Raw genomic sequence first — 142500 nt, 5'->3', positions numbered from 1 at the left:
TGTCGATGATGGTGATACTTTTGGTGTTGGCGATGGTGTTGGCGATGGTGTTGGCGATGGTGATGATGGCAATGGTGATGATGATGGTGTTGGCAATGGCGATGTTGATGGTGTTGATTATGGTGATGGTGACGGCGATTGTGTTGGTGATGGTGATAGTGTAGGTGATGGTGCAGGTGATTGTGTTGGTTATGGTGTTGGTGGTGATGATGGTGTTGGTGATGGCAATGATGATGATGATGTCCTGTACACCCAAGTCTAAGTCATTAATATATATCAAGAAAAGCAGTGGTCCCAGCACCGACCCCTGGGGAACATCACTGTACACCTCCCTCCAGTCCGAAAAACAACCGTTCATCACTACTCTCTGTTTCCTGTCTCTTAGCCAATTCTGTATCCATGCTGTTACTGCCCCTTTTATTCCATGGGCCGCAATCTTGATGACAAGCCTATTATGTGGCACTTTATCAAACGCCTTTTGAAAGTCCGTATACACCACATCAACTGCATTGCCCTCATCTACTCTCCCTGTTACCTCATCAAAAAACTCATGTTAGTTAAACACGATTTGCCTTTAACAAATCCATGCTGGCTTTCCCTAATCAATCCACACTCGTCCAAGTGACTGTTAATTAATTCTGTTCCAGTTTATCGTTTCTAAAAGTTTCCCCACCCCTGAGGTTAAACTGACTGGCCTGTAGTTGCTGGGTTTATCCTTACACCCTTTTTTGAACAAGGGTGTAACATTTGCAATTCTCCAGTCCTCTGGCACCACCCCCGTATCTACGGCTGTTTGGAAGATTATTACAGCAATCTAGGATGCATCCCATCCGGACCGGGTGACTTATCTACTTTAAATACAGCCAGCCTTTCTAGTATCTCCTCTTTATCAATTTTTAGCCCATCCAGTATCTCAACTATATCTTCCTTTACTAAGACTCTGGCAGCATCTTCTTCCTTGATAAAGACAGATGCAAAGTACTCGTTTAGTACCTCGGCCATCACCTCTGCCTCCATGAGTTGATCTCCTTTATGGTCCCTGATTGTCCCACCCCTCCTCTTACTACCCGTTTACTGTTTACAGCCTATAGAAGACTTTTGGATTCCCTTTTATGTTGGCCGCCAGTCTATTCTCATACTCTCTCTTTGCCCCTTTTATTTCCTTTTTCACTTCCCCTCTGAACTTTCTACATTCTGCCTGCTTCTCACTTGTGTTATCAACCTGACATCTGTCATACGCCACTTTTTTCCCATTTCATCTTACTCTCTATCTCTTTTGTCATCCAGGGAGCTCTGGCTTTAGTTGCCCTACCTTTCCCCATCGTGGGAATGTACATAGACTTCTCTGGATTGAATTCCATTTGCCACTTTTCTGCCCACCTGACCAGTCCATTGATATCTTCCTGCAGTCCACAGCTTTCCTCCTCACTATCAACCACACGGCCAATTTTTGTATCATCTGCAAACTTCTTAATCATGCCCCTTACATTTAGGTCTAAATCATTAATATATACCACAAAAAGCAAGGGACCTGGTACTGAGCCCTGCGGAACCCCACTGGAAACAGCCTTCCAGTCACAAAAGCACCTGTTGACCATTAGCCTTTGCTTCCTGCCACTGATCCAATTCTGGATCCAATGGGCTTTTACATTTCTGACCAATCTGCCATGTGGGACCTTGTCAAAAGCCTTGCTAAAATCCGTGTAAATTACATCAAACCCGCTACCCTCATCGACCCTCCTTGTTACCTCCTCAAAAAATTCAATCAAGTTAATCAGACATGACCTCCCCTTAACAAATCCATGCTGACTGTCCTTGATTAATCCGTGCCTTCCTAGATGACGATTAATACTGTCCCTCAGAATTGTTTCCAATAATTTGCCCTCCACCATAGGTCTCAGCTGGAGTATTGTATCCAGTTCTGGGCATCACATTTGGGAAGGATGTGAAGGCCTTAGAGAGGGTGCAGAAAAGATTTACTAGAATGATTCCAGGGATGAGGGACTTTAGTTATGTGGAGAGACTGGAGAAGCTGGGATTGTTCTCCTTAGAGCAGAGAAGGTTAAGGGGGAGATTTAATTGAGGTGTTCAAAATCATGAACGGTTTTCATCGAGTGGATGGGGAAAAACTGTTTCCAGTGGCAGAAGGGTCGATAACCGGAGGACTCAGAATTAAGGTAATGGGCAAAAGAACCAGAGGGGAGATGAGGAAACATTGTTTTAAGCAGCGAGTTGTGATGATCTGGAACGCGCTGCCTGAAAGGGCGGTGGAAACAGATTCAATAATAACTTTCAAAAGGGAATTGGATAAATAGTTGAATAGGAAAAATTTACAGGGCCATGGGGAAAGATCGGGGGAATGGAACTGATTGGAGAGCTCTTTCAAAGAGCTGGCACAGGCACGATGGGCCGAAAGGCCTGCTCCTGTGCTGCAAGATTCTATGAAAGGGCCAGTGCGGAAACACACAGTCTCCGGGGAAGGAAGGACGGTTCACCATACAGGCGGGATCCAACATTTCAACTCCCCAAATGATTCTCCGTCCTGTCTTTTCAACACTTTCATTTTGACACAAACTCAAAGTTGTAGATTCTGAAGTTTCTCCACTGTCCGGGTGCTCAGAAAGGTTTCACCCAGAGTGAGAATAAATCAGCCTGTGTTAGTGTCAGTGTCAGTGTTTGTGTCAGTGCCAGTGTTACTGTCAGTGTCAGTGCCAGTGTTACTGCCAGTGCCAGTGCTACTGTCAGTGTCAGTGTTACTGCCAGTGCCAGTGTTACTGCCAGTTCCAGTGTCAGTGTTACTGCCAGTGCCAGTGTTAGTGTCAGTGCCAGTGTTTGTGTCAGTGCCAGTGTTACTGTCAGTGCCAGTGCCAGTGTTACTGTCAGTGCCAGTGTTACTGCCAGTTCCAGTGCCAGTGTTAGTGTCAGTGCCAGTGTTACTGTCAGTGCCAGTGTTAGTGTCAGTGCCAGTGTTACTGTCAGTGCCAGTGTTACTGCCAGTGCCAGTGTTAGTGCCAGTGCCAGTGTTAGTGTCAGTGCCAGTGTTACTGCCAGTGTCAGTGTTACTGCCAGTGCCAGTGTTAGTGTTACTGCCAGTGTCAGTGTTACTGTCAGTGCCAGTGTTAGTGTCAGTGCCAGTGTTACTGTCAGTGCCAGTGTTAGTGTCAGTGCCAGTGTTACTGCCAGTGCCAGTGTTAGTGTCAGTGCCAGTGTTACTGCCAGTGCCAGTGCCAGTGTTAGTGCCAGTGTTACTGCCAGTGCCAGTGTTAGTGTCAGTGCCAGTGTTAGTGTTACTGCCAGTGTCAGTGTTACTGTCAGTGCCAGTGTTAGTGTCAGTGCCAGTGTCAGTGTTACTGCCAGTGCCAGTGTTAGTGTTACTGCCAGTGTCAGTGTTACTGTCAGTGCCAGTGTTAGTGTCAGTGCCAGTGTTACTGTCAGTGCCAGTGTTAGTGTCAGTGCCAGTGTTAGTGTCAGTGCCAGTGTTACTGCCAGTGCCAGTGTTAGTGTCAGTGCCAGTGTTACTGCCAGTGCCAGTGTTAGTGTCAGTGCCAGTGTTACTGCCAGTGCCAGTGTTACTGCCAGTGCCAGTGTTAGTGTCAGTGCCAGTGTTAGTGTCAGTGCCAGTGTTACTGTCAGTGCCAGTGTTAGTGTCAGTGCCAGTGTTACTGCCAGTGTCAGTGTTAGTGTCAGTGTTAGTGTCAGTGCCAGTGTTACTGTCAGTGCCAGTGTTAGTGTCAGTGCCAGTGTTACTGCCAGTGTCAGTGTTAGTGCCAGTGTTAGTGTCAGTGCCAGTGTTACTGCCAGTGCCAGTGTTAGTGTCAGTGCCAGTGTTACTGCCAGTGCCAGTGTTAGTGTCAGTGCCAGTGTTACTGCCAGTGCCAGTGTTAGTGTCAGTGCCAGTGTTAGTGTCAGTGCCAGTGTTACTGCCAGTGCCAGTGTTAGTGTCAGTGCCAGTGTTACTGCCAGTGCCAGTGTTAGTGTCAGTGCCAGTGTTACTGCCAGTGCCAGTGTTACTGCCAGTGTCAGTGTCAGTGTTACTGCCAGTGCCAGTGTTAGTGTCAGTGCCAGTGTTACTGCCAGTGCCAGTGTTAGTGTCAGTGCCAGTGTTACTGCCAGTGCCAGTGTTAGTGTTAGTGCCAGTGTCCCGGGTCTGTCCCGTTTCACCTCCTCTCTCCTCCCTTTAACCCGTTCCTACCTGAGGTGGATGCTGATCGTCAGGTAGCGGTCGATGGCCACGGCCAACAGGCTGAAGATGGAGCTTTGGGTCGGGACGAGGACGAAGCAGACGAGGAAGAGACAGCGGAGGAAGTGGGTGGAGAATCCGATGCTGATGATGATGGCGGTGGGGATGGCGAACGACCCGACCGCGATATCAGCGACGGCCAAAGAGACCAGGAAATAGTTGGTGGCCGTGCGGAGCCTCCTGTTGGCGGAGACGGCCCAGCAGACGAGCAGATTGCCCAGGGTGGCGAGCACGGCCATCAGCAGCTCCAGGGCCACATAGGGCCAGGAAACCTCCATCAGCAGCCGGCTCAGGGCGCACCCTCCCCGGACCCCCGCCCGCCCATCGGGGACCCGCCGCCCCACACCCCAGACCCCAGACCCAGCCCGGCTCCCACCCTCCGCCACCCTCCCTCACTCCTCACTCACTCCCTCCCTCCCTCACTCCCTCACTCCTCACTCACTCCCTCCCTCCCTCACTCTCTCGCTCCTTCACTCCCCTCCCTCTCTCCCTCCTCTCCCTCTCTTTCTCTCCCCCTCTCCTCCCTCACTCTCTCTACCTCACACTCTCCCTCCTCTCACTCACTCCCTCCCTCTCTCCCCTCCCTCACTCCCCTCTCTCCCCCTCTCACTCCCCTCCCTCCCTCTCTCCCTCCCTCACTCCCCTCTCTCCCTCACTCCCCTCTCTCACTCTCTCTTTTCTGTCACTTTCTTTTCCCGCCTTGTACGTGTGCGATTTCTGTGTATTTTTGTGTCGCTCTATTTCTCTCTGTCTGTATTTCTCTCCCTCCCTCACTCTCCCTCTGTCTCTCCCTCCCCTCTCTCTCCTTCTCTTTCTCTCTCCTCCACCCCGGGATTTCTCTCTCACTTTCCCGAGGAGTTCGATCCCACTTCGCTCCGACACGTCTGAGTCTGTCACGGCCAGGGAGCGTCTCCAAACCACATTAGGGAGCGTCTCCAAACCACATTAGGGAGCGTCTCCAAACCACATTAGGGAGCGTCTCCAAACCACATTAGGGAGCGTCTCCAAACCACATTAGGGAGCGTCTCCAAACCACATTAGGGAGCGTCACCAAACCACATTAGGGAGCGTCTCCAAACCACATTAGGGAGCGTCTCCAAACCACATTAGGGAGCGTCTCCAAACCCAATTAGGGAGCGTCTCCAAACCACATTAGGGAGCGTCTCCAAACCACATTAGGGAGCGTCTCCAAACCACATTAGGGAGCGTCTCCAAACCACATTAGGGAGCGTCTCCAAACCACATTAGGGAGCGTCTCCAAACCACATTAGGGAGCGTCTCCAAACCACATTACGGAGCGTCACCAAATCACATTACGGAGCGTCACCAAATCTCCAAGAATATCGTATCCTTCCCGTTAGAGACTGACTTCAAATTGCAGAAAAGAATCATACCCTTGGCACCAGGGAACGTCCAAATAAAACAGAAATCTGGCATTTCACACTGAACAGCACAGAAACACACTGAACAGCACAGAAACACAGAGAACAGCACAGAAACACACTGAACAGCACAGAAACACACTGAACAGCACAGAAACACAGAGAACAGCACAGAAACACACTGAACAGCACAGAAACACAGAGAACAGCACAGAAACACAGAGAACAGCACAGAAACACAGAGAACAGCACAGAAACACACTGAACAGCACAGAAACACACTGAACAGCACAGAAACACATTGAACAGCACAGAAACACACTGAACAGCACAGAAACACAGAGAACAGCACAGAAACACAGAGAACAGCACAGAAACACAGAGAACAGCACAGAAACACACTGAACAGCACAGAAACAGACTGAACAGCACAGAAACACAGAGAACAGCACAGAAACACACTGAACAGCACAGAAACACACTGAACAGCACAGAAACACAGAGAACAGCACAGAAACACACTGAACAGAACAGAAACACACTGAACAGCACAGAAACACAGAGAACAGCACAGAAACACACTGAACAGCACAGAAACACACTGAACAGCACAGAAACACAGAGAACAGCACAGAAACACACTGAACAGCACAGAAACACAGAGAACAGCACAGAAACACAGAGAACAGCACAGAAACACACTGAACAGCACAGAAACACACTGAACAGCACAGAAACACAGAGAACAGCACAGAAACACACTGAACAGCACAGAAACACACTGAACAGCACAGAAACACAGAGAACAGCACAGAAACACAGAGAACAGCACAGAAACACAGAGAACAGCACAGAAACACAGAGAACAGCACAGAAACACACTGAACAGCACAGAAACACACTGAACAGCACAGAAACACAGAGAACAGCACAGAAACACAGAGAACAGCACAGAAACACACTGAACAGCACAGAAACACAGAGAACAGCACAGAAACACACTGAACAGAACAGAAACACACTGAACAGCACAGAAACACAGAGAACAGCACAGAAACACACTGAACAGCACAGAAACACACTGAACAGCACAGAAACACAGAGAACAGCACAGAAACACACTGAACAGCACAGAAACACACTGAACAGCACAGAAACACAGAGAACAGCACAGACACACACTGAACAGCACAGAAACACACTGAACAGCACAGAAACACAGAGAACAGCACAGAAACACACTGAACAGCACAGAAACACACTGAACAGCACAGAAACACACTGAACAGCACAGAAACACAGAGAACAGCACAGAAACACACTGAACAGCACAGAAACACAGAGAACAGCACAGAAACACAGAGGACAGCACAGAAACACAGAGAACAGCACAGAAACACAGAGAACAGCACAGAAACACAGAGAACAGCACAGAAACACACTGAACAACACAGAAACACAGAGAACAGCACAGAAACACAGGGAACAGCACAGAAACACACTGAACAGCACAGAAACACAGAGAACAGCACAGAAACACAGAGAACAGCACAGAAACACACTGAACAGCACAGAAACACAGAGAATAGCACAGACACACACTGAACCGCACAGAAACACACTGAACAGCACAGAAACACAGAGAACAGCACAGAAACACACTGAACAGCACAGAAACACAGAGAACAGCACAGAAACACACTGAACAGCACAGAAACACAGAGAACAGCACAGAAACACAGAGAACAGCACAGAAACACAGAGAACAGCACAGAAACACAGAGAACAGCACAGAAACACACTGAACAGCACAGAAACACACAGAACAGCACAGAAACACACTGAACAGCACAGAAACACAGAGAACAGCACAGAAACACACTGAACAGCACAGAAACGGTGTGCGGATATTACACAGTGTGCTGAGAGTTCGGTACGTGTGGGAGTTGAAGGGTTAATCTCTTTAAATCTAGTGCATATTGCTTCAACTGTTTAAGGTCAATTTAAAAGTTTAAATTTCTAAGTTTCTGTCAGGCTTCAGCAGAGAGCTGCTGTAGCAAGTTAATTGGTTAGCTAGATTCAATTGGTCCCTGAAGGTGGGGCAGGCCTGACTCATCTGAGTCTCAACTGTAGAAATACAGGGGCCTGTCAGTGCGAACTGCACGGTGTGCGGATATTACACAGTGTGCTGAGAGTTCGGTAAGTGTGGGAGTTGGGGGAAGGAGGTGCTGCTTTGCCTTGCTTTTCTTGCAGAGCGGTAGTGGACCTGAGAGCGGTGAGCGGCGGGAGAGAGCGAGACCAGAGCGGGGATATAAACAGTGTGGAGAGAGTGAGACCAGAGCTTACTCTGAGAGCGAGACTCTGAGACCAGCGGCAGTTCGGGGTGACGTCACCAGTCAGAAAGTGACGCGGCACAGGGGAGGCAGCTGATTGGTGAGTAGGTTCAGGTGAGTATTTCTACCATTTTACTGTAAGTAAAGTAATAAGAAAGGGAAGATCTGCAGGTTTTATAGCAGATAGTGTTTTTTTTTAGTGAACCTAGGTCCCTAGTATAGTTAACATTTTCTAATTTCAACGTAATTTAAAAGGGGTAACTCAGCTAAGGCAAGTCATGGCAGCAGACCTCGCACCCGTGATATGCTCCTCCTGCAAGATGTGGGAAGTCATGGACACTACCAGTGTCCCTGCCGACCATGTGTGCGGGAAGTGTGTCCACCTGCAGCTACTGACCGATCGTATCTCGGAGCTGGAGCTGCGGGTGGACTCACTGTGGAGCATCCGCGATGCAGAGAAACTCGTGGATAGCACGTTTAGCGAGTTGGTCACACCGCAGGTAAAGGGTATACAGGCAGGAAGTGAATGGGTGACCACCAGGAAGAGTAAGAAATGCAGGCAGGTAGTGCAGGGGTCCCCTGTGTCCATCCCCCTCTCAAACAGATATGCCACTTTGGATGCTGTTGGGGGGGATGACTTATCAGGGGAAGGCAGCAGCAGCCAACTTCCTGGCACCACGGGTAGCTCTGCTGCACAGGCTGGGAGGAAAAAGAGTGGCAGAGCTATAGTGATAGGGGACTCAATTGTAAGGGGAATAGACAGGCGTTTCTGCGGCCGCAACCGAGACTCCAGGATGGTGTGTTGCCTCCCTGGTGCAAGGATCAAGGATGTCTCGGAGCGGCTACAGGACATTTTGGAGGGGGAGGGCGAACAGCCAGCTGTCGTGGTGCACATAGGCACCAACGATATAGGTAAAAAAGGGGATGAGGTCCTAAAAGCAGAATATAGGGAGTTAGGAGGTAAATTAAAAAATAGGACCTCAAAGGTAGTAATCTCAGGATTGCTGCCAGTGCCACGTGCTAGTCAGAGTAGAAATAGGAGGATATTTCAAATGAATACGTGGCTAGAGGAATGGTGCAAGGGGGAGGGATTCAAATTCCTGGGACACTGGAAACGGTTCTGGGGGAGGTGGGACCAGTACAAACCGGACGGTCTGCACCTGGGCAGGGCCGGGACCGCTGTCCTAGGAGGAGTGTTTGCTAGTGCTGTTGGGGAGGGTTTAAACTAAAGTGGCAGGGGGTTGGGAACCTGAGCAGGGAGAGAGAGGAAAGCGTAACAGGAAGGGACAGAAGGTATGGAGTAATAGGTAAAGTGTTAAAAAAGGAAAAAGCAGGAACGAAGCGTCACAAAACAGATTTGAAAGTTCTTTATCTGAATGCACGTAGCATTCGTAATAAAATGGACGAGTTAACGGCACAAATAACTACGTATGGGTATGATCTTGTGGCCATTACAGAAACATGGCTGCAGGGTGACAACGACTGGGAATTAAATATGCCAGGGTATTTAACAATCAGGAAGGACAGGCAGGAAGGAAGGGGAGGTGGGGTGGCTATGTTAATAAAGGAAGGAATCACTGTAATACAGAGAAATGATATTGGGACAAAGCATCAAGATAATGAAACAGTTTGGGTGGAGATAAGGAATAATAAGGGGAAAAAAACATTAGTGGGCGTAGTATATAGGCCTCCTAATAGTTGCAACTCTGCTGGAAGAAGTATTAATCAGGAAATAGTCGGGGCATGTAATAAGGGAACAGCCATAATTATGGGGGATTTTAATTATCATATTAACTGGACAAATCAAATTGGGCAGAGCAGCCTTGAGGACGAGTTCATTGAGTGCATCAGGGATGGATTTCTTGAGCAGTATGTAACTGATCCTACAAGGGGGCAGGCAACCTTGGACCTGGTCCTGTGTAATGAGTCAGGATTAATTAATAATGTCCTAGTTAAGGATCCCCTTGGAACGAGCGACCACAACATGGTTGAATTCCATATCCAATTAGAGGGTGAGAAGGTTGATTCTCAAACAAGCGTACTGAGCTTGAATAAAGGAGACTATGATGGTATGAGAGCGGAATTGATTAAAGTGGACTGGGAAAATAGATTAAAGGGTAAGACGGTACATGAGCAGTGGTGTTCATTTAGGGAGTTATTTTACAACTTTCAAAATAAATATATTCCACTGAGGAAAAAAGGGTGTAAAAGAAATGACAGCCACCCGTGGCTAAGTAAAGAAATCAAGGATAGTATCCGACTAAAAACAAGGACATATAAGGTAGCCAAACTTAGTGGGAAGATAGAAGATTGGGAATTCTTCAAAAGACAGCAAAAAGTAACTAAAGGATTGATTAAGAAAGGGAAGTTAGATTATGAAAAGAAATTAGCAAAAAATATAAAAACAGATAGCAAGAGTTTCTATAGTTATATAAAAAGAAAAAGGGTGGCTAAGGCAAACATAGGTCCCTTAGAGGATGAGACCGGGAAATTAATGGTGGGAAACATGGAGATGGCAAAAATGCTGAACAAATATTTTGTTTCAGTCTTTACAGTAGAGGACACTAAGAATATCCCAACACTGGACAAATAGGGGGCTATAGGGGGGGAGGAGCTTAATACGATTAAAATCACTCAAGAGATGGTACTCAGTAAAATAATGGGACTCAAGGCGGATAAATCCCCTGGACCTGATGGCTTCCATCCTAGGGTCTTGAGGGAAGTGGCAGTAGGGATTGTGGATGCTTTGGTGATAGTTTTCCAAAATTCCCTGGACTCAGGAGAGGTCCCGGCAGATTGGAAAACTGCTAATGTAACACCGTTATTTAAAAAGGGTAGTAGGCAGAAGGCTGGAAATTATAGGCCAGTTAGCTTAACATCTGTGGTGGGTAAAATTTTGGAGTCTATTATTAAGGAGACAGTAACGGAACATTTAGATAAGCATAATTTAATAGGACAAAGTCAGCATGGCTTTATGAAGGGGAAGTCATGTCTGACAAATTTGCTTGAGTTCTTCGAGGATATAACGTATAGGGTGGATAAAGGGGAACCAGTGGACGTAGTGTATTTAGACTTCCAGAAGGCATTCGACAAGGTGCCACATAAAACATTATTACTTAAGATAAAAAATCACGGGATTGGGGGTAATATTCTGGCATGGGTGGAGGATTGGTTATCAAACAGGAAGCAGAGAGTTGGGATAAATGGTTCATTTTCGGACTGGCAACCAGTAACCAGTGGTGTTCCACAGGGGTCGGTGCTGGGTCCCCAACTCTTTACAATCTATATTAACGATTTGGAGGAGGGGACCGAGTGCAACATATCAAAATTTGCAGATGATACAAAGATGGGAGGGAAAGTAGAGAGTGAGGAGGTCATAAAAAACCTGCAAGGGGATATAGACAGGCTGGGTGAGTGGGCGGAGATTTGGCAGATGCAATATAATATTGGAAAATGTGAGGTTATGCACTTTGGCAGGAAAAATCAGAGAGCAAGTTATTTTCTTAATGGCGAGAGACTGGAAAGTACTGCAGTACAAAGGGATCTGGGGGTCCTAGTGCAAGAAAATCAAAAAGTTGGTATGCAGGTGCAGCAGGTGATCAAGAAAGCCAACGGAATGTTGGCTTTTATTGCTCGGGGGATAGAATATAAAAACAAGGAGGTATTGCTGCAGTTATATAAGGTATTGGTGAGACCGCACCTGGAATACTGCATACAGTTTTGGTCTCCATACTTAAGAAAAGACATACTTGCTCTCGAGGCAGTACAAAGAAGGTTCACTCGGTTAATCCCGGGGATGAGGGGGCGGACATATGAGGAGAGGTTGAGTAGATTGGGACTCTACTCATTGGAGTTCAGAAGAATGAGAGGCGATCTTATTGAAACATATAAGATTGTGAAGGGTCTTGATCGGGTGGATGCAGTAAGGATGTTCCCAAAGATGGGTGAAACTAGAACTAGGGGGCATAATCTTAGAATAAGGGGCTGCTCTTTCAAAACTGAGATGAGGAGAAACTTCTTCACTCAGAGGGTGGTAGGTCTGTGGAATTTGCTGCCCCAGGAAGCTGTGGAAGCTACATCATTAGATAAATTTAAAACAGAAATAGACAGTTTCCTAGAAGTAAAGGGAATTAGGGGTTATGGGGAGCGGGCAGGAAATTGGACATGAAGCTGAGTTCGGATCGGTCAATGCCCTGTGGGTGGCGGAGAGGGCCCAGGGGCTATGTGGCCGGGTCCTGCTCCGACTTATTGTGTTCTTTAGATTTGTGGTTGGGATCAGATCAGCCATGATCTTGTTGAATGGCGGAGCAGGCTCGAGGGGCCGATTGGCCTACTCCTGCTCCAATTTCTTATGTTCTTATGTTCTTATGAAACACAGCGAACAGCACAGAAACACAGAGAACAGCACAGAAACACACTGAACAGCACAGAAACACACTGAACAGCACAGAAACACAGAGAACAGCACAGAAACGCACTGAACAGCACAGAAACACACTGAACAGCACAGAAACACACTGAACAGCACAGAAACACAGAGAACAGCACAGAAACACAGAGAACAGCACAGAAACACACTGAACCGCACAGAAACACAGAGAACAGCACAGAAACACTCTGAACAGCACAGAAACACTCTGAACAGCACAGAAACACTCTGAACAGCACAGAAACACACTGAACCGCACAGAAACACACTGAACAGCACAGAAACACAGAGAACAGCACAGAAACACAGAGAACAGCACAGAAACACAGAGAACAGCACAGAAACACAGAGAACAGCACAGAAACACAGAGAACAGCACAGAAACACAGAGAACAGCACAGAAACACACTGAACAGCACAGAAACACAGAGAACAGCACAGAAACACACTGAACAGCACAGAAACACACTGAACAGCACAGAAACACAGAGAACAGCACAGAAACACAGAGAACAGCACAGAAACACAGAGAACAGCACAGAAACACACTGAACCGCACAGAAACACACTGAACAGCACAGAAACACAGAGAACAGCACAGAAACACAGAGAACAGCACAGAAACACAGAGAACAGCACAGAAACACAGAGAACAGCACAGAAACACAGAGAACAGCACAGAAACACAGAGAACAGCAGAGAAACACAGAGAACAGCACAGAAACACAGAGAACAGCACTACACTCTTTCTATTAGTGCACTGCACTCGTTATATTGGTGCACTACACTCTTTCTATTAGTGCACTACACTCTTTCTATTAGTGCACCACACTCTTTCTATTAGTGCACTACACTCTTTCTATTAGTGCACTACACTCTTTCTATTAGTGCACTACACTCTTTCTATTAGTGCACTACACTCTTTCTATTAGTGCACTACACTCGTTATATTAGTGCACTACACTCTTTCTATTAGTGCACTACACTCTTTCTATTAGCGCACTACACTCGTTATATTGGTGCACTACACTCTTTCTATTAGTGCACTACACTCGTTATATTGGTGCTCTACACTCGTTATATTAGTGCGCTACACTCGTTATATTGGCGCACTGCACTCGTTATATTGGTGCACTGCACTCTTTCTATTGGTGCACTGCACTCGTTATATTGGTGCACTACACTCTTTCTATTAGCGCACTACACTCGTTATATTAGCGCACTACACTCTTTCTATTAGTGCACTACACTCTTTCTATTAGTGCACTACACTCTTTCTATGAGTGCACTACACTCTTTCTATTAGTGCACTACACTCTTTCTATTAGTGCACTACACTCTTTCTATTAGTGCACTACACTCTTTCTATTAGTGCACTACACTCTTTCTATTAGTGCACTACACTCGTTATATTGGCGCACTGCACTCGTTATATTGGTGCACTGCACTCTTTCTATTGGTGCACTACACTCGTTATATTGGTGCACTACACTCTTTCTATTAGAGCACTACACTCGTTATATTAGTGCACTACACTCGTTATATTAGAGCACTACACTCTTTCTATTAGTGCACTGCACTCGTTATATTGGCGCACTGCACTCGTTATATTGGCGCACTGCACTCGTTATATTGGCGCACTGCACTCGTTATATTGGCGCACTGCACTCGTTATATTAGCGCACTACACTCTTTCTATTCGCGCACTACACTCGTTATATTAGCGCACTACACTCGTTATATTAGCGCACTACACTCTTTCTATTAGCGCACTACACTCGTTATATTGGTGCACTACACTCGTTATATTAGCGCACTACACTCTTTCTATTAGCGCACTACACTCGTTATATTGGTGCTCTACACTCGTTATATTAGCGCACTACACTCGTTATATTAGCGCACTACACTCTTTCTATTAGCGCACTACACTCGTTATATTGGTGCACTACACTCGTTATATTAGCGCACTACACTCTTTCTATTAGCGCACTACACTCGTTATATTGGTGCTCTACACTCGTTATATTGGTGCTCTACACTCGTTATATTAGTGCACTACACTCGTTATATTAGCGCACTGCACTCGTTATATTAGCGCACTGCACTCGTTATATTAGTGCACTGCACTCTTTCTATTGGTGCACTACACTCGTTATATTGGTGCACTACACTCTTTCTATTAGTGCACTACACTCTTTCTATTAGCGCACTACACTCGTTATATTAGCGCACTACACTCGTTATATTAGAGCACTGCACTCTTTCTATTAGTGCACTACACTCATTATATTAGCGCACTACACTCTTTCTATTAGCGCATTACACTCGTTATATTGGTGCTCTACACTCGTTATATTAGTGCGCTACACTCGTTATATTAGCGCACTACACTCGTTATATTGGCGCACTACACTCGTTATATTGGCGCACTACACTCGTTATATTGGTGCACTGCACTCGTTATATTAGTGCACTGCACTCTTTCTATTAGTGCACTACACTCGTTATATTGGTGCACTACACTCTTTCTATTAGCGCACTACACTCGTTATATTAGCGCACTACACTCGTTATATTAGAGCACGACACTCTTTCTATTAGTGCACTACACTCTTTCTATTAGTGCACTACACTCGTTATATTGGTGCACTACACTCTTTCTATTAGCGCACTACACTCGTTATATTAGCGCACTACACTCGTTATATTAGAGCACTACACTCTTTCTATTAGTGCACTACACTCGTTATATTGGTGCACTGCACTCATTATATTAGCGCACTACACTCTTTCTATTAGTGCACTACACTCTTTCTATTAGTGCACTACACTCGTTATATTGGTGCTCTACACTCGTTATATTAGTGCGCTACACTCGTTATATTAGCGCACTACACTCGTTATATTGGTGCACTACACTCGTTATATTGGTGCACTACACTCGTTATATTAGCGCACTACACTCGTTATATTAGTGCACTGCACTCTTTCTATTAGTGCACTACACTCGTTATATTGGTGCACTACACTCTTTCTATTAGCGCACTACACTCGTTATATTAGCGCACTTCACTCGTTATATTAGAGCACTACACTCTTTCTATTAGTGCACTACACTCTTTCTATTAGTGCACTACACTCGTTATATTGGTGCACTACACTCTTTCCATTAGCGCACGACACTCGTTATATTAGCGCACTACACTCGTTATATTAGAGCACTACACTCTTTCTATTAGTGCACTACACTCGTTATATTGGTGCACTACACTCTTTCTATTAGTGCACTACACTCGTTATATTAGCGCACTACACTCGTTATATTAGCACACTACACTCGTTATATTGGTGCACTGCACTCATTATATTAGCGCACTACACTCTTTCTATTAGTGCACTACACTCGTTATATTGGTGCTCTACACTCGTTATATTAGTGCGCTACACTCGTTATATTAGCGCACTACACTCGTTATATTAGCGCACTACACTCGTTATATTAGTGCACTACACTCGTTATATTAGCGCATGACACTCGTTACATTAGCGCACTACACTCGTTATATTAGCGCACTACACTCGTTATATTAGCGCACTACACTCGTTATATTAGCGCACTACACTCGTTATATTAGCGCACTACACTCTTTCTATTAGTGCACTACACTCGTTCTATTAGTGCACTACACTGTTTCTATTAGTGCACTGCACTCTTTCTATTAGTGCACTACACTCTTTCTATTAGTGCACTACACTCGTTATATTAGTGCACTGCACTCGTTATATTAGTGCACTGCACTCTTTCTATTAGTGCACTACACTCTTTCTATTAGTGCACTACACTCGTTATATTAGTGCACTACACTCTTTCTATTAGTGCACTACACTCTTTCTATTAGTGCACTACACTCGTTATATGAGTGCACTGCACTCTTTCTATTAGTGCACTACACTCTTTCTATTAGTGCACTACACTCTTTCTATTAGTGCACTACACTCGTTATATTAGTGCACTACACTCTTTCTATTAGTGCACTACACTCTTTCTATTAGTGCACTACACTCGTTATATTAGTGCACTGCACTCTTTCTATTTGTGCACTACACTCTTTCTATTAGTGCACTACACTCGTTATATTAGTGCACTACACTCTTTCTATTAGTGCACTACACTCTTTCCATTAGTGCACTGCACTCGTTATATTAGTGCACTGCACTCTTTCTATTTGTGCACTACACTCTTTCTATTAGTGCACTACACTCGTTATATTAGTGCACTGCACTCTTTCTATTAGTGCACTACACACTTTCTATTAGTGCACTACACTCTTTCTATTAGTGCACTACACTCGTTATATTAGTGCACTGCACTCTTTCTATTAGTGCACTACACTCTTTCTATTAGTGCACTACACTCTTTCTATTAGTGCACTACACTCTTTCTGTTAGTGCACGACACTCATTATATTAGTGCACTGCACTCTTTCTATTAGTGCACTGCACTCTTTCTATTAGTGCACTACACTCTTTCTATTAGTGCACTGCACTCTTTCTATTAGTGCACTACACTCGTTATATTGGTGCACTACACTCGTTATATTAGTGCACTACACTCTTTCTATTAGTGCACTGCACTCATTATATTAGCGCACTACACTCGTTATATTAGCGCATTACACTCGTTATGTTGGCGCACTACACTCGTTATATTAGCGCACTACACTCGTTATATTGGTGCACTACACTCGTTATATTAGAGCACTACACTCGTTATATTAGCGCACTACACTCGTTATATTGGTGCACTACACTCGTTATATTAGAGCACTACACTCGTTATATTAGAGCACTACACTCGTTATATTAGCGCACTGCACTCGTTATATTGGTGCACTACACTCGTTATATTAGAGCACTACACTCGTTATATTAGCGCACTACACTCGTTATATTAGTGCACTACACTCGTTATATTAGCGCACTACACTCGTTATATTGGTGCACTACACTCGTTATATTGGTGCACCACACTCGTTATATTAGTGCACTGCACTCGTTATATTGGTGCACTACACTCGTTATATTAGTGCACTGCACTCTTTCTATTAGTGCACTACACTCTTTCTATTAGTGCACTACACTCTTTCTATTAGTGCACTACACTCGTTATATTAGTGCACTACACTCTTTCTATTAGTGCACTACATTCTTTCTATTAGTGCACTACACTCGTTATATTAGTGCACTGCACTCTTTCTATTAGTGCACTACACTCTTTCTATTAGTGCACTACACTCGTTATATTAGTGCACTACACTCTTTCTATTAGTGCACTACACTCTTTCTATTAGTGCACTACACTCGTTATATTAGTGCACTGCACTCTTTCTATTAGTGCACTACACTCTTTCTATTCGTGCACTACACTCGTTATATTAGTGCACTGCACTCTTTCTATTAGTGCACTACACTCTTTCTATTAGTGCACTACACTCTTTCTATTAGTGCACTGCACTCTTTCTATTAGTGCACTACACTCTTTCTATTAGTGCACTACACTCGTTATATTAGTGCACTGCACTCGTTATATTAGTGCACTGCACTCTTTGAATTCATGCACTACACTCGTTATATTAGTGCACTACACTCGTTATATTAGTGCACTGCACTCTTTCTATTAGTGCACTGCACTCTTTCTATTAGTGCACTACACTCGTTATATTAGTGCACTACACTCTTTCTATTAGTGCACTACACTCGTTATATTAGTGCACTGCACTCTTTCTATAAGTGCACTACACTCTTTCTATTAGTGCACTACACTCGTTATATTAGTGCACTGCACTCTTTCTATTAGTGCACTACACTCTTTCTATTAGTGCACTACACTCGTTATATTAGTGCACTACACTCTTTCTATTAGTGCACTATACTCTTTCTATTAGTGCACTACACTCGTTATATTAGTGCACTGCACTCTTTCTATTAGTGCACTACAATCTTTCTATTAGTGCACTACACTCGTTATATTAGTGCACTACACTCTTTCTATTAGTGCACTGCACTCTTTCTATTAGTGCACTGCACTCTTTCTATTAGTGCACTACACTCTTTCTATTAGTGCACTGCACTCATTATATTAGCGCACTACACTCGTAATATTAGCGCACTACACTCGTTATATTGGTGCACTACACTCGTTATATTAGAGCACTACACTCGTTATATTAGCGCACTACACTCGTTATATTAGTGCACTACACTCGTTATATTAGCGCACTACACTCGTTATATTGGTGCACTACACTCGTTATATTGGTGCACCACACTCGTTATATTAGTGCACTGCACTCGTTATATTGGTGCACTACACTCGTTATATTAGTGCACTGCACACTTTCTATTAGTGCACTACACTCTTTCTATTAGTGCACTACACTCTTTCTATTAGTGCACTACACTCGTTATATTAGTGCACTACACTCTTTCTATTAGTGCACTACACTCGTTATATTAGTGCACTACACTCTTTCTATTAGTGCACTACACTCTTTCTATTAGTGCACTACACTCGTTATATTAGTGCACTACACTCTTTCTATTAGTGCACTACACTCTTTCTCTTAGTGCACTACACTCGTTATATTAGTGCACTGCACTCTTTCTATTGGTGCACTACACTCTTTCTATTAGTGCACTACACTCGTTATATTAGTGCACTACACTCTTTCTATTAGTGCACTACACTCTTTCTATTAGTGCACTACACTCTTTCTATTAGTGCACTACACTCTTTCTATTAGTGCACTACACTCGTTATATTAGTGCACTGCACTCTTTCTATTAGTGCACTACACTCTTTCTATTAGAGCACTACACTCGTTATATTAGTGCACTGCACTCATTATATTAGTGCACTGCACTCTTTCTATTAGTGCACTACACTCTTTCTATTCGTGCACTACACTCGTTATATTAGTGCACTACACTCTTTCTATTAGTGCACTACACTCTTTCTATTAGTGCACTACACTCGTTATATTAGTGCACTGCACTCTTTCTATTAGTGCACTACACTCTTTCTATTAGTGCACTGCACTCTTTCTATTAGTGCACTACACTCGTTATATTGGTGCACTACACTCGTTATATTAGAGCACTACACTCGTTATATTAGTGCACTGCACTCTTTCTATTAGTGCACTACACTCGTTATATTAGTGCACTGCACTCTTTCTATTAGTGCACTACACTCTTTCTATTAGAGCACTACACTCGTTATATTAGCGCACTACACTCTTTCTATTAGTGCACTACACTCGTTATATTAGTGCACTACACTCTTTCTATTAGTGCACTACACTCTTTCTATTAGTGCACTACACTCGTTATATTAGTGCACTGCACTCTTTCTATTAGTGCACTACACTCTTTCTATTAGTGCACTGCACTCTTTCTATTAGTGCACTACACTCGTTATATTAGTGCACTACACTCTTTCTATTAGTGCACTGCACTCGTTATATTAGTGCACTGCACTCTTTCTATTAGTGCACTACACTCTTTCTATTAGTGCACTACACTCGTTATATTAGTGCACTGCACTCTTTCTATTAGTGCACTACACTCGTTATATTAGTGCACTACACTCTTTCTATTAGTGCACTATACTCTTTCTATTAGTGCACTACACTCGTTATATTAGTGCACTGCACTCTTTCTATTAGTGCACTACAATCTTTCTATTAGTGCACTACACTCGTTATATTAGTGCACTACACTCGTTATATTAGTGCACTACACTCTTTCTATTAGTGCACTGCACTCTTTCTATTAGTGCACTACACTCGTTATATTAGTGCACTGCACTCTTTCTATTAGTGCACTACACTCTTTCTATTAGTGCACTGCACTCGTTATATTAGTGCACTACACTCGTTATATTAGTGCACTACACTCTTTCTATGAGTGCACTACACTCTTTCTATTAGTGCACTTCACTCGTTACATTAGTGCACTGCACTCTTTCTATTAGTGCACTACACTCTTTCTATTAGTGCACTACACTCTTTCTATTAGTGCACTACACTCGTTATATTAGTGCACTGCACTCTTTCTATTAGTGCACTACACTCGTTATATTAGTGCACTACACTCGTTATATTGGTGCACTACACTCTTTCTATTAGCGCACTACACTCGTTATATTAGCGCACTACACTCGTTATATTAGAGCACTACACTCTTTCTATTAGTGCACTACACTCGTTATATTGGTGCACTGCACTCATTATATTAGCGCACTACACTCTTTCTATTAGTGCACTACACTCTTTCTATTAGTGCACTACACTCGTTATATTGGTGCTCTACACTCGTTATATTAGTGCGCTACACTCGTTATATTAGCGCACTACACTCGTTATATTGGTGCACTACACTCGTTATATTGGTGCACTACACTCGTTATATTAGCGCACTACACTCGTTATATTAGTGCACTGCACTCTTTCTATTAGTGCACTACACTCGTTATATTGGTGCACTACACTCTTTCTATTAGCGCACTACACTCGTTATATTAGCGCACTTCACTCGTTATATTAGAGCACTACACTCTTTCTATTAGTGCACTACACTCTTTCTATTAGTGCACTACACTCGTTATATTGGTGCACTACACTCTTTCCATTAGCGCACGACACTCGTTATATTAGCGCACTACACTCGTTATATTAGAGCACTACACTCTTTCTATTAGTGCACTACACTCGTTATATTGGTGCACTACACTCTTTCTATTAGTGCACTACACTCGTTATATTAGCGCACTACACTCGTTATATTAGCACACTACACTCGTTATATTGGTGCACTGCACTCATTATATTAGCGCACTACACTCTTTCTATTAGTGCACTACACTCGTTATATTGGTGCTCTACACTCGTTATATTAGTGCGCTACACTCGTTATATTAGCGCACTACACTCGTTATATTAGCGCACTACACTCGTTATATTAGTGCACTACACTCGTTATATTAGCGCATGACACTCGTTACATTAGCGCACTACACTCGTTATATTAGCGCACTACACTCGTTATATTAGCGCACTACACTCGTTATATTAGCGCACTACACTCGTTATATTAGCGCACTACACTCTTTCTATTAGTGCACTACACTCGTTCTATTAGTGCACTACACTGTTTCTATTAGTGCACTGCACTCTTTCTATTAGTGCACTACACTCTTTCTATTAGTGCACTACACTCGTTATATTAGTGCACTGCACTCGTTATATTAGTGCACTGCACTCTTTCTATTAGTGCACTACACTCTTTCTATTAGTGCACTACACTCGTTATATTAGTGCACTACACTCTTTCTATTAGTGCACTACACTCTTTCTATTAGTGCACTACACTCGTTATATGAGTGCACTGCACTCTTTCTATTAGTGCACTACACTCTTTCTATTAGTGCACTACACTCTTTCTATTAGTGCACTACACTCGTTATATTAGTGCACTACACTCTTTCTATTAGTGCACTACACTCTTTCTATTAGTGCACTACACTCGTTATATTAGTGCACTGCACTCTTTCTATTTGTGCACTACACTCTTTCTATTAGTGCACTACACTCGTTATATTAGTGCACTACACTCTTTCTATTAGTGCACTACACTCTTTCCATTAGTGCACTGCACTCGTTATATTAGTGCACTGCACTCTTTCTATTTGTGCACTACACTCTTTCTATTAGTGCACTACACTCGTTATATTAGTGCACTGCACTCTTTCTATTAGTGCACTACACACTTTCTATTAGTGCACTACACTCTTTCTATTAGTGCACTACACTCGTTATATTAGTGCACTGCACTCTTTCTATTAGTGCACTACACTCTTTCTATTAGTGCACTACACTCTTTCTATTAGTGCACTACACTCTTTCTGTTAGTGCACGACACTCATTATATTAGTGCACTGCACTCTTTCTATTAGTGCACTGCACTCTTTCTATTAGTGCACTACACTCTTTCTATTAGTGCACTGCACTCTTTCTATTAGTGCACTACACTCGTTATATTGGTGCACTACACTCGTTATATTAGTGCACTACACTCTTTCTATTAGTGCACTGCACTCATTATATTAGCGCACTACACTCGTTATATTAGCGCATTACACTCGTTATGTTGGCGCACTACACTCGTTATATTAGCGCACTACACTCGTTATATTGGTGCACTACACTCGTTATATTAGAGCACTACACTCGTTATATTAGCGCACTACACTCGTTATATTGGTGCACTACACTCGTTATATTAGAGCACTACACTCGTTATATTAGAGCACTACACTCGTTATATTAGCGCACTGCACTCGTTATATTGGTGCACTACACTCGTTATATTAGAGCACTACACTCGTTATATTAGCGCACTACACTCGTTATATTAGTGCACTACACTCGTTATATTAGCGCACTACACTCGTTATATTGGTGCACTACACTCGTTATATTGGTGCACCACACTCGTTATATTAGTGCACTGCACTCGTTATATTGGTGCACTACACTCGTTATATTAGTGCACTGCACTCTTTCTATTAGTGCACTACACTCTTTCTATTAGTGCACTACACTCTTTCTATTAGTGCACTACACTCGTTATATTAGTGCACTACACTCTTTCTATTAGTGCACTACATTCTTTCTATTAGTGCACTACACTCGTTATATTAGTGCACTGCACTCTTTCTATTAGTGCACTACACTCTTTCTATTAGTGCACTACACTCGTTATATTAGTGCACTACACTCTTTCTATTAGTGCACTACACTCTTTCTATTAGTGCACTACACTCGTTATATTAGTGCACTGCACTCTTTCTATTAGTGCACTACACTCTTTCTATTCGTGCACTACACTCGTTATATTAGTGCACTGCACTCTTTCTATTAGTGCACTACACTCTTTCTATTAGTGCACTACACTCTTTCTATTAGTGCACTGCACTCTTTCTATTAGTGCACTACACTCTTTCTATTAGTGCACTACACTCGTTATATTAGTGCACTGCACTCGTTATATTAGTGCACTGCACTCTTTGAATTCATGCACTACACTCGTTATATTAGTGCACTACACTCGTTATATTAGTGCACTGCACTCTTTCTATTAGTGCACTGCACTCTTTCTATTAGTGCACTACACTCGTTATATTAGTGCACTACACTCTTTCTATTAGTGCACTACACTCGTTATATTAGTGCACTGCACTCTTTCTATAAGTGCACTACACTCTTTCTATTAGTGCACTACACTCGTTATATTAGTGCACTGCACTCTTTCTATTAGTGCACTACACTCTTTCTATTAGTGCACTACACTCGTTATATTAGTGCACTACACTCTTTCTATTAGTGCACTATACTCTTTCTATTAGTGCACTACACTCGTTATATTAGTGCACTGCACTCTTTCTATTAGTGCACTACAATCTTTCTATTAGTGCACTACACTCGTTATATTAGTGCACTACACTCTTTCTATTAGTGCACTGCACTCTTTCTATTAGTGCACTGCACTCTTTCTATTAGTGCACTACACTCTTTCTATTAGTGCACTGCACTCATTATATTAGCGCACTACACTCGTAATATTAGCGCACTACACTCGTTATATTGGTGCACTACACTCGTTATATTAGAGCACTACACTCGTTATATTAGCGCACTACACTCGTTATATTAGTGCACTACACTCGTTATATTAGCGCACTACACTCGTTATATTGGTGCACTACACTCGTTATATTGGTGCACCACACTCGTTATATTAGTGCACTGCACTCGTTATATTGGTGCACTACACTCGTTATATTAGTGCACTGCACACTTTCTATTAGTGCACTACACTCTTTCTATTAGTGCACTACACTCTTTCTATTAGTGCACTACACTCGTTATATTAGTGCACTACACTCTTTCTATTAGTGCACTACACTCGTTATATTAGTGCACTACACTCTTTCTATTAGTGCACTACACTCTTTCTATTAGTGCACTACACTCGTTATATTAGTGCACTACACTCTTTCTATTAGTGCACTACACTCTTTCTCTTAGTGCACTACACTCGTTATATTAGTGCACTGCACTCTTTCTATTGGTGCACTACACTCTTTCTATTAGTGCACTACACTCGTTATATTAGTGCACTACACTCTTTCTATTAGTGCACTACACTCTTTCTATTAGTGCACTACACTCTTTCTATTAGTGCACTACACTCTTTCTATTAGTGCACTACACTCGTTATATTAGTGCACTGCACTCTTTCTATTAGTGCACTACACTCTTTCTATTAGAGCACTACACTCGTTATATTAGTGCACTGCACTCATTATATTAGTGCACTGCACTCTTTCTATTAGTGCACTACACTCTTTCTATTCGTGCACTACACTCGTTATATTAGTGCACTACACTCTTTCTATTAGTGCACTACACTCTTTCTATTAGTGCACTACACTCGTTATATTAGTGCACTGCACTCTTTCTATTAGTGCACTACACTCTTTCTATTAGTGCACTGCACTCTTTCTATTAGTGCACTACACTCGTTATATTGGTGCACTACACTCGTTATATTAGAGCACTACACTCGTTATATTAGTGCACTGCACTCTTTCTATTAGTGCACTACACTCGTTATATTAGTGCACTGCACTCTTTCTATTAGTGCACTACACTCTTTCTATTAGAGCACTACACTCGTTATATTAGCGCACTACACTCTTTCTATTAGTGCACTACACTCGTTATATTAGTGCACTACACTCTTTCTATTAGTGCACTACACTCTTTCTATTAGTGCACTACACTCGTTATATTAGTGCACTGCACTCTTTCTATTAGTGCACTACACTCTTTCTATTAGTGCACTGCACTCTTTCTATTAGTGCACTACACTCGTTATATTAGTGCACTACACTCTTTCTATTAGTGCACTGCACTCGTTATATTAGTGCACTGCACTCTTTCTATTAGTGCACTACACTCTTTCTATTAGTGCACTACACTCGTTATATTAGTGCACTGCACTCTTTCTATTAGTGCACTACACTCGTTATATTAGTGCACTACACTCTTTCTATTAGTGCACTATACTCTTTCTATTAGTGCACTACACTCGTTATATTAGTGCACTGCACTCTTTCTATTAGTGCACTACAATCTTTCTATTAGTGCACTACACTCGTTATATTAGTGCACTACACTCGTTATATTAGTGCACTACACTCTTTCTATTAGTGCACTGCACTCTTTCTATTAGTGCACTACACTCGTTATATTAGTGCACTGCACTCTTTCTATTAGTGCACTACACTCTTTCTATTAGTGCACTGCACTCGTTATATTAGTGCACTACACTCGTTATATTAGTGCACTACACTCTTTCTATGAGTGCACTACACTCTTTCTATTAGTGCACTTCACTCGTTACATTAGTGCACTGCACTCTTTCTATTAGTGCACTACACTCTTTCTATTAGTGCACTACACTCTTTCTATTAGTGCACTACACTCGTTATATTAGTGCACTGCACTCTTTCTATTAGTGCACTACACTCTTTCTATTAGTGCACTACACTCGTTATATTAGTGCACTGCACTCGTTATATTAGTGCACTGCACTCTTTCTATTAGTGCACGACACTCTTTCTATTAGTGCACTACACTCGTTATATTAGTGCACTACACTCTTTCTATTAGTGCACTACACTCTTTCTATTAGTGCACTACACTCTTTCTATTAGTGCACTGCACTCATTATATTAGCGCACTACACTCGTTATATTGGTGCACTACACTCGTTATATTAGCGCACTACACTCGTTATATTAGTGCACTACACTCGTTATATTGGTGCACTACACTCGTTATATTGGTGCAGTACACTCGTTGTATTAGTGCACTACACTCTTTCTATTAGTGCACTGCACTCATTATATTAGCGCACTACACTCGTTATATTAGTGCACTACACTCGTTATATTGGTGCACTACACTCTTTCTATTAGTGCACTGCACTCTTTCTATTAGTGCACTACACTCGTTATATTAGTGCACTGCACTCTTTCTATTAGTGCACTACACTCTTTCTATTAGTGCACTACACTCTTTCTATTAGTGCACTGCACTCTTTCTCTTAGTGCACTACACTCGTTATATTAGTGCACTGCACTCGTTATATTAGTGCACTGCACTCTTTCTATTAGTGCACTACACTCTTTCTATTAGTGCACTACACTCGTTATATTAGTGCACTACACTCTTTCTATTCGTGCACTACACTCTTTCTATTAGTGCACTACACTCGTTATATTACTGCACTACACTCTTTCTATTAGTGCACTGCACTCTTTCTATTAGTGCACTACACTCTTTCTATTAGTGCACTACACTCTTTCTATTAGTGCACTACACTCGTTATATTAGTGCACTGCACTCTTTCTATTCGTGCACTACACTCTTTCTATTAGTGCACTACACTCGTTATATTAGTGCACTGCACTCGTTATATTAGTGCACTGCACTCTTTCTATTAGTGCACTACACTCTTTCTATTAGTGCACTACACTCGTTATATTAGTGCACTACATTCTTTCTATTAGTGCACTACACTCTTTCTATTAGTGCACTACACTCGTTATATTAGTGCACTGCACTCTTTCTATTAGTGCACTACACTCTTTCTATTAGTGCACTGCACTCTTTCTATTCGTGCACTACACTCTTTCTATTAGTGCACTACACTCTTTCTATTAGTGCACTACACTCGTTATATTGGTGCACTGCACTCGTTATATTAGTGCACTACACTCTTTCTATTAGTGCACTCCACTCGTTATATTAGTGCACTACACTCGTTATATTAGTGCACTACACTCTTTCTATTAGTGCACTACACTCGTTATATTGGTGCACTACACTCGTTATATTGGTGCACTACACTCTTTCTATTAGTGCACTACACTCGTTATATTAGTGCACTACACTCGTTATATTGGTGCACTACACTCGTTATATTGGAGCACTACACTCGTTATATTAGTGCACTGCACTCTTTCTATTAGTGCACTACACTCGTTATATTAGTGCACTGCACTCTTTCTATTAGTGCACTACACTCTTTCTATTAGAGCACTACACTCGTTATATTAGCGCACTACACTCTTTCTATTAGTGCACTACACTCGTTATATTAGTGCACTACACTCTTTCTATTAGTGCACTACACTCTTTCTATTAGTGCACTACACTCGTTATATTAGTGCACTGCACTCTTTCTATTAGTGCACTACACTCTTTCTATTAGTGCACTGCACTCTTTCTATTAGTGCACTACACTCGTTATATTAGTGCACTACACTCTTTCTATTAGTGCACTGCACTCGTTATATTAGTGCACTGCACTCTTTCTATTAGTGCACTACACTCTTTCTATTAGTGCACTACACTCGTTATATTAGTGCACTGCACTCTTTCTATTAGTGCACTACACTCTTTCTATTAGTGCACTACACTCGTTATATTAGTGCACTACACTCTTTCTATTAGTGCACTATACTCTTTCTATTAGTGCACTACACTCGTTATATTAGTGCACTGCACTCTTTCTATTAGTGCACTACAATCTTTCTATTAGTGCACTACACTCGTTATATTAGTGCACTACACTCGTTATATTAGTGCACTACACTCTTTCTATTAGTGCACTGCACTCTTTCTATTAGTGCACTACACTCGTTATATTAGTGCACTGCACTCTTTCTATTAGTGCACTACACTCTTTCTATTAGTGCACTGCACTCGTTATATTAGTGCACTACACTCGTTATATTAGTGCACTACACTCTTTCTATTAGTGCACTACACTCTTTCTATTAGTGCACTACACTCGTTACATTAGTGCACTGCACTCTTTCTATTAGTGCACTACACTCTTTCTATTAGTGCACTACACTCTTTCTATTAGTGCACTACACTCGTTATATTAGTGCACTGCACTCTTTCTATTAGTGCACTACACTCTTTCTATTAGTGCACTACACTCGTTATATTAGTGCACTGCACTCGTTATATTAGTGCACTGCACTCTTTCTATTAGTGCACTACACTCTTTCTATTAGTGCACTACACTCGTTATATTAGTGCACTACACTCTTTCTATTAGTGCACTACACTCTTTCTATTAGTGCACTACACTCTTTCTATTAGTGCACTGCACTCATTATATTAGCGCACTACACTCGTTATATTGGTGCACTACACTCGTTATATTAGCGCACTACACTCGTTATATTAGTGCACTACACTCGTTATATTGGTGCACTACACTCGTTATATTGGTGCAGTACACTCGTTGTATTAGTGCACTACACTCTTTCTATTAGTGCACTGCACTCATTATATTAGCGCACTACACTCGTTATATTAGTGCACTGCACTCTTTCTATTAGTGCACTACACTCTTTCTATTAGTGCACTACACTCTTTCTATTAGTGCACTACACTCGTTATATTAGTGCACTGCACTCGTTATATTAGTGCACTGCACTCTTTCTATTAGTGCACTACACTCTTTCTATTAGTGCACTACACTCGTTATATTAGTGCACTACACTCTTTCTATTCGTGCACTACACTCTTTCTATTAGTGCACTACACTCGTTATATTACTGCACTACACTCTTTCTATTAGTGCACTGCACTCTTTCTATTAGTGCACTACACTCTTTCTATTAGTGCACTGCACTCTTTCTATTAGTGCACTACACTCGTTATATTAGTGCACTGCACTCTTTCTATTCGTGCACTACACTCTTCTATTAGTGCACTACACTCTTCTATTAGTGCACTACACTCTTTCTATTAGTGCACTACACTCGTTATATTAGTGCACTGCACTCTTTCTATTAGTGCACTACACTCTTTCTATTAGTGCACTACACTCGTTATATTAGTGCACTGCACTCGTTATATTAGTGCACTGCACTCTTTCTATTAGTGCACTACACTCTTTCTATTAGTGCACTACACTCGTTATATTAGTGCACTACATTCTTTCTATTAGTGCACTACACTCTTTCTATTAGTGCACTACACTCGTTATATTAGTGCACTGCACTCTTTCTATTAGTGCACTACACTCTTTCTATTAGTGCACTGCACTCTTTCTATTCGTGCACTACACTCTTTCTATTAGTGCACTACACTCTTTCTATTAGTGCACTACACTCGTTATATTGGTGCACTACACTCGTTATATTAGTGCACTACACTCTTTCTATTAGTGCACTACACTCGTTATATTAGTGCACTACACTCGTTATATTAGTGCACTACACTCTTTCTATTAGTGCACTACACTCGTTATATTGGTGCACTACACTCGTTATATTGGTGCACTACACTCGTTATATTAGTGCACTACACTCGTTATATTGGTGCACTACACTCGTTATATTGGTGCACTACACTCGTTATATTAGTGCACTGCACTCTTTCTATTAGTGCACTACACTCGTTATATTAGTGCACTACACTCGTTATATTGGTGCACTACACTCGTTATATTAGAGCACTACACTCGTTATATTAGTGCACTGCACTCTTTCTATTAGTGCACTACACTCGTTATATTAGTGCACTGCACTCTTTCTATTAGTGCACTACACTCTTTCTATTAGAGCACTACACTCGTTATATTAGCGCACTACACTCTTTCTATTAGTGCACTACACTCGTTATATTAGCGCACTACACTCGTTATATTGGTGCACTACACTCGTTATATTAGAGCACTACACTCGTTATATTAGCGCACTACACTCGTTATATTGGTGCACTACACTCGTTATATTAGCGCACTACACTCTTTCTATTAGTGCACTACACTCGTTATATTAGTGCACTACACTCGTTATATTGGTGCACTACACTCGTTATATTAGAGCACTACACTCGTTATATTAGTGCACTGCACTCTTTCTATTAGTGCACTACACTCGTTATATTAGTGCACTGCACTCTTTCTATTAGTGCACTACACTCTTTCTATTAGAGCACTACACTCGTTATATTAGCGCACTACACTCTTTCTATTAGCGCACTACACTCGTTATATTAGCGCACTACACTCGTTATATTGGTGCACTACACTCGTTATATTAGAGCACTACACTCGTTATATTAGTGCACTACACTCGTTATATTAGCGCACTACACTCGTTATATTAGCGCACTACACTCGTTATATTGGTGCACTACACGCGTTATATTAGCGCACTACACTCTTTCGATTAGTGCACTACACTCTTTCTATTAGTGCACTACACTCGTTATATTGGTGCACTACACTCGTTATATTAGTGCACTACACTCGTTATATTAGTGCACTACACTCTTTCTATTAGTGCACTACACTCGTTATATTAGTGCACTACACTCTTTATATTAGTGCACTACACTCTTTCTATTAGTGCACTACACTCTTTCTATTAGTGCACTACACTCGTTATATTAGTGCACTACACTCGTTATATTGGTGCACTACACTCGTTATATTAGCGCACTACACTCGTTATATTGGTGCACTACACTCGTTATATTAGCGCACTACACTCTTTCTATTAGTGCACTACACTCTTTCTATTAGTGCACTACACTCGTTATATTGGTGCACTACACTCGTTATATTAGTGCACTACACTCGTTATATTAGTGCACTACACTCTTTCTATTAGCGCACTACACTCGTTATATTAGCGCACTACACTCGTTATATTGGTGCACTACACTCGTTATATTAGAGCACTACACTCGTTATATTAGTGCACTACACTCGTTATATTAGCGCACTACACTCGTTATATTAGAGCACTACACTCGTTATATTAGCGCACTACACTCGTTATATTGGTGCACTACACGCGTTATATTAGCGCACTACACTCTTTCTATTAGTGCACTACACTCTTTCTATTAGTGCACTACACTCGTTATATTGGTGCACTACACTCGTTATATTAGTGCACTACACTCGTTATATTAGTGCACTACACTCTTTCTATTAGTGCACTACACTCGTTATATTAGTGCACTACACTCTTTATATTAGTGCACTACACTCTTTCTATTAGTGCACTACACTCTTTCTATTAGTGCACTACACTCGTTATATTAGTGCACTACACTCGTTATATTGGTGCACTACACTCGTTATATTAGCGCACTACACTCGTTATATTGGTGCACTACACTCGTTATATTAGCGCACTACACTCTTTCTATTAGTGCACTACACTCTTTCTATTAGTGCACTACACTCGTTATATTGGTGCACTACACTCGTTATATTAGTGCACTACACTCGTTATATTAGTGCACTACACTCTTTCTATTAGTGCACTACACTCGTTATATTAGTGCACTACACTCTTTATATTAGTGCACTACACTCTTTCTATTAGTGCACTACACTCTTTCTATTAGTGCACTACACTCGTTATATTAGTGCACTACACTCTTTCTATCAGTGCACTGCACTCTTTCTATTAGTGCACTACACTCGTTATATTAGTGCACTGCACTCTTTCTATTAGTGCACTACACTCTTTCTATTAGAGCACTACACTCGTTATATTAGCGCACTACACTCTTTCTATTAGTGCACTACACTCGTTATATTAGCGCACTACACTCGTTATATTGGTGCACTACACTCGTTATATTAGAGCACTACACTCGTTATATTAGCGCACTACACTCGTTATATTGGTGCACTACACTCGTTATATTAGCGCACTACACTCGTTATATTAGTGCACTACACTCTTTCTATTAGTGCACTACACTCGTTATATTAGTGCACTACACTCGTTATATTGGTGCACTACACTCGTTATATTAGAGCACTACACTCGTTATATTAGTGCACTGCACTCTTTCTATTAGTGCACTACACTCGTTATATTAGTGCACTGCACTCTTTCTATTAGTGCACTACACTCTTTCTATTAGAGCACTACACTCGTTATATTAGCGCACTACACTCTTTCTATTAGCGCACTACACTCGTTATATTAGCGCACTACACTCGTTATATTGGTGCACTACACTCGTTATATTAGAGCACTACACTCGTTATATTAGTGCACTACACTCGTTATATTAGCGCACTACACTCGTTATATTAGCGCACTACACTCGTTATATTGGTGCACTACACGCGTTATATTAGCGCACTACACTCTTTCGATTAGTGCACTACACTCTTTCTATTAGTGCACTACACTCGTTATATTGGTGCACTACACTCGTTATATTAGTGCACTACACTCGTTATATTAGTGCACTACACTCTTTCTATTAGTGCACTACACTCGTTATATTAGTGCACTACACTCTTTATATTAGTGCACTACACTCTTTCTATTAGTGCACTACACTCTTTCTATTAGTGCACTACACTCGTTATATTAGTGCACTACACTCGTTATATTGGTGCACTACACTCGTTATATTAGCGCACTACACTCGTTATATTGGTGCACTACACTCGTTATATTAGCGCACTACACTCTTTCTATTAGTGCACTACACTCTTTCTATTAGTGCACTACACTCGTTATATTGGTGCACTACACTCGTTATATTAGTGCACTACACTCGTTATATTAGTGCACTACACTCTTTCTATTAGCGCACTACACTCGTTATATTAGCGCACTACACTCGTTATATTGGTGCACTACACTCGTTATATTAGAGCACTACACTCGTTATATTAGTGCACTACACTCGTTATATTAGCGCACTACACTCGTTATATTAGAGCACTACACTCGTTATATTAGCGCACTACACTCGTTATATTGGTGCACTACACGCGTTATATTAGCGCACTACACTCTTTCTATTAGTGCACTACACTCTTTCTATTAGTGCACTACACTCGTTATATTGGTGCACTACACTCGTTATATTAGTGCACTACACTCGTTATATTAGTGCACTACACTCTTTCTATTAGTGCACTACACTCGTTATATTAGTGCACTACACTCTTTATATTAGTGCACTACACTCTTTCTATTAGTGCACTACACTCTTTCTATTAGTGCACTACACTCGTTATATTAGTGCACTACACTCGTTATATTGGTGCACTACACTCGTTATATTAGCGCACTACACTCGTTATATTGGTGCACTACACTCGTTATATTAGCGCACTACACTCTTTCTATTAGTGCACTACACTCTTTCTATTAGTGCACTACACTCGTTATATTGGTGCACTACACTCGTTATATTAGTGCACTACACTCGTTATATTAGTGCACTACACTCTTTCTATTAGTGCACTACACTCGTTATATTAGTGCACTACACTCTTTATATTAGTGCACTACACTCTTTCTATTAGTGCACTACACTCTTTCTATTAGTGCACTACACTCGTTATATTAGTGCACTACACTCGTTATATTAGTGCACTACACTCTTTCTATTAGTGCATGGCACTGTTTATGTTAGTGCACAAGATTTAACACTTAATTTTGTTTCCACAAGCATATTTGAAACACAGTGTTCAACCAATCAGACTGGTACATGTTGTCAGGTAGGATCGAATTAAGACTATGGAACCAATCGTGGGATTTGAGATTGTGCAGTTCCACGAATCAAAATGCTGCATTTCACTCCCGTACAGACCGGTAATGTGTTGGAGGTGTGTTGAGGGCCAGAATCAGCTCGAAAGCTTTTATAACAAGCAGAAAAAATACAACATTGAAATATTCAATGTGCGAAGGTGGTGTGTCCATCGAATTTAAACAGATTCCACTCAGTGACTCAGTCTTACCTTTCAGCAATTGCCACCGAGGGAGGGACCATTACGATTAGTTTCTCAATGTCCCACTCTCCGAGGGTGAGGTCAGACCATTAAACAAGACACTTTTTAACTGTTTAAAACCCTCAAGGAGGCGCTTTATTTTGACACCATAAAGCTGTGGTTATCACAAAATCTAATTCTGTGACATCATAGTTATTGAAGATGCCCCTCCTCCGGCCCACGTCCCTCCGAGATCTCTGCGCTCCTCCAATTCAGGCCTTTTGCACATCCCCGATTTCCATCGCTCCACCATTGGCGGCCGTGCCTTCAGCTACCTCGGTCCTGAGCTCTGGAATTCCCTCCCTAAACCTCTCCGCCTCTCTCTCCTCCTTTACGACGTTCCTTAAAACCTACATCGTTTGTTCACCTGTCCTAACATCTCCTTATGTGGCTTGTTATTAATTTTTCTTTCACTACGCACCTGCAAAGCGCCTTGGGACGTTTTATGACATCAAAGGCTCGATATTATTGGGAGTTATTGTTGTCACTAAACTGGCTGGAATTGCTGAAAATGGAGCTCCCAAGAAAAGGGATTAAGGCACGAAGTGGAAATGTGTGACTCTCCGCCTGTGACACACTATTTACACTGTGTGACTCTCCGCCTGTGACACACTATTTACACCGTGTGACTCTCCGTCTGTGACACACTATTTGCACCATGTGACTCTGTGCCTGTGACACACTATTTACACTGTGTGACTCTCCGCCTGTGACACACTATTTACACTGTGTGACTCTCCGCCTGTGACACACTATTTACACTGTGTGACTCTCCGCCTGTGACACACTATTTACACCGTGTGACTCTCCGTCTGTGACACACTATTTGCACCATGTGACTCTGTGCCTGTGACACACTATTTACACTGTGTGACTCTCCGCCTGTGACACACTATTTACACTGTGTGACTCTCCGCCTGTGACACACTATTTACACCGTGTGACTCTCCGCCTGTGACACACTATTTACACCGTGTGACTCTCCGCCTGTGACACACTATTTACACCGTGTGACTCTCCGCCTGTGACACACTATTTACACCGTGTGACTCTCCGTCTGTGACACACTATTTGCACCATGTGACTCTGTGCCTGTGCTGGATACGGACCTGTACATGGTGTGGATTTGTTGTTTGATCAGCTGTGATGTTGTGCAGGGCTGCGGACTGATGAAACAGTAAATGAATGAGAAACATGAACCGGGGCAATGAGGCTTAGTGAGCAGATCATAAATGAGAACAGGCCCGATATCAATTACAGCGGATTTCACGGCTTCTGAGCCCACTGGTGACAGCTGGAGCCTCCCCGACTCCCCCTCCCCTACACCCTCCCCTTCCCCGGACTCCTGCTCCCCCTCCACCTCCCCTACATCCCTCCCTCCTCCCCCTACACCCCCTCCCTCCCCTCCCTTCCCTCCCCCACTGACCCCTCTCCTTCCCCTATAGCCACTCACCCTCCCCTACACCCCCTCCCTCCCCCTCCCCATTCCCCGTCCCCTCCCTCGCCTCCCCCAACACCCGCCCCCCTCTCCCTGCACCCCTTCCCCATCCCCTCACTCTTCCCCCTACACCACCTCCCTCCCCTACACCCCCTCCCCCTATGCCCCTCCTTCCCCCTCCCACTCACTCTCCCCCTCCCGCTACATCCACTCCCCCTCCCCTACACCCCACCCCCTTTCCCCCTCTCTTCCCTCCCCTCCTCCTCTCCCTACACCCACTCCCCCTCCTCCTCTCCTTCCCCCTACACACTTTCCCCTCCCCCTACACCCACTCCCCTCGCCCTCCCTCCCAATCCCCACTCCCCCTCCCCCTACACCCTCTCCCCCTCCACTACACCCTTCCCCTTCCTCCACTTCCCCTACACCCTTCCTCCCTCCCCCTCCACCCTCCCCCTCCCCTACGCCACTCCCCCTCCCTCCCCATCCCCCCTCCCCCTCCCCTTCCCCTTCCTCCTCCTCTCCCTCCTCCTCCACTTCGCCCTACACCCCTCTCCCTCCTCCTCCACTTCCCCCTACACCCCTCCCCCTCTCCCTCCCCTCCCTTACACACCTCCCCTTCCTCCCTCCCCCTCTCCCTCCCCTACACCCCTCCCCCTCTCACTCCCCTCCCCTACACCCCTCCCCCTCTCACTCCCCTCCCCTACACCCCTCCCCCTCTCACTCCCCTCCCCTACACCCCTCCCCCTCTCACTCCCCTCCCTTACACACCTCCCCCTCTCACTCCCCTCCCCTACACCCCTCCCCCTCTCACTCCCCTCCCTTACACCCCTCCCCCTCTCACTCCCCTCCCCTACACCCCTCCCCCTCTCACTCCCCTCCCTTACACACCTCCCCCTCTCACTCCCCTCCCCTACACCCCTCCCCCTCTCACTCCCCTCCCCTACACCCCTCCCCCTCTCACTCCCCTCCCCTACACCCCTCCCCCTCTCACTCCCCTCCCCTACACCCCTCCCCCTCTCACTCCCCTCCCCTACACCCCTCCCCCTCTCACTCCCCTCCCTTACACACCTCCCCCTCTCACTCCCCTCCCCTACACCCCTCCCCCTCTCACTCCCCTCCCCTACACCCCTCCCCCTCTCACTCCCCTCCCCTACACCCCTCCCCCTCTCACTCCCCTCCCTTACACACCTCCCCCTCTCACTCCCCTCCCCTACACCCCTCCCCCTCTCACTCCCCTCCCCTACACCCCTCCCCCTCTCACTCCCCTCCCCTACACCCCTCCCCCTCTCACTCCCCTCCCTTACACACCTCCCCTACCTCTCTCCCCTCCCCTCCCCCCCCCATGATATAACCATCAGTAAATGGCTCTCAGACTGTGTCCACGACCAATGCAACTCCTGCCTCACAATAAGGAGCCTTTGCTGCTGAGTTCCCTCGGGTGCAGGAACTGTGTGTGTTCAATCCAGGCCGTGCCCAGAGTCACAGGTGATCAGAGCAACAAACAGAGCAAGTGACAACCAGGGAACAACGAAAACTTTCACCCAACCACTTCAAGAGAAATAACAACCACAAGACTATTGGTGAAATGAGAGGGTGAGTATTTGGACTGTCCGATGTCCCTCTGCTATTTTAACAGAGGTGTTAAAAGTCCATTTGCTAATATTCCAAGCAGTAATCTGTAGGTTAATATATTAATATAATTATAATACTGTAAATCAGATATTTTTCTCTGATATTCTATCCATTATTTTTAAATAAAACCGTCACTAGAAATCTTTCTATAAATACTGACACTGGCAGTCAGTCGTTCACGTGCTAACACTGGCAGTCAGTCGTTCTCGTGCTGACATCCTGTTAAAGGTCGAACCATTTGACAGTTTCATCACGAAAGCTCTGGTAAAATGCCTCCGCTCCTCTGGAACCCTCATTGGTCGACCCACCTCCTTCTCTCAGCTCTCAAAGTAACTGTAGATTTGTGCCACATATTGCATCACAGACTGCCAATCCGGGCGGGCCGTGCCCAACATTTCATTCAGGTCCTGGGAGAGAGAGAGAACCATGAAAAAGTTTGAGGAATCGGGCCGTGTGTGGGAGTGAGCGAGGAACAAGTCAGATTTCATCTCTCCAACCACGGACTGAATCTCACCCAGAGGATAATGGCCAGGGCCGGGAATGCTTCTAACTGTGGCTCAGCATTAGCAGAGGTTGATATGATGTTGGGAGGTGCTCAGGACTGATTGAGGCACTTGCCTGACAAGCAGGCTGTTTAGTTTGTGCATCGAGGATGTAGCATTGTGATGAGGTGAAAGATCCCATGGCCCAATTTTGAAGATGAGCAGGAGAGTTCTCAATATTTATAAAATTATCCCTTAACCAACACCACTAAAAACAGATGATCTGCTCATTATCACATTGCTGTTTGTGGGATCTTGCTGTGCACAAATTGGCTGCTGCATTTCCTACATTACAACAGTGATTACACTTCAAAAGTACTTCATTGGCTGTAAAGTGTTTGGGACGTCCTGAGATTGTGAAAGGAGCAATAGAAATGTAAATCTTTCTTTTTCTTTTATCTTTTGCCCATTTATCTTTCTCTGGCACTGCCGATGTCAGAGGCTCGACCGTTGTCAGCACAAGGTGCTGGGCCAGTCATCACTGGTAACTCTGGACAGTGACGGATGGTGAGCTACTCCACGATGCGGGGGAGGACAGCAGAGCCTCCTCATGTCCTCACACCATGTCCCAGCACAGCTTCCTGGAGAGTGAAACCACAAGAGATGGTGCAGGAAATACAGTGCGGAGAGACCTTCACCAGAAAGTATTTCCACCATTTTCTGTTTTTTATTTCAGATTTCGAGAATAATCTCCTTGGAGGTGGCTTGATTGTGCTTCAGACACCTGAGCAGAGGCCTCTGTCTGCCCCACGTTACAGGACAACAGCCCCTGGGCTGGGTATCCTGCTCTCTGTGAGGGCTCTCATGGCCCATCAATCCTCCTCTGTTCTCGGGAGGGGTGCTTTCCTAGCGATAGAGACACCCTCGAGCTTAGAATTGCAAGTCTGCAGTTCCAGACAGATCCAGGTCGACCGTCTGGTTTATTGGCCTGCTGTTGGCAGCTACTCTTTCACTGGCTCTGGGCCTGGACTTTGCAATCTGGGAGCGAGATTTGAAGTCCCTCTTCCTAACTCCTGGTGTTTGACTCGGTTTATTATCCCTGATCTCCCATTATCCTGACTCTGTCCCACTCGAACTGCTGCTGGAGTTTGATTGCAGCTGAGAGATGTTGAGGTGAAAGGGACAAGTCTGGTTTTAGCTGTCATTTCACTTGCTGTTTCCGAATGCCCAGATAGAAATATCAGAGAAAATTTACGGCACAGAAGGAGGCCATTCGGCCCATCGTGTCAGTGCTGGCTGAGAAACGAGCCACCCAGCCTAATCCCACTTTCCCGCACTTGGTCCGTAGCCCTGCAGGTCACAGCTCTTCAGGTGAACGTCCAGGGATTTTTTTAATGAGTTGAGGGTTTCTGTCTCTCCCACCCTCTCAGGCAGTGAGTTCCAGACCCCCACCACCCTCTGGGGGAGAAAGTTGTCCTCATTTCCACTCTAATCCTTCTACCAATTACTTTAAATCTATGTCCCCTGGTTACTGACCACTCCGCTAAGGGAAATAGGTCCTCCCTATCCACTCTATCTGGGCCCCTCATAATTTTATACACCTCAATTAAATCTCCCCTCAGCCTCCTCTGTTCCAAGGAAAACAACCCCAGCCTATCCAATCTTTCCTCATAGCTAAAATTCTCCAGTCCTGGCAACATCCTCATAAATCTCCTCTGCACCCTCTCTAGTGCAATCACATCCTTCCTGTAATGTGGTGACCAGAACTGTACGCAGTACTCAAGCTGTGGCCTAACCAGTGTTTTATACAGTTCCAGCATAACATCCCTACCTTGTGTGTGTGTCTGCGTCTGTGTGTGTGTCTGTCTGTCTGTAAGTATGTGTGTGTGTTTGTCTGTGTGTCTATCCGTGTGTGTGTGTGTATGTATGTGTGTGTCTGTGTCTATGTGTGTGTGTCTGTCTGTGTCTGTGTATGTGTCTCTGTGTGTGTCTGTGTGTATGTGTCTGTCTGTCTGTTTGTGTGTGTGTGTCTGTGTCTGTTTGTTTGTCTGTGTCTGTCTGTGTTTGTGTGTCTGTCTGTGTGCGCGTTTGTCTGTGTGAGTGTCCGTGTGTGTGTTCTGTGCCTCGGCTAATAAAGGAAAGTATCCCATAAGCCTTTTTAACCACCTTCTCTACCTGTCCTGCTACCTTCAGGGATCTGTGGACATGCACTCCAAGGTCCCTCACTTCCTCTACACCTCTCAGTATCCTCCCATTTATTGTGTATTCCCTTGCCTTGTTTGCTCTCCCCAAAGGCATTACCTCACACTTCTCCGGATTGAACTCCATTTGCCACTTTTCTGCCCATCTGACCAGTCCATTGATATCTTCCTGCAGTCTACAGCTTTACTCCTCACTATGAACCACACGGCCTATCTTTGTGTCATCCGCAAATTTTTTAATCATGCCCCCTACGTTTAAGTCCAAATCGTTAATGTATACCACAAAAAGCAAAGGACCTTGTACCGAGATGTGAGAGGTCGTTGAGTCGGACTCTCTGATTCTCTTTGCTGTGGTTGAAAAGCCTTTTCCACTTTCTCCATTACCCTCATGTGAAACAACAAGAACTCTGCCCCCCAAGGCCTGAGAGATCACAGCGCTGAGGGGCCAGCAATGATCAGCTTTCATCTCCAACTCTCTCAGAGACTTCAGCTCCTTCTATTATTAGTACATTGGGCAATAACGGAGTAAATTTCTGCTCGGTTTTAACTGCAGACAGGAAATGAATGCAAAAAAAACACTAAACACTATAAAAAATTGGGAGGAAATTAAATTCTGTTACTTGTGGTGCCGTTATCAGTAAATACTTGAAATACTGGCAGATAGTCTGTGTGTATCACGAGTCTCTCACAGGGACAGACAAACACAGACAGACACACAGACATAGACACACACACAGACATAGAAGCATTCACAGGCAGACAGACAGACACACAAACACAAACAGACACACACACATAGATAGACACATACACGGACACTCACACAGACAAACACACACACAGACAGACAGACACACAGACAGACACACAAACACAGACAGACACAGACACTCACACAGAAAAACAAACAGACACAGACACACACAGGCAGACAAACACCCAGACAGAGACACACACACAAACACAGACACACAGACAGACAGACACATACACATACACATAGACACACACAGAGACACATACACAGACACACACACACAGACATAGACACACACAGACACACACATACATACACACACACACAGATAGACACAGACAGACACACAGACATACACACACACGGATAGACACACAGACAAACACACACACATACTTGCAGACAGACACACACACAGACGCAGACACACACACACAGATGCAGACAGACAGACACAGATACACACACAGACAAACACCCACACAGGCACACATACACACACAGAGACCCATACACACACATAGACAGACACACAAACGCACACAGACACATACAGAGACACACAGGCACACACATACACAGGCACACAGACATACACACACAAAGACAGACACACACACCACAGACACAAACACACACAGACGCAGACACACATGCAGAGACACACAGACAGACATAGATAGATACTGACACAGACAGACATACACAGATGAACACACACAGGCACACACACACACAGACAGACACACACACAAACAGAAACAGTCACACAGACTCAGACACAGAGACATATGCAGACACAAACACAAACAAACACACAGGCATATACACAAACTCGCCAAGGCTTCTTCGACAGCACCTCCCAAACCCGCGACCTCTACCACCTAGAAGGACAAGAGCAGCAGGCACATGGGAACAACACCACCTGCACGTTCCCCTCCAAGTCACACACCATCCCGACTTGGAAATATATCGCCGTTCCTTCATCGTCGCTGGGTCAAAATCCTGGAACTCCCTTCCTAACAGCACTGTGGGAGAACCTTCACCACACGGACTGCAGTGGTACAAGAAGGCGGCTCACCACCACCTTCTCAAGGGCAATTAGGGATGGGCAATAAATGCCGGCCTCGCCAGCGACACCCACATCCCGTGAACGAATAAAAAAAACCACAGATACACACAGACAGACACACACGCAAACAAATACACAGGCATATAAAAACACACAAACAGACATATACGCATACACAGAGACACACTGACAGACAGACACACACACAGGCGCTCTCACACACAGAGACGCTCACAGAGACATGTTCACACACAGACACACACACACAGACACACACACACACAGACACACACACACAGACACTCTCACACACCACACACACACAGACACTCTCACACACAGACACACACACACAGACACTCTCACACACCACACACACACAGACACTCTCACACACAGACACACACACACAGACACTCTCGCACAGACACTCTCACACACAGACACTCTCACACACACAGACACACACACACACAGACACTCTCACACACAGACACACACACACAGACAGACACAGACACACACACACACAGACACACACACACAGACACTCTCACACACAGACACACACACACAGACACACACACACACAGACACACACACAGACACTCACACACACAGACACACACACACAGACACACACACACAGACACTCTCACACACACAGACACTCTCACACACAGACACACACACACAGACAGACACACACACACACAGACACACACACACAGACACTCTCACACACAGACACTCTCACACACACAGACACACACACACAGACACACACACACACAGACACACACACACAGACACTCTCACACACAGACACTCTCACACACACAGACACACACACACGGACATACACACGGACACTCGCACACACGGACACTCTCACACACGGACACTCTCACACGGACACTCACACACGGACACTCACACACGGACACTCTCTCACACGGACACTCTCACACACGGACACTCACACACGGACACTCTCACACACGGACACTCTCACACACGGACACTCTCACACGGACAATCTCACACGGACACTCACACACGGACACTCTCACGCACGGACATACACACGGACACTCTCACACGGACACACTCACACATGGACATACACACGGACACTCACACACACGGACACTCACACACACGGACACTCTCACACACGGACACTCTCACACACGGACACTCTCACACACGGACACTCTCTCACACGGACATACACACGGACACTCACACACACGGACACTCTCACACACGGACACTCTCACACACGGACACTCACACACACGGACACACTCACACACGGACACTCTCACACGGACACTCTCACACGGACACTCTCACACACGGACACTCTCACACAAGGACACTCTCACACACGGACACTCTCACACGGACACTCTCACACACGGACACTCTCACACGGACACTCTCACACACGGACACTCTCACACGGACACTCTCACACACGGACACTCACACACACGGACACTCTCACACACGGACACTCTCACACGGACACTCTCACACACGGACACTCTCACACACGGACACTCACACACGGACACTCTCACACACGGACACTCACACACGGACACTCTCACACACGGACACTCACACACGGACACTCTCTCACACGGACACTCTCACACACGGACACTCACACACGGACACTCTCACACACGGACACTCTCACACACGGACACTCTCACACGGACACTCTCACACACGGACACACTCACACACGGACACTCTCACACGGACACTCACACACGGACATACACACGGACACTCTCACACACGGACACTCTCACACACGGACACTCTCACACACGGACACTCTCACACGGACACTCACACACACCAGGACCACTGCCACACACACAACAGAAGCAAACAGAAAGCTGTGGCCAGGACACCAAGCTGACTTACCAAGGTCGTCTTGATCCCGACACTCTCTGCCGCCTGAAATGCCAGGGTTAGGTTTCTCTTCTGTCGAATAATAAAAAGAATGTCAGACCATGGCAGTTATTATAAGCATGAGGCAGGAACAAGCACAGTTGCCTGCAGAGATCCCCCGCCCTCCTAACCAGGTGATGGGCAGGGAACCTGCGTCCAGTCTCCAGCAACACCCTGTCACCGTGCAGTTGGAGATACGAGGAACGGGTGAAAGTCTTTGTGGCGACGTCTCATTCCCCTCCCCCCGTGCCCCCCCCTCCCCTCCCCCCGTCCCTCCCCCTCCCCTCCCCCCGTCCCTCCCCCTCCCCTCCCCCCGTGCCCCCCCCCGCCCCTTCCCCCCGTCCCTCCCCCTCCCCTCCCCCCGTGCCCCCCCCTCCCCTCCCCCCGTGCCCCCCCCTCCCCTCCCCCCGTGCCCCCCCCTCCCCTCCCCCCGTGCCCCCCCCTCCCCTCCCCCCCCGCCCCTTCCCCCCGTCCCTCCCCCTCTCCTCCCCCCGTGCCCCCCCCGCCCCTGCCAGAAGCTCCAATTAAGATCAGACTCTGTTGCAGTGCACAAGAAACTGAGGCCCTGGGAGAGCAAGAATGAAGCTTTCAGTCCAACCTCACCATCTCGCAGTGTCACACCAACAGAATCTCCGTGCAGTGTGACAATAACAGTCACTCTGTGCAGTGTGACAATAACAGTCACTCCGTGCAGTGTGACAATAACAGTCACTCTGTGCAGTGTGACAATAACAGTCACTCTGTGCAGTGTGACAATAACAGTCACTCCGTGCAGTGTGACAATAACAGTCACTCTGTGCAGTGTGACAATAACAGTCACTCCGTGCAGTGTGACGATAACAGTCACTCCGTGCAGTGTGACGATAACAGTCACTCCGTGCAGTGTGACGATAACAGTCACTCCGTGCAGTGTGACGATAACAGTCACTCCGTGCAGTGTGACGATAACAGTCACTCCGTGCAGTGTGACGATAACAGTCACTCCGTGCAGTGTGACGATAACAGTCACTCCGTGCAGTGTGACGATAACAGTCACTCCGTGCAGTGTGACAATAACAGTCACTCCGTGCAGTGTGACGATAACAGTCACTCCGTGCAGTGTGACGATAACAGTCACTCCGTGCAGTGTGACGATAACAGTCACTCCGTGCAGTGTGACGATAACAGTCACTCCGTGCAGTGTGACGATAACAGTCACTCCGTGCAGTGTGACGATAACAGTCACTCCGTGCAGTGTGACGATAACAGTCACTCCGTGCAGTGTGACGATAACAGTCACTCCGTGCAGTGTGACGATAACAGTCACTCCGTGCAGTGTGACAATAACAGACACTCTGTGCAGTGTGAAAATAACAGACGCTCTGTGCAGTGTGACAATAACAGTCACTCCGTGCAGTGTGACAATAACAGACACTCTGTGCAGTGTGAAAATAACAGTCACTCCGTGCAGTGTGACAATAACAGTCACTCTGTGCAGTGTGACAATAACAGACGCTCTGTGCAGTGTGACAATAACAGGCACTCTGTGCAGTGTGACAATAACAGACGCTCTGTGCAGTGTGAAAATAACAGTCACTCCGTGCAGTGTGACAATAACAGTCACTCTGTGCAGTGTGACAATAACAGACGCTCTGTGCAGTGTGACAATAACAGTCACTCCGTGCAGTGTGACAATAACAGTCACTCCGTGCAGTGTGACAATAACAGACACTCCTTGCAGTGTGACAATAACAGACGCTCTGTGCAGTGTGACAATAACAGTCACTCCTTGCAGTGTGACAATAACAGACGCTCTGTGCAGTGTGACAATAACAGTCACTCTGTGCAGTGTGACAATAACAGACGCTCTCTGCAGTGTGACAATAACAGACACTCTGTGCAGTGTGACAATAACAGTCACTCTGTGCAGTGTGACAATAACAGACGCTCTCTGCAGTGTGACAATAACAGTCACTCTGTGCAGTGTGACAATAACAGTCACTCTGTGCAGTGTGACAATAACAGACGCTCTCTGCAGTGTGACAATAACAGTCACTCTGTGCAGTGTGACAATAACAGACGCTCTGTGCAGTGTGACAATAACAGTCACTCCGTGCAGTGTGACAATAACAGTCACTCTGTGCAGTGTGACAATAACAGTCACTCTGTGCAGTGTGACAATAACAGTCACTCTGTGCAGTGTGAAAATAACAGACACTCTGTGCAGTGTGACAATAACAGTCACTCCGTGCAGTGTGACAATAACAGACACTCTGTGCAGTGTGACAATAACAGTCACTCCGTGCAGTGTGACGATAACAGTCACTCCGTGCAGTGTGACAATAACAGACGCTCTGTGCAGTGTGACAATAACAGTCACTCCGTGCAGTGTGACAATAACAGTCACTCCGTGCAGTGTGACAATAACAGACACTCTGTGCAGTGTGACAATAACAGTCACTCCGTGCAGTATGACAATAACAGACACTCTGTGCAGTGTGAAAATAACAGACGCTCTGTGCAGTGTGACAATAACAGTCACTCTGTGCAGTGTGACAATAACAGACGCTCTGTGCAGTGTGACAATAACAGGCACTCTGTGCAGTGTGACAATAACAGACGCTCTGTGCAGTGTGACAATAACAGTCACTCTGTGCAGTGTGACAATAACAGTCACTCTGTGCAGTGTGACAATAACAGACGCTCTGTGCAGTGTGACAATAACAGACACTCCTTGCAGTGTGACAATAACAGACGCTCTGTGCAGTGTGACAATAACAGTCACTCCTTGCAGTGTGACAATAACAGACACTCTGTGCAGTGTGACAATAACAGTCACTCTGTGCAGTGTGACAATAACAGTCACTCTGTGCAGTGTGACAATAACAGTCACTCTGTGCAGTGTGACAATAACAGACGCTCTCTGCAGTGTGACAATAACAGTCACTCTGTGCAGTGTGACAATAACAGACGCTCTGTGCAGTGTGACAATAACAGTCACTCCGTGCAGTGTGACAATAACAGTCACTCTGTGCAGTGTGACAATAACAGTCACTCTGTGCAGTGTGACAATAACAGTCACTCTGTGCAGTGTGAAAATAACAGACACTCTGTGCAGTGTGACAATAACAGACACTCCGTGCAGTGTGACAATAACAGTCACTCCGTGCAGTGTGACAATAACAGTCACTCCGTGCAGTGTGACAATAACAGACACTCCGTGCAGTGTGACAATAACAGTCACTCCGTGCAGTGTGACAATAACAGTCACTCTGTGCAGTGTGAAAATAACAGACACTCTGTGCAGTGTGACAATAACAGTCACTCCGTGCAGTGTGACAATAACAGTCACTCTGTGCAGTGTGACAATAACAGTCACTCTGTGCAGTGTGACAATAACAGACACTCTGTGCAGTGTGACAATAACAGTCACTCCGTGCAGTGTGACAATAACAGTCACTCCGTGCAGTGTGACAATAACAGTCACTCCGTGCAGTGTGACAATAACAGACACTCCGTGCAGTGTGACAATAACAGTCACTCTGTGCAGTGTGACAATAACAGTCACTCTGTGCAGTGTGAAAATAACAGACACTCTGTGCAGTGTGACAATAACAGTCACTCCGTGCAGTGTGACAATAACAGTCACTCTGTGCAGTGTGACAATAACAGTCACTCTGTGCAGTGTGACAATAACAGTCACTCTGTGCAGTGTGAAAATAACAGACACTCTGTGCAGTGTGACAATAACAGTCACTCCATGCAGTGTGACAATAACAGTCACTCTGTGCAGTGTGACAATAACAGTCACTCTGTGCAGTGTGACAATAACAGTCACTCTGTGCAGTGTGACAATAACAGTCACTCTGTGCAGTGTGACAATAACAGACACTCTGTGCAGTGTGACAATAACAGTCACTCCGTGCAGTGTGACAATAACAGTCACTCCGTGCAGTGTGACAATAACAGACACTCTGTGCAGTGTGACAATAACAGTCACTCCGTGCAGTGTGACAATAACAGTCACTCTGTGCAGTGTGAAAATAACAGACACTCTGTGCAGTGTGACAATAACAGTCACTCCGTGCAGTGTGACAATAACAGTCACTCTGTGCAGTGTGAAAATAACAGACACTCTGTGCAGTGTGACAATAACAGTCACTCTGTGCAGTGTGACAATAACAGTCACTCCGTGCAGTGTGACAATAACAGTCACTCCGTGCAGTGTGACAATAACAGTCACTCCGTGCAGTGTGACAATAACAGTCACTCCGTGCAGTGTGACAATAACAGACACTCTGTGCAGTGTGACAATAACAGTCACTCCGTGCAGTGTGACAATAACAGTCACTCAGTGCAGTGTGAAAATAACAGTCACTCCGTGCAGTGTGACAATAACAGTCACTCCGTGCAGTGTGACAATAACAGACACTCCGTGCAGTGTGACAATAACAGTCACTCCGTGCAGTGTGACAATAACAGTCACTCTGTGCAGTGTGAAAATAACAGTCACTCCGTGCAGTGTGACAATAACAGACGCTCTGTGCAGTGTGACAATAACAGTCACTCTGTGCAGTGTGAAAATAACAGTCACTCCGTGCAGTGTGACAATAACAGTCACTCTGTGCAGTGTGAAAATAACAGACACTCCGTGCAGTGTGACAATAACAGTCACTCCGTGCAGTGTGACAATAACAGTCACTCCGTGCAGTGTGACAATAACAGACACTCCGTGCAGTGTGACAATAACAGTCACTCCGTGCAGTGTGACAATAACAGTCACTCCGTGCAGTGTGACAATAACAGACACTCTGTGCAGTGTGACAATAACAGTCACTCCGTGCAGTGTGACAATAACAGTCACTCTGTGCAGTGTGACAATAACAGTCACTCCGTGCAGTGTGAAAATAACAGACACTCTGTGCAGTGTGACAATAACAGTCACTCCGTGCAGTGTGACAATAACAGACACTCCGTGCAGTGTGACAATAACAGTCACTCCGTGCAGTGTGACAATAACAGACACTCTGTGCAGTGTGACAATAACAGTCACTCCGTGCAGTGTGACAATAACAGTCACTCCGTGCAGTGTGACAATAACAGTCACTCCGTGCAGTGTGACAATAACAGACACTCTGTGCAGTGTGAAAATAACAGACGCTCTGTGCAGTGTGACAATAACAGTCACTCCGTGCAGTGTGATAATAACAGTCACTCCGTGCAGTGTGACAATAACAGACACTCTGTGCAGTGTGACAATAACAGTCACTCCGTGCAGTGTGACAATAACAGACACTCTGTGCAGTGTGAAAATAACAGACGCTCTGTGCAGTGTGACAATAACAGTCACTCTGTGCAGTGTGACAATAACAGACGCTCTGTGCAGTGTGACAATAACAGGCACTCTGTGCAGTGTGACAATAACAGACGCTCTCTGCAGTGTGACAATAACAGTCACTCTGTGCAGTGTGACAATAACAGACGCTCTGTGCAGTGTGACAATAACAGACACTCCTTGCAGTGTGACAATAACAGACGCTCTGTGCAGTGTGACAATAACAGTCACTCCTTGCAGTGTGACAATAACAGACACTCTGTGCAGTGTGACAATAACAGTCACTCTGTGCAGTGTGACAATAACAGACGCTCTCTGCAGTGTGACAATAACAGTCACTCTGTGCAGTGTGACAATAACAGACGCTCTGTGCAGTGTGACAATAACAGTCACTCCGTGCAGTGTGACAATAACAGTCACTCTGTGCAGTGTGACAATAACAGTCACTCTGTGCAGTGTGACAATAACAGTCACTCTGTGCAGTGTGAAAATAACAGACACTCTGTGCAGTGTGACAATAACAGTCACTCCGTGCAGTGTGACAATAACAGACACTCCGTGCAGTGTGACAATAACAGTCACTCCGTGCAGTGTGACAATAACAGTCACTCTGTGCAGTGTGAAAATAACAGACACTCTGTGCAGTGTGACAATAACAGTCACTCCGTGCAGTGTGACAATAACAGTCACTCTGTGCAGTGTGACAATAACAGTCACTCTGTGCAGTGTGACAATAACAGACACTCTGTGCAGTGTGACAATAACAGTCACTCCGTGCAGTGTGACAATAACAGTCACTCCGTGCAGTGTGACAATAACAGACACTCTGTGCAGTGTGACAATAACAGTCACTCTGTGCAGTGTGACAATAACAGTCACTCTGTGCAGTGTGAAAATAACAGACACTCCGTGCAGTGTGACAATAACAGTCACTCCGTGCAGTGTGACAATAACAGTCACTCTGTGCAGTGTGACAATAACAGTCACTCTGTGCAGTGTGACAATAACAGTCACTCTGTGCAGTGTGAAAATAACAGACACTCTGTGCAGTGTGACAATAACAGTCACTCTGTGCAGTGTGACAATAACAGTCACTCTGTGCAGTGTGACAATAACAGACACTCCGTGCAGTGTGACAATAACAGTCACTCCGTGCAGTGTGACAATAACAGTCACTCCGTGCAGTGTGACAATAACAGACACTCTGTGCAGTGTGACAATAACAGTCACTCTGTGCAGTGTGAAAATAAAAGACACTCTGTGCAGTGTGACAATAACAGTCACTCCGTGCAGTGTGACAATAACAGATGCTCTGTGCAGTGTGACAATAACAGACACTCCGTGCAGTGTGACAATAACAGTCACTCCGTGCAGTGTGACAATAACAGTCACTCCGTGCAGTGTGACAATAACAGTCACTCCGTGCAGTGTGACAATAACAGACGCAATGTGTATTATTACGTAGATGCTCCTTGCAGCTGGGAGTTGATGGCTGTGCACACTCTGAGTTAGATTTGCACACTGACACACTCACAGAGACAGAAATAACAGAGAGAAACAGGCCAGCCGGAGAGCCTGACTCTTACACATTCAGAGAAGGTTGTGCTGCCTCACCCTGTCCTGGCTGCAGAGCTGCTGATAGGGGAAGTGAGCTGGGAGGTAGGTGTGCAGCAGAGCACAGAATGCGAGCCCATCACTCCAGCTGCTGCTGAAGTTGGTGATGTCGATATTCTGGAAGAAAGAAAATTGCAGAGATGCTGAGAGAGAGAGAGACGGACAGGAGCTGCAGTGGATTGTAAGGTGACACATCTCAAATGTTTATGCATTTAACAGAAGGTCTCCATTTATCCATCTTTCGGATGAGACGTTAAACCGAGGCCCCGTCTGCCCCCTCAGGTGGATATAAAAGATCCCACGGCCACGAATGGAAGAAGAGCAGGGGGATTCTCCCCGGTGTCCTGGTCAATATTTATCCCTCAACCAACATCACTAAAAAGCAGACTATCTGGTCATTATCACATTGCTGTTTGTGGGATCTTGCTGTGCGCTAAGTGGCTGCCGTGTTTCCTACATTTCAACAGTGACTACACTTCAAACGTACTTCATTGGCTGTAAACACTGTGGGACATCCTGAGGTTGTGAAAGGGGCTATATAAATGCAGGTTTTTCTGGGGGTTTTTTATTCGTTCATGGGATGTTGGCGTCACTGGCGAGGCCGGCATTTATTGCCCATCCCTAATTGCCCTTGAGAAGGTGGTGGTGAGCCGCCTTCTTGAACCGCTGCAGTCCGTGTGGTGACGGTTCTCCCACAGTGCTGTTAGGAAGGGAGTTCCAGGATTTTGACCCAGCGACAATGAAGGAACGGCCGATATATTTCCAAGTCGGGATGGTGTGTGACTTGGAGGGGAACGTGCAGGTGGTGTTGTTCCCATGTCCCTGCTGCTCTTGTCCTTCTAGGTGGTAGAGGTCGTGGGTTTGGGAGGTGCTGTTGAAGAAGCCTTGGCGAGTTGCTGCAGTGCATCCTGTGGATGGTACACACTGCAGCCACAGTGCGCTGGTGGTGAAGGGAGTGAATGTTTAGGGTGGTGGATGGGGTGCCAATCAAGCGGGCTGCTTTGTCCTGGATGGTGTTGAGCTTCTTGAGTGTTGTTGGAGCTGCACTCATCCAGGCAAGTGGAGAGTATTCCATCACACTCCTGACTTGTGCCTCGTAGATGGTGGAAAGGCTTTGGGGAGTCAGGAGGTGAGTCACTCGCCGCAGAATACCCAGCCTCTGACCTGCTCTCGTAGCCACAGTATTTATATGGCTGGTCCAGTTAAGTTTCTGGTCAATGGTGACCCCCAGGGTGTTGATGGTGGGGGATTCGGCGATGGTAATGCCGTTGAATGTCAGGGGGAGGTGGTTAGACTCTCTCTTGTTGGAGATGGTCATTGCCTGGCACTTATCTGGTGCGAATGTTACTTGCCACTTATAAGCCCAAGCCTGGATGTTGTCCAGGTCTTGCTGCATGCGGGCTCGGACTGCTTCATTATTTGAGGGGTTGCGAATGGAACTGAACACTGTGCAGTCATCAGCGAACATCCCCATTTCTGACCTTATGATGGAGGGAAGGTCATTGACGAAGCAGCTGAAGATGGTTGGGCCTAGGACACTGCCCTGAGGAACTCCTGCAGCAATGTCCTGGGGCTGAGATGATTGGCCTCCAACAACCACTACCATCTTCCTTTGTGCTAGGTATGACTCCAGCCACTGGAGAGTTTTCCCCCTGATTCCCATTGACTTCAATTTTACTAGGGCTCCTTGGTGCCACACTCGGTCAAATGCTGCCTTGATGTCAAGGGCAGTCACTCTCACCTCACCTCTGGAATTCAGCTCTTTTGTCCATGTTTGGACCAACGCTCTAATGAGGTCTGGAGCCGAGTGGTCCTGGCGGAACCCAAACTGAGCATCGGTGAGCAGGTTATTGGCGAGTAAGTGCCGCTTGATAGCACTGTCGATGATACCTTCCATCACTTTGCTGATGATTGAGAGTAGACTGATGGGGCTGTAATTGGCCGGATTGGATTTGTCCTGCTTTTTGTGGACAGGACATACCTGGGCAATTTTCCACATTGTCGGGTAGATGCCAGTGTTGTAGCTGTACTGGAACAGCTTGGCTAGAGGCGCAGCTAGTTCTGGAGCACAAGTCTTCAGCACTACAGCTGGGATGTTGTTGGGGCCCATAGCCTTTGCTGTATCCAGTGCACTCAGCTATTTCTTGATGTCACGTGGAGTGATTCGAATTGGCCGAAGACTGGCTTCTGTGATGGTGGGGATATCGGGAGGAGGCCGAGATGGATTATCCACTCGGCACTTCTGGCTGAAGATGGTTGCAAATGCTTCAGCCTTGTCTTTTGCACTCACGTGCTGGACTCCGCCATCATTGAGAATGGGGATGTTTGCAGAGCCTCCTCCTCCCGTTAGTTGTTTAATTGTCCACCACCATTCACGACTGGATGTGGCAGGACTGCAGAGCTTTGATCTGATCCGTTGGTTGTGGAATCGCTTAGCTCTGTCCATAGCATGTTGCTTCCGCTGTTTAGCATGCATGTAGTCCTGAGTTGTAGCTTCACCAGGTTGGCACCTCATTTTTAGGTACGCCTGGTGCTGCTCCTGGCATGCTCTTCTACACTCCTCATTGAACCAGGGTTGATCCCCTGGCTTGTTGGTAATGGTAGAGTGAGGAATATGCCGGGCCATGAGGTTACAGATTGTGCTGGAATACAATTCTGCTGCTGCTGATGGCCCACAGCGCCTCATGGATGCCCAGTTTTGAGCTGCTAGATCTGTTCTGAATCTATCCCATTTAGCACGGTGGTAGTGCCACACAACACGTTGGATGGTGTCCTCAGTGCGAAGACGGGACTTCATCTCCACGAGGACTGTGTGGTGGTCACTCCTACCAATACTGTCATGGACAGATGCATCTGCGACAGGTAGATTGGAGAGGACGAGGTCAAGTCAGTTTTTCCCTCGTGTTGGTTCGCTCACCACCTGCCGCAGGCCCAGTCTGGCAGCTTTGTCCTTCAGGACTCGGCCAGCTCGATCAGTAGTGGTGCTACCGAGCCACTCTTGGTGATGGACATTGAAGTCCCCCACCCAGAGTACATTTTGTGCCCTTGCTACCCTCAGTGCTTCCTCCAAGTGGTGTTCAACATGGAGGAGGACTGATTCATCAGCTGAGGGAGGACAGTCGGTGGTAATCAGCAGGAGGTTTCCTTGCCCATGTTTGACCTGATGCCATGAGATTTCATGGGGTCCAGAGTCAATGTTGAGGACTCCCAGGGCCACTCCCTCCTGACTGTATACCACTGTACCGCCACCTCTGGTGGGTCTGTCCTGCTGGTGGGACAGGACATACCCAGGGATGGTGATGGAAGAGTCTGGGACGTTGGCTGAAAGGTATGATTCTGTGAGTATGGCTATGTCAGGCTGTTGCTTGACTAGTCTGTGGGACAGCTCTCCCAATTTTGGCACAAGTCCCCAGATGTTAGTGAGGAGGACCTTGCAGGGTCGACTGGGCTTGGTTTGCCGTTGTCGTGTCCGGTGCCTTGTGGTCCGATGCCGGGTGGTCCGTCCGGTTTTATTCTTATTATGACTTTTCGTAGCGAGATTTTACAACTGAGTGGCTTGCTAGAACCATTTCAGAGGGCAATTAAGAATCAACCACATTGCTGTGGGTCTGGAGTCACATATAGGCCAGACCGGGTAAGGACGGCAGGCTTCCTTCCCTAAAGGACATTCGTGAACCAGATGGGTTTTTACGACAATCCGGTAGTTTCATGGCCATCATTACTGATACTAGTATTTTAATTCCAGATTTTATTTAATTAATTGAATTTAATTAATTAATTGAATTTAAATTCGCCAGCTGCCGTGGCGGGATTTGAACTCATGACTCTGGATTTTTATCCAGGCCTCTGGATTACTAGTCCAGTAACATAACCACTATGCTCCCGTTTATATTGCATCTTGTCACATCATTCTGAACCATTGTAAAGCACTCCTTAAAAATTCGTTTATGGGATGTGGACGTCGCTGGCGAGGCCGGCATTTATTGCCCATCCCTAATTGCCCTTGAGAAGGTGGTGGTGAGCCGCCTTCTTGAACTGCTGCAGTCCGTGTGGTGAAGGTTCTCCCACAGTGCTGTTAGGGAGGGAGTTCCAGGATTTTGACCCAGTGACGATGAGGGAATGGTGATATATTTCCAAGTCGGGATGGTGTGTGACTTGGAGGGGAACGTGCAGGTGGTGGTGTTCTAATGTGGGTTACTGTGAAATAGAGTAACTGTTATGTCGGCTTGTATCGCAGCCAGCCGATCCCACAAAGAGCAGAATTAATGACCAGTTAATCTGTTTGCTTTAGGGAGAACTATAACAGATACACAATACTCAAGAGGCTGATTGCACAGGAATTCTAGTATTTTGTTTTATTCCCACTGTTGCCTTTTCTATATTTTAAAGAAAGAACTTGCATTTATATAGCACCTTCACATCCACAAGTCGATCCAAAGTCAATGATGTACTTTTCAAAGTGCCGTTACTGTTTTGTCGGCAAACACAGCAACCATTTGATGCACAGCAAGATTTCATAAATGGAAAACGAATGAATGACTGGTTAACACTCTCGGGGCCTTGGGGTTTTTCAATCACTGAATGGCAAATATGAGCTTGTCCCTTGAAAATTTCAGTGGGTTCCAAAACTCTGCCTCCCGTATCCCAACTCGCACCAAGTCCCGTTCACCCATCACCCCCTGCACTCACTGACCTCCATCGGCTCCCGGCCCAGCAAGGCCTCCAATTTAAAATTCACATCCTTGTTCAAATCCCTCCGTGGTCTCCCCGCTCTCTAACACTAACCTACTAATCTCTCTCTAACTAACTCATCTCTCTCTAACTAACTAATCTCACCCCTCTCTAACACTAACCTACTAATCATTCTAACTAACTAATCTCACCCCTCTCCAACTCTAACCTACTAATCATTCTAACTGACTAATCTCACCGCTTTCTAACACTAACCTACTAATCTCTCTCTAACTAACTAATCTCACCCCTCTCTAACACTAACCTACTAATCTCTCTCTAACTAACTAATCTCGCCCCTCTCTAACACTAACCTACTAATCTCTCTCTAACTAACTAATCTCGCCCCTCTCTAACACTAACCTACTAATCTCTCTCTAACTAACTAATCTCGCCCCTCTCTAACACTAACCTACTAATCTCTCTCTAACTAACTAATCTCGCCCCTCCCTAACTCTAACCTACTAATCGCTCCTTCTTTTGCTCAATGTCCATTTCTTGTTTTCTTACGAGTCTGAAGCTCCTGGGAACGGTTTTGTTTCTATGTCAATGACTCTCAAGTTTTTTTGCTGCATGTTGTCTCTCTCTCTCTCCGTCGCTCTCTCTCTCCGTCGCTCTCTCTCTCCGTCTCTCTCTCTCTCCGTCTCTCTCTCTCTCCGTCTCTCTCTCTCTCCGTCTCTCTCTCTCTCCGTCTCTCTCTCTCCCCGTCTCTCTCTCTCTCCGTCTCTCTCTCTCTCCGTCTCTCTCTCTCTCCCCGTCTCTCTCTCTCTCCATCTCTCTCTCTCCGTCTCCATCTCTCTCCGTCTCTCTCTCTCTCCCCGTCTCTCTCTCTCTCCGTCTCTCTCTCTCCGTCTCTCTCTCTCTCCGTCTCTCTCTCCGTCTCTCTCTCTCTCCGTCTCTCTCTCTCTCTCCATCTCTCTCTCTCTCCGTCTCTCTCTCTCCGTCTCTCTCTCTCTCCCCGTCTCTCTCTCTCTCCGTCTCTCTCTCTCTCCGTCTCTCTCTCTCCGTCTCTCTCTCTCTCTCCGTCTCTCTCTCTCCGTCTCTCTCTCTCTCCGTCTCTCTCTCGCTCCGTCTCTCTCTCTCTCCGTCTCTCTCTCTCCGTCTCTCTCTCTTTCTCCGTCTCTCTCTCTCTCCGTCTCTCTCTCTCTCCGTCTCTCTCTCTTTCTCCGTCTCTCTCTCTCTCCGTCTCCATCTCTCTCCCTCTCCATCTCTCTCCCTCTCCATCTCTCTCCCTCTCCATCTCTCTCCGTCTATCTCTCTCCGTCTCTATCTCTCTCCGTCTCTATCTCTCTCCGTCTCTATCTCTCTCCATCTCTCTCTTTCTCCGTCTCTATCTCTCTCCGTCTCTATCTCTCTCCGTCTCTCTCTCCGTCTCTATCACTCTCTCCGTCTCTATCTCTCTCTCTCCATCTCTATCTCTCTCTCTCTCCGTCTCTCTCTCTCCGTCTCTATCTCTCTCCATCTCTATCTCTCTCCATCTCTATCTCTGTCTCTATCTCTCTCTCTCCATCTCTATCCCTCTCTCTCTCTGTCTCTATCTCTCTCTCTCTCCCTCTCCATCTCTATCTCTCTATTCATCTCTATATCTCTCTCTATCCATCTCTATCCCTCTCTCTCTCTCTGTCTCTATCTCTCCCCATCTCTATCTCTCTCTCTCTCCCTCTCCATCTCTATCTCTCTATCCATCTCTATCTCTCTCTCTCTATCTCTATCCCTCTCTCTCTCTGTCTCTATCCCTCTCTCCGTCTCTATCCCTCTCTCTCTCTCCATCTCTCTCTCTCTCCGTCTCTCTGTCTCTATCTCTCTCTCTCTCCGTCTCTATTTCTCTCTCTCTGTCTATCTCTATCTCTCTGTCTCTATCTCTATCTCTCTCTCCGTCTCTCTCTGCATTTCTCTCTGTCTCTATCTCTATCTCTCTCTCCGTCTCTCTCTGCCTTTCTCTCTGTCTCTATCTCTCTCTCTCTCCGTCTCTATCTCTCTCTCTCTCTCCATCTCTTTCTCTCTCTCTCCGTCTCTATCTCTCTCTCTCCGTCTCTATCTCTCTCTCTCTCCGTCTCTATCTCTCTCTCTCCATCTCTATGTCTCTCTCTGTCTCTATCTTTTTCTCTCTCCGTCTTTCTCTCTCTCACTTTCTCTCCGTCTGGCTCTCTCTGTCTTTCTTTGTCTCTCTGTTTTTGTCTCTATTTCTGTATTGATCTGTGTCTGTTTTTCTATCTCTGTTTGTTTTTATTGTCTGTATTTTTGTCACAGGTGGGATCGTTTCACATTTCGTGCTTGTTGAGTGTCTGTGAATGCATAATGATCTCCCACAGCGGGCAGGATCTGACTCTCAGTGTATTTTAAGTCAAATCCACTAAAGTATGCTTAGGAAAACAAGAGAAGCGACAGGGAAACGAAACAAACAAGAATATAAAATCCCACGCCACTGACAGAGCAAGTCACACATCCTCAAAAATAGGAAATATTGGTCTTTCGTCAATGTAATGTGACATTTGACATACTGGACAGGGATTCTGGCGCTGTTTAGTCAACAGGAAGTGGATCTAACAATGTACCAAATGATTGTCACTCCCAGAGATACACACTGAATCCTTGCAGTTCACTCCTTGCTTCCCCCAGAGGTCACAAAGAATCTACGAGCTCATACTGATGGTCCAATATTGTAGCAGGGTCGGACCCAGAACATTGATGGTGAGAGGCCCTCGATCGACCCAGAACATTGATGGTGAGAGGCCCTCGATCGACCCAGAACATTGGTGGTGAGAGGCCCTTGATCGACCCAGAACATTGGTGGTGAGAGGCCCTTGATCGACCCAGAACATTGATGGTGAGGGGCCCTCGATAGGCCCAGAACATTGATGGTGAGAGGCCCTCGATAAACCCAGAACATTGATGGTGAGGGGCCCTCAATAAACCCAGAACATTGATGGTGAGAGGCCCTCAATAAACCCAGAACATTGATGGTGAGAGGCCCTCGATAAACCCAGAACATTGATGGTGAGAGGCCCTCGATAGACCCAGAACATTGGTGGTGAGAGGCCCTCACACCTCAAACCTTAACTTGCCTTTCTCGCCACAGATGCTTTTGTTGTTTTTGGTTTTGGGTTTATTTCCCATATACTGATTCCCCGACACTGGTACACAGCCCCCCATCGGCACATCACAGCCCCCCATCGGCACATCACAGCCCCCCATCGGCACATCACAGCCCCCCATCGGCACATCACAGCCCCCCATCGGCACATCACAGCCCCCCATCGGCACATCACAGCCCCCCATCGGCACATCACAGCCCCCCATCGGCACATCACAGCCCCCCATTGGCACATCACAGCCCCCCATCGGCACATCACAGCCCCCCATCGGTAAAGAACCTTTCACTCTTACCATTTCCTGAGCAATTCCCATGAGCTGGACTTTGTCTTCAGAACACAAAACCTGCACCTTTTCTGAAATCTGCCTCTAGCGAAGATGTAAGACCCAATGGGGGAAGGGCGCAGAGGGTGTGTGGGGAGGGGGAGAGGGTGGGAGGAGGGGAGGGGGAGAGGGTGGGTGGAGGGGAGGGGGGAGGGTTGGAAGAGGAGGGAGAGAGGGAGCGAGGGTGGGGGAGAGGAGAGAGCATGGGGGAGGGGGAGGGAGGGGGAGAGAGGGAGGGGGAGAGAGGGAGGGGAGAGAGGGTGAGGGCAGGGGGAGAGAGGGAGGGGGAGAGAGGGTGAGGGAGGGGGAGAGAGGGAGGGGGAGAGAGGGTGAGGGAGGGGGAGAGAGGGAGGGGGAGAGAGGGTGAGGGTGGTAACTGGCTCCCAGTGATCTGGAGTTTCCCACCAGCCTTTATTTTGCCCTTATTATCTGTATCTAAACGGTTGCTCAAATCCTTCCCTTGCTTCACTTGTCATTCTGCTTACTGCACATATTCTTATCTTTTTCTCAGTTCTTATCTGTTATAAAAAGCCAGCCATGATTCAGGGGGTCGCACTCCTGCCTCTGATTCAGGGGGTCGCACTCCTGCCTCTGATTCAGGGGGTCGCACTCCTGCCTCTGATTCAGGGGGTCGCACTCCTGCCTCTGATTTAGGGGGTCGCACTCCTGCCTCTGATTCAGGGGGTCGTGGGTTCATGTCTGGCTCCAGAGACCTGAGCACAAAATCCAGGCCGACACCTCAGTGTCAGTTTTGAGACGTTAAACCCCATCTGCCCTCTCAGGTGGACGTAAATGGTCTCCTCTCCCCTTCTCAGCCCACACTGTGGACCTCGGACCTTCTACCACAGAAACATGCACCATGAGTGGATGGGAGCTGAACCAGAGCTGGGCAGACAAGAAGCTGATTCCAATCTATGAAAAATTCCAGAGCACGAAGCCGAGGGAGAGAATTGTGGAGACTCTGGTCAGAAAGTCACACTCACTAACTGTGCCCAGTCTAGGTGCTGACTGACCCTTTCACATCAATTCCTTCCTCATCTGTATGATTCTGTTGCTAAGGACTCAGCCAGTCCCTGTACATAGTATTTATTGAAACCCTTTCCCACAGTCTTGTACTGACCCCTGGATGAACTGCATTGGTGTAACAGAGGCCCAGAGCCTCTTGGAGTAACAATGCTGGCCTGGGAGACAAGCTCCCTCCTCTCCTCCAGCAGACCACAACAATACTCATTGTGGCTGTTTCAAGGCGTTTGTCTCAAACGGCCAGAGTACAAGAGTCGGGGCAGACGGGACCATGGGAGAGGATTCTTAGGGACACTAGTCGAAGAACTACACACATCCATATACACATCTGTATACACACACTCACACATCCATATACACATCTGTATACACACGCTCACATATCCATATACACATCTGTATACACACGCTCACATATCCATATACACATCTGTATACACACGCTCACATATCCATATACACATCTGTATACACACACTCACACATCCATATACACATCTGTATACACACGCTCACATATCCATATACACATCTGTATACACACGCTCACATATCCATATACACATCTGTATACACACGCTCACATATCCATATACACATCTGTATACACACGCTCACATATCCATATACACATCTGTATACACACGCTCACACATCCATATACACATCTGTATACACACGCTCACATATCCATATACACATCTGTATACACACGCTCACATATCCATATACACATCTGTATACACACGCTCACATATCCATATACACATCTGTATACACACGCTCACATATCCATATACACATCTGTATACACACGCTCACATATCCATATGCACATCTGTATACACACGCTCACACATCCATATACACATCTGTATACACACGCTCGCATATCCATATACACATCTGTATACACACGCTCGCATATCCATATACACATCTGTATACACACGCTCACATATCCATATACACATCTGTATACACACGCTCACACATCCATATACACATCTGTATACACACGCTCGCATATCCATATACACATCTGTATACACACGCTCACATATCCATATACACATCTGTATACACACGCTCACATATCCATATACACATCTGTATACACACGCTCGCATATCCATATACACATCTGTATACACACGCTCGCATATCCATATACACATCTGTATACACACGCTCACATATCCATATACACATCTGTATACACACACTCACACATCCATATACACATCTGTATACACACGCTCACATATCCATATACACATCTGTATACACACGCTCGCATATCCATATACACATCTGTATACACACGCTCACATATCCATATACACATCTGTATACACACGCTCACATATCCATATACACATCTGTATACACACGCTCGCATATCCATATACACATCTGTATACACACGCTCACATATCCATATACACATCTGTATACACACGCTCACATATCCATATACACATCTGTATACACACACTCACACATCCATATACACATCTGTATACACACGCTCACATATCCATATACACATCTGTATACACACGCTCGCATATCCATATACACATCTGTATACACATGCTCACATATCCATATACACATCTGTATACACACGCTCACATATCCATATACACATCTGTATACACACACTCACACATCCATATACACATCTGTATACACACGCTCACATATCCATATACACATCTGTATACACACGCTCACATATCCATATACACATCTGTATACACACGCTCACATATCCATATACACACTAAACTCATTCACACATACACATACGGGGTACGGTAGCACACTGGTTATGTTACTGGACTAGTAATCCAGAGGCCTGGACGAATAATCGGGAGGCATGAGCCCCGATATTATTGGGGAGGTGGGATGGCAGCGAGGGGGGGGATTGGGCACGTGGGTAACCCAATAAAATCTGTCCGTTCCCCACGGGATCGTGGGTAAATTGGAGCCACTCACCGTGGCGTCTGGGTTTTGCGCTGGAAAGCTGCGCAGTGAGCGGACTGCACACCCGCCTCACAGGCTGTCAGCTGGAGCAGCTCTATTTAAAGGGGCAGTCCTCCAATGGCTGCTCCGAGATTCAGTGATGCCTCACTCCAGGTGCTACTGGATGGGGTGAGGAGGAGGTGGGATATTTTCTACCCGGCGGACGGGAGGAAGTGGCCTGTCTCTGCCACCAAGAAGGCCTGGCTCGAGGTGGCAGAGGAGGTCACCAGCAGCAGCAACATCTCCCGCACCTGGATCCAGTGCAGGGAGTGTTTCAATGACCTAACCAGGTCAGCCAAAGTGAGTACACTCACTCATTCTCCTACACTCCGTCTTCCACATCACCGCCCCCACCCCACAACTCATTCTGCACTGCCAACACTACTCTATCACATCACTCCCCACACCCACTCAAACCTCATCCTCAACTTACCTGCACTTCCTCACCTCCCCAGTACTCATCCCACCACTACCACTCAACCCAATCCTCATACAATCTCATGGCTCTGTCTCATACTCACCCTCTGATGCATCTCTTTCACCGTCAGCCTCACTCAAACCAATTCATTCATTGGTTGTCCACGTCACCATCACTCACTCACGCGTCTGTACTTTCTCCCCTTATAGGAGAAGAGAGCCCAGAATGCACAGGAGAGGGCGAGGAACGGAGGGGGGGCTGCAACATCTGGTCCTCCTCACAGACGCGGAGCAGGAGGCGCTGGAGCTGAGCCACACCCTCGAGTGCCTGTCCCTCGGGGACACCGAGACTGAACCCGACAAACGTCTGGTGACAGAACTTTAACATTCAGCACACACAGTATGAATTGATGTTAACCTGCCTTGCCATCTTCAGCACCTCAGTATGCTCATCGCAACATGACACATCTGTGATCATGCTTAATATTGCCTTCTGTTCTCTTACAGGGCCTTCAGCGACCGCCGTGACGGCGGAGGGCGATTCCTCAGAGGACCTGACGGCCTCTGAGGGGGCACCGTCACATCTGAGCGAGCCATCCACCAGCGCAGATACTCACACCTCGGTGGGTCCCCGCCCACAGTTAGTTGGGTTCGCACATGGTGAGTCACCACACACATGTGAACACGAGCAGACACTGGTGGCAGGGGCAGCTGTGCAGAGTCCGAGTCAGTGGGAGCACTCCTCTCCAGGCTCTGCTCAGCTGGACACAAATGCTGAACCCTGGGGGCCATCCTTTAAAAGGAGAATGATCGAGGGGCAGCAGCACATTTGCGAAGTGCTGGAACAGGTGCCATGCGCACTCTCCACAATCACGCAGAGAATGGAGGAGTCCAACTCCTGCATGAGTGGAATGGTGGCACAGGTACAGGAGGGAATCTCTGAGATAGAGTCACAGGGAAGTGAGGGCATCTCTGAGATAGTGTCACAGGGAAGTGAGGGCATCTCTGAGATAGTGTCACAGGGAAGTGAGGGCATCTCTGAGATAGAGTCACAGGGAAGTGAGGGCATCTCTGAGATAGTGTCACAGGGAAGTGAGGGCATCTCTGAGATAGTGTCACAGGGAAGTGAGGGCATCTCTGAGATACTGTCACAGGGACGTGAGGGAATCTCTGAGATAGTGTCACAGGGACGTGAGGGAATCTCTGAGATAGTGTCACAGGGAAGTGAGGGCATCTCTGAGATAGTGTCACAGGGACGTGAGGGAATCTCTGAGATAGTGTCACAGGGACGTGAGGGAATCTCTGAGATACTGTCACAGGGACGTGAGGGAATCTCTGAGATAGTGTCACAGGGACGTGAGGGAATCTCTGAGATACTGTCACAGGGAAGTGAGGGCATCTCTGAGATAGTGTCACAGGGACGTGAGGGAATCTCTGAGATACTGTCACAGGGACGTGAGGGAATCTCTGAGATAGTGTCACAGGGAAGTGAGGGCATCTCTGAGATAGTGTCACAGGGAAGTGAGGGAATCTCTGAGATAGTGTCACAGGGAAGTGAGGGAATCTCTGAGATACTGTCACAGGGACGTGAGGGAATCTCTGAGATACTGTCACAGGGAAGTGAGGGAATCTCTGAGATAGTGTCACAGGGACGTGAGGGAATCTCTGAGATACTGTCACAGGGACGTGAGGGAATCTCTGAGATAGTGTCACAGGGAAGTGAGGGAATCTCTGAGATACTGTCACAGGGACGTGAGGGAATCTCTGAGATAGTGTCACAGGAAAGTGAGGGCATCTCTGAGATACTGTCACAGGGACGTGAGGGAATCTCTGAGATACTGTCACAGGGAAGTGAGGGCATCTCTGAGATACTGTCACAGGGAAGTGAGGGAATCTCTGAGATACTGTCACAGGGACGTGAGGGCATCTCTGAGATACTGTCACAGGGAAGTGAGGGAATCTCTGAGATACTGTCACAGGGACGTGAGGGAATCTCTGAGATACTGTCACAGGGAAGTGAGGGAATCTCTGAGATAGTGTCACAGGGATGTGAGGGAATCTCTGAGATAGTGTCACAGGGAAGTGAGGGAATCTCTGAGATACTGTCACAGGGACGTAAGGGAATCTCTGAGATAGTGTCACAGGGAAGTGAGGGAATCTCTGAGATACTGTCACAGGGACGTGAGGGAATCTCTGAGATACTGTCACAGGGACGTGAGGGAATCTCTGAGATAGTGTCACAGGGACGTGAGGGAATCTCTGAGATACTGTCACAGGGACGTGAGGGAATCTCTGAGATACTGTCACAGGGACGTGAGGGAATCTCTGAGATACTGTCACAGGGACGTGAGGGAATCTCTGAGATACTGTCACAGGGACGGGAGGGAATCTCTGAGATACTGTCACAAAGACGTGAGGGCATCTCTGAGATAGTGTCACAGGGACGTGAGGGCATCTCTGAGATACTGTCACAGGGACGTGAGGGCATCTCTGAGATAGTGTCACAGGGACGTGAGGGCATCTCTGAGATACTGTCACAGGGACGTGAGGGAATCTCTGAGATAGTGAAACATGGGACGTGAGGGAATCTCTGAGATAGTGTCACAGGGACGTGAGGGAATCTCTGAGATAGTGAAACAGGGACGTGAGGGAATCTCTGAGATAGTGTCACAGGGAAGTGAGGGAATCTCTGAGATACTGTCACAGGAACGTGAGGGAATCTCTGAGATAGTGTCACAGGGAAGTAAGGGCATCTCTGAGATACTGTCACAGGGAAGTGAGGGCATCTCTGAGATAGTGTCACAGGGACGTGAGGGAATCTCTGAGATACTGTCACAGGGAAGTGAGGGAATCTCTGAGATAGTGTCACAGGGAAGTAAGGGCATCTCTGAGATACTGTCACAGGGACGTGAGGGAATCTCTGAGATAGTGTCACAGGGACGTGAGGGAATCTCTGAGATAGTGTCACAGAGACGTGAGGGAATCTCTGAGATACTGTCACAGGGAAGTGAGGGAATCTCTGAGATAGTGTCACAAAGACGTGAGGGCATCTCTGAGATACTGTCACAGGGACGTGAGGGAATCTCTGAGATACTGTCACAGGGACGTGAGGGAATCTCTGAGATACTGTCACAGGGACGTGAGGGAATCTCTGAGATAGTGTCACAGGGACGTGAGGGAATCTCTGAGATAGTGTCACAGGGACGTGAGGGAATCTCTGAGATAGTGTCACAGGGACGTGAGGGAATCTCTGAGATAGTGTCACAGGGAAGTGAGGGCATCTCTGAGATAGTGTCACAGGGACGTGAGGGAATCTCTGAGATAGTGTCATGGGTAAGTGCGGGAATTTCTGCGATGGAGGGAAGGCTAGCCTCCACAGAGCTTCAAGCACGGCTCACAAATTAGTCCATTCAGACCCTGACAACGGCCGTTCGGACTCAGGGTGAACAACATTCTGCCGCCTTAAACAGGCAGACAGATACATGAGCACTGGCCTTACAAGGCTTCACACATGTCCTCCAAACTGTCATCCAGCAGGGTGGTAGGAGTGATGTGGGCCTGGCCCAGGGGAGGGATGATGGCGAAAGGGGACATGGAAGTGGGGACGCCACTCAAAGCTCTGCTGCGTCTCACCCGTTGCCCCCCTTTCAACCAGTACCCACAATGCTGCCCCCTCTCCAGGTGGTCGAGTCTGCCCCTGCACAGGTGCAGGTGGAGCAGTCTTTGGAGGGGCCCTCACGGACTCCGAAACCCAGAGGGCGTCGGCCCAAAGCATCTAATGGGTCAGGGCATGAACAAGAGCAACCTGCCACTACCTCTGCTGCAGCCACAGGGGATGCACCATGTAGGAGCAGTCGGAAGTGAAAGGCGAAGGTTTTGTGAGCATGAAGGGGATGCACAGGGTGTCTGACGGTTGGTCATGTTTTTTATTTATATTTGCTTTTTGTTAAACTCACATTAAATATTATTATTGTCACCACTACTGCCACGTCTTGGCCATTCTTGACTGGCTTCTGTAATATGCCCCTTTCATGAGGTTCACCATGAACACCCACACTTGATGCCACCCATTGGGTCACTCTACAGTGGGTGTAGGTGTAGTTGCAGGACTGTTTTGTGCAGGGGGTGGGGTCTGGTGTGGCCGCTCCTCTGTCCAGGTGGTGAGGACTGGACTCTTCACACCGTCTGATGTTAGGAGAACCGTTCACATATCAGTGACTCCCTGGCCTCACGAGCAGCCAGGTGAGCCACTGCTCTGCCCATGGGTTGCTTCTCCTCCTCCTCCTCCTCCTCCTCCTCAATATGGGTGCCAGATGTGGATGGGGCCTCTTCAAGCGACCTCCTCTCTGTTGTGCCATATTGTTCAGGACACAACACATGACTGAAATGCGTCCCACTCTGTCTGCTGTGTATTGAAGCTTGCCCAGAACAATCAAGGCACCTGAAGTGCATCTTGAGCAGCCCTATAACATGCTCAATTGTAGACCTGGTGGCGATGCGGCTGTCGTTATATCAACACTGTTGGTCGGTGATGGGGTTCCTCAGAGGTGTCATGAGCCACGTGTACAGGGGGTATCCCTTGTCCCCGAGGAGCCAGCCCTTGTGGGTGTTCGGTGCGTGGAAGAGGGGCGGGTTGTTGGACTCCCGGAGGATGAAGGAATTGTGGCAGCTGCCAGGGAATCTGGCGCACACGTGAAGGAATCTCTTGCGGTGGTCACAAACGAGCTGAGTGTTGATGGAGTGATAGCCCTTCCTGTTGATGAACAGTCCTGGCTCGTGTGGAGGTGCTCGGATTGCTATATGGATGCAATCGATTACACCCTGCACCCGTGGGAAGCCAGCCACAGCGTGGAATCCCACTGCCCTCTCCGTCTGGCTGAGGTCATCCATGGGGAAGTTGACGTAGTGCGAGGCCCTGTGAAACAAGCCGTCGGTGACCTGCCTCATGCACTTGTGTGCAGACGACTGAGAGACCCCGGCGATGTCCCTGGTGACACTCTGGAATGATCTGGAGGTGAAGAAATTGAGGGCAGTGGTGACTTTGACAGCGACAAGTAAGGAGATGCTCCTCGGGTCAGTCAGGAGCAGCTCGGCATGAAAGAGGCTGCAGATGTCCGCGACTACCTGGCGACTGACTCTGAGCCTCCGTGTGCACTGCTCCTCAGAGAGGTCGAGGAAGCTGAGCCTCGGTCTGTAGACCCTGTGGCGAGGGTAGTGCCTCCTGCGACGTCGCTCTCTCTGTTGTTGCCCTCTGTGCTCTTGTGCAGGTGCCTGTGGCGCAGCACTGTGTTGTGTAGCTCCACGTGGCGGAGGTGGACAGCGAGCCTGGCGAGGCCGGTGATGTTGCTCGTTCTCGGATGAAGTGATGAATGCAGCCATGGCACCCCCATCCTGACAGTGTGAGTTTGAGGGGGTCCACAAAGTAGGTAAATGTGTTTGCACAGCAGAGTTTTGGGTGGAAAGTAAGAATTTTGAGTGAAAACACAAAGGTGTCTCAGCCAAAACTTTGTCTGAAGTGACAGAGTGCCCTGCTGCAATAAATGAGGTTTTCCCCCCACCTGTCAAATAATCCTTTGCATCTCCCACTGGCTGCTGACTGAAACACGTCTGCTCCAACAGGGAGTGTTTCCCACAACACGGGAAACAGGCTGAGGATCCTTCAAAATCACACCCCTGCCAAAATCTCCACTCAATGAGGTCTCTCAAGTACCTCAACTATCTGACAAATTATGCAAATGATCATCCCGCTGGCTTTAATTGCCGGTGGGATTCCTGTATTTGGGAGTCGCGCACACCCGGACACGACACTGGGGAACCCGGAAGTCAGCGGGTTGGATCCTGGCTTCGAATCCGCTCCAGAGTTTAGCGATTTTCGGAACCTCCTGTCCCCATTGCACCCGTTCTGTCACCCGTAAATCGGCCCCATGAGTTCAAATCCCGCCAAGGCTGCTGGGGAATTTAAATTCAGTTGATTAAAATAAAATCTGGAATAAAAAATTAAAGTAATGGTGGTCATGAAACTACCGGATTGTCGTAAAAACCCAACTAGTTCACTAATATCCTTTAGGGAAGGAAACCTGCCGTCCTTACCCGGTCTGGCCTATATGTGACTCCAGACCCACAGCAATGTGGTTGACTCTGAAATGGCCCAGCAAGACACTCAGTTGTACAATCCCACCACAAAAAGACATAATAAGAATAAAACCGGACGGACCACCCGGCATCGGACCACTAGGCACCGGACACGACAACGGCAAAACACCAAGCCCAGTCGACCCTGCAAGGTCCTCCTTACTAACATCTGGGAACTTGTGCCAAAATTGGGAGAGCTGTCCCACAGACTAGTCAAGCAACAGCCTGACATAGCCATACTCACAGAATCATACCTTTCAGCCAACGTCCCAGACTCGTCCATCACCATCCCTGGGTATGTCCTGTCCCACCGGCAGGACAGACCCACCAGAGGTGGCGGTACAGTGATATACAGTCAGGAGGGAGTGGCCCTGGGAGTCCTCAACATTGACTCTGGACCCCATGAAATCTCATGGCATCAGGTCAAACATGGGCAAGGAAACCTCCTGCTGATTACCACCTACCGTCCTCCCTCAGCTGATGAATCAGTCCTCCTCCATGTTGAGCACCACTTGGAGGAAGCACGGAGGGTAGCAAGGGCACAGAATGTACTCTGGGTGGGACTTCAATGTCCATCACCAAGAGTGGCTCGGTAGCACCACTACTGACCGAGCTGGCCGAGTCCTGAAGGACATAGCTGCCAGACTGGGCCTGCGGCAGGTGGTGAGCGAACCAACACGAGGGAAAAACCTACTTGACCTCGTCCTCACCAATCTACCTGTCGCAAATGCATCTGTCCATGACAGTATTGGTAGGAGTGACCACCGCACAGTCCTCATGGAGATGAAGTCCCGTCTTCGCACTGAGGACACCATCCAACGTGTTGTGTGGCACTATCACCGTGCTAAATGGGATAGATTCAGAACAGATCTAGCAGCTCAAAACTGGGCATCCATGAGGCGCTGTGGGCCATCAGCAGCGGCAGAATTGTATTCCAGCACAATCTGTAACCTCATGGCCCGGCATATTCCTCACTCTACCATTACCAACAAGCCAGGGGATCAAACCTGGTTCAATGAGGAGTGTAGAAGAGCATGCCAGGAGCAGCACCAGGCGTACCTAAAAATGAGGTGCCAACCTGGTGAAGCTACAACTCAGGACTACATGCATGCTAAACAGCGGAAGCAACATGCTATAGACAGAGCTAAGCGATTCCACAACCAACGGATCAGATCAAAGCTCTGCAGTCCTGCCACATCCAGTCGTGAATGGTGGTGGACGATTAAACAACTAACGGGAGGAGGAGGCTCTGCAAACATCCCCATCCTCAATGATGGCGGAGTCCAGCACGTGAGTGCAAAAGACAAGGCTGAAGCGTTTGCAACCATCTTCAGCCAGAAGTGCCGAGTGGATGATCCATCTCGGCCTCCTCCCGATATCCCCACCGTCACGGAAGCCAGTCTTCAGCCAATTCGATTCACTCCACGTGATATCAAGAAACGGCTAAGTGCACTGGATACAGCAAAGGCTATGGGCCCCGACAACATCCCGGCTGTAGTGCTGAAGACTTGTGCTCCAGAACTAGCTGCACCTCGAGCCAAGCTGTTCCAGTACAGCTACAACACTGGCATCTACCCGACAATGTGGACCCCTCCCGCCCCCCCCAACTCACCCCCTCTCCGCTTCACCTACTCACCCCCTCCCCTCCCTTACACATACCCTTCCCCCCTTTACTTACTCCTCTCCATTTCCCTAATTTCCTCTACTTACCCCTCATTATTAGTTGCCTCTGAATGTAACTCACTCCCTCCTTCCTTCACTCCCTCACTCCCTCCCTCACTCACTCCCTCCCTCCAGGGAACTCTAGGACACTTCCCATGTCCTGGACAACCATGGGTGCAGGAAGTGTCGTCAGCTGGAGGAGCTCGAACTCCGGGTTTCGGAGCTTGAACAGCAGCTGGCATCACTGCAGTACATCTGTGAGGTTGAGAGCTACGTAGATAGCACGTTTCAGGAGGTGGTCACCCCACAGCTTAAGAGAGTGCAGGCAGAGGCGACCGCCAGACAGACAAGGAGGACCAGGCAGGTACTGCAGGAGTCCCCTGAGGGCATCTCACTCTCTAACTAGTATTCAGTTCTGAATACTGGTGAGGGAGAGGATTCCTCTGGGGAGTGCAGCCAGAGCCAAGTCCACAGCACCATGGGTGGCCCAGCTGTACAGGGGGGAGGAGAAAGGTCAGGAGAGCAATAGTGATAGGGGATTCTATAGTTAGGGGAGCTGACAGGTGTGTGTTCCTGAAGGTGCCAGGATGGTATGTTGCCTCCCCGGTGCCAGGGTCATGGATGTCACTGAGTGGCTGCAGGGAGGGGAGGGTAAACAGCCAGAGGTCGTGGTCCATACTGGGACCAACGACATGGTAGAAAGAGGGATGTGGTCCTGCAGGCAGAGTTTAAGAAGTTAGGAAAAAGATTAAAAAGCAGCACTTCAAAGGTCCGGATTGCTCCCAGTGCCACGTGCTAGCGAGTGTAGAAATAGGAGAATAGAGGAGATGGATGTGTGGCTGGAGAGATGGTGCAGGAGGGAGGGCTTTAGATTCCTGGGGCATTGGGACCGGTTCTGGGGGAGGTGGGACCTGTACAGGCCAGACGGGTTGCACCTCAACAGGGCCAGGGACCAGTATCCTCGCGGGGAGGTTTGATTGTGCTGTTGGGCAGGGTTTAAACTAGCTTGGCAGGGGGATGGGAACCTGAGCGTAGATTCAGATGGGATAAAGTCGGAACTGGAAATGGAAGGCAGAAAATTAGTGAGTGAGTCTGGAAGGCAGAGGGAACGAAGGTTAGAAAATAAACAGAGGAGTTTGGCAGTCGTTAAATGTATTTACCTCAATGCAAGGAGTCTAGGAGATAAGGCGGATGAGCTGAGGGCACAGATAGATACGTGGCAGTACGATATCATAACTATTACAGAAACACGGCTTAAAGAGGGGCAGGACTGGCAGCTCAACGTCCCTGGTTACAGGGCTTTCAGACGCGATAGAGAGGGCGATAATAAAGGAGGGGGGGCTGGCAATTTTGGTTAAAGAAACAATTACAGTTGTGGCGAAGGATGATATTTTAGAAGAAGCATCAAATGAGGCCTTATGGGTTGAGCTAAAGAACAAAAATGAGGCAGTCACACCACTGAGAGTGTACTATAGACCCCCAAACGGTCAGAGGAAGATAGAGGAGCAAATATGTCGGCAAATTTCTGAGAAGTGCAAAAACAATAGGACAGTAATAGTCGGGGATTTCAACTACCCTAATATTTACTGGGATACAATCAGTGTGAAGGGTATAGAGGGAGCAGAATTCTTAAATTGCATACAGGAGAATTTTTTTAGCCAGAATATAGCAAGCCCAACGAGAGGGGGGGCAGTTCTGGATTTAGTTCTAGGGAATGAAGAGGGGCAGATGGAAGGAGTATCAGTGGGAGAGCATTTTGGTGGTAATGATCATAATACAGTTAGTTTTAGCATAGTTTATGGAAAAGGACAAAGACAGAACAGGAGTAAAAGTTTTTTATTGGGGAATGGCCAATTTTACTAAACTGAGAAGTGATTTAGCAAAAGTGGACTGGAAACAGCTACTTGAAGGTAAATCAGTGTCAGAGCAGTGGGGGCGATTCAAGGGGGAGATTCAAGGGGTTCAGAGTAAACATGTCCCACAAAGAAAACGGGTGGGACTGCCAAATCCAGAGCCCCCTGGATGACAAGGAGCATACAGGGTAAATAAGGGTAAAAAAGAAAGCCGATTATAGACACCGGGAACTCAATACAACGGAAAGCTTAGAGGAGTCTAGAAAGTGCAGGGGTGAAATTAAAAAGGAAATTAGGAAAGCAAAGAGAGGGCATGAAAAAATATTAGCAAGTAAAATTAAGGAAAACCCAAAGATGTTTTATAAATACATTAAGAGCAAGAGGATAACTAAGGAAGGAGTAGGGCCTATTAGAGACCAAAAATGTAACCTATGTGTGGAGGCGGAAGATGTGGGGATGGTTCTTAATGAATACTTTGCATCTGAATTCACAAAGGAGGGGGACAATGCAGAGATTGTAGTTGAGGAGGAGTTTGAAATATTGAATGGGGTAAACATAGTGAGAAAGGAAGTATTAAGGGGATTAGCATCTTTGAAAATGGATAAATCACTGGGGCTGGATGAAATGTATCCCAGGCTGTTAAAAGAAACCAGGGAGGAAAAAATAGGGGAGGCTTTAACAATCATTTTCCAAACTTCACTGGATACAGGCGTAGTGCTGGAGGTTTGGAGGAATGCTAACGTTGTACTATTGTTTAAAAGGGGAACGAAGGATAGACCGAGTAATTACAGGCCAGTCAACCTCGTTGGTGGGCAAATTATTGGAATCAATTCTGAGGGACAGGATAAACTGTCACTTAGAAAGGCATGGAGTAATCAAGGACAGTCAGCACAGATTTGTTAAGGGGAGGTCGTGTCTGACTAACTTGATTGAATTTTTCAAGGAGTTGACTAGGAGGATCAATGAGGGTAGCGCAATTAATGTCGTCTACATGGATTTTAGCAAGGCTTTTGACAAGGTCCCACATGGCAGATTAGTCAAGAAAGTAAAGGCCCATGGGATCCAAGGGAATGTGACAAATTGGCTCAGTGGCAGGAAGCAAAGGGTAATGGTCGAGTGTTTTTGTGACTGGAGGGCTGTTTCCAATGGGGTGCCGCAGGGCTCGGTACAAGGTCCTTTGCTTTTTGTGCTGTACATTAACGATTTGGACTTAAACGTAGGGGGCATGATTAAAAAATTTGCGGATGACACAAAGATAGGCCGTGTGGTTGATAGTGAGGAGTAAAGCTGTAGACTGCAGGAAGATATCAATGGACTGGTCAGATGGGCAGAAAAGTGGCAAATGGAGTTCAATCCGGAGAAGTGTGAGGTAATGCATTTGGGGAGAGCAAACAAGGCAAGGGAATACACAATAAATGGGAGGATTCTGAGAGGTGTAGAGGAAGTGAGGGACCTTGGAGTGCATGTCCACAGATCCCTGAAGGTAGCAGGACAGGTAAATAAGGTGATTAAGAAAGCATATGGGATGCTTTCCTTTATTAGCCGAGGCATAGAATATAAAAGCAGGGATGTTATGCTGGAACTGTATAAAACACTGATTAGGTCACAGCTTGAGTACTGCGCACAGTTCTGGTCACCACATTACAGGAAGGATGTGATTGCACTAGAGAGGGTGCAGAGGAGATTTACGAGGATGTTGCCAGGGCTGGAGAATTTTAGCTATGATGATAGATTGGATAGGCTGGGGTTGTTTTCCTTGGAACAGAGGAGGCTGAGGGGAGATTTAATTGAGGTGTATAAAATTACGAGGGGCCCAGATAGAGTGGATAGGGAGGACCTATTTCCCTTAGCGGACGGGTCACTGCCCAGGGGGCATAGATTTAAAGTGATTGGTAGAAGGATTAGAGGGGAGCTGAGGAGAAATTTTTTCCCCCAGAGGGTGGTGGGGGTCTGGAACTCACTGCCTGAGAGGGTGGGAGAGGCAGAAACCCTCAACTCATTAAAAAAATCCCTGGACGTTCACCTGAAGAGCTGTGACCCGCAGGGCTACGGACCAAGTGCTGGAAACTGGGATTAGGCTGCGTGGCTCGTTTCTCAGCCGGCACGGACACGATGGGCCGAATGGCCTCCTTCTGTGGCATAAATTTTCTATGATTCTCACTCCCTCACTCACTCCCTTCCTCACTCACTCCCTTACTCCCTCACTCCCTCCCTTACTCCCTCCCTCACTCACTCACTCACTCCCTCACTTACTCCCTGGGATTTAATTGGTAGAGTGGGGCCTACCTGTGGTGGAGTCGCTGACCCTCAACTTCAAACTGTTGTTTCCTCATTCCTCAGTTTCCTGTCTGGCATTTCGGGACTTCCTTCTGCACCGAAGCATGTTTACAAATCCCTAATGGCTGAACACACAGGCCCACACACAGGCCCACACACAGGCCCACACACACGACTACACAGGCCCACACACACGCCCACACACAGGACTACACAGGCCCACACACACGCCCACACACACGCCCACACACAGGACTACACAGGCCCACAACACAGGCCCACACACAGGCCCACACACAGGCCCACACACACGCCCACACACACGCCCACACACAGGACTACACAGGCCCACACACACGCCCACACACAGGCCCACACACAGGACTACACAGGCCCACACACACGCCCACACACAGGCCCACACACATGCCCACACACACGCCCACACACAGGCCCACGCACAGGACTACACAGGCCCACACACAGGCCCACACACAGGCCCACACACAGGCCCACACACAGGACTACACAGGCCCACACACACGCCCACACACAGGCCCACACACACGCCCACACACAGGCCCACACACAGGACTACACAGGCCCACACACAGGCCCACACACAGGCCCACACACAGGCCCACACACAGGCCCACACACAGGACTACACAGGCCCACACACACGCCCACACACAGGCCCACACACAGGCCCACACACACGCCCACACACAGGCCCACACACACGCCCACACACAGGCCCACACACACGCCCACACACACGCCCACACACAGGCCCACACACACGCCCACACACAGGCCCACACACACGCCCACACACACGCCCACACACACGCCCACACACAGGCCCACACACACGCCCACACACACGCCCACACACAGGCCCACACACAGGCCCACACACAGGCCCACAAACACGCCCACACACAGGCCCACACACAGGCCCGCACACACGCCCACACACAGGCCCACACACAGGCCCACACACACGCCCACACACAGGCCCACACACACGCCCACACACAGGCCCACACACACGCCCACACACACGCCCACACACACGCCCACACACAGGACTACACACAGGCCCACACACACGCCCACACACAGGCCCACACACAGGCCCACACACAGGCCCACACACAGGCCCACACACACGCCCACACACACGCCCACACACAGGCCCACACACAGGCCCACACACAGGCCCACACACAGGCCCACACACACGCCCACACACACGCCCACACACAGGCCCACACACAGGACTACACACAGGCCCACACACAGGCCCACACACACGCCCACACACACGCCCACACACAGGCCCACACACACGCCCACACACACGCCCACACACAGGCCCACACACACGCCCACACACACGCCCACACACAGGCCCACACACAGGACTACACACAGGCCCACACACACGCCCACACACAGGCCCACACACAGGCCCACACACATGACCACACACACGCCCACACACAGGCCCACACACAGGACTACACACAGGCCCACACACACGCCCACACACAGGCCCACACACAGGCCCACACACAGGCCCACACACAGGCCCACACACACGCCCACACACAGGCCCACAAACACGCCCACACACACGCCCACACACAGGCCCACAAACACGCCCACACACAGGCCCACACACACGCCCACACACAGGCCCACACACACGCCCACACACACGCCCACACACAGGCCCACACACAGGCCCACACACAGGACTACACACACGCCCACACACACGCCCACACACAGGCCCACACACACGCCCACACACAGGCCCACACACAGGCCCACACACAGGCCCACACACATGCCCACACACAGGCCCACACACAGGCCCACACACACGCCCACACACAGGACTACACACAGGCCCACACACACGCCCACACACACGCCCACACACAGGCCCACACACACGCCCACACACACGCCCACACACAGGCCCACACACAGGCCCACACACAGGCCCACACACACGCCCACACACAGGCCCACACACAGGCCCACACACAGGACTACACACAGGCCCACACACAGGCCCACACACACGCCCACACACAGGCCCACACACAGGCCCACAAACACGCCCACACACAGGACTACACACACGCCCACACACACGCCCACACACAGGCCCACACACAGGCCCACACACAGGCCCACACACACGCCCACACACAGGCCCACACACACGCCCACACACAGGCCCACACACAGGCCCACACACAGGACTACACACAGGCCCACACACAGGCCCACACACACGCCCACACACACGCCCACACACAGGCCCACAAACACGCCCACACACAGGACTACACACACGCCCACACACACGCCCACACACAGGCCCACACACAGGCCCACACACAGGCCCACACACACGCCCACACACAGGCCCACACACACGCCCACACACACGCCCACACACAGGCCCACACACAGGCCCACACACACGCCCACACACACGCCCACACACAGGCCCACACACAGGCCCACACACAGGCCCACACACACGCCCACACACACGCCCACACACAGGCCCACAAACACGCCCACACACACGCCCACACACAGGCCCACACACAGGACTACACACACGCCCACACACACGCCCACACACAGGCCCACACACACGCCCACACACAGGCCCACACACACGCCCACACACACGCCCACACACAGGCCCACACACAGGACTACACACACGCCCACACACACGCCCACACACAGGCCCACACACACGCCCACACACACGCCCACACACAGGCCCACACACAGGCCCACACACAGGCCCACACACAGGCCCACACACACGCCCACACACAGGCCCACACACACGCCCACACACAGGCCCACAAACACGCCCACACACAGGACTACACACACGCCCACACACAGGCCCACACACACGCCCACACACAGGCCCACACACACACCCACACACAGGCCCACACACAGGCCCACACACACGCCCACACACACGCCCACACACAGGCCCACACACAGGCCCACACACAGGCCCACACACAGGCCCACACACAGGCCCACACACAGGACTACACACAGGCCCACACACACGCCCACACACAGGCCCACACACAGGCCCACACACAGGCCCACACACAGGCCCACACACAGGCCCACACACACGCCCACACACAGGCCCACACACACGCCCACACACAGGCCCACACACAGGACTACACACACGCCCACACACACGCCCACACACAGGCCCACACACACGCCCACACACAGGCCCACACACACGCCCACACACACGCCCACACACAGGCCCACACACAGGCCCACACACAGGCCCACACACAGGCCCACACACAGGCCCACACACACGCCCACACACACGCCCACACACAGGCCCACACACACGCCCACACACAGGCCCACACACACGCCCACACACACGCCCACACACAGGCCCACACACACGCCCACACACAGGACTACACACAGGCCCACACACACGCCCACACACAGGCCCACACACACGCCCACACACAGGCCCACACACACGCCCACACACAGACCCACACACAGGCCCACACACACGCCCACACACACGCCCACACACAGGCCCACACACACGCCCACACACAGGCCCACACACACGCCCACACACAGGCCCACACACACGCCCACACACACGCCCACACACAGGCCCACACACAGGCCCACACACAGGCCCACACACAGGCCCACACACAGGCCCACACACACGCCCACACACAGGCCCACACACACGCCCACACACACGCCCACACACAGGCCCACACACAGGCCCACACACACGCCCACACACAGGCCCACACACACGCCCACACACAGGCCCACACACACGCCCACACACACGCCCACACACAGGCCCACACACAGGCCCACAAACACGCCCACACACAGGCCCACACACAGGCCCACAAACACGCCCACACACACGCCCACACACAGGCCCACACACAGGCCCACACACACGCCCACACACACGCCCACACACAGGCCCACACACACGCCCACACACAGGCCCACACACACGCCCACACACAGGCCCACACACACGCCCACACACAGGCCCACACACAGGCCCACACACACGCCCACACACAGGCCCACACACACGCCCACACACAGGCCCACACACACGCCCACACACAGGCCCACACACACGCCCACACACACGCCCACACACACGCCCACACACACGCCCACACACACGCCCACACACAGGACTACACACACGCCCACACACACAGGCCCACACACACGCCCACACACAGGCCCACACACACGCCCACACACACGCCCACACACACGCCCACACACAGGACTACACACACGCCCACACACACAGGCCCACACACACACCCACACACACGCCCACACACAGGCCCACACACAGGCCCACACACAGGCCCACACACACGCCCACACACAGGCCCACACACACGCCCACACACACGCCCACACACAGGCCCACACACACGCCCACACACAGGCCCACACACAGGCCCACAAACACGCCCACACACACGCCCACACACAGGCCCACACACACGCCCACACAAACGCCCACACACAGGCCCACACACAGGCCCACACACAGGCCCACACACACGCCCACACACAGGCCCACACACAGGCCCACACACAGGCCCACACACACGCCCACACACAGGCCCACACACAGGCCCACACACAGGCCCACACACACGCCCACACACACGCCCACACACAGGCCCACACACAGGCCCACACACAGGCCCACACACAGGCCCACAAACACGCCCACACACAGGACTACACACACGCCCACACACAGGCCCACACACACGCCCACACACACGCCCACACACACGCCCACACACAGGCCCACACACAGGCCCACACACAGGCCCACACACACGCCCACACACACGCCCACACACACGCCCACACACAGGCCCACACACACGCCCACACACACGCCCACACACAGGCCCACACACAGGCCCACACACAGGTCCACACACACGCCCACACACACGCCCACACACACGCCCACACACACGCCCACACACACGCCCACACACGCCCACACACACGCCCACAAACACGCCCACACACAGGCCCACACACACGCCCACACACAGGCCCACAAACACGCCCACACACAGGACTACACACACGCCCACACACAGGCCCACACACACGCCCACACACAGGCCCACACACACGCCCACACACAGGCCCACAAACACGCCCACACACAGGACTACACACACGCCCACACACAGGACTACACACACGCCCACACACAGGCCCACACACACGCCCACACACAGGCCCATACACATGCCCACACACACGCCCACACACAGGCCCACACACAGGCCCACACACATGCCCACACACACGCCCACACACAGGCCCACACACAGGCCCACACACAGGCCCACACACACGCCCACACACAGGCCCACACACAGGCCCACACACACGCCCACACACAGGCCCACACACAGGCCCCTCAGGGTGTAACAAGCTTTATGTCCTTTTGCACAAAACAAAAGCTGTTTTAACTAATGGGATCCTGATTTCTTGAAAGGGAGTTTAGCAAAACCGTTTCCGCGTGGCTGAAAACACAGGAGGTAAATCGTAGGAGAATGGTGAGCTGGGCTCCTCTCCCTAAGAGTGAGGCCAAGTTGGACACACAGAAACACACAGACACGCACACAGACACACAGACACGCACACAGACACACAGACACGCACACAGACACACACACAGACACGCACACAGACACACAGACACGCACACAGACACACAGACACGCACACAGACACACAGACACGCACACAGACACGCACACAGACACACACAGACACACGGACACGCACACAGACACACAGACACGCACACAGACACGCACACGCACACAGACACACAGACACGCACACAGACACACAGACACGCACACAGACACACACACAGACACACGGACACGCACACAGACACACGGACACGCACACAGACACACAGACACGCACACAGACACACGGACACAGACACACGGACACGCACACGGACACTCACACAGACACACGGATACACGGATGCTCACACAGACACACGGACATGCACACAGACAGACACGCACACAGACACATGGACACACACACGGACCCGCACACGGACACACACACACACACACACACATGGACACACAGAAAGGCTGCTCTCCCTGCTGCACTAACCATGTTTTATCGCTCTGTCAATATGGAACTGGGAATTTATACTCCTGCTTGTTTTGGCACAGAGCAGCCTGTAAACGTGACAGGGCCTCATCTCAGGCAATTACTGAATATAAAACATTCACAATCCCCTGATCCTGGAATTATTACTGAGCTCTCCGTTACACGGATGGCTGAGGGCAATAATTCATTTCGGTTTGCGTGACCTTCAGAACCTTTAGAAAACTCTGCTAATGTCCACATACATTATAATAATTCATTGTGTATTAAAGCTTTAATTGAATGAATTACTCTCGGGTAAAATCTCTGGCAGAATGACTCACCGGATATCCTTCCGTTTTTCTCTGGCACCACTTCAGGAGAGCATTCCTCTTCGATCCACCATATTGTCTGGCGAGTGAGGTCAGAGGATCTTTTCTCTCAACACTACACAAGGGAATAAGCAAACATTGACCTCAATACTGACAAATGCTCAGACCCCAGCAATACGCACACACTAATCTGCTACTGACCGTCCCAACAGGCGCTTGGTCTTGATCGATGTAAGGAGACTGTATCTACTGCCTGCCCCCGCCGCCTGTACCCTCCGACCGCACCTGCTGTCTGGACCCACTGCCTGTACCCGCCGCCTGTACCCTCCGACCGCACCTGCTGTCTGGACCCACTGCCTGTACCCTCCGACCGCACCTGCTGTCTGGACCCACTGCCTTCCCCCGCCGCCTGTACCCTCCGACCGCACCTGCTGTCTGGACCCACTGCCTGCCCCCGCCGCCTGTACCCTCCGACCGCACCTGCTGTCTGGACCCACTGCCTGCCCCCGCCGCCTGTACCCTCCGACCGCACCTGCTGTCTGGACCCACTGCCTGTACCCGCCGCCTGTACCCTCCGACCGCACCTGCTGTCTGGACCCACTGCCTGTACCCGCCGCCTGTACCCTCCGACCGCACCTGCTGTCTGGACCCACTGCCTGCCCCCGCCGCCTGTACCCTCCGACCGCACCTGCTGTCTGGACCCACTGCCTGTACCCGCCGCCTGTACCCTCCGACCGCACCTGCTGTCTGGACCCACTGCCTGCCCCCGCCGCCTGTAACCTCTGACCGCACCTGCTGTCTGGACCCACTGCCTGCCCCCGCCGCCTGTACCCTCCGACCGCACCTGCTGTCTGGACCCACTGCCTGCCCCCGCCGCCTGTACCCTCCGACCGCACCTGCTGTCTGGACCCACTGCCTGCCCCCGCCGCCTGTAACCTCTGACCGCACCTGCTGTCTGGACCCACTGCCTGCCCCCGCCGCCTGTACCCTCCGACCGCACCTGCTGTCTGGACCCACTGCCTGCCCCCGCCGCCTGTACCTGCTGCCCTTCTGTTTTTAACACCGTTACCCTCACATCAGGTCTCTCTACGTCCTGACCTGAGCTTGCTCTGCAGTCTCAGGCTGCTCGATGTAGTGCCTGGAATCTTCGAGCTGAATCCCAGGGAACTCAGGAGACCTACTGACTCTTGACTTGGACTCAGAGTCTGAGAACCATCCGATTTGAAACCATCTGCTCGCCTCTGGTAAACACCTGTGACCAAAGAGAACTGATCAGTGATGGTGAGAGTGCAAGTAGAGAAAGAAAAGCAGCAGGTCTGGAGAATATTCAGCCAGAACTCCTGAGCTTCACACTGGGAGCAACATTTTTATTGCGTTCTCTGTGCTCAGCAATAACATTGACAACCCAGAGCTTGGTGAGCACATCGAAAGGCCAAAATCTACTGGGTGGACAGAGAAAGGGTGTAGGTGACCGAACCAGTGAAATACAGAGTCACACTGACCGGGGCTACACTGTCCACTGTAATACAGAGTCACACTGACCGGGGCTACACTGTCCACTGTAATACAGAGTCACACTGACCGGAACTACACTGTCCACTGTAATACAGAGTCACACTGACCGGGGCTACACTGTCCACTGTAATACAGAGTCACACTGACCGGGGCTACACCGTCCACTGTAATACAGAGTCACACTGACCGGAACTACACTGTCCACTGTAATACAGAGTCACACTGACCGGGACTACACCGTCCACTGTAATACAGAGTCACACTGACCGGAACTACACTGTCCACTGTAATACAGAGTCACACTGACCGGGACTACACCGTCCACTGTAATACAGAGTCACACTGACCGGAACTACACTGTCCACTGTAATACAGAGTCACACTGACCGGAACTACACTGTCCACTGTAATACAGAGTCACACTGACCGGGGCTACACCGTCCACTGTAATACAGAGTCACACTGACCGGAACTACACTGTCCACTGTAATACAGAGTCACACTGACCGGAACTACACTGTCCACTGTAATACAGAGTCACACTGACCGGAACTACACTGTCCACTGTAATACAGAGTCACACTGACCGGAACTACACTGTCCACTGTAATACAGAGTCACACTGACCGGGGCTACACTGTCCACTGTAATACAGAGTCACACTGACCGGGGCTACACTGTCCACTGTAATACAGAGTCACACTGACCGGGGCTACACTGTCCACTGTAATACAGAGTCACACTGAGCGGAACAAAGAACTTTTATAGTTATATTAGGAAAAAGAGGGTGGTCAGGAGCAGTGTTGGCCCCTTAAAAACTGAAAGTGGGGATATTGTCACTGACAATGGAGAAATGGCGGACATGTTGAATAATTACTTTGCGTCAGTATTTACAGTCGAAAAAGAGGATAGCATGCCGGAAATCCCAAGAAAACTTATATTGAATCAGGGACAGGGACTCGATAAAATTAACATAAGTAAAGCAACAGTAATGAAGAAAATAATAGCACTAAAGAGTGACAAATCCCCAGGACCAGATGGTTTCCATCCCAGGGTTTTAAAGGAAGTAGGTGAGCACATTGCGGATGCCCTAACTATAATCTTTCAAAGTTCTCTAGATTCAGGAACTGTCCCTCTGGATTGGAAAATTGCACATGTCACTCCGCTTTTTAAGAAAGGAGAGAGAGGGAAACCAGGGAATTATAGACCAGTTAGCCTAACATCTGTTGTGGGGAAATTGCTGGAGTCTATAATTAAGGATAGGGTGACTGAACACCTCAAGAATTTTCAGTTAATCAGGGAGAGCCAGCATGGATTTGTGAAAGGTAGGTCGTGCCTGACAAACCTGATTGAATTTTTTGAAGAGGTGACTAAAGTAGTGGACAGGGGAATGTCAATGGATGTTATTTATATGGACTTCCAGAAGGTATTTGATAAGGTCCCACATAAGAGACTGTTAGCTAAGATAGAAGCCCATGGAATCGAGGGAAAAGTACGGACTTTGTTAGGAAGTTGGCTGAGCGAAAGGCGACAGAGAGTAGGGATAATGGGTAGGTACTCACATTGGCAGGATGTGACAAGTGGAGTCCCGCAGGGATCTGTCTTGGGGCCTCAATTATTCACAATATTTATTAACGACTTAGATGAAGGCATAGAAAGTCTCATATCTAAGTTTGCCGATGACACAAAGATTGGTGGCATTGTAAGCAGTGTAGATGAAAACATAAAATTACAAAGTGATATTGATAGATTAGGTGAATGGGCAAAACTGTGGCAAATGGAATTCAATGTAGGCAAATGTTTGGTCATCCACTTTGGATCAAAAAAGGATAGAACAGGGTACTTTCTAAATGGTAAAAAGTTAAAAACAGTGGATGTCCAAAGGGACTTAGGGGTTCAGGTACATAAATCATTGAAGTGTCATGAACAGGTGCACTGTGTGATACAGAAAATAGCACCTTCAGGGACTGTACCCCAGGGAGAGTCAGCACCTTCAGGGACTGTACCCCGGGGAGAGTCAGCACCTTCAGGGACTGTACCCCAGGGAGAGTCAGCACCTTCAGGGACTGTACCCCGGGGAGAGTCAGCACCTTCAGGGACTGTACCCCAGGGAGAGTCAGCACCTTCAGGGACTGTAGCCCAGGGAGAGTCAGCACCTTCAGGGACTGTACCCCAGGGAGAGTCAGCACCTTCAGGGACTGTACCCCAGGGAGAGTCAGCACCTTCAGGGACTGTACCCCGGGGAGAGTCAGCACCTTCAGGAACTGTACCCCAGGGAGAGTCAGCACCTTCAGGGACTGTACCCCGGGGAGAGTCAGCACCTTCAGGGACTGTACCCCAGTGAGAGTCAGCACCTTCAGGGACTGTACCCCGGGGAGAGTCGGCACCTTCAGGAACTGTACCCCAGGGAGAGTCAGCACCTTCAGGAACTGTACCCCAATGAGAGTCAGCACCTTCAGGGACTGTACCCCAGTGAGAGTCAGCACCTTCAGGAACTGTACCCCAGGGAGAGTCAGCACCTTCAGGGACTGTACCCCGGGGAGAGTCAGCACCTTCAGGGACTGTACCCCAGTGAGAGTCAGCACCTTCAGGGACTGTAGCCCAGGGAGAGTCAGCACCTTCAGGGACTGTAGCCCAGGGAGAGTCAGCACCTTCAGGGACTGTAGCCCAGGGAGAGTCAGCACCTTCAGGGACTGTACCCCGGGGAGAGTCAGCACCTTCAGGGACTGTACCCCAGGGAGAGTCAGCACCTTCAGGGACTGTACCCCAGGGAGAGTCAGCACCTTCAGGGGAATGGTTGATAAAACCTTTGGAAAAATGATTTCTGAATCCACAATAATGGTTTAATGATGGTTTGCAGACTTTGTCCTTCTGACTATTGTGGGCTGTGTGATTATGTTTGCAGCACGTTTCTGCACCTCTCGAATTGACAGGCTAATAAAGAATTCTCACTACAGTGTGACATTGTCTGGTACCTGAAATTGGGAGTTTGGATCGGATTTTCCCGAATTCGGGCCCTTTAACAGTGGGCTTAACAATACTGGAGGGTCCGGAGTGTGAGGCTCGCTGGAAAGAAAAAATAAAATGAAATTACTTTGCGGTCGGTGATCCGTTGTGGAATTCCAAAGATTCACAACCCTCTGAGCGATGAAATTTCTCCTCATCTCAGTCTGAAATGTCCGACCCCTTATCCTGAGGCTATGACCCCCCTAGTTCCAGACTCTCCAGCCAGGGGAAACAACCTCTCAGCATCTACCCTGTCAATACCCCCCCCTCAGAATCTTACATGTTTCAATGAGATCACCTCTCATTCTTCTAAACTCCAGAGAGTATCGGCCCATTCTACTCAATCTCTCCTCATAGGACAACCCTCTCATCCCAGGAAGCAATATAGAATACAGACCTCACTGTGTGATATAGAATACAGACCTCACTGTGTGATACGGAATACAGACCTCACTGTGTGATATGGAATACAGACCTCACTGTGTGATATAGAATACAGACCTCACTGTGTGATATGGAATACAGACCTCACTGTGTGATATAGAATACAGACCTCACTGTGTGATATAGAATACAGACCTCACTGTGTGATACGGAATACAGACCTCACTGTGTGATATGGAATACAGACCTCACTGTGTGATATAGAATACAGACCTCACTGTGTGATATGGAATACAGACCTCACTGTGTGATATAGAATACAGACCTCACTGTGTGATATAGAATACAGACCTCACTGTGTGATATAGAATACAGACCTCACTGTGTGATATAGAATACAGACCTCACTGTGTGATATAGAATACAGACCTCACTGTGTGATATGGAATACAGACCTCACTGTGTGATACAGAATACAGACCTCACTGTGTGATATAGAATACAGACCTCACTGTGTGATATGGAATACAGACCTCACTGTGTGATATGGAATACAGACCTCACTGTGTGATATAGAATACAGACCTCACTGTGTGATATAGAATACAGACCTCACTGTGTGATATAGAATACAGACCTCACTGTGTGATATAGAATACAGACCTCACTGTGTGATATGGAATACAGACCTCACTGTGTGATATGGAATACAGACCTCACTGTGTGATATGGAATACAGACCTCACTGTGTGATATAGAATACAGACCTCACTGTGTGATATAGAATACAGACCTCACTGTGTGATATGGAATACAGACCTCACTGTGTGATATGGAATACAGACCTCACTGTGTGATATAGAATACAGACCTCACTGTGTGATATAGAATACAGACCTCACTGTGTGATATAGAATACAGACCTCACTGTGTGATATGGAATACAGACCTCACTGTGTGATATAGAATACAGACCTCACTGTGTGATATGGAATACAGACCTCACTGTGTGATATAGAATACAGACCTCACTGTGTGATACAGAATACAGACCTCACTGTGTGATATGGAATACAGACCTCACTGTGTGATATAGAATACAGACCTCACTGTGTGATACGGAATACAGACCTCACTGTGTGATATGGAATACAGACCTCACTGTGTGATACAGAATACAGACCTCACTGTGTGATACAGAATACAGACCTCACTGTGTGATATGGAATACAGACCTCACTGTGTGATATGGAATACAGACCTCACTGTGTGATATAGAATACAGACCTCACTGTGTGATATAGAATACAGACCTCACTGTGTGATATGGAATACAGACCTCACTGTGTGATATAGAATACAGACCTCACTGTGTGATACAGAATACAGACCTCACTGTGTGATATAGAATACAGACCTCACTGTGTGATATAGAATACAGACCTCACTGTGTGATATAGAATACAGACCTCACTGTGTGATATAGAATACAGACCTCACTGTGTGATATAGAATACAGACCTCACTGTGTGATATAGAATACAGACCTCACTGTGTGATACGGAATACAGACCTCACTGTGTGATATAGAATACAGACCTCACTGTGTGATATGGAATACAGACCTCACTGTGTGATATAGAATACAGACCTCACTGTGTGATACAGAATACAGACCTCACTGTGTGATATGGAATACAGACCTCACTGTGTGATATAGAATACAGACCTCACTGTGTGATACGGAATACAGACCTCACTGTGTGATATGGAATACAGACCTCACTGTGTGATACAGAATACAGACCTCACTGTGTGATACAGAATACAGACCTCACTGTGTGATATAGAATACAGACCTCACTGTGTGATATAGAATACAGACCTCACTGTGTGATACAGAATACAGACCTCACTGTGTGATATAGAATACAGACCTCACTGTGTGATATAGAATACAGACCTCACTGTGTGATATAGAATACAGACCTCACTGTGTGATATAGAATACAGACCTCACTGTGTGATATGGAATACAGACCTCACTGTGTGATATAGAATACAGACCTCACTGTGTGATATGGAATACAGACCTCACTGTGTGATATAGAATACAGACCTCACTGTGTGATATAGAATACAGACCTCACTGTGTGATATGGAACACATATTAGTTTTCTGGATTGAAATTTCAATTCAGACATACCCCGGCCAAAGTGACCTGTAATCAACCGACCAGTTGAAAGTGAGAAGGAGAAAATGGTGCACAGGCCTATGGAGTGAGTCCCCGGCCTGGGGAGTGAGTCCCGGGCCTGGGGAGTGAGTCCCGGGCCTGGTGAGTGAGTCCCGGGCCTGGGGAGTGAGTCCCGGGCCTGCTGAGTGAGTCCCAGGCCTGGGGAGTGAGTCCCGGGCCTGGTGAGTGAGTCCCGGGCCTGGGGAGTGAGTCCCCGGCCTGGTGAGTGAGTCTCTGGCCTGGTGAGTCAGTCCCCGGCCTGGTGAGTGAATTCCAGGCCTGGTGAGTGAGTCTCTGGCCTGGTGAGTGAGTCCCGGGCCTGGTGAGTGAGTCCCGGGCCTGGTGAGTGAGTCCCCGGCCTGGTGAGTGAGTCCCAGGCCTGGGGAGTGAGTCCCGGGCCTGGTGAGTAAGTCCCCGGCCTGGTGAGTGAGTCCTCAGCCTGGGGAGTGAGTCCCCGGCCTGGTGAGTGAGTCCCAGGCCTGGGGAGTGAGTCCCAGGCCTGGTGAGTGAGTCCCGGGCCTGGGGAGTGAGTCCCAGGCCTGGGGAGTGAGTCCCAGGCCTGGTGAGTGAGTCCCGGGCCTGGTGAGTAAGTCCCCGGCCTGGTGAGTGAGTCCTCAGCCTGGGGAGTGAGTCCCGGGCCTGGTGAACGAGTCCTCGGCCTGGTGAGCGAGTCCTCGGCCTGGTGAGTCAGTGGTGACGATGGCTCCTCCTTTGTCCGCTGGTTTGATGACGATGTTGCGGTTGGTCTTGAGAGCTTTGATGGCGTTGCGTTGTGCTCGGGTGACATTCTGGACTGTCTTCCGAGTGTGGCTGATGAATCTGGCATAGACGCATTTCCTGACAGCTTGAGCATACATGTCAAGCTGAGGGCAGCGATCCTCTGGAGGAGTCCAGTGAGACTCTTTCCTCTTCGGTTGCTGTACCGCGGATCCCTCTGTCTGCTGTTCCGGATCGTTGATTGTCTCATTGGGTTCGCTGCTGAAATCTTGGGGTTTGTTGTAGAATTCCCGGAGCCTCATTCTCCTGATGAATTCCTCTGTGTCCGCCGCGAGACTAGTGGGGTCCATTTTGGTAGTGGGGCAGAAATTGAGCCCTCGGCTGAGAACTTCGATTTCGTCTGGTTGAAGGGTGTGGTCGGACAAATTGACGATAGACTTCCCTGTGGTTGCAACCGTGGTACCAGGGGAAGCTTGGTCGATGCTGGTGGTGATGCCGAGTTTCTCAAGCTTCCTGCTCTTGGTTTTCATGTAGGCAGTGTAGTTCCGTTGCCTCGTCTGTCTGGCGGTATATCGTAGCTGGTCTGCTGTGTCCTGAGTACAGGTTGAGAGTATGGACTCTATCTTGGTTTCGAGGTTGTGGCGTCTGCTGTAGAGTTGGTGTATGAGATGGTTGCGGAGTGTGCGAGAGGTACGACGGCAGAGTCTCTCAGCGTAATCCGAGTTGTATGTGGACTTGAGTGGGTTCGTGATCTGTAGTCCCTTCGGGATCTTGTCTGCTTTCTTGCAGCTCTGTAAAAACTTGATGTCTGTGTCTAAATGCGTGATCTTCTTGGATATCCTTCCCACTGTGAGCCGGCAGTTTGTGGTGTCGATGGTGACCATGATGTGGAGATGCCGGTGATGGACTGGGGTTGACAATTGTAAACAATTTTACAACACCAAGTTATAGTCCATCGTTTTTTTTTGAAATTTACAAGCTTTCGGAGGCTTCCTCCTTCCTCAGGTAAATGTCAGGAACTCCTCGAAGCCTACGCATTTATAAATCACAGAACAATACATGGTGATTACAGACAGTCTTTGCAACTGCCCGTTGCCAAGGCAATCACAGTGTTCAGACAGAGAGGTGTTACCTACAGAGCCCCCGAATATACAGTCAACAAAAAAAACAAACAGAAAAAAAAAACAAAGAGAGAGAGGCAGAAACATCCGGAAGGCAGAGAAAGCCAGCAAATGACCCGTTATATTAAAAACAGATAGATTTTGTTCGCTGGTGGGGTAACGTGTAGCGTGACATGAACCCAAGATCCCGGTTGAGGCCGTCCTCATGGGTGCGGAACTTGGCTATCAATTTCTGCTCGACGATTTTGCGTTGTCGTGTGTCTCGAAGGCCGTCTTGGAGTATGCTTACTCGAAGGTCGGTGGCTGAATGTCCCTGACTGCTGAAGTGTTCCCCGACTGGGAAGGAACCCTCCTGTCTGGTGATTGTTGTGCGGTGTCCGTTCATCCGTTGTCGCAGCGTCTGCATGGTCTCGTCAATGTACCATGCTCCGGGGCATCCTTTCCTGCAACGTATGAGGTAAACAACGTTGGTCCCGTGTTAGTCTTCTGAGGAGGTCTATGCGAATTTTCGCTGTGGCCCGTCGGAACTGTCGATCGATGAGTCGAGCGTCATATCCCGTTCTTACTAGGGCGTCTTTCAGCATCTGTAGGTGTCCATCGCGTTCCTCCTCGTCTGAGCAGACCCTGTGTATTCGCAGGGCCTGTCCATAGGGGATGGCCTCTTTGACGTGGTTAGGGTGGAAGCTGGAAAAGTGGAGCATCATGAGGTTGTCCGTGGGCTTGCGGTAGAGTGAGGTGCTGAGGTGCCAGTCTTTGATGGAGATTCGTGTGTCCAAGAAAGAAACTGATTCTGAGGAGTAGTCCATGGTGAGCTTGATGGTGGGATGGAACTTGTTGATGTTATCGTGTAGTCTCTTCAGTGATTCTTCGCCGTGGGTCCATAGAAAGAAAATGCCGTCGATGTATCTGGTGTATAGTGTTGGTTGGAGGTCCTGTGCAGTGAAGAAGCCCTGCTCGAACTTGTGCATGAAAATGTTGGCGTATTGGGGTGCGAATTTGGTCCCCATGGCTGTTCCGTGTGTTTGGGTAAAGAACTGGTTATTGAAGGTGAAGACATTGTGATCCAGGATGAAGCGGATGAGTTGTAGGATGGCGTCTGGAGATTGGCTGTTGTTGGTGTTGAGTATTGATGCTGTTGCAGCGATGCCGTCATCATGGGGGATACTGGTGTAGAGTGCCGAGACGTCCATCGTGGTGAGAAGTGTTCCAGGTTCAACTGGTCCGTGGGTGCTGAGTTTTTGTAGGAAGTCTGTAGTGTCACGACAGAAGCTGGGGGTTCCCTGTACGATGGGTTTCAGGATGCCCTCGATGTATCCAGAGAGGTTCTCACACAGGGTTCCGTTGCCTGATACGATAGGACGTCCGGGTGTGTTGGCTTTGTGTATCTTTGGGAGGCAGTAAAAGTCTCCCACGCGGGGAGTACGTGGGATGAGAGTGCGTAGGATGTTTTGAAGGTCTGGATCGAAGGTCTTGATCAGTTTGTTGAGCTGGTGGGTGTGTTCTTTGGTCAGATCTGCGGGTAACCGTCTGTAGTGTTCCTGGTTGTCCAGTTGTCGGTATGCTTCTTTGCAATAGTCTGTTCTGTTCTGTATGACGATGGCTCCTCCTTTGTCCGCTGGTTTGATGACGATGTTGCGGTTGGTCTTGAGAGAGTTGATGGCGTTGCGTTGTGCTCGGGTGACATTCTGGACTGTCTTCTGAGTGCAGCTGATGAATCTGGCATTGACGCATTTCCTGACAGCTTGAGCATACATGTCAAGCTGAGGGCAGCGACCCTCCAGAGGAGTCCAGGATGTTTCTATGTTTCTGCCTCTCGCTCTCTCTTTTTTTTTGGTTGTTTGTATATTCGGTGGCCCTGTAGGTAACACCTCTCTGTCTGAACACTTTGATTGCCTTGGCAACGGGCAGTTTGAAAGACCATCTGTAATCACCAGGTATTGTTCTGTGATTTATAAATGTGAAAGGTTCGAGGATTTCATTTCCACATTCACCTGAGGAAGGAGGAATCCTCCGAAAGCTTGTGATTTTCAAATAAAATAGTTGGACTATAACTTGGTGTTGTAAAATTGTTTACACCTGTTTATTCAGGGTGAGGGTCACTCACCGTGTAACTGTACAGAGTCCCTGTTTATTCAGGGTGAGGGTCACTCACTGTAACTGTACAGAGTCCCTGTTTATTCAGGGTGAGGGTCACTCACTGTGTAACTGTACAGAGTCCCTGTTTATTCAGGGTAAGGGTCACTCACTGTAACTGTACAGAGTCCCTGTTTATTCAGGGTGAGGGTCACTCACTGTCTAACTGTACAGAGTCCCTGTTTATTCAGGGTGAGGGTCACTCACTGTAACTGTACAGAGTCCCTGTTTATTCAGGGTGAGGGTCACTCACTGTGTAACTGTACAGAGTCCCTGTTTATTCAGGGTAAGGGTCACTCACTGTAACTGTACAGAGTCCCTGTTTATTCAGGGTGAGGGTCACTCACTGTAACTGTACAGAGTCCCTGTTTATTCAGGGTGAGGGTCACTCACTGTGTAACGGTACAGAGTCACTGTTTATTCAGGGTGAGGGTCACTCACTGTGTAACGGTACAGAGTCCCTGTTTATTCAGGGTGAGGGTCACTCACTGTGTAACTGTACAGAGTCCCTGTTTATTCAGGGTGAGGGTCACTCACTGTGTAACTGTACAGAGTCACTGTTTATTCAGGGTGAGAGTCACTCACTGTGTAACTGTACAGAGTCCCTGTTTATTCAGGGTGAGGGTCACTCACTGTGTAACTGTACAGAGTCCCTGTTTATTCAGGGTGAGGGTCACTCACTGTAACTGTACAGAGTCCCTGTTTATTCAGGGTGAGGGTCACTCACTGTAACTGTACAGAGTCCCTGTTTATTCAGGGTGAGGGTCACTCACTGTAACTGTACAGAGTCCCTGTTTATTCAGGGTGAGAGTCACTCACTGTAACTGTACAGAGTCCCTGTTTATTCAGGGTGAGGGTCACTCACTGTGTAACTGTACAGAGTCCCTGTTTATTCAGGGTGAGGGTCACTCACTGTAACTGTACAGAGTCCCTGTTTATTCAGGGTGAGGGTCACTCACTGTGTAACTGTACAGAGTCCCTGTTTATTCAGGGTGAGGATCACTCGCTGTGTAACTGTACAGAGTCCCTGTTTATTCAGGGTGAGGGTCACTCACTGTGTAACTGTACAGAGTCCCTGTTTATTCAGGGTGAGGATCACTCGCTGTGTAACTGTACAGAGTCCCTGTTTATTCAGGGTGAGGGTCACTCACTGTGTAACTGTACAGAGTCCCTGTTTATTCAGGGTGAGGGTCACTCGCTGTGTAACTGTACAGAGTCCCTGTTTATTCAGGGTGAGGGTCACTCACTGTGTAACTGTACAGAGTCCCTGTTTATTCAGGGTGAGGGTCACTCACTGTAACTGTACAGAGTCCCTGTTTATTCAGGGTGAGGGTCACTCACTGTGTAACTGTACAGAGTCCCTGTTTATTCAGGGTGAGGGTCACTCACTGTGTAACTGTACAGAGTCCCTGTTTATTCAGGGTGAGGGTCACTCACTGTGTAACTGTACAGAGTCCCTGTTTATTCAGGGTGAGGGTCACTCACTGTGTAACTGTACAGAGTCACTGTTTATTCAGGGTGAGGGTCACTCACTGTAACTGTACAGAGTCCCTGTTTATTCAGGGTGAGGGTCACTCACTGTGTAACTCTACAGAGTCACTGTTTATTCAGGGTGAGGGTCACTCACTGTGTAACTGTACAGAGTCCCTGTTTATTCAGGGTGAGGGTCACTCACTGTAACTGTACAGAGTCCCTGTTTATTCAGGGTGAGGGTCACTCACTGTGTAACTGTACAGAGTCACTGTTTATTCAGGGTGAGGGTCACTCACTGTAACTGTACAGAGTCACTGTTTATTCAGGGTGAGGGTCACTCACTGTGTAACTGTACAGGGTCGGCATACAATTCCTTCGTGGACTCTGCTCTCCTGATCTGTGGGGCTTAATCCCACAAATGGCTGTGTTCTCGACCCCTCCACTGTCTCTGATTTGTTACGCTGCTTGCCCGACATCCAGTACTGGATGAGCAAAAATTTCCTCCAACTAAATATTGGGAAAACTGAATCCATTGTCTTCAGTTCCCACTGCAAACTCCGTTCCCTCACCACCGACTCCATCTCTCTCCCTGGCCACTGTCTGAGGCTGAATCAGACTGTTCGCAACCTTCGCATCCTCTTTGACCCTGAGATGAGCTTCCGACCACATATCCGCTCCATCACCAAGACTGTCTACTACCACCTCTGTAACATCGTCTGCCTCCACCCCTGCCTCAGCTCATCTGCTGCTGAAACCCTCATCCATGCCTTTGTTACCTCCAGACTCCACTATTCCAATGCTCTCCTGCCCGGCCTCCCATCTTCCACCCTCCGTAAACTTGAGCTCATCCAAAACTCTGCTGCCCGTATCCTAACTCGCACCAAGTCCCGTTCACCCATCTCCTCCTGTGCTCGCTGACCTACATTGGCTCCTGGTCCGGAAACACCTTGATTTTAAAATTCTCATCCTTGTTTTCAAATCCTTGCTATAGTAAACATTGCGAACAGCCAACAGAGGGCAGAAATCTGACAAATTACAACTCTGCTCACTTAGTGAGTGACCCTCACCCTGAATAAACAGGGACTCTGTACAGTTCCACAGTGAGTGACTCTCACCCTGAATAAACAGGGACTCTGTACAGTTACACAGTGAGTGACCCTCACCCTGAATAAACAGGATGTGGAGATGCCGGTGATGGACTGGGGTTGACAAATGTAAAGAATCTTACAACACCAGGTTATAGTCCAACAATTTTATTTGAAAATCACAAGCTTTCGGAGATTATCTCCTTCGTCAGGTGAGTGTGGGACTCCTTGAACATTTCGCATTTATAGTCAGAGAACAAAACCTAGTGATTACAGATAATCTTTCCAACTGCCCGTTGTCAAGGCAATCAATGTGTTCAGACAGAGAGGTGTTACCCACAGGATCACCGAATACACAAACGGCCAGAACACAAGACAGAGAGAGAGAGGGAGAAACATCTGAAATGAAGGGAAATTGTAAACAATTTTGCAACACCAAGTTATAGTCCAACAATTTTTATTTGAAATTTACAAGCTTTCGGAGGCTTCCTCCTTCCTCAGGTAAATGTTCAGGAGCTCCTCGAAGCCTACGCATTTATACATATAGAACAATACATGGTGTTTACAGACTGCCCCTGCAACTGCCCGTTGCCAAGGCAATCACCGTGTTCAGACAGAGAGGTGTCACCTGCAGAACCCCCGAATACACAAAAAAACAAACAGGGAAAAAAACAGAGAGAGGCAGAAACATCCGGAAGGCAGAGAAAGCCAGCAAATGACCCATTATATTAAAAACAGATAACCTTTATTCGCTGGTGGGGTTACGTGCAGCGTGACATGAACCCAAGATCCCGGTTGAGGCCGTCCTCATGGGTGCGGAACTTGGCTATCAATTTCTGCTCGACGATTTTGCGTTGTCGTGTGTCTCGAAGGCCGCCTTGGAGAACGCTTACCCGAAGGCAAACCAGCGGACAAAGGAGGAGCCATCATCATACAGAACAGAACGGACTATTGCAAAGAAGCATACCGACAACTGGACAACCAGGAACACTACAGACAGTTACCCGCAGATCCGACCAAAGAACACACCCATCAGCTCAACAAACTGATCAAGACCTTCGATCCAGACCTTCAAAACATCCTACGCACTCTCATCCCACGTACTCCCCGCGTGGGAGACTTCTACTGCCTCCCAAAGATACACAAAGCCAACACACCCGGACGTCCTATCGTATCAGGCAACGGAACCCTGTGTGAGAACCTCTCTGGATACATCGAGGGCATCCTGAAACCCATCGTGCAGGGAACCCCCAGCTTCTGTCGCGACACTACAGACTTCCTACAAAAACTCAGTACCCACGGACCTGTTGAACCAGGAACACTTCTCACCACGATGGACGTCTCGGCACTCTACACCAGTATCCCCCACGATGACGGCATCGCTGCGACGGCATCAATACTCAACACCAACAACAGCCAATCTCCAGATGCCATCCTACAACTCATCCGCTTCATCCTGGATCACAATGTCTTCACCTTCGATAACCAGCTCTTTACCCAAACACACGGAACAGCCATGGGGACCAAATTCGCCCCAATACGCCAACATTTTCATGCACAAGTTCGAGCACGACTTCTTCACTGCACAGGACCTCCAACCAACGCTATACACCAGATACATCGACGACATTTTCTTTCTATGGACCCACGGCGAAGAATCACTAAAGAGACTACAGGATAACATCAACAAGTTCCATCCCACCATCAAGCTCACCATGGACTACTCCTCAGAATTGGTTTCTTTCTTGGACACACGAATCTCCATCAAAGACGGGCACCTCAGCACCTCACTCTACCGCAAGCCCACGGACAACCTCATGATGCTCCACTTTTCCAGCTTCCACCCTAACCACGTCAAAGAGGCCATCCCCTATGGACAGGCCCTGCGAATACACAGGGTCTGCTCAGACGAGGAGGAACGCGATGGACACCTACAGACGCTGAAAGACGCCCTAGTAAGAACGGGATATGACGCACGACTCGTTGATCGACAGTTCTGACGGGCCACAGCGAAAAATCGCATAGACCTCCTCAGAAGACAAACACGGGACGCAACCAACAGAGTACCCTTCGTCGTCCAGTACTTCCCCGGGGCGGAGAAACTACGCCATGTTCTCCGCAGCCTTCAACATGTCATCGATGACGACGAACACCTCACTAAGGCCATCCCCACACCTCCACTACTCGCCTTCAAACAGCCACCCAACCTCAAACAGACCATCGTTCGCAGCAAATTACCCAGCTTTCAGGAGAACAACGTCCACGACACCACACAACCCTGCCACGGTAACCTCTGCAAGACATGCCAGATCATCGACACAGATACCACCATCACACGAGAGGACACCACCCACCAGGTACATGGTTCATACTCCTGTGACTCGGCCAACGTTGTCTACCTCATACGTTGCAGGAAAGGATGCCCCAGAGCATGGTACATTGGCGAGACCATGCAGACACTGCGACAACGGATGAACAGACACCGCGCAACAATCGCCAGACAGGAGGGTTCCCTCCCAGTCGGGGAACACTTCAACAGTCAAGGGCATTCAGCCACCGACCTTCGGGTAAGCGTTCTCCAAGGCGGCCTTCGAGACACACGACAACGCAAAATCGTCGAGCAGAAATTGATAGCCAAGTTCCGCACCCATGAGGGCGGCCTCAACCGGGATCTTGGGTTCATGTCACGCTACACGTAACCCCACCAGCGCAAAAAGAGTTATCTGTTTTTAATACAACTGGTCATTCTCTCTCTTTCTCTGCCTTTCGGATGTTTCTCTCTCTCTCTCTCTGTCTTTGTGTTCTGACTGTTTGTGTATTCAGTAGTCTTGTATGTAATGTCTCTCTGTCTGAACACTATTCAACTCCTTTGATTGCCTTGACAACAGGCAGTTGGAAAGATTATCTGTAATCATCAGGCATTGTTCTCTGACTATATATGCTGTAACTTTATGGAATCCCACACTCACCTGACGAAGGAGGAAGCCTCCGAAGGCTTGTGATTTCAAATAAAGCTGTTGGACTATAACCTGGTGTAAGATTCCTGACATTTGTCCCCCCCAGTCCATCACCGGCATCTCCACATCACAACTGTAGCAAAACATCTCGACTTTTATATTCCATTCCCCTTGCAATAAATGACGACATTCCATTTACCTTCCTAATCACTTACTGTAACTGCATACTAACTTTGAGATTCATGTACTAGGACACCCAGATCCCTCTGTACCTCAGAGTTCTGCAATCTCTCTCCATTTAAATAGTATACTGCTTTTCTATTCCTCCTGTCAAAGTGGACAAGTTCACATTTTCCTACATTATACTCCATCTGCCACATTTTTGCCCACTCACTGAACCTGTCTATATCCCTTTACAGACTCCTTGGGGGGAAATTGGAAAAGGGGCCGTTGTGGGCGATGGTAACGCGATGCAGAATTACCCCGCGTCCGACAGACCCTGCGCGGGCAGGACGCAAGTTTGGACCGGAGCGATTACCCGCAATCGGCGTTCCAGTCCAGGCCGCGCACGGGGAATCGATGCAAGTCACACTTTCCACCACCAGAGGGAGCTCAATCTCTTAAAGGGAGGATGTTGCTTAGAAATATCTTAAAGGGAGCTGGTACCTGTTATTTGCTGAAAATAACAGTCAACTGTCTGCACGGAGTCTGAACAGAGATCAGACATCGCACATGTAAAACACAGATGCAGGTCCCATCCCTATGTTTGCACACTGATGAGTTATGTTGAAACATTGAATAAAGGTTGTGCACTATTAAATCCCACATCCTCCAATCTGCACCCCAGACCTCACCAATCGGAGTTGGTACCAGGCCTGTGAGAGTGAGTGCACCAAGGTTCTCTGCTGCTGGACTAGAGACCTTGGGTGCAAGATAAGGACAGAAGGAGGGACATCCTATATCCGCAGGGGTGGGGGGCAGGGGGGGGGGGTGCAAGATGCCCTCCAGACATATACGCAAAAGGCAGTGGGAGGCAGCGGGGGACGAAGTCAATGCTAGGCCCACAGCATCATGAACATGGAGGCAGTGCAGGAAGAAGTTCAATGCTCTGACATGAGTGGGCAAGGTGAGTGAGGTCAACTGTCAAGTGGTGTCTCGGGGTGTTTATCGGGGTGTCAGGCAGTGACTAGTGGGGTACCGCAGGGATCAGTGCTTGGGCCCCAGCTATTCACAATATATATCAATGATTTGGACGAGGGAACTGAATGTAACATTTCCAAGTTTGCAAACGACACAAAGCTGGGGTGGAATGTGAGCTGTGAGGAGGATACAAAGAGGCTCCAATGTGATTTAGACAAGTTGGGTGAGTGGGCAAGAACATGGCAGATGCAGTATAACGTGGATAAATGTGAGGTTATCCACTTTGGTTGTAAAAACAGAAAGGCAGATTATTATCTGAATGGTGATAGATTGGGAAAAGGGGAGGTGCAACGAGACCTGGGTGTCCTTGTACACCAGTCGCTGAAAGCGAACATTCAGGTGCAGCAAGCAGTTAGGAAGGCGAATGGTATGTTGGCCTTCATTGCAAGAGAATTTGAGTACAGGAACAGGGATGTCTTACTGCAGTTATACAGGGCCTTGGTGAGACCACATCTGGAGTATTGTGTGCAGTTTTGGTCTCCTTATCTGAGGAAGGATGTCCTTGCCATGGAGGGAGTGCAACGAAGGTTTACCAGACTGATTCCTGGGATGGCAGGACTGACGTATGAGGAGAGATTGGGTCGACTAGGCCTATATTCACTAGAGTTTAGAAGAATGAGAGGTGATCTCATCGAAACATATAAAATTCTAACAGGACTAGACAGACTAGATACAGGGAGGATGTTCCTGATGGCTGGGGAGTCCAGAACCAGGGGTCACAGTCTCAGGATACGGGGTATGACATTTAGAACCGAGATGAGGAGAAATTTCTTCACTCAGAGGGTGGTGAACCTGTGGAATTCTCTACCACAGAAGGCAGTGGAGGCCAAGTCATTAGATGTATTCAAGAAGGAGATAGATATATTTCTTAATGCTAAAGGGATCAAGGGATATGGGGAAAAAGCGGGAACAGGGCACTGAGTTAGACGATCAGCCATGATCATTTTGAATGGCGGAGCAGGCCCGAAGGGCCGAATGGCCTACTCTTGCTCCTATTTTCTATGTTTCTATGTCTCCCACCAACTGCCCCACCCACTACACCCCCCCATCACCCACATACCAACAAACTCTTTCCATCAGTACTCAACTCTTCCAATCAGATGCTTCCTCTCACCCTTACACATTACCACTGTTTCAAGCCGCCCACCCACAACTCACAGGCCACACACACTGGCAGCTATTCAGCCATGACAGGCACATCACCCAGACACACGTCCCGCTTTCTTGCAGGAGAAGGTGGCGCATATCAAGAGGCAGCAAGTGGCAGTGGCATTTAGCCCCTCGAGCCTGTTCCGCCATTCAATGAGATCATGGTGGACCTGTGACCTAACTCCATATACCCGTCTTAGCCCCATATCCCTTAATACCCTTGGTTACAGAAATCGATCAATCTCAGATTTAACATTCACACGCGAGCGAGCATCAACTGCCGTCTGCAGAAGAGAGTTCCAAACATCTCCCACCCTTTGCGTGTAGAAGCATTTCCTAACTTCACTCCTGCCCGTCCTGGCTCTAAATGTTAGTCTATGTCCCCGGGTCCCAGTATTGAGGTCTAGGAGACCTCCAAAAACAGTTACAAATGTCTCGCCAGCCAGAGGCAATAATCCAGCCACTAACCTGTAAATCCTGCATGGTCCCTTTAAATAGCGCCGGTGGGGGGTCCTCCAGACACTCTGACACGGTCAGATGGTCGGGGTTAAGACTGTGCGTTGAGTTGAGCGTTAAGTCCCAAAATGGTGTCTATCACTTTAAATCAGCGTTGTTCACTGATTGAAGCCATTTTCTCCCCACTTTACATGATTCCAGCGTTCGTTACCTGCGCCTGCGCTAACTCCGAGACCAAGATGGCGTCCGGTGCACGTCACGCAGGAAACGTGCGTGCGCATTCAAGACTCCATCTTGGATGTCAGAGAGGCCGTGTAGCGCCGAAACAACGGGCGCGACACGGCCCAATTTGGCGACCCTTCTGTCCTCTTCACAACTTTACTTTCCCACCAACCTTTGTGTCATCAGCAAAGGTTCATGAACCTGCTGACTGAATACTGTGAGTGTGCGGGATCAAAGGTCAAAGCTATTGTCCAGCAAAAGGCCGAATCTGATGCTGACAGTTCAGTGAGACATTGGACCCTGATCAAAACTAACATCAACAACGAGGAAACCAGGATAGCAGGGGTTCCAGGGGTTCCAGGGGTTCCAGGGGTTCCAGTCAGCCCAGTATATGGAGCGGTGCGACACTGGGCCGTGTCGTTCAAGGAAAATCCAGCTCAAGGACTTCACTGTCCCTTTGACCAGATCCCTGATAGACAGCAGTGTGGTCAGTGTCAGTGGTCAGTGTGGTCAGTGTCTGTGGTCAGTGTGGTCAGTGTCTGTGGTCAGTGTCTGTGGTCAGTGTGGTCAGTGTCTGTGGTCAGTGTCTGTGGTCAGTGTGGTCAGTGTCTGTGGTCAGTGTCTGTTGTCAGTGTCTGTGGTCAGTGTCTGTGGTCAGTGTGGTCAGTGTCTGTTGTCAGTGTCTGTGGTCAGTGTGGTCAGTGTCTGTGGTCAGTGTGGTCAGTGTCTGTGGTCAGTGTCTGTGGTCAGTGTGGTCAGTGTCTGTGGTCAGTGTCTGTTGTCAGTGTCTGTTGTCAGTGTCTGTGGTCAGTGTCTGTTGTCAGTGTTTGTGGTCAGTGTTTGTGGTCAGTGTCAGTGGTCAGTGTTTGTGGTCAGTGTTTGTGGTCAGTGTCAGTGGTCAGTGTCTGTTGTCAGTGTTTGTGGTCAGTGTCTGTGGTCAGTGTTTGTGGTCAGTGTCTGTTGTCAGTGTTTGTGGTCAGTGTTTGTGGTCAGTGTCAGTGGTCAGTGTTTGTGGTCAGTGTTTGTGGTCAGTGTCAGTGGTCAGTGTCTGTTGTCAGTGTTTGTGGTCAGTGTCTGTGGTCAGTGTTTGTGGTCAGTGTCTGTGGTCAGTGTTTGTGGTCAGTGTCTGTGGTCAGTGTTTGTGGTCAGTGTCTGTGGTCAGTGTCTGTGGTCAGTGTGGTCAGTGTCTGTTGTCAGTGTTTGTGGTCAGTGTCTGTGGTCAGTGTCTGTGGTCATTGTGGTCAGTGTCTGTGGTCAGTGTCTGTGGTCAGTGTTTGTGGTCAGTGTCTGTTGTCAGTGTTTGTGGTCAGTGCCTGTGGTCAGTGTGGTCAGTGTCTGTGGTCAGTGTCTGTGGTCAGTGTGGTCAGTGTCTGTGGTCAGTGTGGTCAGTGTGGTCAGTGTCTGTGGTCAGTGTGGTCAGTGTCTGTGGTCAGTGTCTGTTGTCAGTGTTTGTGGTCAGTGTCTGTTGTCAGTGTTTGTGGTCAGTGTCTGTGGTCAGTGTGGTCAGTGTCTGTGGTCAGTGTGGTCAGTGTGGTCAGTGTCTGTGGTTAGTGTCTGTGGTCAGTGTGGTCAGTGTCTGTGGTCAGTGTCTGTTGTCAGTGTCTGTGGTCAGTGTCTGTTGTCAGTGTTTGTGGTCAGTGTTTGTGGTCAGTGTCAGTGGTCAGTGTCTGTTGTCAGTGTTTGTGGTCAGTGTCTGTTGTCAGTGTTTGTGGTCAGTGTCTGTGGTCAGTGTTTGTGGTCAGTGTCTGTTGTCAGTGTTTGTGGTCAGTGTCTGTGGTCAGTGTGGTCAGTGTCTGTGGTCAGTGTCTGTGGTCAGTGTGGTCAGTGTCTGTGGTCAGTGTGGTCAGTGTGGTCAGTGTCTGTGGTCAGTGTGGTCAGTGTCTGTGGTCAGTGTCTGTTGTCAGTGTTTGTGGTCAGTGTCTGTTGTCAGTGTTTGTGGTCAGTGTCTGTGGTCAGTGTGGTCAGTGTCTGTGGTCAGTGTGGTCAGTGTGGTCAGTGTCTGTGGTTAGTGTCTGTGGTCAGTGTGGTCAGTGTCTGTGGTCAGTGTCTGTGGTCAGTGTCTGTGGTCAGTGTGGTCAGTGTCTGTGGTCAGTGTCTGTGGTCAGTGTTTGTGGTCAGTGTCTGTGGTCAGTGTGGTCAGTGTCTGTGGTCAGTGTCTGTGGTCAGTGTGGTCAGTGTCTGTGGTCAGTGTTTGTGGTCAGTGTGGTCAGTGTCTGTGGTCAGTGTCTGTGGTCAGTGTGGTCAGTGTCTGTGGTCAGTGTTTGTGGTCAGTGTGGTCAGTGTCTGTGGTCAGTGTCTGTGGTCAGTGTTTGTGGTCAGTGTCTGTGGTCAGTGTGGTCAGTGTCTGTGGTCAGTGTCTGTGGTCAGTGTTTGTGGTCAGTGTCTGTGGTCAATGTGGTCAGTGTGGTCAGTGTTTGTGGTCAGTGTGGTCAGTGTCTGTGGTCAGTGTCTGTGGTCAGTGTGGTCAGTGTCTGTTGTCAGTGTCTGTGGTCAGTGTGGTCAGTGTCTGTGGTCAGCGTCTGTGGTCAGTGTCAGTGGTCAGTGTGGTCAGTGTCTGTGGTCAGTGTCAGTGGTCAGTGTGGTCAGTGTCTGTGGTCAGTGTCTGTGGTCAGTGTGGTCAGTGTCTGTTGTCAGTGTCTGTGGTCAGTGTGGTCAGTGTCTGTGGTCAGTGTCAGTGGTCAGTGTTTGTGGTCAGTGTCAGTGGTCAGTGTCTGTGGTCAGTGTCAGTGGTCAGTGTCTGTGGTCAGTGTCAGTGGTCAGTGTGGTCAGTGTCTGTGGTCAGTGTGGTCAGTGTCTGTGGTCAGTGTCAGTGGTCAGTGTCTGTGGTCAGTGTGGTCAGTGTCTGTGGTCAGTGTCAGTGTGGCCAGTGTCTGTGGTCAGTGTGGTCAGTGTCTGTGGTCAGTGTCAGTGGTCAGTGTGGTCAGTGTCTGTGGTCAGTGTCAGTGTGGTCAGTGTCTGTGGTCAGTGTGGTCAGTGTCTGTGGTCAGTGTCTGTGGTTATTGTGGTCAGTGTCTGTTGTCAGTGTCTGTGGTCAGTGTTTGTGGTCAGTGTCTGTGGTCAGTGTGGTCAGTGTCTGTGGTCAGTGTCAGTGGTCAGTGTCTGTGGTCAGTGTCAGTGGTCAGTGTCTGTGGTCAGTGTCAGTGGTCAGTGTGGTCAGTGTCTGTGGTCAGTGTGGTCAGTGTCTGTGGTCAGTGTCAGTGGTCAGTGTCTGTGGTCAGTGTCTGTGGTCAGTGTCAGTGGTCAGTGTCTGTGGTCAGTGTCAGTGGTCAGTGTGGTCAGTGTCTGTGGTCAGTGTGGTCAGTGTCTGTGGTCAGTGTCAGTGTGGCCAGTGTCTGTGGTCAGTGTGGTCAGTGTCTGTGGTCAGTGTCAGTGGTCAGTGTGGTCAGTGTCTGTGGTCAGTGTCAGTGTGGTCAGTGTCTGTGGTCAGTGTGGTCAGTGTCTGTGGTCAGTGTCTGTGGTTATTGTGGTCAGTGTCTGTTGTCAGTGTCTGTGGTCAGTGTTTGTGGTCAGTGTCTGTGGTCAGTGTCTGTGGTCAGTGTGGTCAGTGTCTGTGGCCAGTGTCTGTGGTCAGTGTGGTCAGTGTCTGTGGTCATTGTCTGTGGTCAGTGTGGTCAGTGTCTGTGGTCAGTGTCTGTTGTCAGTGTTTGTGGTCAGTGTGGTCAGTGTCTGTTGTCAGTGTCTGTGGTCAGTGTGGTCAGTGTCTGTGGTCAGTGTGGTCAGTGTCTGTTGTCAGTGTCTGTGGTCAGTGTGGTCAGTGTCTGTGGTCAGTGTGGTCAGTGTTTGTGGTCAGTGTCTGTGGTCAGTGTTTGTGGTCAGTGTCTGTGGTCAGTGTTGTCAGTGTCTGTGGTCAGTGTGGTCAGTGTGGTCAGTGTCTGTGGTCAGTGTCTGTGGTCAGTGTCTGTGGTCAGTGTGGTCAGTGTCTGTGGTCAGTGTGGTCAGTGTTTGTGGTCAGTGTCTGTGGTCAGTGTCTGTGGTCAGTGTGGTCAATGTCTGTGGTCAGTGTCTGTTGTCAGTGTGGTCAGTGTCAGTGGTCAGTGTCTGTGGTCAGTGTCTGTGGTCAGTGTTTGTGGTCAGTGTGGTCAGTGTCTGTGGTCAGTGTCTGTGGTCAGTCTGGTCAGTGTCTGTGGTCAGTGTTTGTGGTCAGTGTGGTCAGTGTCTGTGGTCAGTGCCTGTGGTCAGTGTGGTCAGTGTCTGTGGTCAGTGCCTGTGGTCAGTGTGGTCAGTGTCTGTGGTCAGTGTCTGTGGTCAGTGTGGTCAGTGTCTGTGGTCAGTGTCTGTGGTCAGTCTGGTCAGTGTCTGTGGTCAGTGTTTGTGGTCAGTGTGGTCAGTGTCTGTGGTCAGTGCCTGTGGTCAGTGTGGTCAGTGTCTGTGGTCAGTGCCTGTGGTCAGTGTGGTCAGTGTCTGTGGTCAGTGTCTGTGGTCAGTGTGGTCAGTGTCTGTGGTCAGTGTCTGTGGTCAGTAGAATCATAGAAGTTTACAACATGGAAACAGGCCCTTCGGCCCAACATGTCCATGTCGCCCAGTTTATACCACTAAGCTAGTCCCAATTGCCTGCACTTGGCCCACATCCCTCTATACCCATCTTACCCATGGAACTGTCCAAATGCTTTTTAAAAGACAAAATTGTACCCGCCTCTACTACTGCCTCTGGCAGCTCGTTCCAGATACTCACCACCCTTTGAGTGAAAAAATTGCCCCTCTGGACCCTTTTGTATCTCTCCCCTCTCACCTTAAATCTGTGCCCCCTCGTTATAGACTCCCCAACCTTTGGGAAAAGATTTTGACTATCTACCTTATCTATGCCCCTCATTATTTTATAGACTTCTATAAGATCACCCCAAAACCTCCTACTCTCCAGGGAAAAAAGTCCCAGTCTATCTAACCTCTCCCTATAAGTCAGTGTGGTCAGTGTTTGTGGTCAGTGTCTATGGTCAGTGTGGTCAGTGTCTGTGGTCAGTGTGGTCAGTGTCTGTGGTCAGTGTGGTCAGTTTCTGTGGTCAGTGTGGTCAGTTTCTGTTGTCAGTGTCTGTGGTCAGTGTCTGTGGTTAGTGTGATCGGTGAGTGTGATCAGTGTGATCGGTGAGTGTGATCGGTGAGTGTGGTCAGTGTGATCGGTGAGTGTGATCAGTGAGTGTGATCAGTGTGATCGGTGAGTGTGATCGGTGAGCGTGATCAGTGTGATCGGTGAGTGTGATCGGTCAGTGTGATCGGTGAGTGTGATCGGTGAGTGTGATCAGTGAGTGTGGTCAGTGTGATCGGTGAGTGTGATCGGTGAGTGTGATCAGTGAGTGTGATCAGTGTGATCGGTGAGTGTGATCAGTGAGTGTGATCAGTGTGATCGGTGAGTGTGATCAGTGAGTGTGATCAGTGTGATCGGTGAGTGTGATCAGTGAGTGTGCTCAGTGTGATCGGTGAGTGTCATCGGTGAGTGTCATCAGTGAGTGTCATCAGTGAGTGTGATCAGTGTGATCGGTGAGTGTGATCAGTGAGTGTGATCAGTGTGATCAGTGAGTGTGATCAGTGTGATCAGTGAGTGTGATCGGTGAGTGTGATCAGTGTGATCGTTGAGTGTGATCGTTGAGTGTGATCAGTGAGTGTGATCGGTGAGTGTGATCGGTGAGTGTGATCGGTGTGATCAGTGAGTGTGATCAGTGAGTGTGATCAGTGTGATCAGTGAGTGTGATCAGTGTGATCAGTGAGTGTGATCGGTGAGTGTGATCAGTGTGATCGTTGAGTGTGATCGTTGAGTGTGATCAGTGAGTGTGATCGGTGAGTGTGATCAGTGAGTGTGATCGGTGAGTGTGATCGGTGTGATCAGTGAGTGTGATCAGTGAGTGTGATCAGTGAGTGCGATCGGTAAGTGTGATCAGTGAGTGCGATCGGTGAGTGTGATCAGTGTGATCGGTGAGTGTGATCGGTGAGTGTGATCAGTGTGATCGGTGAGTGTGATCAGTGAGTGTGATCAGTGTGATCAGTGAGTGTGATCAGTGAGTGTGATCAGTGTGATCGGTGAGTGTGATCAGTGAGTGTGATCAGTGTGATCAGTGAGTGTGATCAGTGTGATCAGTGAGTGTGATCGGTGAGTGTGATCAGTGTGATCAGTGAGTGTGATCAGTGAATGTGATCAGTGAGTGCGATCGGTAAGTGTGATCAGTGAGTGCGATCGGTGAGTGTGATCAGTGTGATCGGTGAGTGTGATCGGTGAGTGTGATCAGTGTGATCAGTGAGTGTGATCGGTGAGTGTGATCGGTGAGTGTGATCAGTGAGTGTGATCGGTGAGTGTGATCAGTGTGATCAGTGAGTGTGATCGGTGAGTGTGATCAGTGTGATCAGTGAGTGTGATCGGTGAGTGTGATCAGTGTGATCGGTGAGTGTGATCGGTGAGTGTGATCGGTGTGATCAGTGAGTGTGATCGGTGAGTGTGAACAGTGTGATCGGTGAGTGTGATCAGTGAGTGTGATCGGTGAGTGTGAACAGTGTGATCGGTGAGTGTGATCAGTGAGTGTGATCGGTGAGTGTGAACAGTGTGATCGGTGAGTGTGATCAGTGAGTCTGATCGGTGAGTGTGATCAGTGTGATCAGTGAGTGTGATCGGTGAGTGTGATCAGTGTGATCGGTGAGTGTGATCGGTGAGTGTGATCGGTGTGATCAGTGAGTGTGATCGGTGAGTGTGATCAGTGTGATCGGTGAGTGTGATCAGTGAGTGTGATCGGTCAGTGTGATCAGTGAGTGTGATCGGTGAGTGTGATCAGTGTGATCGGTGAGTGTGATCGGTGAGTGTGATCAGTGAGTGTGATCAGTGAGTGTGATCAGTGATCCTGAGCCCTACCTGCATTGGGGAGACAGCAGCAGCAGGGGGCGCCCTGGCGGCCGAAATCTGCGATGGGAGACCACTGCCCCCTGGTGGAGAAAACATGTAATTAGTGAGTGAGCAGGAAACTCGGGGCCAATGGGAGAGGCCGGTCCTCACCCTGGCCGGAGGCTCCACCAAATCACTCAAACTGACCATCAACACAAAGCATCAACATGGTGGAAAATAATAGACAACAGGAAGGAGTCAGTGAGAGTGTGAAGGACAAAAGGAGAGGCCAGCAAGGTGAGGGAGGTGAGTGGGAGATTGAGGGAGGTGAGTGGGAGATTGAGGGAGGTGAGTGGGAGATTGAGGGAGATGAGTGGGAGATTGAGGGAGGTGAGTGGGTGACGGGGGAGGTGAGTGGGTGAATGGAGGGAGGTGAGTGGGTGAATGGGGGGAGGTGAGTGGGTGAATGGAGGGAGGTGAGTGGGTGAATGGGGGGAGGTGAGTGAGTGAATGGGGGGAGGTGAGTGAGTGAATGGGGGGAGGTGAGTGAGTGAATGGAGGGAGGTGAGTGGGTGAATGAGGGAGGTGAGTGGGTGAATGGGGGGAGGTGAGTGGGTGAATGAGGGAGGTGAGTGGGGGAATGGAGGGAGGTGAGTAGGGGAATGGGGGAGGTGAGTGGGTGAATGAGGGAGGTGAGTGGGGGAATGAGGGAGGTGAGTGGGTGAATGAGGGAGGTGAGTGGGTGAATGGGGAGGTGAGTGGGTGAATGAGGGAGGTGAACGTGTGAATGGAGGGAGGTGAGTGGGTGAATGAGGGAGGTGAGTGGGTGAATGAGGGAGGTGAACGTGTGAATGGAGGGAGGTGAGTGGGGGAATGGAGGGAGGTGAGTGAGTGAATGGAGGGAGGTGAGTGGATGACGGGGGAGGTGAGTGGGTGACGGGGGAGGTGAGTGGGGGAATGAGGGAGGTGAGTGGGTGAATGAGGGAGGTGAGTGGGTGAATGGAGGGAGGTGAGTGGGTGAATGAGGGAGGTGAGTGGGTGAATGAGGGAAGTGAGTGGGGGAATGAGGGAGGTGAGTGGGTGAATGAGGGAGGTGAACGTGTGAATGGAGGGAGGTGAGTGGGTGAATGAGGGAGGTGAGTGGATGACGGGGGAGGTGAGTAGGTGAATGAGGGAGGTGAGTGGGTGAATGAGGGAGGTGAGTGGGTGAATGAGGGAGGTGAGTGGGTGAATGAGGGAGGTGAGTGGGTGAATGAGGGAGGTGAGTGAGTGAATGAGGGGAGGTGAGTGGGTGAATGAGGGAGGTGAGTGGGTGAATGAGGGAGGTGAGTGGGTGAATGAGGGAGGTGAGTGGGTGAATGAGGGAAGTGAGTGGGTGAATGAGGGAGGTGAGTGGGTGACGGGGGAGGTGAGTAGGTGAATGAGGGAGGTGAGTGGGTGAATGAGGGAGGTGAGTGGGTGAATGAGGGGAGGTGAGTGGGTGACGGGGGAGGTGAGTGGGTGAATGAGGGAGGTGAGTGGGTGAATGAGGGAGGTGAGTGGGTGAATGAGGGGAGGTGAGTGGGTGAATGAGGGAGGTGAGTAGGTGACAGGGAAGGTGAGTAGGTGAATGAGGGAGGTGAGTGGGTGAATGGAGGGAGGTGAGTGGGGGAATGAGGGAGGTGAGTGGGGGAATGAGGGAGGTGAACGGGTGAATGAGGGAGGTGAGTGGGTGAATGGAGGGAGGTGAGTGGGTGAATGAGGGAGGTGAGTGGGTGAATGAGGGAAGTGAGTGGGGGAATGAGGGAGGTGAGTGGGTGAATGAGGGAGGTGAACGTGTGAATGGAGGGAGGTGAGTGGGTGAATGAGGGAGGTGAGTGGATGACGGGGGAGGTGAGTAGGTGAATGAGGGAGGTGAGTGGGTGAATGAGGGAGGTGAGTGGGTGAATGAGGGAGGTGAGTGGGTGAATGAGGGAGGTGAGTGGGTGAATGAGGGAGGTGAGTGAGTGAATGAGGGGAGGTGAGTGGGTGAATGAGGGAGGTGAGTGGGTGAATGAGGGAGGTGAGTGGGTGAATGAGGGAGGTGAGTGGGTGAATGAGGGAAGTGAGTGGGTGAATGAGGGAGGTGAGTGGGTGACGGGGGAGGTGAGTAGGTGAATGAGGGAGGTGAGTGGGTGAATGAGGGAGGTGAGTGGGTGAATGAGGGGAGGTGAGTGGGTGACGGGGGAGGTGAGTGGGTGAATGAGGGAGGTGAGTGGGTGAATGAGGGAGGTGAGTGGGTGAATGAGGGGAGGTGAGTGGGTGAATGAGGGAGGTGAGTAGGTGACAGGGAAGGTGAGTAGGTGAATGAGGGAGGTGAGTGGGTGAATGGAGGGAGGTGAGTGGGGGAATGAGGGAGGTGAGTGGGGGAATGAGGGAGGTGAACGGGTGAATGAGGGAGGTGAGTGGGTGAATGGAGGGAGGTGAGTGGGTGAATGAGGGAGGTGAGTGGGGGAATGAGGGAGGTGAACGGGTGAATGGAGGGAGGTGAGTGGGTGAATGAGGGAGGTGAGTGGGTGATGGGGGAGGTGAGTGGGGGAATGAGGGAGGTGAACGGGTGAATGGAGGGAGGTGAGTGGGTGAATGAGGGAGGTGAGTGGGTGATGGGGGAGGTGAGTGGGTGAATGAGGGAGGTGAGTGGGTGAATGAGGGAGGTGAGTGGGTGATGGGGGAGGTGAGTGGGGGAATGAGGGGAGGTGAGTGGGGGAATGAGGGAGGTGAGTGGGTGATGGGGGAGGTGAGTGGGTGAATGAGGGAGGTGAGTGGGGGAATGAGGGAGGTGAGTGGGGGAATGAGGGAAGGTGAGTGGGGGAATGAGGGAAGGTGAGTGGGGGAATGAGGGGAGGTGAGTGGGGGAATGAGGGAGGTGAGTGGGTGAATGGGGGAGGTGAGTGGGGGAATGAGGGAGGTGAGTGGGGGAATGAGGGAAGGTGAGTGGGGGAATGAGGGAGGTGAGTGGGTGAATGAGGGAGGTGAGTGGGGGAATGAGGGAAGGTGAGTGGGGGAATGAGGGGAGGTGAGTGGGGGAATGAGGGAGGTGAGTGGGTGAATGAGGGAGGTGAGTGGGGGAATGAGGGAAGGTGAGTGGGGGAATGAGGGAGGTGAGTGGGTGAATGAGGGAGGTGAGTGGGGGAATGAGGGAAGGTGAGTGGGGGAATGAGGGAAGGTGAGTGGGGGAATGAGGGAGGTGAGTGGGTGAATGAGGGAGGTGAGTGGGGGAATGAGGGAAGGTGAGTGGGGGAATGAGGGGAGGTGAGTGGGGGAATGAGGGAGGTGAGTGGGGGAATGAGGGAAGGTGAGTGGGGGAATGAGGGAAGGTGAGTGGGGGAATGAGGGGAGGTGAGTGGGGGAATGAGGGAAGGTGAGTGGGGGAATGAGGGGAGGTGAGTGGGGGAATGAGGGGCCGTGAAATGTAACGTAGCAACAGCTTTGAAAATGTTGCAGTAAATTATTGGTAATCATATTTTGATCAACTCTGCAGCTTTTACTAGTTGGTTTGGTTGGTCATCGAGCAGTAACCCATTATAACTACAATTAATAAACTTTGCACAGTTACCACCAAACTCGCCATTGGTCACATCATGAGCTGCCATAAGTGGTAAAGAGGAGATGGAATCACAGAATTAAGAATCCCCCACGACCCTGACACATCCGTCCCATGCAGACTGGAACCACGAGCAGAGTGTTACTGTACCTGGGAGCGAGCTGTCAAAGGATCTGATCAGTGTTTTGACTTTGGGAGAAGGTTCTGGGGGGATTCGGCCGATGGTCCTTCTCTGCCCCGAGGTCTCCGTGTCACCTCCCAACGCCTCCAAAATCAAGTCTTTGTTCTTTGCCCTGAGAGCAAGTGAGGCAAAGATTGGACCCAGTACAAGACTTGCAGGCCTCAGGCCTTGGAATACAAAAATATTAGTGAGCCCATGGACTTAGAGCAGAAAGCCAGAGTCGTTCCCGGATGGATACTATTTAAACCAGAGAGGGAGCTCCGCTCACTGCATATCCTGTCTGACTGTCAAATGGCACCAATCTGTCAGAGCAGCCCCTGCATGGAACTGAACAGCGCCTCGTGACACTGCAACGGCCTCTCGCCGGTCAATTCGATAATTCGAGTTCAGGATGTTTTCCTTTTCCCAGAGGCCTGTTGACCTTTGGAATAGGCTCCTGATTCACTGCAAACATTCCAAAGTGAACTGGAGACTTCCCAAAGGAGACCAATATCACTGGGTACGAGAGGTGGGAGTGACGATCACTGGGTACGAGAGGTGGGAGTGACGATCGCTGGGTACGAGAGGTGGGAGTGACGATCGCTGGGTACGAGAGGTGGGAGTGACGATCGCTGGGTACGAGAGGTGGGAGTGACGATCGCTGGGTACGAGAGGTGGGAGTGACGATCGCTGGGTACGAGAGGTGGGAGTGACGATCGCTGGGTACGAGAGGTGGGAGTGACGATCGCTGGGTACGAGAGGTGGGAGTGACGATCGCTGGGTACGAGAGGTGGGAGTGACGATCGCTGGGTACGAGAGGTGGGAGTGACTTTGGAGGATGTGCCTCAGGCTCAGCGTTATCGCCTGGAACTCGTTTTTGATCATTTTCCGAGGGTCAGAATGGTTGGAGGGTTTTTAATCTGGATTTTTGCCTCTCCCGGGGATTACACCCCCCCCCAGGAATGGGGAACGCTGGGGGTCACAACAATCACTAACAACGGGACTGAACAGGACAGGACAGAACTGGGTCAGGGGTCAGGATAGAAGTGGGTCAGGGGTCAGGGTCAGAATAGGAGTGCAGCAGGGGTCAGGGGCCAGGAAAGGAGCGGGTCAGCGTTTGCCTCAATTACGATGTATTTTCTCGGTCCCATCAGTAAGTGGTCACTCAATCTGAATCGTGAGAGACGCAGAAAGGTTTCACCTTTACCTCGTGCCAACAGTTTGCATTTTAGACATTTCTCTCAGAAACGGGCAGCGGGAATTATATCAGCTGACACGACAGAGAGAACGGAGTGACTGGGCCCTCACAGTCTGACACACACTTCAGACCCTCCTCACGGTCTGAAACAGCCCAAAGAGTCTCTTCATTACATGTCATAGCCGGGGTCCACCGTGTGAATCCTACTCACCTTAAACTGACTGCCACAGCAAGACAAAGCTCGGCCTGGGAGAAACTCATCCTCACATGAAGCCTGAGAGAAGGGTCACTCACTGTAACTGTACAGAGTCCCTGTTTATTCAGGGTGAGGGTCACTCACTGTGTAACTGTACAGAGTCCCTGTTTATTCAGGGTGAGGGTCACTCACTGTAACTGTAGAGTCCCCGTTTATTCAGGGTGAGTGTCACTCACTGTGTAACTGTACAGAGTCCCTGTTTATTCAGGGTGAGGGTCACTCACTGTGTAACTGTACAGAGTCCCTGTTTATTCAGGGTGAGGGTCACTCACTGTGTAACTGTACAGAGTCCCTGTTTATTCAGGGTGAGGGTCACTCACTGTAACTGTAGAGTCCCCGTTTATTCAGGGTGAGTGTCACTCACTGTGTAACTGTACAGAGTCCCTGTTTATTCAGGGTGAGGGTCACTCACTGTGTAACTGTACAGAGTCCCTGTTTATTCAGGGTGAGGGTCACTCACTGTGTCACTGTACAGAGTCCCTGTTTATTCAGGGTGAGGGTCACTCACTGTGTAACTGTACAGAGTCCCTGTTTATTCAGGGTGAGGGTCACTCACTGTAACTGTACAGAGTCCCTGTTTATTCAGGGTGAGGGTCACTCACTGTAACTGTACAGAGTCCCTGTTTATTCAGGGTGAGGGTCACTCACTGTGTAACTGTACAGAGTCCCTGTTTATTCAGGGTGAGGGTCACTCACTGTGTAACTGTACAGAGTCCCTGTTTATTCAGGGTGAGGGTCACTCACTGTGTAACTGTACAGAGTCCCTGTTTATTCAGGGTGAGGGTCACTCACTGTAACTGTACAGAGTCCCTGTTTATTCAGGGTGAGGGTCACTCACTGTAACTGTACAGAGTCCCTGTTTATTCAGGGTGAGGGTCACTCACTGTGTAACTGTACAGAGTCCCTGTTTATTCAGGGTGAGGGTCACTCGCTGTGTAACTGTACAGAGTCCCTGTTTATTCAGGGTGAGGGTCACTCACTAACTGTACAGAGTCCCTGTTTATTCAGGGTGAGGGTCACTCACTGTAACTGTACAGAGTCCCTGTTTATTCAGGGTGAGGGTCACTCACTGTGTAACTGTACAGAGTCCCTGTTTATTCAGGGTGAGGGTCACTCACTGTGTAACTGTACAGAGTCCCTGTTTATTCAGGGTGAGGGTCACTCACTGTGTAACTGTACAGAGTCCCTGTTTATTCAGGGTGAGGGTCACTCACTGTGTAACTGTACAGAGTCCCTGTTTATTCAGGGTGAGGGTCACTCACTGTAACTGTACAGAGTCCCTGTTTATTCAGGGTGAGGGTCACTCACTGTAACTGCACAGAGTCCCTGTTTATTCAGGGTGAGGGTCACTCACTAACTGTACAGAGTCCCTGTTTATTCAGGGTGAGGGTCACTCACTGTAACTGTACAGAGTCCCTGTTTATTCAGGGTGAGGGTCACTCACTGTAACTGTACAGAGTCCCTGTTTATTCAGGGTGAGGGTCACTCGCTGTGTAACTGTACAGAGTCCCTGTTTATTCAGGGTGAGGGTCACTCACTAACTGTACAGAGTCCCTGTTTATTCAGGGTGAGGGTCACTCACTGTAACTGTACAGAGTCCCTGTTTATTCAGGGTGAGGGTCACTCACTGTGTAACTGTACAGAGTCCCTGTTTATTCAGGGTGAGGGTCACTCACTGTGTAACTGTACAGAGTCCCTGTTTATTCAGGGTGAGGGTCACTCACTGTAACTGTACAGAGTCCCTGTTTATTCAGGGTGAGGGTCACTCACTGTGTAACTGTACAGAGTCCCTGTTTATTCAGGGTGAGGGTCACTCACTGTAACTGTACAGAGTCCCTGTTTATTCAGGGTGAGGGTCACTCACTGTAACTGTACAGAGTCCCTGTTTATTCAGGGTGAGGGTCACTCACTGTGTAACTGCACAGAGTCCCTGTTTATTCAGGGTGAGGGTCACTCACTAACTGTACAGAGTCCCTGTTTATTCAGGGTGAGGGTCACTCACTGTAACTGTACAGAGTCCCTGTTTATTCAGGGTGAGGGTCACTCACTGTAACTGTACAGAGTGCCTGTTTATTCAGGGTGAGGGTCACTCACTGTGTAACTGTACAGAGTCCCTGTTTATTCAGGGTGAGGGTCACTCACTGTGTAACTGTACAGAGTCCCTGTTTATTCAGGGTGAGGGTCACTCACTGTGTAACTGTACAGAGTCCCTGTTTATTCAGGGTGAGGGTCACTCACTGTGTAACTGTACAGAGTCCCTGTTTATTCAGGGTGAGGGTCACTCACTGTAACTGTACAGAGTCCCTGTTTATTCAGGGTGAGGGTCACTCACTGTGTAACTGTACAGAGTCCCTGTTTATTCAGGGTGAGGGTCACTCACTGTAACTGTACAGAGTCCCTGTTTATTCAGGGTGAGGGTCACTCACTGTAACTGTACAGAGTCCCTGTTTATTCAGGGTGAGGGTCACTCACTGTGTAACTGCACAGAGTCCCTGTTTATTCAGGGTGAGGGTCACTCACTAACTGTACAGAGTCCCTGTTTATTCAGGGTGAGGGTCACTCACTGTAACTGTACAGAGTCCCTGTTTATTCAGGGTGAGGGTCACTCACTGTAACTGTACAGAGTCCCTGTTTATTCAGGGTGAGGGTCACTCGCTGTGTAACTGTACAGAGTCCCTGTTTATTCAGGGTGAGGGTCACTCACTGTGTAACTGTACAGAGTCCCTGTTTATTCAGGGTGAGGGTCACTCACTGTGTAACTGTACAGAGTCCCTGTTTATTCAGGGTGAGGGTCACTCACTGTGTAACTGTACAGAGTCCCTGTTTATTCAGGGTGAGGGTCACTCACTAACTGTACAGAGTCCCTGTTTATTCAGGGTGAGGGTCACTCACTGTAACTGTACAGAGTCCCTGTTTATTCAGGGTGAGGGTCACTCACTAACTGTACAGAGTCCCTGTTTATTCAGGGTGAGGGTCACTCACTGTAACTGTACAGAGTCCCTGTTTATTCAGGGTGAGGGTCACTCACTGTAACTGTACAGAGTCCCTGTTTATTCAGGGTGAGGGTCACTCGCTGTGTAACTGTACAGAGTCCCTGTTTATTCAGGGTGAGGGTCACTCACTAACTGTACAGAGTCCCTGTTTATTCAGGGTGAGGGTCACTCACTGTAACTGTACAGAGTCCCTGTTTATTCAGGGTGAGGGTCACTCACTGTAACTGTACAGAGTGCCTGTTTATTCAGGGTGAGGGTCACTCACTGTGTAACTGTACAGAGTCCCTGTTTATTCAGGGTGAGGGTCACTCACTGTGTAACTGTACAGAGTCCCTGTTTATTCAGGGTGAGGGTCACTCACTGTGTAACTGTACAGAGTCCCTGTTTATTCAGGGTGAGGGTCACTCACTGTGTAACTGTACAGAGTCCCTGTTTATTCAGGGTGAGGGTCACTCACTGTAACTGTACAGAGTCCCTGTTTATTCAGGGTGAGGGTCACTCACTGTGTAACTGTACAGAGTCCCTGTTTATTCAGGGTGAGGGTCACTCACTGTAACTGTACAGAGTCCCTGTTTATTCAGGGTGAGGGTCACTCACTGTAACTGTACAGAGTCACTGTTTATTCAGGGTGAGGGTCACTCACTGTGTAACTGCACAGAGTCCCTGTTTATTCAGGGTGAGGGTCACTCACTAACTGTACAGAGTCCCTGTTTATTCAGGGTGAGGGTCACTCACTGTAACTGTACAGAGTCCCTGTTTATTCAGGGTGAGGGTCACTCACTGTAACTGTACAGAGTCCCTGTTTATTCAGGGTGAGGGTCACTCGCTGTGTAACTGTACAGAGTCCCTGTTTATTCAGGGTGAGGGTCACTCACTGTGTAACTGTACAGAGTCCCTGTTTATTCAGGGTGAGGGTCACTCACTGTGTAACTGTACAGAGTCCCTGTTTATTCAGGGTGAGGGTCACTCACTGTGTAACTGTACAGAGTCCCTGTTTATTCAGGGTGAGGGTCACTCACTGTAACTGTACAGAGTCCCTGTTTATTCAGGGTGAGGGTCACTCACTGTAACTGTACAGAGTCCCTGTTTATTCAGGGTGAGGGTCACTCACTGTGTAACTGCACAGAGTCCCTGTTTATTCAGGGTGAGGGTCACTCACTAACTGTACAGAGTCCCTGTTTATTCAGGGTGAGGGTCACTCACTGTAACTGTACAGAGTCCCTGTTTATTCAGGGTGAGGGTCACTCACTGTAACTGTACAGAGTCCCTGTTTATTCAGGGTGAGGGTCACTCACTGTGTAACTGTACAGAGTCCCTGTTTATTCAGGGTGAGGGTCACTCACTGTGTAACTGTACAGAGTCCCTGTTTATTCAGGGTGAGGGTCACTCACTGTGTAACTGTACAGAGTCCCTGTTTATTCAGGGTGAGGGTCACTCACTGTGTAACTGTACAGAGTCCCTGTTTATTCAGGGTGAGGGTCACTCACTGTAACTGTACAGAGTCCCTGTTTATTCAGGGTGAGGGTCACTCACTGTAACTGTACAGAGTCCCTGTTTATTCAGGGTGAGGGTCACTCACTGTGTAACTGCACAGAGTCCCTGTTTATTCAGGGTGAGGGTCACTCACTGTAACTGTACAGAGTCCATGATTCCCACACATCAAATGAAGGTTATTTTTAGTATTTTTAAAAATTGCACTTTGAATTTTCCCAGTCCAAAACCTAGAGGCCCATAAATTGTGAGGAAGAGTGAGAGACAGGGAGTGACAGACAGGCAGAGGGAGAGAGAGAGAGAGAGAGAAAGAGACTGAGAGAGAGAGAGACAGAGAGAGAGAGAGAGAGAGACAGGCACACAGACAGGGAGGGAGACGAGGCACACAGACAGGGAGGGAGACAGGCACACAGACAGGGAGGGAGACGAGGCACACAGACAGGGAGGGAGACAGGCACACAGACAGGGAGGGAGACGAGGCACACAGACAGGGAGGGAGACAGGCACACAGACAGGGAGGGAGACGAGGCTGCTCCCCCTCCCTCTGCACAGTTTGAATCTGAAGACATTCACTGATCGAGACACTTTGCCAATAGTTTTACCCAGTTGCACCTTGGGAGAAGATTTTGTCGATAATCAGTCTGTCTGATCACAGAAGGTGAACAATGTGTTGGTTCTTTTTTCAAGCTCAGTTTTAGTTTAAAAGGAAATGTATTTTTGTTCATAAACAAGAAGCAAAGAAGCAGAGACAACAGTGCAGCACGGGTTGGTGGACTGGGATATTTATTTCAACCTATGGTTCACAACCTCTCACAGAAGTCTCTAGAAATTACAACAATCCATATTTCACCGTCAGACTTGGAGCTGAGGCTTGGCAGGAGCCACATCTGGATCCGAGCACATTCCTGGGACTCGGCCACAGCTGGATCCGAACATCAATCCCCGGGCTTGGTCACAGCTGGATCCAACACCAATCTTGGGGCTTGGCCACAGCTGGATCCGAACATCAATCCCAGGGCTCGGTCACAGCTGGATCCGAGCACCAATTCTGGGACTCGGCCACAGCTGGATCTGAGCACCAATCCCGGGACTCAGCCGCAGCTGGATCCGAGCACCAATCCCGGGACTCGGCCACAGCTGGATCCGAGCACCAATCCTGGGACTCGGCCACAGCTGGATCATCCTGTTTGTTGATTTGCTTCTTCCAGCCTGATCCTGTCACCAGAATACTGTAACCCCATTGGACGGGCCTGAGCACAGCCTGTCATCCAAATTCCAGCACAAACTGACTGAAAGTGAAGGGATTCAGGAAATATGAAATATTAATAAGATCCTCCTTTCGCTCCAGTGCTAAAATCAAACAGTCACAGCTGAGCATCACCGGTGCAACATTCCAGGAATACAGTCAACATCTGGATCAGAACATTAATCACCAACAATGATCCTGAGACCATCCTGAGACTGACCCTCCACCTGCTTTCATTTCAAGCTGCTCGTCTAGCTCAGAGCTCAACCCATTTGAAGGAAGGTGCAGTTTTGGATAAAAACATTGTTCATTAAAAATACCCAACAGTTGATGGGGGATTCTCAGATTCTCCGCTCTCTGGGGCTGGGTCTTGCCTCCAGTGCCTTGGGCCAAAAACTAGAGCACCCAAGACCACTGAGAAACGTGCCAACCCTCAGAAGGCAGGCACTGAAAACCCTTCAGACTGAGAAAACTCTGCCCTGTGGCTCATGGTGCTGATTTGAGCCCTCGCTGGGCAGGCAGCAGATACCAGGAGATCTTCGTGTGTGGCATGGTGAGCAACATGACTCACCATTAGTTGTGCAAGGGCACTGCCACCATCCTCCTGATCACAGTATGGACACACTTCCACGCTCAATGGTGCTTTGACCAGCCGGAGTTTCTGTGTGAGGTTGAAAGGACTGCTTTTATGGTGTAATTTCTATTGAATTCTTTCAATGTGGTAAAAGGACCTGCACAGGGCACCTTGGGACTTGAGACAGTCCAGGGTGAGTGCCGTGTACCAGGCGGCTTAATTTGGTCCTTGTGTGAGGGGAAGGGTTGTGCTTGGTGTGACGCTGTCCCCCTCCAGCATCCTCAGTGATAGATCAGTGTCGGCCAAAGCTCCTTCCTCTCTGCAACTGTTTTTGCTTTTTGCCACAAATCCACCTCACAGTCTCACCCCAAGATCTCTGACATGGATCAAAAGGCGGCCTCCTGGTGCCCGCCCAAGGAAAGGCCCAGGCCCCGTCCCCGGCCTGTGCTGGTTCACTGGGCCCACCTGGGGCTGTAATTGGAGATTGTTGGAGTTTCCCGGTGGCCTGGCCCGGGGTGGGACAGAGCAGGAAAGGCCCAGGCTCCGTCCCCGGCCTGTGCTGGTTCACTGGGCCCACCTGGGGCTGTAATTGGAGATTGTTGGAGTTTCCCGGTGGCCTGGCCCGGGGTGGGACAGAGCAGGAAAGGCCCAGGCTCTGTCCCCGGCCTGTGCTGGTTCACTGGGCCCACCTGGGGCTGTAATTGGAGATTGTTCCAACCAGGCAACCACGGGCTGGTGCTCGATTCCACACGGATTGGATGATTCACCACAGAGTCTTCAGAGCAAACAACATTCTGTTAATAAATGTGAAATGTGGATTCAGATTTACAATTTCTAGATTCACCAGTGTCCTAGTGTTGGCACTAAATGGCGGGCACGGACTCTGAGCATGGACCCCAGGCACAGACCCTGGGCATAGACCCTGGGCACAGACCCCGGGCACAGACCCCGGGCACAGACCCTGGGCACGGACCCTGGGCACGGACCCCGGGCACGGACCCCGGGCACGGACCCTGGGCACAGACCCTGGGCATAGACCCTGGGCACGGACCCTGGGCACAGACCCCGGGCACAGACCCCAGGCATAGACCCCGGGCATAGACCCTGGGCACGGACCCTGGGCACGGACCCCGGGCACGGACCCTGGGCACAGACCCCGGGCACAGACCCTGGGCACGGACCCTGGGCACGGACCCTGGGCACAGACCCCGGGCACAGACCCTGGGCACGGACCCTGGGCACAGACCCCGGGCACAGACCCCGGGCACAGACCCCGGGCACAGACCCCGGGCACAGACCCTGGGCACGGACCCCAGGCATGGACCCCGGGCATGGACCCTGGGCACGGACCCCGGGCACGGACCCCGGGCACAGATGCGGGGCACGGACCCCGAGCACGGACCCCGGGCACGGACTGTTTTCAGGGCATCGCATTGGGTCAGAAACGGTTAGAAAGTAAACACTGGAGGAGTGAAGCGACAGAGGTCGGTGTTTGCCTCCTAGTTTATCAGCACAGGAGGAGGCCATTCGGCCCATCGAGCCTGTGCCGGCTCTTTGAAAGAGCTATCCAATTAGTCCCACTCCCCTGCTCTTTCCCCATAGACCTGCAAATTTTCACTTTGAGTATTTATCCAATTCTCTTTTGAAAGCCACGACTGAATCTGCTTCCACTGCCCTTTCAAGCAGCGCATTCCAGATCAGAATAACTGGCTGTGTAAAGGCCTTGTTCACATTGGGGAGTGCCACTGTTCCCAGGACACCCCCACCTCCAGCAGTTTAATGAAGCATCTGCCCAGTGCCCGGGCTGCAGGACGTGGGAGTTTCTGCACAATCCCCCGAGCTCCTGCCCCGATCCGAGAGCTGCTCCTGTGTCTCGGTCTCCGGCTCAGAGACTTCACTTCACGCCTGGGAGAGATCAGACCTGCAGAGGAACCAGGAAAACCGTCTCAGAGAAAGTGCGATCGGGCAAATGGCCAGAATGTTATTGAAAGAGCAGTCGGTACAGAGGCAGGCGAGAACGAGTGGCAAAGCACAGAGAGAGGAGTCTACCAGGGGGAGGGGGGTGGGTACCTGGGGGGGGGCGGGACATGGGGGGGCGGGACATGGGGGGGCGGGTACCTGGGGGGGGGGGGAACATGGGGGGGCGGGGACATGGGGGGGCGGGGACATGGGGGGGGCGGGTACCTGGGGGGGGGGAACATGGGGGGGGCGGGGACATGGGGGGCGGAGACATGGGGGGCGGGGACATGGGGGGCGGGGACATGGGGGGCGGGGACATGGGGGGGCGGGGACATGGGGGGGGCGGGGACATGGGGGGGGCGGGGACATGGGGGGCGGGACATGGGGGGCGGGGACATGGGGGGCGGGCACATGGGGGGGGGGGACATGGGGGGCGGGCACATGGGGGGCGGGCACATGGGGGGCGGGACATGGGGGGCGGGACATGGGGGGCGGGACATGGGGGGCGGGACATGGGGGGGCGGGGACATGGGGGGGCGGGGACATGGGGGGCGGGGACATGGGGGGCGGGGACATGGGGGGCGGGGACATGGGGGCGGGGACATGGGGGGCGGGGACATGGGGGGCGGGGACATGGGGGGCGGGGACATGGGGGGCGGGGACATGGGGGGGGTACTTGGGGGGGGCGGGTACTTGGGGGGGGCGGGTACTTGGGGGGCGGGGACATGGGGGGGCGTGTACCTGGGGGGTTGGGGACATGGGGGGTTGGGGACATGGGGGGGCTGGGAGGGGGTTGAGTCCTGGGGGAGGCTATGTGGGGAGACCCTGGTCTGGTACAAACTGTTTAAGGTGCAGTGAGATCTCCGCTCTGAGCAGAAGGAAGAGCAAAAGGGAAGCAAATTACAGGCAATATTGATCAGGCACGTTGCCCGAACACAGGAAAGGGATCCAGTCACTCCCACCCCAGCACAAGAGAGGGATCCAGTCACTCCCACCCCAGCACAAAAGAGGGATCCAGTCACTCCCACCCCAGCACAAGAGAGGGATCCAGTCACTCCCACCCCAGCACAAGAGAGGGATCCAGTCACTCCCACCCCAGCACAAGAGAGGGATCCAGTCACTCCCACCCCAGCACAAGAGAGGGATCCAGTCACTCCCACCCCAGCACAAGAGAGGGATCCAGTCACTCCCACCCCAGCACAAGAGAGGGATCCAGTCACTCCCACCCCAGCACAAGAGAGGGATCCAGTCACTCCCACCCCAGCTCAAGAGAGGGATCCAGTCACTCCCACCCCAGCACAAGAGAGGGATCCAGTCACTCCCACCCCAGCACGAGAGGGATCCAGTCACTCCCACCCCAGCACAAGAGATGGATCCAGTCACTCCCACCCCAGCACAAAAGAGGGATCCAGTCACTCCCACCCCAGCACAAGAGAGGGATCCAGTCACTCCCACCCCAGCACAAGAGAGGGATCCAGTCACTCCCACCCCAGCACAAGAGAGGGATCCAGTCACTCCCACCCCAGCTCAAGAGAGGGATCCAGTCACTCCCACCCCAGCACAAGAGAGGGATCCAGTCACTCCCACCCCAGCACAAGAGAGGGATCCAGTCACTCCCACCCCAGCACAAGAGAGGGATCCAGTCACTCCCACCCCAGCTCAAGAGAGGGATCCAGTCACACCCACCCCAGCACAAGAGGGATCCAGTCACACCCACCCCAGCATGAGAGGGATCCAGTCACTCCCACCCCAGCACGAGAGGGATCCAGTCACAACCACACCAGCACAACAGAGGGATCCAGCCACTCCCACCCCAGCATGAGATGGATCCAGTCACTCCCACACCAGCACAAGAGAGGGATCCAGTCACTCCCACCCCAGCATGAGAGGGATCCAGCCACTCCCACACCAGCACAAGAGAGGGATCCAGTCACTCCCACCCCAGCTCAAGAGAGGGATCCAGTCACACCCACCCCAGCACAAGAGGGATCCAGTCACACCCACCCCAGCATGAGAGGGATCCAGTCACTCCCACCCCAGCACGAGAGGGATCCAGTCACAACCACACCAGCACAACAGAGGGATCCAGCCACTCCCACCCCAGCATGAGAGGGATCCAGTCAATCCCACACCAGCACAAGAGAGGGATCCAGTCACTCCCACCCCAGCATGAGAGGGATCCAGCCACTCCCACACCAGCACAAGAGAGGGATCCAGCCACTCCCACACCAGCACGAGAGAGGGATCCAGTCACAACCACACCAGCACGAGAGGGATCCAGTCACACCCACCCCAGCATGAGAGGGATCCAGTCACAACCACACCAGCACAGAGGGATCCAGTCACTCCCACCCCAGCATGAGAGGGATCCAGCCACTCCCACACCAGCACAAGAGAGGGATCCAGACACTCCCACACCAGCACGAGAGGGATCCAGTCACACCCTTCCCAGCACGAGAGGGATCCAGTCACTCCCACCCCAGCACAAGAGGGATCCAGTCACTCCCACCCCAGCATGAGAGGGATCCAGTCACTCCCACCCCAGCATGAGAGGGATCCAGTCACTCCCACCCCAGCATGAGAGGGATCCAGTCACTCCCACCCCAGCACAAGAGTGGGATCCAGTCACACTCATGCCCAGAGGTGAGGGATCCAGCCACACTCATGCCCAGAAGTGAGGGATCCAGTCACACTCATGCCCAGAAGTGAGGGATCCAGTCACACTCGTGCCCAGAAGTGAGGGATCCAGTCACACCCACCCCAGCATGAGAGGGATCCAGTCACTCCCACCCCAGCACGAGAGGGATCCAGTCACAACCACACCAGCACAACAGAGGGATCCAGCCACTCCCACCCCAGCATGAGATGGATCCAGTCACTCCCACACCAGCACAAGAGAGGGATCCAGTCACTCCCACCCCAGCATGAGAGGGATCCAGCCACTCCCACACCAGCACAAGAGAGGGATCCAGTCACTCCCACCCCAGCTCAAGAGAGGGATCCAGTCACACCCACCCCAGCACAAGAGGGATCCAGTCACACCCACCCCAGCATGAGAGGGATCCAGTCACTCCCACCCCAGCACGAGAGGGATCCAGTCACAACCACACCAGCACAACAGAGGGATCCAGCCACTCCCACCCCAGCATGAGAGGGATCCAGTCACTCCCACACCAGCACAAGAGAGGGATCCAGTCACTCCCACCCCAGCATGAGAGGGATCCAGCCACTCCCACACCAGCACAAGAGAGGGATCCAGCCACTCCCACACCAGCACGAGAGAGGGATCCAGTCACAACCACACCAGCACGAGAGGGATCCAGTCACACCCACCCCAGCATGAGAGGGATCCAGTCACAACCACACCAGCACAGAGGGATCCAGTCACTCCCACCCCAGCATGAGAGGGATCCAGCCACTCCCACACCAGCACAAGAGAGGGATCCAGACACTCCCACACCAGCACGAGAGGGATCCAGTCACACCCTTCCCAGCACGAGAGGGATCCAGTCACTCCCACCCCAGCACAAGAGGGATCCAGTCACTCCCACCCCAGCATGAGAGGGATCCAGTCACTCCCACCCCAGCATGAGAGGGATCCAGTCACTCCCACCCCAGCATGAGAGGGATCCAGTCACTCCCACCCCAGCACAAGAGTGGGATCCAGTCACACTCATGCCCAGAGGTGAGGGATCCAGCCACACTCATGCCCAGAAGTGAGGGATCCAGTCACACTCATGCCCAGAAGTGAGGGATCCAGTCACACTCATGCCCAGAAGTGAGGGATCCAGTCACACCCACCCCAGCACAAGAGTGGGAGGGGCCTAAACCAGAAATAGTCCATAAACCGCTGGGATTGAAATAAATAAATAATCAATGTTATCCATCGGACTGGAGCCGTGTCCAATCATCACTGCACGGCGAGATATCCTCCACTCACAGCTCAGCGGATCCCGATCACCCAGTGGCCCTCATGGAAGGTTGAGCTCAGGATCGGCCTCGGCTGTGACGCCCTCCATTGGTTGTATAAAGTGTCGACACTCACTGTCTGTACTCACACTGCACCCCAACACCTGTCACCTCTGGACTGCACCCCAACACCTGTCACCTCTGGACTGCACCCCAACACCTGTCACCTCTGGACTGCACCCCAACACCTGTCACCTCTGGACTGCACCCCAACACCTGTCACCTCTGGACTGCACCCCAACACCTGTCACCTCTGGACTGCACCCCAACACCTGTCACCTCTGGACTGCACCCCAACACCTGGTACCCCAGACTCCAACCATTCTCTCTCCTTTCCTCAGCTAATCCCCTAAACCCATTGCACTGCCAGGTTTGGTCCTCAGGACCTTGTGCAGAGACCGTGTGGCCCTGGGGGGCATCGCAGGCTGTGACCCACTGGGTCATCGACAACCACAGCCAGGCTGGGAAACCTTGGGGCAAACCTGGAGTGGGGGAGGGAGGGGGGGTTCGCCTGCACGCTGACCACACTTTCTGTGTTACCACTTCACCCAAACATGGGGCAAAAATATCACCCCCAACACAGCAAGAAACGAGGGTGATCTCAGGAGGGTGTCATGGGTGAGGCATCACGGGGGTGGGGGAGGAGGGTGACGATTGTGCGATAGTTGTGCTGTTCACTATTGTCACACTTGCCATTTTATATTCAGATAAATAAAGGATTTTTGCCACTTACCCTTGGCTTGAAATCCTGGTGAATTTTCCCGGTCAGAAGGAGCAGAAATCAGAACCAATCACAGGGGAAAGGGGAAAGAGGAAAGATCTGTAATGGCAGGGAGGGAGGGGGTGAGGGCAGAGAGGGGGTGAGGGCAGAGAGGGGGTGAGGGTAGAGAGGGGTGCGGAAAGGAGGGGAGCAAGGGGTGGGGGAGGAGATGGGGTGAGGGATTGGGGAGAGGATTGGAGGAGGGGGGGGAATAGAGGAGAGGAGGGGGAGGGGAGAGGAGGGGGAATGGAGGGGTGGAGGGGAGTGGATGGGAGTTGGAGGGTGAGGGAGGAGGGGAAGGGGGTGGGTGGGAGTAGAGGGGTGGAGGGGATGGGAGTTGGAGGGTGAGGGAGGAGGGGAAGGGGGTGGGTGGGAGTAGAGGGGTGAGGGGTGAGGGGAGGCGGAGGAGCCTCGACATCAGCAATTTAATTAACTAAACGTATGTAAAAGGATCAGAGGGAGGTTTTGCTGCAATTTTATTCCATGTGTTCTCCAACCTGACGGTAAATTCATCTCCTCGTCCCACTGCTCCTGGACAATAGTTATCAACATAAACCAGCCAATGAGAGATCGAGAGAAATAGATAGAGAGGGAGAGAGGGGGGGAGAGAGAGGGGGAGAGGGGGGCGGGAGAAGGAGGGTGAGGGGGGGGTGAGGGGGGGGTGAGGGGGGGAGAGAGAGGGGGAGAGAGAGGGGGAGAGGGGGGCGGGAGAGGGAGGGTGAGGGGGGGGAGAGAGAGGGAGGGTGAGGGGGGGAGAGAGAGGGGGAGAGGGGGGAGAGAGAGAGGGAGAGAGAGAGGGGGAGAGGGGGAGAGGGGGGCGGGAGAGGGAGGGTGAGGGGGGGGAGAGAGAGGGAGGGTGAGGGGGGGAGAGAGATGGGGAGAGGGGGGAGAGAGAGAGGGGGAGAGGGGGGCGGGAGAGGGAGGGTGAGGGGGGGGAGAGAGAGGGAGGGTGAGGGGGGGAGAGAGAGGGGGAGAGGGGGGAGAGAGAGAGGGAGAGAGAGAGGGGGAGAGGGGGAGAGGGGGGCGGGAGAGGGAGGGTGAGGGGGGGTGAGGGCGGGTGAGGGCGGGTGAGGGGAGGGTGAGGGGGGGGTGAGGGGAGGGTGAGGGCGGGTGAGGGGAGGGTGAGGGCGGGTGAGGGGAGGGTGAGGGGGGGTGTTCTCTGCCTGTATCTTGCAGCCTGTGACAATTTCACCATGACACCAGGCTGATTCTCCGAGAGCTGGGCTGAACTTCGCCCCACTCCCCTTTAATGACCATAATAGCTGCTAGTTGGCATTTCCCCCATGTCCAGGAGCATCTGCAGACAGTGCCCAGGCCCCAGTGACAGTGCCCAGACCCCAGTGACAGTGCCCAGACCCAGTGACAGTGCCCAGACCCCAGTGACAGTGCCCAGACCCCAGTGACAGTGCCCAGACCCCTGTGACAGTGCCCAGACCCCTGTGACAGTGCCCAGACCCAGTGTTGTGAACACTCTGTGCCACTGGATTGTGCTCCAGGTGAGGAATCGAGGACCACAGCCTGTGGGATGTGGACTATCCCAAACTATCATGTGAGAATACAAACTTATTCTCTCTCCCAGATGGTGCCGCTGGTTGTGAGAGTAAAAGAGCAGGTGTGAGATTGGCCACAAGCAGCAGGTTAATGGCAGAGTGTGTGACAGCTTGCTGGTGCCACCAGGTGACGAACCTCTGACCCTGCAGGGCCTCCAGCTCCTTTTGCTGTCGGATGTTCCTCCCCTCCTCCTCCTGCAGCATCCTCTTCAGCACACGCACCTCCTGCTGGGCCTCACACTTGATGTCGTTTGCCACCACCACGGCCGTCTGCAGATCTGCCTGGAAGTCACTCCATTCCTCAGCCTCCTCCTGCCCACAACGGAGAAAAGATTAACTCCGAGTGTTCTGAACTTTGCGCTACATAATCCCTCTGGTTCAGCGTCACTCCCATAAGTGGCCCTCGTGTCCCCTACAATCTGAAGTGCACCTTATTGCCCAATATCTAATTCACTGATAGCATGACCCAGGGCCTTGTTTTACTGCAGTGTCACACTCGGTACCACACACGCATTCAAGGCCAAGTGATGAGACAGGGGCCAATCATAAACCAACAAACTGTTTATTTTACATAAATTATATGAATGAACAGTAGACGGTGTTCACAATGCGATCAATTTCCACATTAAATACTAAAAATGCAACTCAACAATAGCAACTTGCATTTATAAAAGCGTCTTTAATAAAAAAACATCCCAAGTTGCTTAACTCTGTCACTCTACTGGGCAAAAACCCAATTTCAAACTAACCAGTCATGTCAACCTCGGTTAGAAGCTGCGTCCATTCACAAAAATATCAGAGAGAGAGTGAGACAGATAGAGAGATAGAGAGAGAGAGAGAAAGTTAGAGAGATAGAGAGAGTGACAGAGAGAGAGAGATAGAGAGAGAGAGAGAGAGAGAGAGTATGAGTGAGATAGAGAGAGAGAGAGAGAGTGTGAGTGAGATAGGGAGAGAGAGAGAGATAGAGAGTGAATGAGAGTGAGTGAGACAGAGAGAGACACAGAGAGAGAGAGAGAAAGTGAGTGAGATAGAGAGTGAGTGAGATAGAGATATAGACAGAGTGACAGAGAGAGAGATAGAAAGAGAGATAGAGAGAGAGAAAGTGAGTGAGATAGAGATAGAGTGAGATAGAGAGAGTGTGTGAGTGAGATAGAGAGAGAGTGAATGAGATAGAGAGAGACAGAGAGATAGATAGAGGGCAGAGAGAGTGAGTGAGATAGAGAGAGAGTGAATGAGAGAGTGAGATAGAGAGTGAGATAGAGAGAGTGAATGAGAGAGTGAGTGAGACAGAGAGAGACAGAGAGTGAGTGAGATAGAGAGAGAGTGACAGAGAGAGATAGAGAGAAAGATGGAGAGAGAGAAAGTGAGTGAGATAGAGGGAGAGTGACAGAGAGATAGAGAGAGAGATAGAGAGACAGAAAGTGAGTGAGATAGTGAGATAGAGATGGAGATAGAGAGAGAAAGTGAGTGAGATAGTGAGAGAGATAGAGAGAGTGACAGAGAGAGAGATAGAGATAGAGAGAGAAAGTGAGTGAGAGAGAGAGATAGAGAGATAGAAAGTGAGTGAGATAGAGAGAGAGTGAAATAGAGAGAGAGATAGAGAGAGTGAGTGAAATAGAGAGATAGAGAGAGAAAAAGTGAGTGAGATAGAAAGAAAGAGTGAAATAAAGAGAGTGAGATAAAGAGAGAGAGAGAGAAAGTGAGTGAGCGAGAGAAAGTGAGTGAACTAGAGAGAGAGGGATAGAGAGAGAGAAACTGAGTGAGATAGAGAATGAGATAGTGAGATAGAGAGGGTGAGTGAGATAGAGAGGGTGAGAGAGAGAATGAGATAGAAAGGGAGTGAGTGAGATAGAGAGAAAGAGTGAGTGAGATGGACAGAGAGATAGAGAGAGAAAGTGAGTGAGATAGAGAGAAAGTGATAGAGAGAGTGTGAGTGGGTGAGATAGAGAGTGAGTGAGATAGAGTGAGAGAAAGAGAGAGAAAGTGAGTGAGATAGAGAGATAGATAGAGAGAGTGAGATAGAAAGAGAGTGAGTGAGATAATGAGAGAGAGAGAGAGTGAGATCGAGAGTGAGTGAGACAGAGAGAGAGATTAGATGTCTCTGTCTTGACTCTGCATGTGGATGATTTTCCCGCTGAGATATTAATCAAAGTAACCAGTCTGAATGAAATGCCTCACCTATGACGTATGTGCCTGTGACACTGGAGTGCCTGTTTAGCTAAACCTCATGCTGGGTGCATTGAATGAAAACCATTGTGGACATTTAGGTGTCGTAAAAAAAATATTCTATCACAATAGCAAGCAGTGCAATTCTCCAGAAGCTTGACTACATCCAGGACAGAGCAGTTCACTCTATTGGTGCCCCTGTCACTGGACTCAATATGTACCCCCCGCCCTATCCCCCCCTCCGGTGAACTCTGTCTGCAGTACATACGATCTATAGGATGCACTGCAGTATGTCCGATCTCATCACCCAGTATAATGAGTACAGTCTGTCCCCGTTACCCAATACAATAAGTACAGTCTGTCCCCATTATCCAATACAACGATTACAGTCTGTCCCCATTATCCAATACAACGATTACAGTCTGTCCCCATTATCCAATACAACGATTACAGTCTGTCCCCATTATCCAATACAACGATTACAGTCTGTCCCCATTATCCAATACAACGATTACAGTCTGTCCCCATTATCCAATACAACGATTACAGTCTGTCCCCATTATCCAATACAACGATTACAGTCTGTCCCCATTATCCAATACAACGATTACAGTCTGTCCCCATTATCCAATACAACGATTACAGTCTGTCCCCATTATCCAATACAACGATTACAGTCTGTCCCCATTATCCAATACAACGATTACAGTCTGTCCCCATTATCCAATACAACGATTACAGTCTGTCCCCATTATCCAATACAATGATTACAGCCTGTCCCCATTATCCAGTATAATGATTACAGTCTGTCCCCATTATCCAATACAATAAGTACAGTCTGTCCCCATTATCCAATACAATGATTACAGCCTGTCTCCATTATCCAGTATAATGATTACAGTCTGTCCCCATTATGCAATACAATAAGTACAGTCTGTCCCCATTATCCAATACAATGATTACAGTCTGTCCCCATTATCCAGTATAATGATTACAGTCTGTCCCCATTATCCAATACAATTAGTACAGTCTGTCTCATTTTTTTTTATTCGTTCACGGGATGTGGGCGTCGCTGGCAAGGCTGGCATTTATTGCCCATCCCGAATTGCCCTTGAGAAGGTGGTGGTGAGCCGCCTTCTTGAACCGCTGCAGTCCGTGTGGTGATGGTTCTCCCATTACCCAATAGAATATTTAGCAGGGACAGGCTGGGACCGATGCTCAGACCACTCTTAACCGTGTGAGATTGACCATCGTTGGTTGTCCATCAGGAGGTGTGTTATTGGGATTTAATCTAAACCTGACTGAGGCACTGAGTGATTAGGGTCAGGGTTAGGGTCAGGGTCAGGGTCAGGGTCAGGGTTAGGGTCAGAGTCAGAGTCAGGGTCAGAGTCAGGGTTAGGGTCAGGGTCAGGGTCAGGGAGTGATTCTGGGCCCTGCTTTAACCCACTTCATGCTGATTTACTGACCTTCATCTTTTTGTGCAGCATCTTGAGCTGTTTCTCCAATTCCAGTTTCTGCTGCTGTAAAGTCAGCACTTTATCTGAAGAAAGAAGATTCTATCAATCTGTGTTCCCCCAAAAACAGGTGTGGAAGCTGCAAACTTCTAAGTTTCCTCTTTTAAATTTCTTTGCGATGAAATGTGAGCTTCTGACTGGGATGCAGAGACCAACTGTATGTTCCTTATATTTGTGGACAATAGTAAGATCAGGAGTTGTTTCGGGAGGGTGGGTACAGTCACAGTTTTGCAGAAGGATTTATTGGACAGATAAATAACAAATGGAATTTAGACTGAACCAAGTATTGCAGATTGGAAGCAAGAATGAGCAATACAGACGGTGACAGTAATAGAATTAGCACAGGGAGACTTTCAAACGGGCCTGGGTGAAACATAGTGTGACTGTAAATTGGTCACATTCGATGTGAGGACAACGAGGAGAAGCAATTAAAGCAATAGAATATTGGGATATGGTCCAGGCAGTGACGGTCAAATAACCGAGGTTCTGCTGCGGGTTTGCAAAGCACCGAGCTGACCTCACTTCAAAAGGGACATGTGCCCGTGCATTGAAGGGGATGCAGAGAACAACAAGAATGATCCCAAGTGTAAACGGCATGAGCTTTGAGGAAAGATTAGAGAAGCTCAAAATATAGTCTGGAGAGCAGATTACTCAAAAACCTCATTGAGGTTCATAGTATATTAAATGGCAGAGATACGGTGAAGCCAGAATATTACTTTGTCAGACAGGCCAGTATAATAAGAGAAGATATATTTAAATCAGTAAAGGCTAAACTTAAATCAGATCTTTAAAAAGATTTTTTACTGTTTGAAATGGTAAGATAATGGAAACCAACATTAGGAGAGTTCAAGATGGTACTGGATCTCGGGCTGGGTGAGTGTGATCTCGGACTGGGTGAGTGTGATCTCGGAGTGGGTGAGTGTGATGTTGGACTGGGTGAGTGTGATCTCGGACTGGGTGAGTGTGATCTCGGACTGGGTGAGTGTGATCTCGGACTGGGTGAGTGTGATGTTGGACTGGGTGAGTGTGATCTCGGACTGGGTGAGTGTGATCTCGGACTGGGTGAGTGTGATGTCGGACTGGGTGAGTGTGATGTTGGACTGGGTGAGCGTGATCTCGGACTGGGTGAGTGTGATGTCGGACTGGGTGAGTGTGATGTCGGACTGGGTGAGTGTGATCTCGGAGTGGGTGAGTGTGATCTTGGAGTGGGTGAGTGTGATGTTGGACTGGGTGAGTGTGATCTCGGACTGGGTGAGTGTGATCTCGGACTGGGTGAGTGTGATCTCGGACTGGCTGAGTGTGATGTTGGACTGGGTGAGTGTGATCTCGGACCGGCTGAGTGTGATGTTGGACTGGGTGAGTGTGATCTCGGACTGGGTGAGTGTGATGTTGGACTGGGTGAGTGTGATCTCGGACTGGGTGAGTGTGATCTCGGACTGGGTGAGTGTGATCTCGGAGTGGGTGAGTGTGATCTCGGAGTGGGTGAGTGTGATCTCGGAGTGGGTGAGTGTGATCTCGGACTGGGTGAGTGTGATCTCGGACTGGGTGAGTGTGATCTCGGACTGGGTGAGTGTGATGTTGGACTGGGTGAGTGTGATGTTGGACTGGGTGAGTGTGATCTCGGACTGGGTGAGTGTGATGTCGGACTGGGTGAGTGTGATGTCGGACTGAGTGAGTGTGATGTTGGACTGGGTGAGCGTGATCTCGGACTGGGTGAGTGTGATGTCGGACTGGGTGAGTGTGATCTCGGACCGGCTGAGTGTGATGTTGGACTGGGTGAGTGTGATCTCGGACCGGCTGAGTGTGATGTTGGACTGGGTGAGTGTGATCTCGGACTGGGTGAGTGTGATGTTGGACTGGGTGAGTGTGATCTCGGACTGGGTGAGTGTGATCTCGGACTGGGTGAGTGCGATCTCGGACTGGGTGAGTGTGATGTTGGACTGGGTGAGTGTGATCTCGGACCGGGTGAGCGTGATCTCGGACCGGGTGAGTGTTATGTCGGACTGGGTGAGTGTGATGTTGGACTGGGTGAGTGTGATCTCGGACTGGGTGAGTGTGATCTCGGACTGGGTGAGTGTGATGTCGGACTGGGTGAGCGTGATCTCGGAGTGGGTGAGTGTGATCTCGGAGTGGGTGAGTGTGATGTTGGACTGGGTGAGTGTGATCTCGGACTGGGTGAGTGTGATCTCGGAGTGGGTGAGTGTGATGTCGGACTGGGTGAGTGTGATCTCGGAGTGGGTGAGTGTGATCTCGGAGTGGGTGAGTGTGATGTTGGACTGGGTGAGTGTGATCTCGGACTGGGTGAGCGTGATCTCGGACCGGGTGAGCGTGATCTCGGACCGGGTGAGCGTTATGTCGGACCGGGTGAGTGTGATCTCGGACTGGGTGAGCGTGATCTCGGACCGGCTGAGTGTGATGTTGGACCGGGTGAGTGTGATCTCGGACTGAGTGAGTGTGATCTCGGTCTGGGTGAGTGTGATGTCGGACTGGGTGAGTGTGATCTCGGACTGGGTGAGTGTGATGTTGGACTGGGTGAGTGTGATCTCGGACCAGCTGAGTGTGATGTTAGACTGGGTGAGTGTGATCTCGGACCGGCTGAGTGTGATGTTGGACTGGGTGAGTGTGATCTCGAACCGGCTGAGTGTGATGTTGGACTGGGTGAGTGTGATGTTGGACTGGGTGAATGTGATCTTGGACTGAGTGAGTGTGATCTCGGTCTGGGTGAGTGTGATCTCGGACCGGCTGAGTGTGATCTCGGACCGGCTGAGTGTGATGTTGGACTGGGTGAGTGTGATCTCGGATCGGCTGAGTGTGATGTTGGACTTGGTGAGTGTGATGTTGGACTGGATGAGTGTGATCTCGGACCGGCTGAGTGTGATGTTGGACTTGGTGAGTGTGATCTCGGACTGGGTGAGTGTGATCTCGGACTGAGTGAGTGTGATGTTGGACTGGGTGAGTGTGATCTCGGACCGGCTGAGTGTGATGTTGGACTGGGTGAGTGTGATCTCGGACTGAGTGAGTGTGATGTTGGACTGGGTGAGTGTGATGATGGACTGGGTGAGTGTGATCTCGGACCGGCTGAGTGTGATGTTGGATTGGGTGAGTGTGATCTCGGACTGAGTGAGTGTGATGTTGGACTGGGTGAGTGTGATCTCGGACCGGCTGAGTGTGATGTTGGACTGGGTGAGTGTGATCTCGGACTGAGTGAGTGTGATGTTGGATTGGGTGAGTGTGATCTCGGACCGGCTGAGTGTGATGTTGGACTGGGTGAGTGTGATCTCTGACTGAGTGAGTGTGATGTTGGACTGGGTGAGTGTGATGTTGGACTGGGTGAGTGTGATCTCGGACCGGTTGAGTGTGATCTCGGACTGAGTGAGTGTGATGTTGGATTGGGTGAGTGTGATCTCGGACTGAGTGAGTGTGATGTTGGACTGGGTGAGTGTGATCTCGGACTGGGTGAGTGTGATGTTGGACTGGGTGAGTCCGATGTTGGACTGGGTGAGTGTGATCTCGGACTGGGTGAGTGCGATCTCGGACTGGGTGAGTGTGATGTTGGACTGGGTGAGTGTGATCTCGGACCGGCTGAGTGTGATGTTGGACTGGGTGAGTGTGATCTCGGACCGGCTGAGTGTGATGTTGGACTGGGTGAGTGTGATCTCGAACCGGCTGAGTGTGATGTTGGACTGGGTGAGTGTGATGTTGGACTGGGTGAATGTGATCTTGGACTGAGTGAGTGTGATCTCGGTCTGGGTGAGTGTGATCTCGGACCGGCTGAGTGTGATCTCGGACCGGCTGAGTGTGATGTTGGACTGGGTGAGTGTGATCTCGGATCGGCTGAGTGTGATGTTGGACTTGGTGAGTGTGATGTTGGACTGGATGAGTGTGATCTCAGACCGGCTGAGTGTGATGTTGGACTTGGTGAGTGTGATCTCGGACTGGGTGAGTGTGATCTCGGACTGAGTGAGTGTGATGTTGGACTGGGTGAGTGTGATCTCGGACCGGCTGAGTGTGATGTTGGACTGGGTGAGTGTGATCCCGGACTGAGTGAGTGTGATGTTGGACTGGGTGAGTGTGATGATGGACTGGGTGAGTGTGATCTCGGACCGGCTGAGTGTGATGTTGGATTGGGTGAGTGTGATCTCGGACTGAGTGAGTGTGATGTTGGACTGGGTGAGTGTGATCTCGGACCGGCTGAGTGTGATGTTGGACTGGGTGAGTGTGATCTCGGACTGAGTGAGTGTGATGTTGGATTGGGTGAGTGTGATCTCGGACCGGCTGAGTGTGATGTTGGACTGGGTGAGTGTGATCTCTGACTGAGTGAGTGTGATCTCTGACTGAGTGAGTGTGATGTTGGACTGGGTGAGTGTGATCTCGGACCAGTTGAGTGTGATCTCGGACTGAGTGAGTGTGATGTTGGATTGGGTGAGTGTGATCTCGGACTGAGTGAGTGTGATGTTGGACTGGGTGAGTGTGATCTCGGACTGAGTGAGTGTCTTGTTGGACTGGGTGAGTGTGATCTCGGACTGGGTGAGTGTGATGTTGGACTGAGTGAGTGTGATCTCGGACTGGGTGAGTGTGATCTCGGACTGGGTGAGTGTGATCTAGGACTGGGTGAGTGTGATCTCGGACCGGCTGAGTGTGATGTTGGACTGGGTGGTGGAGAGGGCTGAGCTTGGATGGTCTGAGTGGGGCCTAAGCCTCCCCCTCACCTTCGCTTTGCGCCCAGTCTTGGGATCTTTTTTGTGATGGAAATATCGACTTACTGTCCAGGTCCACGATGGTCCTGTTGTTGTGTAGTTTGACAGCCTGATGCTGTTCCACCTGGTCCTGGAGCTCGAAGATAGTCTCCTTCAAGTCTTTGATTTCTGATTCTTTGTCTCTCGATTCATCTCGGAATCTCTGCCCTGTGAAACTCTGTTCCTGCCCCTCATTCTCGCCCTGTGACAGCGCCTGCTCACGCTCCACCTGCAACCAGAGTTCTCCTCAGTATCTTGCACGGTAACCATACAAAACAACCACTTGTGGCAGGCCAGACACTAAGATCTGAAGACTGAGAATTTATTGTAAAACGAGCGATGCTCCCCTACTGTTGCTCATGGATGGTCAAAGGACGCAGTGTTTATAAGGATGTGTTCACGATATCATGTCCAACAATTCAATATTCTGCTGCTAAGATGTAAGTGTGCATTCCGAAAAAGCTGAAAGTTTAACTGATCTTAAGTAAACACTTGGTGAGTTCATTGAAAGGATGATTGCGAATTAGGCTGAGATGAGAACGTTAGCTTGGTTTTGGAAAGGTCAATCAAGAGCCTGCAGAAATCGAGACTTTGGGATTTTCTGTTACTGGTGAGTTTCCCTTGTACATTGCAGATTGCGTCCCTCCTAACTTTGGACGTGCCACAGAAATTTTCATTAGAGGCGGAAACTGTAGCCCAGGGAGAGTCAGCACCTTCAGGGACTGTACCCCAGGGAGAGTCAGCACCTTCAGGAACTGTACCCCAGGGAGAGTCAGCACCTTCAGGGACTGTACCCCAGGGAGAGTCAGCACCTTCAGGGACTGTACCCCAGTGAGAGTCAGCACCTTCAGGGACTGTACCCCAGTGAGAGTCAGCACCTTCAGGGACTGTACCCCAGGGAGAGTCAGCACCTTCAGGGACTGTAGCCCAGGGAGAGTCAGCACCTTCAGGGACTGTACCCCAGGGAGAGTCAGCACCTTCAGGGACTGTACCCCAGGGAGAGTCAGCACCTTCAGGGACTGTACCCCAGGGAGAGTCAGCACCTTCAGGGACTGTACCCCAGGGAGAGTCAGCACCTTCAGGGACTGTACCCCAGTGAGAGTCAGCACCTTCAGGGACTGTACCCCAGTGAGAGTCAGCACCTTCAGGAACTGTACCCCAGGGAGAGTCAGCACCTTCAGGAACTGTACCCCAGGGAGAGTCAGCACCTTCAGGGACTGTACCCCAGGGAGAGTCAGCACCTTCAGGAACTGTACCCCAGGGAGAGTCAGCGCCTTCAGGAACTGTACCCCAGGGAGAGTCAGCACCTTCAGGGACTGTACCCCAGTGAGAATGAGGCTGGGATGTTTTTAAACACCCTCTGTGCTTTAGTTATTCAAGCTCTCTGGTCCATCCTGGAGTTGAAGGGATGACGATGAGCTTTATTAATCACTGCTGCTTGTGGGCCAGATTTGGTCACAATACAAGGCCCTGCTCAGTACTGCAATGGTGCGCAGGATGGCGCAGCTGTTCAGACACTGTGGGGTCTCGCCGCAGTGTGAGGGGTCTCGCCGCAGTGCGGGGGGTCTTCCTGTAGTGTGAGGGGTCTCCCTGCAGTGTGAGTGGTCTCGCCGCAGTGTGAGGGGTCTCCCTGCAGTGTGAGGGGTCTCCCTGCAGTGTGAGGGGTCTTCCTGCAGTGTGAGGGGTCTTCCTGCAGTGTGAGGGGTCTCGCTGCAGTGCGAGGGGTCTCCCTGCAGTGCGAGGGGTCTCCCTGCAGTGTGAGGGGTCTCCCTGCAGTGTGAGGGGTCTCCCTGCAGTGTGAGGGGTCTCGCCGCAGTGCGAGGGGTCTCCCTGCAGTGTGAGGGGTCTCGCCGCAGTGCGAGGGGTCTCCCTGCAGTGTGAGGGGTCTCCCTGCAGTGTGAGGGGTCTTCCTGCAGTGTGAGGGGTCTTCCTGCAGTGTGAGGGGTCTCCCTGCAGTGCGCGGAGTCTTGCCGCAGTGCGAGGGGTCTTCCTGCAGTGCGAGGGGTCTCGCCGCAGTGCGAGGGGTCTCCCTGCAGTGCGCGGAGTCTTGCCGCAGTGTGAGGGGTCTTCCTGCAGTGTGAGGGGTCTCGCCGCAGTGCGAGGGGTCTCCCTGCAGTGTGAGGGGTCTCCCTGCAGTGTGAGGGGTCTTCCTGCAGTGTGAGGGGTCTTCCTGCAGTGTGAGGGGTCTCGCTGCAGTGCGAGGGGTCTCCCTGCAGTGCGAGGGGTCTCCCTGCAGTGTGAGGGGTCTCCCTGCAGTGTGAGGGGTCTCGCCGCAGTGCGAGGGGTCTCCCTGCAGTGTGAGGGGTCTCGCCGCAGTGCGAGGGGTCTCCCTGCAGTGTGAGGGGTCTCCCTGCAGTGTGAGGGGTCTTCCTGCAGTGTGAGGGGTCTTCCTGCAGTGTGAGGGGTCTCCCTGCAGTGCGCGGAGTCTTGCCGCAGTGCGAGGGGTCTTCCTGCAGTGCGAGGGGTCTCGCCGCAGTGCGAGGGGTCTCCCTGCAGTGCGCGGAGTCTTGCCGCAGTGTGAGGGGTCTTCCTGCAGTGTGAGGGGTCTCGCCGCAGTGCGAGGGGTCTCCCTGCAGTGTGAGGGGTCTCGCCGCAGTGTGCGGGGTCTCGCTGTAGTGTGAGGGGTCTCGCCGCAGTGTGAGGGGTCTTGCCGCAGTGTGCGGGGTCTCGCTGTAGTGTGCGGGGTCTTCCTGCAGTGTGCGGGGTCTTCCTGCAGTGTGCGGGGTCTTCCTGCAGTGTGCGGGGTCTTCCTGCAGTGTGCGGGGTCTTCCTGCAGTGTGAGGGGTCTCGCTGCAGTGTGCGGGGTCTCGCTGTAGTGTGAGGGGTCTCGCTGTAGTGTGAGGGGTCTCCCTGCAGTGTGCGGGGTCTCACCGCAGTGTGCGGGGTCTCGCTGTAGTGTGAGGGGTCTCGCTGCAGTGTGAGGGGTCTTCCTGCAGTGTGCGGGGTCTTCCTGCAGTGTGAGGGGTCTCGCTGTAGTGTGAGGGGTCTCGCTGTAGTGTGAGGGGTCTCGCTGCAGTGTGAGGGGTCTTCCTGCAGTGTGAGGGGTCTTCCTGCAGTGTGAGGGGTCTCGCTGTAGTGTGAGGGGTCTCGCTGTAGTGTGAGGGGTCTTCCTGCAGTGTGCGGGGTCTTCCTGCAGTGTGAGGGGTCTTCCTGCAGTGTGAGGGGTCTTCCTGCAGTGTGCGGGGTCTTCCTGCAGTGTGCGGGGTCTTCCTGCAGTGTGCGGGGTCTTCCTGCAGTGTGCGGGGTCTTCCTGCAGTGTGCGGGGTCTCGCTGTAGTGTGAGGGGTCTTCCTGCAGTGTGCGGGGTCTTCCTGCAGTGTGAGGGGTCTTCCTGCAGTGTGCGGGGTCTTCCTGCAGTGTGAGGGGTCTTCCTGCAGTGTGAGGGGTCTTCCTGCAGTGTGAGGGGTCTTCCTGCAGTGTGCGGGGTCTTCCTGCAGTGTGAGGGGTCTTCCTGCAGTGTGCGGGGTCTTGCTTGACTGTTGTGTAATGTTTCAGCAACTTCTTGTGACATTTGCCGGGTTCCCAGAAACACATTTTAGCCTCCTCACCCCAGGGGATCTGCCAGAGACCCCCGATCCCTTCAGACAGGTACCTCCAGATTGAGGAAAGAGCCCCAATGAACAAACCCCCCAAAGTGTGCTCACCTTTACTACCTGGCTCTGCAGGTGTGAGACTTCACCAGTTGGCTGTAGCGACCTCTCCCTTCGCACCGTGCACTGTGGTTCCAACTGCTCCCTCTCTGTGAGGGCCGCCTGGAACAGCTGCTTGAACTCTGAGGGATCTGTTGCACTTTGCTCCAGGGGCGGCTCTGACGGCTTTGGTTGTTCCAGCTCCAGCTGCCTTCTCAGTTGACTGTTTTGAGTCCTGAGCTCCTCTGCCGAGGACTGGCAATTGGCCAGAGTCTCTGCAATCCACACATTCCTCTTCTGTTCTGCCTCCAGCAGCTTCTGCAGATTGCTGGCCTCGTCTCTCAGGCTTTTCACCAGGACTTCAGCACCCAGATGTTCCTTCTCCAGATTGTGCCAATTGCTGACTGGCTGTTGTGTGTCCAGCTGCTTCTCCTGATCGGAGTGAGCACTCTCCCCTGGCCTCAGCTCTGGCCCCACTTCTGGCCCAGGCCCCCTGCTCACCTTCGGATCGCCCGTCGAGCTGTCCTGAAGAAGTGACACCAGCAGTGCGTTCTCTTTGACCAGATGCTGTAGCCTCTCTTGCTGCTGGTGAAAGGAGCTCTCCAGGACACTTTCTTCCTCGGCCAGCCTCTCGTTCTGAGCTGTCAGCTCCTGGACCACCTGGTGTTGGTCAGACAGTTCCTGCAGCGTTGCCTGTAGTTCTTCCGCAGTGCAGTGTTGGTTCTCCTCCATCTGATGAATCTTCTCGGCCAGAGAGGCCACAGACACCAAGCTGGTGTTTCTTAGAGACCCCTCGTTGGACGTGTCTGATGAGCTGGTGGCCGCTCCAAAACCATTGCTGTTGGTGGAAGGGGAGTTAAAAACTCCGTCACAGCCTGGTGAGTCCAGGGAGGGGGTTCCTTTGGTCACATCACTCATGTTGGAGACGGAGCTGTGAGATGGGCCCCCGTTAACAGCCAGGGGAAGTCTGTCGAATGCTTCTCCTGTTTGATTCCCTGCGCTGTCCTGTGAGGATGGGGTATGCAGACAGCTGCTGGACTCAAAGCTCAAAGAGTCTCCCTCGGCCCCAGACCCTGCGCTCTCTCTGAGCTGCTCCAGAGTGGCCAGCCGTTCCCGCAGAGCCTGTTTCTCCGTCCGCAGGCAGCCAAGCTCCTGTTGGAAGGTCTGGTTTCTCTCCTGGAGTTCCTTTAGCTGTGACTGGACGTCGCCAAGCGACTCCGACAGATCTTCTGGAACATTCTTCTCAATTGCGGCCTGGGTGCAGTCTGAGCTCACGGCCCACCTGTCCTGGTAACGATTCAACTCACATCTTAGTTTACTAATTTCAAACTCCTTGACCTTGGCCTCTGCCAGGAGTTCTTTGATTTGAATCTCCAGCCTCACTCGTTCACTCCCCTCACCGTCCGCTCTGGTCTTTGGCGCTGGTCGAACCTGCTTCACGGGTGGTCGCATATCACAGCTCACTGGAACAGGCATGGGTTTCTTACTGGGCAAAGTGCGGGAGCGCTCCCGCGAAACCTTATCCTTTGGGAGCGTCGTTGACTCTCTCGGGGTTGGAATCCCAGACCGCCGTGCCGAGGAGACGGAGCCTGTGAGAGAAATCAGCGCCAGTTAACAGGGACTCAGTCAGCGGATTCCATGCAATTCACACCCATTGAGGTCCAGGAGACCTCCAAAAACAGTTACAAATGTCTCGCCAGCCAGAGGCAATAATCCAGCCACTAACCTGTAAATCCTGCATGGTCCCTTTAAATAGCGCCGGTGGGGGGTCCTCCAGACACTCTGACACGGTCAGATGGTCGGGGTTAAGACTGTGCGTTGAGTTGAGCGTTAAGTCCCAAAATGGTGTCTATCACTTTAAATCAGCGTTGTTCACTGATTGAAGCCATTTTCTCCCCACTTTACGTGATTCCAGCGTTCGTTACCTGCGCCTGCGCTAACTCCGAGACCAAGATGGCGTCCGGTGCACGTTGTCAGCAAACTCAAACCGCAGGACAGAGGAGAGACGACAGTCTCCGCCCCCGAGACCCAAACTCTCACTAATCTCACCCCCAGCTCTGCCTGGACTCTCCCCTCTCCCCTCCCCCCACCCCCTCCCCCCCAACCACCTCTCATATCCTGTAAAGAGGCTTCACCCTGACTACCATCCCCGCAGACAGTGACTCACTCCCCAAGCAAACAATGGCAGCAAACAACACATTCCGTCTCCACTCACCTCCCACTCTGCACCAGGCCGTCCCGGGACAGTCACATGCAGCTGCTGCTCTGCACCAGGCCGTCCCACAGAGACCACATCTGGAGTACTGTGTACAGTTTTGGTCTCCTTATCTAAGGAAGGATATACTTGCCTTAGAGGGGGTGCAACAAAGGTTCACTGGATTGAAACATATAAGATTCTGAGGGGGCTTAAACGCTGAGAGGTTGTTTCCCCTGGCTGGAGGGTCTAGAACTAGAGGGCAGAGTCACAGGATAAGGGGTCGGCCATTTCAGACTGAGACGAGGAGGAATTTCTTCACTCAGAAGGTCATGAATCTTTGGAATTCTCTCCCCCAGAGGGCTGTGGATGCTGAGTCGTTGAGTATATTCAAGACTGAGATCGATAGATTTTTGGAATCTCGGGGAATCAAGGGATATGAGGATCGGGCGGGAAAGTGGAGTTGAGGTCGAAGATCAGCCATGATCTGATTGAATGGCGGAGCAGGCTCGAGGGGCCGAATGGCCTACTCCTGCTCCTATTTCTTATGTTCTCACTGCACTGAAGTTTCGGCCTGGATTTTGTGCTCAAGTCTCTGTAGTGGGTCTTGTACCCATGACCTTCTGACTCGGAGCCGGGACTGTGACCCACTGAGACACAGCTGATAAGGACTTAGCAAGACAGCAATGTGGAGGGGGAGGGGGGAGGGGGAGAGAGAGGGGGAGACGGGGAGGGAGAGGGGGAGGGGAAGACGGGGAGGGGGAGACGGAGAGGGGGAGGGGAGAGAGGGGGAGGGGAGGGGGGGTGAGGGGAGGGGGAGGGGGGTGAGGGGAAAGGGAGCGCGGGAGGGAGAGGGGAGAGGGGGAGGGGGAGAGGGGGACGAGGAGGGGGAGATGGGGAGGGGGGAGGGGGTGATGGGGAGGGGGTGATGGGGATGGGGTGATGGGGGAGGGGGTGATGGGGGAGGGGGTGAGGGGTTGATGGGGGAGGGGGAGGGGGGGACGAGGAGGGGGAGATGGGGAGGGAGGAGGGGGGAGGGGGTGAGGGTGAGGGGGGAGGGGGTGATGGGGAGGGGGTGATGGGGA

General features: G+C 49.8%; 2 protein-coding genes across 4 annotated transcripts in view; both read right to left on the bottom strand.

The window, feature by feature from the left end:
• Nucleotides 1–4556, bottom strand: part of adora2b (adenosine A2b receptor) — a 44883-nt gene extending 40327 nt beyond the window's left edge. The window contains exon 1 of the mRNA XM_068008586.1: nucleotides 4193–4556. Coding sequence (XP_067864687.1) covers nucleotides 4193–4518 — 326 coding nt within the window. The 5' untranslated portion in view covers nucleotides 4519–4556. The remainder of the gene's footprint in view (nucleotides 1–4192) is intronic.
• Nucleotides 4557–37390: 32834 nt separating this feature from the next.
• Nucleotides 37391–140782, bottom strand: specc1 (sperm antigen with calponin homology and coiled-coil domains 1). 3 transcript variants are annotated; one of them, XM_068008582.1, is made up of 12 exons: nucleotides 139237–140782; nucleotides 135621–135822; nucleotides 130810–130883; nucleotides 127314–127489; nucleotides 111172–111314; nucleotides 107490–107560; nucleotides 85500–85590; nucleotides 82108–82261; nucleotides 81022–81124; nucleotides 50856–50972; nucleotides 43901–43960; nucleotides 37391–37848 (listed from the first exon to the last, which is right to left on the bottom strand). In XM_068008582.1, exons 1-12 carry the CDS (start codon nucleotides 140695–140697, stop codon nucleotides 37759–37761), a joined length of 2742 nt encoding a protein of 913 aa, XP_067864683.1. In that variant the 5' UTR covers nucleotides 140698–140782; the 3' UTR covers nucleotides 37391–37758. The 3 variants fall into 3 exon arrangements, with proteins under 3 accessions (XP_067864683.1, XP_067864684.1, XP_067864685.1); XM_068008583.1 differs by lacking the exon at nucleotides 50856–50972; XM_068008584.1 differs by lacking the exon at nucleotides 37391–37848 and having other exon boundaries at nucleotides 43904–43960; nucleotides 50828–50972.
• Nucleotides 140783–142500: the final 1718 nt, after the last annotated feature.

Source organism: Heptranchias perlo, chromosome 28 (assembly GCF_035084215.1).
Source record: "Heptranchias perlo isolate sHepPer1 chromosome 28, sHepPer1.hap1, whole genome shotgun sequence".
NCBI lineage: Eukaryota > Metazoa > Chordata > Chondrichthyes > Hexanchiformes > Hexanchidae > Heptranchias > Heptranchias perlo.
The sequence above is the reverse complement of the archived record's forward strand: the minus strand, read 5'-3'. Positions and strand labels throughout refer to the sequence as shown.

Coding starts and splice junctions, on each gene's coding strand:
- specc1 (XM_068008582.1), bottom strand. CDS start 140,697: ATGCCTGTTCCAGTGAGCTGTGATATGCGACCACCCGTGAAGCAGGTT. Junction 135,823..139,236: donor TGCAGAGCCAGGTAGTAAAG/GTGAGCACACTT, acceptor CTCTGGTTGCAG/GTGGAGCGTGAGCAGGCGCT. Junction 85,591..107,489: donor CTGCTGTCTCCCCAATGCAG/GTAGGGCTCAGG, acceptor TTTTCTTTCCAG/CGAGCCTCACACTCCGGACC.